General features: G+C 43.7%; 4 protein-coding genes across 6 annotated transcripts; 2 read left to right on the forward strand and 2 right to left on the reverse strand.

Moving 5' to 3' along the window:
- The first annotated feature begins 1,942 nt into the window (after window positions 1-1,942).
- MOB4 (MOB family member 4, phocein) lies at window positions 1,943-21,818 on the forward strand. The gene is made up of 8 exons (XM_081095350.1): window positions 1,943-2,064; window positions 6,395-6,457; window positions 10,410-10,510; window positions 13,207-13,249; window positions 13,429-13,515; window positions 18,600-18,679; window positions 19,674-19,785; window positions 19,915-21,818. The coding sequence occupies exons 1-8, from the start codon at window positions 2,005-2,007 to the stop codon at window positions 20,044-20,046; spliced, it is 678 nt and encodes a 225-aa protein (XP_080951476.1). The 5' UTR covers window positions 1,943-2,004; the 3' UTR covers window positions 20,047-21,818.
- A 7,330-nt stretch (window positions 21,819-29,148) lies between these two features.
- RFTN2 (raftlin family member 2) lies at window positions 29,149-70,512 on the reverse strand. 3 transcript variants are annotated; one of them, XM_081095415.1, is made up of 9 exons: window positions 70,410-70,512; window positions 61,226-61,409; window positions 59,434-59,548; window positions 54,460-54,733; window positions 51,258-51,461; window positions 45,199-45,320; window positions 43,468-43,571; window positions 33,921-33,999; window positions 29,149-30,542 (listed from the first exon to the last, which is right to left on the reverse strand). In XM_081095415.1, the coding sequence occupies exons 1-9, from the start codon at window positions 70,444-70,446 to the stop codon at window positions 30,303-30,305; spliced, it is 1,359 nt and encodes a 452-aa protein (XP_080951541.1). In that variant the 5' UTR covers window positions 70,447-70,512; the 3' UTR covers window positions 29,149-30,302. The 3 variants fall into 3 exon arrangements, with proteins under 3 accessions (XP_080951541.1, XP_080951540.1, XP_080951542.1); XM_081095414.1 differs by lacking the exon at window positions 70,410-70,512 and adding an exon at window positions 69,245-69,749; XM_081095416.1 differs by lacking the exons at window positions 29,149-30,542; window positions 33,921-33,999; window positions 70,410-70,512 and adding exons at window positions 41,722-42,313; window positions 69,245-69,670.
- A 6,222-nt stretch (window positions 70,513-76,734) lies between these two features.
- Window positions 76,735-84,042, forward strand: MARS2 (methionyl-tRNA synthetase 2, mitochondrial; the record flags this gene model as incomplete). The annotated part of the gene is made up of 1 exon (XM_081095119.1): window positions 76,735-84,042. The coding sequence occupies one exon, from the start codon at window positions 76,735-76,737 to the stop codon at window positions 78,520-78,522; it is 1,788 nt and encodes a 595-aa protein (XP_080951245.1). The 3' UTR covers window positions 78,523-84,042.
- Window positions 84,043-104,369: 20,327 nt separating this feature from the next.
- Window positions 104,370-119,986, reverse strand: BOLL (boule homolog, RNA binding protein; the record flags this gene model as incomplete). The annotated part of the gene is made up of 5 exons (XM_081095681.1): window positions 104,370-104,486; window positions 108,561-108,689; window positions 109,476-109,523; window positions 115,760-115,831; window positions 119,870-119,986. 5 exons carry the CDS (start codon window positions 119,984-119,986, stop codon window positions 104,370-104,372), a joined length of 483 nt encoding a protein of 160 aa, XP_080951807.1.
- Window positions 119,987-144,179: the final 24,193 nt, after the last annotated feature.

Raw genomic sequence — 144,179 nt, forward strand, 5'->3', positions numbered from 1 at the left:
AGTCCAGGAAGCACAGAGAACCCCAAACAAAAGGAATCCAAAGAGGACCACACCAAGACACATCATAATTAAAATGCCAAGAGCAGCCAAAGCTGGTTTGGCTCAGTGGATAGAGCGTCGGCCTGCGGACTGAAAGGTCCCAGGTTCGATTCCGGTCAAGGGCATGTACCTGGGTTGTGGGCATATCCCCAGCAGGAGATGTGCAGGAGGCAGCTGATCGATGTTTCTCTCTCATTGATGTTTCTAGCTCTCTATCTCTCTCCCTTCCTCTCTGTAAAAAATCAATAAAATATATTTACAAAAAATAAAATAAAATAAAATGCCAAGAGCAAAAGACAAAGAGAGACTCTTAAAAGCAGCAAGAGAAAGAAACTCAGTTACCTACAAGGGAATACCCATACGACTGTCAGGGGATTTCTCAACAGAAACTTTGCAGGCCCTAAGGGAGTGACAAGAAATATTCAAAGTGATGAATGCCAAGAACCTACAACCAAGATTACTTTATCCAGCAAAGCTATCATTCAGAATTGAAGGTCAGATAAAGAGCTTCACAGATAAGGAAAAGCTAAAGGAGTTCATCACCACCAAACCAGGATTATATGAAATGCTGAAAGGTATCCTTTAAGAAGAGGAAGAAGAAGAAAAAGGTAAAGATACAAATTATGAACAACAAATACGCATTTATCAACAAGTGAGTCTAAAAATCAAGTGAATAAATAATCTGATGAACAGAATGAACTGGTGATTATAATAGAATCAGGGACATAGAAAGGGAATGGACTGACTATTCTTGGGGGGGAAAGGGGCATGGGAGATGCGGGAAGAGACTGGACAAAAATAGTGCACCTATGGATGAGGACAGTGGGTGGGGAGTGAGGGCGGAGGGTGGGGTGGGAACTGGGAGGAGGGGAGTTTTGGGGGGGAAAAAAGAGGAACAAATGTAATAATCTGAACAATAAAGATTTAATTTAAAAAAAAAGTTTGCCAAAACAGCCATGATTTCATGACTAAAGAGAACACTTAAAACTTGCAACAAAGAAAATCTGAAATCCTGTGTGATGTACACCTCCCACCAGGAGGCATTCAGGTGCTCCTCTGGCTTTCTGACTTGCAACACGAGTTCATTTTGTAGGCGTAACGCCCCCTACCAGGTGTCCACTGGGTCTCGGATCACTGGCATCTGGGGCCTTGACGCAAACCAACTTGTTATTGAAAAAGTCCTTGGGCCCTTGAGTCCTTTGGCTCAGTGGATAGAGCGTCAGCCTCAGACTGGGGGGTCCCAGGTTCGATTCCGGTCAAGGGCATGTACCTGGGTTGCGGGCACATCCCCAGTGGGGGGTGTGCAGGAGGCAGCTGACCGATGTTTCTAACTCTATCCCTCCCCCTTCCTCTCTGTAAAAAAATCAATAAAAAACATCTTTTTTTTTAAAGAAAAAGTCCTTGGCTCGGAAGTCGGCGGATGGTGGAGCCATCCTTTACACTCTCGGCCCCGGTCTAGTCTGATCTGAGATTGGGCCGATGTCATGCGGGGTCTTTGGAGTTCCTGTAACAGAGTGTCCGTTTTCCCCTTTGCATGCCTGGGACGGTGGCTTTCGGGACGGAGTTATGCTTGCGCAAGGTCTACCGAGACGGTCGCCATGGTGCAAGTTCGGTCCGACTAATGTCACGAACGTAAGGCCGAGGAGATCCTCCCCACCGCTGTGGGCCCCGCCGCCGGGCCTCTCCCTCCCTCCCTCGCCGCCGGGCAGCCGCCGGCTGTTCCTTCTTCCCACCCCCTCCCGCCGCCGGGCAGCCGTCGGCTGTTCCTTCTTTCACCCCCTCCCGCCGCCGGCCGGCCCTTCCGGGCCTCCTCCCCGCCCTCCCGCCCTGCCCCGCGCGGACGCGCTGTTCCGCCAGGCGCCGCCCCTCCCCGGCTCCCGTCCTCCGGGCGCCGCTCGGCCCCGCCCCGCGCAGGCAGCGTCCCCACATCCGGGTACCGACTCCAGCCGCCCAGACTCTGGCACTATGGTCATGGCGGAGGGGACGGCAGTGCTAAGGCGGAACCGGCCGGGCACCAAGGCGCAGGTACCGTCTCGGCACCTTCCCTGCGGGGGCTCTCGGCGCCGAGCAGCGCCGCCGCGGGAGGTCGGCGGGCCCGGGAGGAGGCTGGGCTGGGCGCGGGCGGGGGCACGGTGCCGGCCTGCTCTTCCGGAGCCGCAGCCCCTGGTCTGGCTGAGCCGCGGCGGTCCGCGAGGCCGCGGAGCCCCTTAGGGGTGGGCGGAGCGGCGGGTGGGGGTCGCCGAGGCCGGGGGCTGGGACCTGTCAGGAGCTTCCGCTGGTGCTTGCCTCGCCCCTGAACCCCAGTTGACCTGCGTCGGAGGGCGCCGCCGGCCAGGAGACACCGCTGGGCTTTCGGGGAGGGGTTGTGGGGGGGGGGGGTCGAGATGCCAGGGAGAGAGGGCGTGGGAACGCAGCCTATCTGTCCTGGCGACTGGGTCCCACCTGGCATCTAGGACCCACCTGGCGACTAGGTCCTACCTGGCATCTAGGTCCTACCTGGCATCTAGGACCCACCTGGCATCTAGGTCCCACCTGGCATCTAGGTCCCACCCGGTGACTAGGTCCCACCTGGCATCTAGGTCCCACCTGGCGACTGGGTCCCACCTGGCGACTGGGTCCCACCTGGCGACTGGGTCCTACCTGACATCTAGGTCCCACCTGGCATCTAGGTCCCACCTGGCGACTGGGTCCCACCTGGCGACTGGGTCCTACCTGGCATCTAGAACCCACCTGGCATCTAGGTCCCACCTGGCGTCTGGGTCCCACCTGGCATCAGGGTCCCATCTGGCATCTGGGTCCCACCTGGCGACTAGGTCCTACATGGTGACTAGGACCCACCTGGCGTGTGACACACCTGCCCGGCTTGCCCCATCAGCTGGTGTAGCCGGATCTGGGTGGCGGTCCTTGACTGCGCCTCCTCCTGCTGTGTGCCTTTGGCTACTTCTCTGCAGCTGTTCTCTGTCCGGCAAGTGCTCATCCTCGGCTGCGACTGGTTGGAGGTCATTCCCTGTGAATTTCCTTGTTGTTCTGTGGGCGGCACAGGGAATGAACTGGTGTTCGCTTTCAGGGGGGCAGTAGTTGGGTGCGTTGGCGCTTATTTAGGTATTGGTTCTTGGGATTTGCAGAAGAGGGATGCCTCACGTTCTTTAAAAAATCAAATAGGCCTTTAGACTCAGCCTGACGAACCTGCCAGCTGAAAGGCTTGCTCTTGAGTAGATGCTCTAAACTTAGAATGTAATTTTAAAGAAGAGTGGTGCCAGTGGGCAAAAGACACACAACAAAACAAAACAGAAAACCACAGAGCTGTGACCGTGTGCCGGAGAGTAGCTTTTCATATCTTGCACAGAATTTTGGAAAGGGGGTCCTTTGGAAGGAATCTTTGAGATCCAGACACCTTCCCAGATGCATGTTACAGATAAGAAAACGGAAGCCCTGAGAATCAGCCCCGAGAATCCTCTGCGTTTGCTCAAGGGCCCATAGTTTTGCATTCTTAGTTCACTGGTGACTTTTTCTCCGTAAACAAGTTGCTTCTAGGATTGACTTTTAGAGAATTTGGTTTGGAAGTCCTTACTAGAGTCACATTTAGCTGTCAGTTGCTCTGGCAGTTTTGTTGTCATGCTACTGGACATTTTTATTGAGGCTTTTTACCCTTTCCAGACTTTCTTTACCTGCAAATACTCTCTTAGATATCTTTACTTCTTATTCTGTGCAAACATTGTTGTTGTTTTTTTCTTTTATTAAGTGATCACCTTTTATATTTTATATTAAAAAAAAGTGAACTCACATTCTGGTAATTGTCATCCATTTTTATTTACTCAAAAGTTATGAAGTTTGAAAGGAAAGAAAATAATATATTGTAAATTAATATTGTAATACATCTGTCTGCTATGAATAAGTCACATATAAGAAAGCTCCTTTGCTTTTTCCACGTTGTCATAGATCAAGGTTGTTAAATAAAATGTGGCAGAAAAGATTAGGGTTAAAAAAAAAAAAAAAGACTGCTTACACAGCATGCTGCCCTGTCACACTAATTTCCTTCAGTGAAATGAGTCTATTCCAAGATGACTTATTTAGAGCTATCCTAGAGTAGTGGAGTGTCTTCCTACTTTTTTTAAGATTGGTTAGATTGGGAATTGGCACATAGTTGGTTTTCAATAAGTGTTTATTGACGGAATTAGATGAGAACATTCATTAACCCGGATTTTTGGTTCCTCCTTTCAGTGTTTAAAGTATATCACAGGTGTGATGAGGCAGAATATTTAATTACCAATTAACTTTTTTTTACATCTTTTCTGTATATTACTATGTGTTTTCTAACATTTTAACACATTGCGTACCGCATAGAAATCTCTAAGACATACGCCAGGGACTGCACGTTTTGGGCAAACTGCACGTTATTTAAATCCTCATAATGCACTTTAGGTGTTGTTTTTCAATAATTATAACATTTTTATTTACAAAAACAAACAAAGTTCCTAGTACTTTTTTAATGTATGGTACTGCGTAAAACATTTTCCTCTATGAAGAGGGATCAAACAAAATTTACATAAGTATCTAGATTCGCTCCTTTTTTCATGGCGGTGAAAAACGAGAACACTCGTGAGCGGTCCTTAACAGATGGCACGCGAAACACGAGAAAACTCCTGAGCGGTACGAAATGTGTTAATAACAAATATTGTATTGGCTGTTCTATTTTTGATGGAGCTCATATTTTGTTTAGATATTTAGAACATCATTAGAATTGGAATAATAGTTTATAATGTCTTTCTAAAATAAAATAACACTTGTGCTACTACTAACACTAGCTATTCTCTAGGTAAAAACTGATCAGTTTTATGGTTCCCTGAGATTTTTTTATTTTTATTTTTTTATTAATCCTCATCTAAGGATGTTTTTCCATTGATTCTTAGAGAGAGTGGTAGGAAGGGGGAGAGACAGAGAGAGAGAATCATCAGTGTGGAGAGAGGCATCTGTTGGTTGGGGCCAAGAATGGAGCCTGCAACTGAGCTACAAGCCAAGCTGGCAAATCTTCAGGTGCCTGGAGACTTTTAAGTGTAACTTTTTGAGAAGATACTTAACCACAATAAACAAAAAAGTAGTACTTATCTCCTCAAGTGATACATGAAAGGTTTATGGGAGCCATATTGAAGGATTTGTGGTTGAAAAAAAGTAACTTGTAGTTCAGTTAAATAAAATCTTGGTGTTCACTTAAAAACATTGAGTAAAATTACTTTAACTTTTTTATGGAGTAGAGGCCTGGTGCATGAAATTTGTGCACTTGGCGGGGGGGCGCATCCCTCAGCTCGGCCTGTGCCCTCTCACAGTCTGGTAGCCCAGCGATCGATGGCCCCAAAGAGGTAGTCCCCGTCCACCCAGCCAGGGCTCCGCGATGGTGGCCCTGCCCACCTGCCGCAGCCCACTGGTTGGTGGCCTGGGCCTCCCTCTGCAGGGTGATCATGGGGAGATGGCTGGGCCCCTGACCAATTGCATTGCACCCACCTTGGCTGACCTGGTGCCAGTGGGTGTCATAGTGTGGTCGTCCAGATGGTCGTTCTGCTGTTTGGTAGTTTGGTCGATTTGCATATTACGCTTTTATTATTATAGACTAGAGGCCCGGTGCACGAAAGTCGTGCGGTGGTATGGTTCCTAGGCCTACCCTGTGATTAGGGCCATCTTCCCCTGCTGCCAGCAGCCGGCCCTGCCCCCCGCCGCCACCCACCCGGGTTCCCAGTTTGCCATTGGGCAATCGGAACCTGACGGCCAGGGGGCGAGGGACTGAGAGGTTGGCCGGTCCCCCCCCCCCGCTTGTGACCCTGTTCCCACTGTGGGTCGCCCTCTGTGTGTGGGGCGACTGGCGGGGCGCGGGCCTTGACCTGGCGCTGCCTGCATCCCCCACCACCCACCCCCGGTTTCCCATTCACCATCTGGTGATTGGAGCCTGCCAGCCAGGGGGAAGGACCAAGAGGTCGGCCATTCCCACCTGCTCGCCTGCCCCACCCCTGCCACGGGTCACCCTCTGTGTGTAGAGCGACCGGTGGGGTGGGGGTCTTGGCCTGGCGTCGCCCACATCCCCCGCCACCCACCCCCGGGTCCCCATTTGCCATTGTGCGATTGGAGCCTGCGGGCGAGGGGTAGGGGTCAAGAGGTAGTCAGTGCACCTCATAGTGACTGCTCGAGCGGTCATTCTGGTCGTTCTGCCGTTATGGTCGCTGGGCTTTTATTATATAGGATAACCACAATGCTTACAATATGAGCGCTTTTCCGCTCCTCTAGTATAACTTTGGATTTTTATTAAGAATTGAAGTTAATCATAATGGTATTGCATCTTGTATTTTAACCATGAATTTTTTTATAGGATTTCTATAATTGGCCTGATGAATCCTTTGATGAAATGGACAGTACACTAGCTGTGCAGCAGGTAATAACAATAGTTTCTTTTGCAACACCAATAAACTAAGCAGTTGACCTTCCTTGAGATAGTTAAGTATTCCTATGTCTTTTAGCACAAACCAGAATCCGTGGAATTAATGGATGGCCATTTAAAACTTTTGTCAACCTTCATTTTGTTTTAAGATGGCATATTAAACTATAATCAAACTTAAATATATTTTAATATCTTAAAATATGTTAATCTGTACTATATTAGTGTACCAAATTTGATTTTACAGTGAACTTAATTCAAAATTAATTGAATACTAAATTAGAATAACATTAAATAGAAGTAGCATATTGATTTGGTGACTGAACTCTTGCGAACATGTACCTAAGCTTTACTTTTTTTTAACCATTTTTTAAAATCCTCACCCAAGGACATGTTTATTGATTTTAGAGAGAGAAGTGGAGGGCGGGGGAGAAACATTGATTGTCATTGGGCAATTGGAACCTGACGGCCAGGGGGCGAGGGACCGAGAGGCTTGGCCAGTCCCGCCCGCTTGTGACCCTGTTCCCACTGTGGGTCGCCCTCTGTGTGTGGTTGCCTCCTATATGTGCCCCTACTGGGAATCGAACCCTCAACCTTTTGGTGTACGGGATAACACTCCAACCAACTGAGCCACACCAGTCAGGGCAGGACATTCTTTTTTATTTTTTTTATTTGTTTTGGGGCGGCAGGATGTTATTAAATATTCTTATTAAGAATCACATTTTGTACTAGTTGGGTTTAAAAAAAACCACACACCAGCTGGTCATTTTTTCAAAATGAATAAAATCTGAAATCTGGGGAAAAAATAATTTCCATAGCTAATTATTAAAAAACTAGAGGCTGGGTGCATGAATTTGTGCACGGGTGAGGTCCGACTGGCTCACCCCCGATTGGGGTGGGGGGGCCAATCGGGCGGGGCCAGCCGGGGGAAGTTCCGCGGGAGGTTGGCCGGCAGGCCCCACCCCCTGGTTGAACTACCTGTCGAGGGGACAATTTGCATATTAGCTTTTTATTATATAGGATCACACTTAAGGATTAATAAAAGGATGCCTAAAATTGTGTGTACTAGTAAATTGGACGAGGCATTGGTTAACTAACATTTTTAAAGAGAAAATGTGCAATAACAATAGGCTGTTTGGCTTTGTCTGATGGCCAGATAATAAAAGTAGATAGCTATTTGGATTTATTGTTATTTGAAGATCTTAAGGAATAAAATAGAAATACGGTTGAGTTCTTTGAGCTTTAAAAACAATTCATAATCATTATAAAAATCTTTAAAATGGATTTAGTATATTAGGTATTTAGCATAGGAAATGGAAGAGCATTCATGAATGGTTTTGTGCATTGCCTTTTTGTATGTGAGTATGACGTTATCTTTTAAAAAATATTTTAAAAGTTGTTTTCAAAGAGGGAGAGAGAGCGATAGAAACATCAGTGATGAGAGTGAATCATTGATTGGTTGCCTCCTGCACACCCCCTGCAAGGGATCGAACCTGCAACCTGGGCATGTGTCTTGACCGGGAATTGAACCTGATTTCTTGGATCATGGGTTGACGCTCAGCCACTGAGCCACACCAGCCAGGCTCTGGTAGTTTAATTATGTGCCTGGGCATGAATTTCTTTGGGTTTTCTTTCTCTTTTTTAAATATGTTTTTAATTAATTTCAGAGAGAGGAAGGGAGAGGGAGTTAGAAACATCAATGAAGAGAGATAATTATTGATGGGCTGCCTTCTGCACGCCCCCTACTGGAGATCGAACCTGCAACCCAGGCATGTGCCCTGACTGGGAATCGAACCGAGATGTGGTTCATAGGTCAACGCTCAACCACTGAGCCATGCTGTTTGGACTCTTTGGGTTTTCCTGTTTGGCATTCACTCTGCTTTTTTTATTGTGATAAAAAAATATATAAAATTTACCACTTTTTCCCATTTTAAGCGTACAGTTTTGTGGTGTTAAGTACATTTACGTTTTTATGCAGCCATTACCACCTCCATCTATCTTGAGAATTCTTCATCTTCTCCAGCTGAAACTCTGTACCCATTAAACAATCACTTCCCATAAGCCTATTCACCTTGAATTTGTAGGTTTATGTCTTTTCCCAACTTGGAAACTTTTTAGCCATTATTTATTCAGATGTTTTTTTTAGCACCACATTCTTTTTCTTTTTGTGGGATGATGGTGACATGACTCTTAAATCTTTTGTTATTGTCGGACAAGTTCCTGAGGCTCTGTTTATTATTGTTTTTATTCCTTTTAATTTCTGTTGTTCAGATTGGATAATATCTATCTATCTACAAGTTTATTAATTCTTTACTGTGTTATCTCCATTCTGCTATTGAGTCCAGTGAGTGTTTTACTTTGGTGGTTGTGTTTTCCAGTTGTAAAATTTCCATTTGGCACCCAGTTGGTGTTGCTCAGTGGTTGAGCGTCGAACTGTGAACCAGTTTGATTCCCGGTCGGGGCATATGCCTGGTTGCAAGCTCCGTCCCCAGTATGGGGCATGCAGGAGGCGGCCAATCAATGATTCTCTCTCATCATTGATATTTCTCTCTCTCTTTCCCTCTCCCTTCTTCTCTGAAATAAATAAAAATATATTTTAAAAAAAGAATAAAAATCACTATAGCAATAGAAAATTAAAAAAAAATTCCATTTGGCTCTTTTTATCTTTCTTTATTGATACTTTTGTTTCGAGTGTTTGTAATTTTACATTCAAGCAATTTTTAAGTAGTTGCTCTAAAATCTTTGTCAGGTAATTTCCAATATCTGTGCCATCTTGTCATTGGTGTCTAGTGCTTGTTTTTCCCCATGATAAATGAGATTTTCATGTATTTTTGTATGCCAAGTAATTCTGGATTATATCCTGGACATTTTGAATATTATGTTTATACTCTGGTCTTATTTAACCCAATGGAGAATGTGATATTTTTGTTATAGCAGGCATTTGACTTTGTTAGATACAGGTTGCAAGTTCCAGCTGAACTGAGGTTCCAATGTTAGTTTAGTTTTCAAAACCTTTTGCATCTGTTGTGTGTGCGTGCGCACCAATCTGTTGTCAGCCTAGTCCAGTGATGGCGAACCTATGACATGCGTGTCAGAGGTGACACGCGAACTCATTTTTTTGGTTGCTTTTTCTTTGTTAAATGGCATTTAAATATATAAAATAAATATCAAAAATGTAAGTCTTTGTTTTACTATGGTTGCAAATGTCAAAAAATTTCTATATGTGACACGGCACCAGAGTTAAGTTAGGGTTTTTCAAAATGCTGACAAGCCGAGCTCAAAAGGTTCGCCATCACTGGCGTGGTCGGCAAACTTCGGCTCGAGAGCCACATGCGGCTTTTTGGCCCCTTGAGTGTGGCTCTTCCTAAGCCTTGAGTACCCTAATTAAGTTAATAACAATGTGCCTACCTATATAGTTTAAGTTTAAAAAATTTGGCTCTCAAAAGAAATTTCAATTGTTGTACTGTTGATATTTGGCTCTGTTGACTAATGAGTTTGCCGACCACTGGTAGGTAGAGGTATATCCATTAGCTGAGTTCTCAAAGTCTGTCAGATATTAATTAGCATAAGATCCATGCATGCACTTGTGTACAGATTAGGATTGCACCCAGGAGTTCATAACCAGCTTTATGGGATTATTTACTTTAAAAAAATGTTTTCATTGATTTGAGAGAGAGAGAGAGAGAGAGAGAGAGAGAAAGAGAAAAAGAGAGAAAGAAAACCATGCCTCCTGCATACCCGCTACTGGGGATCGAGCCCCAAACCTGGGTATGTGCCCTTACTGGGAATTGAACCATGACCTCCTGGTTCATAGGTCAATGCTCAACCACTGAGCCATGCTGGCCAGGCAAGAGCAGTTTTTATATATTAAAAAATTACATATGTTTAATATAAGATTTACCATGTAGTATAATATTTTAGTTAACTATAAGAACCTCTTTGTTTATAGTATATTCAACAGAACATAAGAGCAGATTGTTCCAATATTGACAAAATTCTTGAACCACCTGAAGGCCAAGATGAAGGTGTATGGAAGTATGAACATTTAAGGTAAGTCCTTGTGATATATCAAAATAGTAATAGTACTTATTAGTAAAAAATAATCTTTAGTATTAATTATGAATTATAAATAAAATCATTATTAACTGCAGATCAAAAAGCAAATTCTAAAGTTTTTATATTTTCAGTGTTATAAAGTTTTCAACTTTGATATTTACTGATTATTTTTTACATTTATGGATTTGGGCCTTATGTTTTTACAGTTTTCCTTAATCACATCTGTTAACCACAAATGCATTATTTCCATTTACCTACTCAAGAATAGCTATCTCTCTCTAGAGCAGTGGTTCTCAACCTTCCTAATGCCGCGACCCTTTAATACAGTCCCTCATGTTGTGGTGACCCCCAACCATAAAATTATTTTCGTTGCTACTTCCTAACTGTAATTTTGCTACTGTTATAAATCGTAATGTAAATATCTGATGTATTTTCATTGTTACACATTGAACATAATTAAAGCATAGTGATTAATCACAAAAACTATGTAATTATATATGTGTTTTCCGATGGTCTTAGGCAACCTCTGTGAAAGCGACCCACAGGTTGAGAACCGCTGCTGTAGAGGATCATGTCAAGTTCCTGGTATAGGCTTGGTATCTGATGAGTTACCTATTAACTACTGTGAACTTTCAGTCTTCCCTTTGGAAAATATAGATTAATTGTAATCCTGCAATAAGGAATTTTGGAGCTTTTCATAATATCCTTTGAATGAGAAAATTGATGATGAGTGAAGGACTAGTTAACTAGAGTTAACTTTAGCAGCAGCTATATCCTGAAGTTACTAGATGGTTTCTTGAATTTATCAACTTTCTAATATAAATGGGAGTTGGGATGAGTTGATAGTTTAAATATGGAGAATGCAGAATGGATAATATGTTCATCGGGGTTTGTTACTTTTGAGTTTATTTTAAAATAATAAATGTAGTATGGCGTTTCCCCAATTAATTAGACCACATTTTCTGTGATGAGTGCCTCAATTTGTAGATAAGGAACTTTTTAAAATTGATGTTGCAGGCATGTTGTCTAGATTTTGCAAAGACATAATGTCTTTTTTTTTTAAAATATGTTTTTATTGCCCAGCTGGCATGGCTCAGTGGTTGAGGTCACAGTTCGGTTCCCAGTCAGGGCACATGCCCGGATTGAGAGCTTGATCCCCAGGAGGGGGTGTGCAGGAGGCAGCGGATCAATGATTCTCTCTTATCACTGATGTTTCTATCTCTCTCTCCCTCTCTCTTCTTTCTTATGCACACCCCCCACTGGGGATCGAGCCCGAAATGCAGGCATGTGGCTTGATCGGGAATCAACCGTGACCTCCTTGTTTATAGGTAGACAATCAACCACTGAGCCACACCAGCTGGACTATATATTTTTTTTATTGTTGACAGTATTACAGATGTTTCCTACTTCCTCTTCTCTTTGTCCCCCTCCACCCAGCCCCTTGCATTTATTTTTTAAAAATATTTTTATTGACTTTTAGAGAGAGAAGGAGGGAGAGGGAGAGAGTAAGAAACAACCATGTGAGAGTGTAACATCGATTGGCTGCCTCCTGCATGCCCCCTATTGGGTGTGTGCTTTGACCAGGCATGGAGCTGGCAGCTCCTCCTCCATGGGACTGGGACACCTCCAGCCAACTGAGTTACACTGCCAGGGCTTAGATCTGTGTTTTCAGGACTATAGTGTTCTTATTGGTTTGATGGGGAAACACAGGAGTAAGTAATTTGATAGAATTTTTAGAGGGAACATTTAGTATTTCATTTAGTTATGAAGTAAGTTATCTTTGTGTCATGGCAATATTTTTTGAGCACTTAACAATGTTCCAAGAATTGTTCTAGGCTTGTAATTCTCAATTTGGGAATTTTAGAAGGAAAAGATGTCATGAAAAAAATCCCTATGATCTGTTAAGTGACAAAATAGCAAGTTACAAAATTGTGTATATGATCCCAGTGTATTTAAAATCATTATATATAAAATCAAATTTGCTATAAACAGTAATTATCTTTTCAGAAGAGGTGGTGGGATTATGGAAGACGTTCTTCTATGTTATAATTGAAGGTTTTACAAAGACATGTTTGTAGTCATAACAAAACTTGTAAAATATGTAGGAGTATAAAAAGTGTAGTCTTTTTTGTATATCTGTTTGTATATGGATATAGAAACACATATAATTTTACACATAACTGGAATCTTACTGTGAGTATAAACATATCCTTTGTATATCCTTTGCCAACATTTTATTACTCTTCAGTTGCTAATTATTTAGAATGTTAAAGTTTTTTATGTATATGGTTTCTGTGAACATCTTTGTACATATATCTGCATATAATTCTGATTATTTAATTAGAATTGGTTCTTAGGAGAATGACTTAATAGAAAAAAAAAATACACTTTCTAAGTGTTCTGGTAAATTTTTCTAAAATACTTCTCAGTAAAATCGTATCAATTTCCAGTGTTAAAAGTGATCAAGTTCTTGAACTCTGATATTGAACTTTTTTATGATCATTTGTTTTGAATTTTGTTTATTAACCTGTATGTCTTTGTAGGAAATGTGCCATTTAAATTCATGTGGTGTTGATAATGTTGATGAGGGAGGATGGATGGTATTGGTAGGGTTCTGTATTTTAAATTAATATTCTAAATATAATGTGGAAAATACATAAGACTTTTCATTTATATATTTGAATTTTTAGGCAATTCTGTCTTGAGCTCAATGGACTTGCTGTCAAACTTCAGGTAATATTTTCAAGTTAAAGTTATAATAGAAGTTCTCATTTTCCCCCCTAGTTTTATAACTTAATGTGCTTATAAGACTTATGTAAAATTTCTAATTAGAATTGTACATGGAAATGTAGTAACCCAAATGATAAACTTTTTAATTGCTTTACATATTAAGAAATGTAACATTTTAACAGAGCGAATGCCATCCAGACACATGTACTCAGATGACAGCAACTGAGCAGTGGATTTTTCTTTGTGCAGCTCATAAAACTCCAAAAGAGGTGAGAATTTATAAAGTAGAATGACTAATAAAATGGCCATAACCTAAATTTCTACAAGACTGTGGTAGACAAGTTTTTAGGGGTTTTAGTTCACTCTTTATTTTGCCAGTTGGTCTCGTGTTCTTTGTGGCAAGGTTATTGCCACAGTGCTGTTTTAGAATTTCTTTTTAAAAAAATATATTTTTATTGATTTCAGAGAGGAAGGGAGAAGGAGAGAGATAGAAACATCAGTGATGAGAGAGAATCATTGATTGGCTGCCTCCTTCATGCCCCCTCTTAGGGATCGAGCCCGCATCCTGGGCATGTGCCCTTGACTGGAATTAAACCCGGGACCCTTCAGTCCGCAGGCTGATGCTCTGTCCTCTGAGCCAAACCAGCTAGGGCAGGATTTCTTATAATTAGTATCATTTTTCATATTGGGCAGTTACATGGAGAATGGATAAACAGAATGTGGTATATACATACAAGGGAATATTTTTCAGCCATGGAAAGGAATGAAGTTTGGATATATGCTACAGCATGGATGAACCTTGAGGACATTATATTGAGCCAAATAAGCCAGACACAAAGGGACAGCTATTTTATGATTCTACTTATATGAAATATCTTGAAAGGGTACCAGGGACTGGGGGGTGAGGACTGTGGGAAGGTATTGATTGATGTTACAGAGTTTCTGTTTGGGATGATGAAAAACCTTTGGTTAGAAATAGTGGTGTTGGTTGCATGACACTGAATGTAATTAATGCCACTGACTATACATTTAAAAATAGTTAAAATGGCAAATGTTGTGTTCTATATATTTTACCACAATTTTTAAATCGTCACCGGGGGATATTTTTTCCATTGTTTTTTAGAGAGAGTAGAAGTTAGGGAGGGACGGGGGGGAAAGAAAGAGAGAAACATCTCACCTGAACCTGGGCAGGGATTGAAACCTGGAAGCCAGTATCTGCCCTTGACCGGAAACCGAACCCAAGACCCTTTGGTACACCCTCTGCCCCAGGCCTTCACCACACTATTGTCTGTGTCCATGGGTTATGCATATATGCATATAAGTTCTTTGGTTGATCTCTTCTCACCTACTCACCCACACCTTCCCTCTGAGATTCCACAATCTGTTCAATGCTTCTATGTCTGGATTTATTTTGTTCATTAGAGTCCACATATGAATGAGATCATGTGATACTTGTTTTATTTTGTTTGTTCAGATTATCTTTATGTATTTACCATCACACTGTAATAAGCTATATTTAGTAGTGACTGATTTACATTTCTTCTTTTTTCTTTTTTTTAAATTAAATCTTTATTGTTCAGATTATTATAGTTGTTCCTCTTTTTTCCCCCCATAGCTCCCTATCACCCGGTTCCCACCCTACCCTCTGCCCTTACCACCCCCCCCCCCCAGTGTCCTCATCCATAGGTGTATGATTTTTGTCCAGTCTCTTCCCGCACCCCATAACCTTTTCTCCCTGAAAATTGTCAGTCCACTCCCTTTCTATGCCCCTGATTCTATTATATTCACCACCAGTTCATTCTGTTCATCAGATTTTTTATTCACTTGATTTTTATTTTATTTTTTATTTTTTTTTTTAAATATATTTTATTGATTTTTTAAAGAGAGGAAGGGAGAGAGATAGAGAGTTAGAAACATCGATGAGAGAGAAACATCGATCAGCTGCCTCCTGCACATCCCCTACTGGGGATATGCCCGCAACCCAGGTACATGCCCTTGACCGGAATCGAACCTGGGACCTTTCAGTCCACAGGCTGAGGCTCTATCCACTGAGCCAAACCGGTTTCGGCTCACTTGATTTTTAGATTCACTTGTTGATAGATGCATATTTGTTGTTCATAATTTGTATCTTTACCTTTTTCTTCTTCTTCCTCTTCTTAAAGGATATCTTTCAGCATTTCATATAATACTGGTTTGGTGGTGATGAACTCCTTTAGCTTTTTCTTATCTGTGAAGCTCTTTATCTGACCTTCAATTCTGAATGATAGCTTTGCTGGATAAAGTAATCTTGGTTGTAGGTTCTTGGTATTCATCACTTTGAATATTTCTTGCCACTTCCTTCTGGCCTGCAAAGTTTCTGTTGAGAAATCAGCTGACAATCGTATGGGTACTTCCTTGTAGGTAACTGACTTTTTTTCTCTTGCTGCTTTTAATATTCTCTCTTTGTCTTTTGCTCTTGGCATTTTAATGATGATGTGTCTTGTGGTCCTCTTTGGATTCCTTTTGTTTGGGGTTCTCTGTGCTTCCTGGACTTGTAAGTCTATTTCTTTCACCAGGTAGGGGAAGTTTTCTGTCATTATTTCTTCAAATAGGTTTTCAATATCTTGCCCTCTCTCTTCTTCTGGCACCCCTATAATTCGGATGTTGGTATGCTTGAAGTTGTCCCAGAGGCTCCTTACACTATCTTCATAGTTTTGGACTCTTTTTTCTTTTTGTTTTTCTGGTTGGGTTTTTTTTGCTTCTTCGCATTTCAAATCTCTGACTTGATTCTTGCGATCCTCTAGTCTGCTGTTGGAACTCTGTATAATATTCTTTATTTCAGTCAGTGTATGCTTAATTTCTAGTTGGTCCTTTTTCATATCCTCGAGGGTCTCACTAGATTTATTGAAGGTCTCACTAAATTTATTGGCGGTTTCTAGAAAATTCTTGAAAAACCTTAAAAGTGTGGTTTTGAACTCTATATCCAGTAGTTTGCTTTCCTCCATTTCTGTCATTTGTGACCTGTTTCTTTGTCTCCGCATTCTTTATGCTTCCCTGTGTTGATAGAGTGGCTTTCTGTGCTAGGTGTCCCCAGTGGCTCAGCCTCCCCAATTACCTGAGGTGGACACTCTTGGTGCACCCCTTTGTGGACTGTGTGCACAGTCTTGTTGTAGTTAAGCCTTGATTGTAATGGGTATCACTGGGAGGAATTGACCTCCAGGCCAATTGGCTGTGAGAATCAGCTGTGTCTTCTGTGCTGGAGACACCCTTCTGGGGCAAGACTTGCTTCAGTGGGGCTTTGGTGCCCACTGAGTTGCCCCCTGAGTGTGTCCCTTGTGGATTTGAGGAGTTGTTATCTGGATGGTCCCACTCTGACCACTGGGTACACTGGCTCTTGGATCTCTAAGGAGGTGCTAATTTAGCCTCTGCCTGAGGCTGCCCAGCAGGAGCCCAGCCGTGAAACATTGCAAGCTGCTGTGGGGCCTTGGGCCTTCTTTTGGATGTTCTGGGTCTCTCTGACCCAACTGCAGTTTGTTAGGTAATTTTCAGATTGCAAAGGGCCAGGCCATTAATATGCAAAAGCCTCCGTGCACAGCGTGGGTGGGACAGGGCCTCAGGGAATCAACAGGGCGGAGCAAGCAGCTATGGCTGATCCTCAGCCCTGCCCTAAGGGGCACCCGAGTCTCAGTGTCCCGGTAATCGCTGCAAGCTCCTCTGAGAGAAAGCCGCCCTTGAGTTCCGCCTAATGCCAGTCAGTCCAGTTTCTCCCTGTATGAGTCTGGGTCCCCAGAGACTCGCCCAGAACTGGAGTTCAGAGCAGTCGGGAGCTTGAGACTCCCTCCCGATTGAAAAAGACAACCCCGTCCTCAGTTGCCAGCCCTTTCCGCATGCGCCTCCGTACCTCTGCACTTTACTTCCGCATCTCCTCTGAGTCTCAGTGTGCTTTTCTCTTTCCTTCTAGTTGTAGAATTTTCATTCAGCCAGCCTTCCTGTGGTTCTAGATGATGTCCGTTTTGTCTTTTAGTTGTATTTTTGAAGTGGTTGTGCGAGGCAGCAATTTCCGGTGTTTACCTATGCCATCATCTTGGTTTCTCCAGCTGATTTACATTTCTAAATACCAGTTCCTTTTTCCCTTCAAGTGGATCCCTGGTTCATTCTCACTCTCCTGTCCTTTGTCCTTCTCCCTGTCTGCCTCCAAAAGAACTGAGTGAGGAGGCTACTTTGCAGTTTTATTTTTCCTTCAGTAGGTTTATTTTTCCTTTAGTAGGTTTGCTGATTTGCCCTGAGACAGGAGGTTTCATTGTTTCTGATAAATGGAATAGGATAAAGCAAGTTTATTAAAATGTAAAGATATAAATTTCATGTTAAATTTCAAAGGAGGTCAAGGAGAAAATTCTTTAGAAAGCTGCTAGGACAATAGGGTGGCAGACACAATAAAGGATGCTTTCTAGGATGTGAGGAGGCAGTGATCCCTCGAGGTATTTGTGAAGTGTGAGTCAGTGGACAGAGCGGTCAGTATATTCCTACTATATACATGTGTTTTTTTTTAATGTTTTTTTTATTGTTTTTTTTTTTTTTAAATATATTTTATTGATCCTTCTCAGAGAAGAAGGGAGAGGGATAGAGAGCCAGAAACATTGATGAGAGAGATCGATCAGCTGCCTCCTGCACGCCTCCCAGCAGGGACACGCCCGCAACTGAGGCACATGCCCCTGACCGGAACCGAACCTGGGACCCCTGAATCCGCAGGCCGACGCTCCATCCACCGAGCCAAACTGGTTTGGCAATATATACATGTTTTTGGGTCCTTCCTAACTGTATGATCCTGCCTAAGGCATTCATGGGCCATCAGCCACTGACAGTCCCTGTTGCTGCGCACCATTCTCCAGGCTCTCCGTCCTAGGCTGTAGAGCTGGGATCGTTTCATGCTTGTTTACCTAAATCTCTGTGATCCCTTCTGAGCTGGCTGCTTGTTTTGAAAGATTCCTTATCTTTGCCCACAGATAATTTTAAGACCTGGAAGAAGCCTGTGCAGACTACTGACCAGCTTCAGTTTCCTCATTTGTAAAGTCAGAGGGTTAATGAGCTAATCAGGTTTTCTTTCCAGCTCTAAATGCTGTTTTCTCCTGGGCAGTGTTGGGAGTGAGAAATTAGGAGATTGATTCATGTATCTTTTAGAATCTGATATAGTTCATAGGGATGTTAAAGTCTTATTTATTGATGTGACATTGAATTCTAGTCATTCTGATATTATAAGGCAATTCTTTTTTAGGATATATTCAGGTTTTTGGAATAAGACACACCTATAATAAATACACCTAAATTAAGAGGCAGAGCTCTCTGTTGATGCATTTTTATATCCTTTCTTTTATAGTGTCCTGCTATAGACTATACTAGACACACACTTGATGGTGCTGCTTGTCTTCTGAATAGCAATAAATATTTTCCCAGCAGGTAAACAAAACTTTTAAACATGGCATTAAACTTTTTGGATTTAATTTAAAAGATTGTTGTTTTTAAAATTAAAACTAGGTTCCTGGTTTTAATGCATTGTATTTTTTAAGCTTTATCTTTTATTCAAGTTTTGAAATTAGGGTTATAGTTAAACTAAAGGTAGCAGGACTTAGTTCCCAACGCTCACAGGCCAGTTCAGTCAAGGGTAGTCCCGGCTGCTGTGTCCTTGTCCAGGGCTCTCTTTCTGACGCTTTAGAGTGGGGATATTTGCACACTTATTTACTGGAATCTCTGTGACCGCCAGCCTCCTTTTAGACAGCATGCCTCCGGAGCAGGCTTTTCTTAGCTGGACTGCCCTTGCCTATTACCGTCCTCATCAAATGAGATCTGGGAAGAAGCCCTGTGTATACTCTGTTATATTGGTGAGGTTTGTGACTGGTCTTTTATTCTATTGAGATATTTGTTATCAGGTGGATCAATTTGGAAATTTTATTTCCCCCCAAATATCTTTAACTCTAAAGAGCTCAGATAAAACATGTAAAAAATACTGGGTTTTGCCACAGTATCCAAATACATTAAAAAAAAAAAAAAGAATATCTGAAATATGCAGGCAGTTTTTATTTCTCAAAAAAAAAAAAAGAAGTTCTGTGGAATAAAACAGTAATTCCTTTTAGCAGTTTTAATCATCTCTAGAGAACAAACAATGTTATATGTGTATGTTTTAGTAAGTTTTGATTTGTCAGGGATTTGTTTTAATTGCATTAAACTACAACGTTTCAAAACATGATACTAAATTTCTTAGGCACTGTGGTTACATAGAAGGAGCCCTGGCTCCGGAGTGAGCAGGGGTTCTAGTCCTGCTCTTGCCACTTACTAGCACTTTGACCTTTTCCCGAGGTGTCTATTTTCACACTTGTGAATTTAGGAGATTGGAATACCGTATATTTTTCATAAGCTCTGTCAAGCTCTGTGAATCTATGATTTCTGTTTCTAGGGTTAGCATAAAGGAATCATCTGTAGCAAAACTAGGATCAGTATGCCGTAGGATTTACAGAATATTTTCACACGCTTATTTTCATCATCGGCAGATATTTGATGAATATGAAGTAAGTATGTTTTACTAATTATCCTGATGCATTCTAATCAGAATGACAATAATATAGGCTGATATTATGTCTCATTTTTGTTTTGTTTTGGTGGTATATTAAAATAACCTTTTTTCTTCTTCTCTACAGAATGAAACATTTTTGTGTCATCGGTTTACTAAATTTGTGATGAAATATAATTTGATGTCCAAGGATAACCTGATTGTACCAATTTTAGAAGAGGAAGTTCAGAATTCAGTTTCTGGGGAAAGTGAAGCATGAAGGGAATCATATAGAAAAAAATGTACTGATCACATAATTAACATTAATTATGTACTGTATATATATCATTTTAGACACATCAATCATGTATCCATATTATAGCCTCTTTGTTTAGTATAGGTTTTTGTATGCTGAGTGTTGCCTTTTAAAATGGGAGATACTTTTTAAGTTATTCATGAGCTGTATATTCACCGGTGTGGCACTCATGGTTTTTAAATAAGATTAGTATTATCTGTTTATAATGCCTGTTAATAAAAGAATTTACAGTTTGGTAAAATTGCTGCTAAACAATCATTGGATCACAATCCTCATCAAATAAACCCATCTAAAAAGATGAGTAAGCTTGAGGTTTCGCACAAGCCATTTACTAAAGAAATAGTCATGTTTTCCTTTGGTTTTACCCCTGAGTTTAGGTAGTCTAGAAAATTCTGTAGCACATAGTTTAGTCTTAACTATTAACTTTTCAAAAATGAGCTAAAAATGTTTTAAAATTCTGTTTATAGTTTTTGATATACATATATGATTATGTGTATGTCCAAATATAAATCAAATGAAGCATTAGTAATACTGAATGTATTAGTAATACTGAAATAATCTTAATACTACATAAAGTAAATTCTAGACCCATATACTTGGAGAGGATTTACTTTTTGCGACAGTGGACTGTTACATACAAGATGGTGATGATAATAAGTGCGTAAATGATGTTCCCACTGCAAACCTACCCTGTCCTTCCCTCTCATTTCCCTTCACTCCCTCCCCAACTACATTGGCTGAGTAGCTTTTCACCAGACTGATCTAGTGGTAGCGTATACCTGTTTATATTGTATTAACTGCTTACAGACTATACCTCATCGTAGCAATGACACTACAGGAGAAATGTGTCTCATAGGCTCTTGCTTATCTTTGTTTTGCTAAATTGCTCTAACTACTTGGAAAAGTTTTAAAAATAGTCTGACTCTCTCTGTTAGTAATATTATTCTTTTTATCTAACCATCAAGGCAGCATTTAAATTGAGTTGAAAAATATTGTAGTATTTATTTTATGACCCCTCCCTACAAAGTTTATGTTTGAATTATATGCACATGTGGTATTTTTTTGCAAGAATTTACAGGTTCCAGGGGTGCTGATGAACAGTCATACATATTTTGGACTTTGTAATAATTCAGTGTCTTAATAAGGATTCGACTGCAAATTTTACAATCTTACAATATACTGAATGCAGTTTTTAACAAGGCACTGGAGTTCTGATTGCTAAAATGGTTGTAATGAGGCACTGTGATAGGCTAAAAAATTGTATATGTAGTGAAGAAAATGTGTAATTCCATCTCTTGAACAGAGTTAAGCACGGGGAACTTTTTATTTAAAATGGTTATTTTGAAATGAAGATGAAAATGTATTCATCTTGGTTTATTTTTTTCAAGCTTGAGGACATATTTTATATCAGATAATGAGGCGAGTACGTGCAGCAGGAACGGGAATGGTAGCATTTTGCGGGTGTGTATGTGTCGATGCCTTTCCGAGCTGCCAGTGTGTTTGGTTTTGGAGTAGCTCTGTCCTCGTAGCCAGTCGTTCTTTTACCCCCATCCACAACTCTCCTTTAAGAACTTTTACGGTCACAGTGAAAGGAATGTTGACTTTGAAATTATACATTTATATTAATGTCACTATAAACCTATGGGGATATTAATTTTTACACAAACTTGCTAAATATTGAGAGACTAAATTACTAAGTTAATAAATTATATACAGCAATGTAGCTGTTCTCTCTAGATGGTGTCTCAGTGGATTTCTGTTGCAGTGGCTGGGGTTGGCAATCTGGCTAAGTATTTTGAAATACATTTTGAATAAAATGGCTTAGTGTTAATGGGGAAATAAAATGTTTTTTTTTAAATCACTCATTCCATCTTCCCTGTGCTGTGTTTGGAATCAGTCATAAAAAAGGGGCTGGGTGGTTAGCATCAGTTTGTCGTCTTGCTTTTGTACTCATTGACGTCTTCATACTCATACTTACTGCATGTGAGGTTGACTCATTGTACTGGGCAGATCTAAATGGAACAGTCACAGTTTTTCCTTAATACTGTTTACGGACTTTGGAAAATATACATGTATGTACCTAAGTGGTATTGAAAAAATTAATGGCCCTGGCAAATGATTGATTTATAAAGTAAGTGTTCTAAAGAGAGGGGAATAGAAAACTCAGTTTTGTGTAATGAGGAAGTTAAGCTCCACTTTTTGTTTGGATTATCCAATATAGAGCCCAAAGTTAAATTTTTCTTTGTATAAAGTAATTTTGACTATATAGTCAATTCAGTCTTCTCCTATCATATTTGGGAAAGTAGCTGACTTAATTGTGTTCCTGTAAGTATCATAGTTCTTTTGTGAGTACATATTTCCTTTTCTCTGATTTGAGGTCAATTTTGCATTTCTAGAACAGTTCCTCAATTAAATTCTTAATGAGTTAACACTTTTTTTTTAAAAATATATTTTATTGATTTTTTACAGAGAGGAAGGGAGAGAGATAGAGAGTCAGAAACATTGATGAGAGAGAAACATCAATCAGCTGCCTCCTGCACATCCCCCACTGGGGATGTGCCCGCAACCCAGGTACATGCCCCCGACCGGAATCGAACCTGGGACCTTGCAGTCCGCAGGCCGACGCTCTATCCACTGAGCCAAACCGGTTTCGGCGAGTTAACACTTTTAAAAAATCACAATAAGCCCTAGCTGGTTTGGCTCAGTGGATAGAGCATCAGTCTGCGGACTGAAGGGTCCTGGGTTCGCTTCCGGTCAAGGGCACATGCCCAGGTTGCAGGGCTCGATCCCCAGTAGGGAGTGTGCAGGAGACAGCTGATCGATGAGTCTCTCTCATCATTGATGTTTCTGTCTCTCTCTCCCTCTCCCTTCCTCTCTGAAATCAATAAAAATATATTTTAAAAAAATCAGAATAACATTAAAAATCCATGATTACATTGTTAGGACTGTGTTCTGGTTTAAACACATTTAGTAATGCCAGATTTATTGTAATAGAACTAATTATCTGTTCCCTGTGTACTTTGCTCTAATCACTAAACAATGGCACTCTTTTGCCTGAAGGCTTCCTATAATTTTATTTTCACTGTTAAATTCTACATTTTATATGCTTTGTTTTTGCATACTCTTTGGATGTGCTAATGGTTTCTTTGTGTTGTTCTACCATGCTATGCAAATGTTTTAGTAAAAGTAGTTGATTTTCATTTCTTGAATGCAGCATATTGTTAACTACAGAGGTATTGGTACAACACATTTAGTAGCTTTAGATGGTCAAAATATCAAATTTGTTTTCTGAAAAAATATGTATTATTTGTAGAGTACACTATTCAACCAGATACTACCAAGCGAATCAGTCAGGGCAGCGATTTTCAACTGGTGTGCCATAAGAGGTACACTGGTGTGCTGCAGAATTGTTAAAACACGCAATACCTGACTACTTAGTCAGGAGCACTGATTTCTTTTCCCTTAGATTGTCAAAAAAAATGACAACAGCCAATACTACAATAGCTGTCTGGTGTGAATAAATCAAAATTATACCAATATTTTTGTCAGTGGCAAAAAATAATTTTTTGGTGAGCCACAGAATTTTAGTGATTAATTTCTTTGTGCCATGAGATGAACAAGGCTGACAATTGCTGTACCAGAGTGTTATAATACTTATCTGAAAGATTCAACGAGGAGTCCCTCTGAACACTTCGATGCATTTTTATAGGACACTTTGTGTGGCCTGGGAACCTAGTGTTTGGTGCTGTATTTATGTACAGTTACTTTGAAAATCTGAACATAACGTGATGATTTGAGGGAATTAGAAAAGAGGGACTTTTCAAGCATTGCTTGGAGCAGAGGAAATGTATGTTGAATGCAAATGAGCTTGTTAGCTATTAGTGAGAGGATCATGGGAAACGAATGAGCTTCACTAATTCTGAATAAGATGCCAACTTTTAGAGCAAGGGTGGAGACTAAGCCCTTGTTATTTTAATTAAATACCAGTGCCCAGATTCAGTGCAGTCACTGTGGGAAGAACCCATCAGTAGAGAGTGAGAAGCTCAGGTTTAACAGGATAATAAAAACAGAATATGACCCTACTGGAATGTATTTTGGAATGAGGAATGAATTGCATTCATTTTAACTTGGGTCGGGGTAATTCTCCTTACATGACGAGGTAGGAAGGGAGAAACATAAGATGTCAGCCTGCAACTGTCCGAGAAGCTGGAAGTTTTGAAAAGTGGAATTCTGAGGTACTTTGGAAGGGGTTGCAAAAGGAGAAAAAACTTGAGACACATGGTTTCCCAGAAGAACAAATTTAAAAGAATGACATGTGGTTAAGGATCAAATGTTCACAGAAAAACAACTGAAATGTTAAAACCCACTTTTTGTATGTGTGGCATAAACATTAAACTACATGCCTCTAGTCTGGGAAAGAAGAAGGAAATGTAAGTAGAATATCCAAATCTGGTCTTTCAGTTTTATAGAAGTCACTGCAATTAAAGACACGCTATTCTCTTGCTGTAAGAAATTAAGTCATTTTACTTAGCACATCTGTGACAGTGGCCATTCATGTGCTGAGAACAACGCTGTCTCTGAGGATTTGTGTGCCCATGAAGGCACAAAGAAGATTAAATGTATTTAGTTTTGTTTTTTTTCATAACCAACAAAAGAAATTCTCACATTAGACTCCAGGTTTCCCAGCTGTCCATTTGGGTGGCTCTTGGCCAGCCCACGCCTGGGGCCAGGACTCCTCCTGGCTCGGCAGCACCAAGTCCGGCACCTGGTAGAAACGTGTGGTCGGTTCAAGCTTCCTTCCACCCAGCCACGTTTTCTGATTCCCCTCGCTGTTTGTTTACTGATTTCGATTTTGATGAGAAAATCAGAATAACTTGATTTTCATGTCTTACTGGTTCGCTTCATGGACCTTTCATGCCGTAGTGCAGTGGTTCTCAACCTTCCGGCCCTTTAAATACAGTTCCTCATGTTGTGACCCAACCATAAAATTATTTTCGTTGCTACTTCATAACTGTAATGTTGCTACTGTTATGAATCGTGATGTAAATATCTGATATCAGGATGGCCCTAGGCGACCCCTGTGAAAGGGTTCGCGACCCACAGGCTGAGAACTGCTGCCTTTGAAACGTTTTTTTCGTAGCAGTTGAGTTCATGGTTTTCTGGCAAGTGACTGGGTGAAGGGACGTAAAGTTGCTCTCATGTTACTGGACTCGAGTTCCCCGTGAAGCTTCTCTGTAGGACAAGAAGGCGTGGCAGGCGCTGTGCGCCCCTCAGTGGGGCCCGTGCAGTCAGCACCGTCCCATCCCCGTTTGACAGGTGAAGCGAATCTCAGGTTAAGCAACTTGCTCAAGGTCACACAGCTGGCAGAGATGGGTGCACCTCCGACCGTTCCCAGCTGGGGTCTCCTGGGGCTCTTTCTTTTAATGTCCTACATGTGGCCTACCCTTCGTTCCTCTCCTGTCCCTGCTAGGGAGTGACCAGTCACCTCGTCCTTGGTTTCTTCCTCATCAGTCACACTATTGAGTAGCCGTTGCGGTGAGTCTTGCGCTCCCGCAGTCCCGCTGTGGCCTGACGCCTGAGGGAGCTGGGAGGGTCCCTGCGGTCAGGCTGCTGTGAACGTTGATTTGCAGACGGTGGTAGCAGCGAGGAGACCCGGCAGGTGAGTCAGGGCTCTGCTGCCCACCGGATCCCGCTGTAGCGTGAGCGCTGGGAGCAGGGAGGGCAGAGGAGCCGTTAGAGGAGAGACACTGTTCTGACGGGGAGGACCCAATCTCTTCTCGGTGAGCAGTGAGCTGGAACCAAGCGGAGCTCTGGCCTGGTTTCCCCACGTGGAGGCTGTGCACCATCGGAAGGAAACATTCCGGCTGTTTCCCGCCTGTGCGCCGGGTCAGCCCAGGCCTCGGTGAGTTTTGTGAGGACGAAGCCGCGTGTGTGAAAGCCCCTGGCCCGAGGCCTGCATTTGCCCCTCAGTGGCTTCAGCCTCCTGCCATCTGAAAACTGTAGGGTTTCCTACGACGCCTGATAGCATTTGTCATGCCCTTTCGTGCCTTTTCGCCGCTCTAAGAACGCCGGGTGGAAGGAGCAGGATCCTCAGCTGAGCTGGTGGGAGGGGAAGCTGCACCAGGCATGCCCTCCCAGCAGCCACCGATGCGGGCCTTCTCCGTGACTGGCGGTGTTAGCTCTGCTCATTGGTAAGGCCCAATCCAGGTCTGCCGTGCGGCACAAAGGGACACGTGTGCTCTGCTGGGGGCAGCTCCAGCCCAGCCAGTCTGCCTGCGGGACCCTCATGCTCTCCCGCTGCGGCAGCGCCCGGGGCCCACCTGCCCCAGCCGGAGCGCGAGCTCGCATCGCCCACGGGAGGCCGAGTCACACGTGAGTCGTGAGCGGGAGGAGGCTGAGTGAAGGCGCCCGTTTTGCTGAAAAGGTGGCAGCAGAAACATTTGGGTCGTGGAGGGTGCAAGGTCCGGCAAAAAGTCGCTGCTGTGCCCTGGAAAGGGGGCTCCCGGCAGCGGGCTGGGACTGGCCACAGCGGGCTTGTTCTCTTGCGTAGGTTTGCGCCTTGTTCCTGCCAGCTTAGCATTGAGCTTGGTTCTCTCACCAATTCTCTGAATTCTCCAATAAATATTTCTTCTATTAGAATACAGTTTAGCCCTGGCTGGTGTGGCTCGGCTGATTGGATGTTGGCCCATGCACCAAAAGGTTGCTGGTTTGATTCTGGCCAGGGCATAGGGGGCTTGCAGGAGGCAGCTGATTGAGGTTTTGCTCTCACATGGATGTTCCTCTCCCTCTCCCTCTCCCTCTCCCTCTCCCTCTCCCTCTCCCTCTCCCTCTCCCTCTCCCTCTCCCTCTCCCTCTCCCTCTCCTTCTCCCTCTCCCTCCCTCTCTCTCTAAAATCTATATCTATATCTATATCTATATCATCAAAATAACAATGATATTTTATATAATGAAAGGCTAATATGCAAATTGATCAAACAGCAGAACAAGCAGTCGCTATGGCGAGCACTGACCACCAGGGGGCGGATGCTCAATGCAGGAGCTGTCCTCTGGTGGTCAGTGCATTCCCACAGCGGAGTGTTGCTCAGCCATAAGCTGGGCTGACGACTGGCGAGCACAGTGGTGGTGGCGGGAGCCTCTCCCGCCTCTGCAGCAGCGCTTAGGATAATGTCTGACTGATGGCTTAGGTCTGCTGTTAGTCGGACATTCCCTGAGGGCTCCCGGACTGCAAGAGGGCGCAGGCCGGGCTGAGGGACCCCTTAAGTGCACAAATTTTGTGCACTGGGCCTCTAGAATATATATAAAATACAGTGTACACATAGTAACATGTCCCTATCGTAAGTGTACAGTTCAGTGAGTTTTGACAATTGTATACACTTGTGTTATTTTCAACCAAATAAAGATATAGGAGATTTCTATCACCCCAGAAAGTTCCCCAGGCACCTGACAGTTGCTGTATATGAAATGTGTCCCTCAGAAATGCCTGTGTTGACATGCTGATCCTCCGTGCGATGGTGTCCAGGAGGTGGGGCCTTTGGCAGGTTTTTAGGTCACGAGGGTGGAGGCCCCATGAATGGGAGTCATGTCCATATAAAGAGCCCCTGAGGGCTCCCTTGCCGCCCACCAGGTGAAGTTATAGTGAGAAGACATGGGAGAAAACCAACCATTTGGAGACTGTTGTGATTCTGATTGACGACAGCTCGCCTCCTGCTTGTGTGGGTGTCGAGGACCCCTGTAGCCCTGGGGCCTCACAGAGAGCGACCTTTTTGTTTCTCTGTCATGCAGAGAACCGCAGTGACATGACGGAGCCTGTCCTTAGCTCAGGGGTGAGTCCCCGTGATTAGGGAGAACAGGGTGACATTAGACCCAAATGGGATAGAACGAGGAAGGAGTTTCTGAACCCTAAGACAGCAGTGCCACAGCTGCTGTACCAGGGAAACGGCTGAACTTCACCGCCCCCTGCCCCCACCCCCCTCCCCCCACATCTAGGATCTGAGTCTTGCTCACCCTAACTTACAGGTATTAAACATTCAGATAATGATAAGGTGAGTCACATTCAACTCCTCAGGCATACAGAGTCCAAGTTTTGTTACCTTTTCTCAAAAGAATAGACTAACGATATATGTACTCTAGAACCACTTGGTCATTACTCGCTATAATACAAATGTGCCATGTTACTAAAGGGTAATTGTTGGAATAAATGCTTATGAAATAGAGTTTGAGGATATGACTGCTAAGTTGATTCTAATAAAACCTTATTTACTTATTTATTTTAATATATTTTTATTGATTTCAGAGAGGAAGGGAGAGGGAGAGATAGAAACATCAATGATGAGAATCATCCATCAGCTGCCTCCTGCATGCCCCCTACTGGGGATGGAACCGCAACCCGGGCATATGTCCTTGACCGGAATCAAATCCGGGACCCTTTAGTCCTCAGGCCAGTGGCTCTATCCACTGAGCCAAACCAGCTAGGGCAAAATGTTTTTTAATAAGAAGAAATAACAGATTAAAAGCAAACTGTACAAAGAAAGTAAACTTACACAAATCTAATAAAATGAAAAATGATTGATGTATCAGTTTTCCTTTAGTCAAGGATAAATGTCTAGCCCTGCTCTTGATGCTGCGAATCCCCTCTGTGCGGGCAGCGTGACACAGGAGCCTGCCTCAGGGCACCTGGCCCTGGGAAGAGCTGTCTAATGGTTCTGAGTCCCTTTTCTGGGTCTCATAACCAGCTCACGGCATGTCGTGGGCTGCAGAAGGCATGCTTGTCTTTACCAAAAATTCAACTCTTGAATATGGAGCTTAGGTTCATCAAAAACCCGAACAAAAATATTTCTGCAAAGATTGTTGATAGCTATTTCCACAGAATAATTCTGAGCGGAATCTTCTTAAGTGCCTTTATACCTACAAAGGTGAGGCTTCAGCATATGGTACGATTGGACTAACACCGTGCCAATCCTATCTGCAGTTCATGGAGAAGGGCCTGGCTAGTCACACTAGGTGCGTGATAACACGTAATACAGAAATATAAACACACGGTAAACACTTGCAGTCAAGAAAATGATAGCCCAATAACAAATGACATTTTATTATTCAAGTGATCTTCTAATGTCAGCACCACTGCTAATAAAAATATAGAATATGCTGAGTTCATCCATGGCAAAGCCAGCTGTCCTTCCCTTGAAGGTGCCCACATTTCAAAGCCAGCCTTTCATGGAGAAATGCAGAGCATCTGTTCTGTAGACTTTCCATCTTTACCTGCTGAAGTCGGGGCGAGGCACAGGCCCCCACCTCCCGCACCCCCCCCCTTGCAGAGCACGGAGGGCAGAGAGGGACCCGCGGGGCCACCAGACCCATCCCCGTGCTCTGGGCGCCAGGCTCTGGGGTGCCAGGCGCTTCCTGATGCAGCCGTCGAAGTAAAAGTGTAATTCACAGCTCGGCAGGCGTGAAGGCTTCAGTTTCCACTCAAATTAATGTCTCCCCTTTCCATACTATTTACAATGTAAAGGAAATAAATCAATTCTTCCTGTCAACTAAGGTTTTTAAAGGCTGAGATTGGGCTCTTTCCACGCTGAGCGGTGAGGGATGCGCCTCTCTCTCTCTCTCTCTCTCTCTCTCTCTCTCTCTCACTGTAGACTATAGTGAAGCTCAGTGGGTTAGCACAGGGCAGGAAGATGGTGACCCTTTGAAAGCAACGACAACAAAAATGACTTTTTACAAAAGACATTCTAACGGGTGCGGGTTTGCCCTGTATATACACAGCGTGGCTGGATCCACTGTCAGGTCCAGGAAGGAGGCGTCCGTTCCTTAGCCCTGTGTGTGCCTGCGTGTGGGAGGGGCACTGCTCAGGGTCATTAGGACCCTCACTTCCTGAGACCGTCCAGGGGGCACCGTGCCGGCTGGGACTTTCAGGCTTCTTGCCGGGAGGACAGAGAAGTCGCCCTGGTACCAGGTGCATCCGTGAGAAGATGACGCAGGGTCTCGGTTAGCAACCTAAGGCGGCATCTGTTCAGACAGAGGCGTTTATCCGAGAGGCGCGTGAAAGTGTCTAGATGGACGAACATGCTGATTCTTCTCTCCGGTCCGGAGGCTGAGCCCAAGTGTACGCGGGTGAGGAGGATCCTGAGCCTGGAAGAATCCAAGGCGCCGACAGAGTCACACGGGGAAGCCACGGCCGCGGTGGGAATGGCCGTGGGCAGGGCCCTGGGCTGGGCGCCCTGTCACATGCAGGTGACCTGCGGGACCCCGTCCTCCTGGTCCAGCTGCCCGTCGTCCAGGTCCCGCAGGACGCCCAGCCCCGAGCGCGCGGGCCCCTGCGCCCAGGGCTCCCTGGCAGGAGGCGGGGTGCCCTCGGGCGGGGCGCGGTGCCCGCGGGGCGGGGACGGGGCCGTGTCCAGGCCGATGCTCCGGCTGCCGACTCTGTGCCTGTCTTCACCTTTTCCGTGCCGGCCGGCCTTCCTCTGGAACACAGAGACGGGCGGCCAGGAGTTAGGAAGATGGTGCTCCCTGGCCCTCCGCCCAAATGTCCTTTCCCTGCTTCTCGTCACGGCCCTGCTCGTCTCAGGACCAGCTCGGCCCTCCGCCTTCCCTCCAGCCCTGCCCCCGCTCTCTGTTTCACACCCTGGGAGCTTCCTGGCACCTTATTCTCATCACTGGCGGGTGGGTTGTCGACAGGTCTGGGCCCCTAACGACACTTCAGAAGAGAGAAGCCTGTTGAGATCACCCCTGGGGGAGCGAAGAAGGGCAGGGATACATGAAGGGTTCCATTTTTCTTCTTGGTGTTGGTTGGGATCTAACAATAGGAAGTGTTCGAGATGCCCAGCCAGGGTGGCTCAGTGGTTAAGCGCTGACCCATGAACCAGGAGGTCATGGTTCGATTCCCGGTCAGGGCACATGCCTGGGTTGTGGACTCGATCCCCAGTAGGGGGCGTTCAGGAGGCAGCTGATCAATGTTCTCTCTCATTATTGATGTTTCTATCTCTCCCTCTCCCTTCCTCTCTGAAATCAATAAAAATATTTAAAATAAAAAGGAATCTAAAAGGGATACATTTTAAAAATATTTATTTAGCCCTAACCAGTGTGGCTCAGTGGATAGAGCGTCGGCCTGTGGACTGAAGGGTCCCGGGTTCGGTTCTGGTCAAGGGCATGTACCTTGGTTGCGGGCACATCCCCAGTAGGAGATGTGCAGGAGGCAGCTGATCGGATGTTTCTCTCTCATCGATGTTTCTAACTCTCTATCCCTCTCCTTCCTCTCTGTAAAAAAAATCAATAAAATCATTAAAAATATTTTAAATATATTTAAAAAAATAATAAAAATATTTATTTATTTACTTTTGTAGAGAGAGAGGAAGGGAGAGGGCGCGAGAGAGAAACATTGATGTGAGAGAGAAACACCGATCAGTTGCCTCCCGTATGTGCCCTGACCAGGAATCAATCCAGGACCGGAAAGACGCTCCAACCACCTGAGCCCACACTCGCCAGAGAAAAGGGACACATTTAAAAAGCACAGTAATCTCCCAGTTCACAAAGAAGTTATTTGCTGAAAGTTCATTTATATGTTATTTGAGAGCTAGGATTACATTTTCTTAAATGTAAGAGCTAAAATTATAAAATTCTTAGGGGAAAAAAAACCCCGGAAGTCAGATGCCTAGGCTAGTCTTGCAAAAGTTGGCTAACCCATAGGTGTGTTGAACCATAGTGTATGAACTACACAAATATTTTCTACTGATTTTCAAGGCAAATACATAACGCAAACAGCTTTATTAAAGCGGACTTTGTGGGCTCCTGGGGAATGTAACCGCTGTCTAGGGGGTGGTTTGTGCAGGAAGACGGGCCCTCGGACAAGTTCACGGGAAAAGCCCACAGTGGGCCCGCTTCCCCAAAGAAAGGCCCAGCTTCGCATCCGAATCAGACGCAGTTGGGAGGTGCGGACATGCCCCAGCGCCCCCTCGAATTCATCCAACGCAAACACTAGATTGCAAACCCTCTTCCTTTTTCTTCTCATTCACCAAATGCATTGAGTTTAATGCACGGAGTGGAGCTGGCAGATTTCCTCTTACGGGGCACAGGGTTTGAGAATGGCCTGTTCTGGCGCTGGGCCTCCTGCTGGCCGGCGAGGAGCCAGCCTTTAGGCTGCAGGCAGCGCGACGACGGGCCCTGCCAGACGGGCCTCCTTTCTCAGGCCTGGCTGCCGGCGCCCTTTCCCACGTGCACAAAGCCCCATTCACTCTGGAACGCCCTCCCAACGCTGAATGAATGCAAACGGGAGGGCGAGGGCCGGGGCACTTGGCAGCGATCCTTTCCTGCCTCCTCAGCACCGAGCCAGCGGCAGCTTCTGCAATAAGCTCCCGATTGTGTCCCCGCCACAGAGGCCAGCTCTCACACACCAATGCGAACTTCCTTAGTAAAACCGGGTACTATTCAGGGCCATGCGACATTCATAGCATTCACTTTTAGGTGAGTGTTAAGTAAACGGCCACCACATGTGAATGCCAAGTGTTAGAAGGCGACAAGTGCCTCCCATGGGACTCGACAAATGATTTAGAACACTTCCCCTTTTTACCCCGGGACTCTTAGCAAGTACATCTTCAGCAGTGACAGTGCCCCCCCCACCCCCCCGCCCACACACACACACTCCATGTGAAATAATAGCTTTTCCTAGCAATCCAACCGCAGGGTCTGAGGACTGAGCGTGCAGGAGTCTGCAGCCCGGCCGGCCTGGGAGAGCACCTCCTCGAACCCCTCACTCGACAGAGGATGGACCTGGCCCAGAAAGCAGGCAGGGCTTGTCCACGGGCAGGGAAAGGCTGGCCTGGAGCTGGAGTCCCAGCGTTTCACCGTATTCTCTCCACACTCATCTCACCCACACCTACCCACAATACAAGGCGAGGTAACCTGTGTGTTCCCAAAGGAACATTTCCAGGTATTTTACCGAATACACGTGCAGCGTGGAAAGCCTGGCAAAACCCACCCACAACCCCATCTTGCAGAGAAACCACTGTTAAAATGTGGTGGGTTTCACTGTTTTCTTCTCTAAATAGCTATGTATTTGCATTTGCACACGGGTGTGTGCAGCTCACCTTTCCACTGAGCACAATATTTCTTGTTTTATCTGCTTTTAATATATATATATATGTATATATATATGTATATATATATATGTGTGTATATATATATATATATTTATTATTGATTTCAGAGCGGAAGGGAGAGGGAGAGAGAAACATCAATGATGAGAGAGAATCATTGATCGGCTGCCTCCTGCATGCCTCCTACTGGGGATGGAGCCCACAGTCTGGGCATGTGCCCTTGACGGGAATTGAACCCGGGACCCTTCAGTCCGCAGCTCTATCCACTGAGCACCCAGCCAGGGTGCGAGTGTAGGTCTATTACTGTCTTGGAAACATCTCTAAGACACGGCGTGGAGGAGAGGGCTACGGAGGGAGCTTGTTATGCAGACTCATCCGTGGGTCCCCAGGGATGGGTCACCTCTGGCCATGGTCTTCTCCTGGTCCTGGTGCAGGAGAGGGAGCCGCCCTCACACAGGGACACCTGCTCCTTGTCAGAAAGGAGGGGGGTAGCGGTTCCTCCTCCGTCTGCTGCCGCCTGATCGCCTTCAGCTCAAAGTGACCCTGTGCCACAGTGGCCCGTTCTGAGTGGCCATCCCAGACCCTGGGAACCCGCTCGGGCGGGCAGCCTGCACTCGCATGCCTCGGGTGAGCAGACTATTCCATATCCACACCACACCTCCCACCTGCGCTCCCCGTCTGGCATTCAATGGGTGTCAGGGTTAAATGCTCCAGCGTCACATCCAGCCCACAGGGCACCATATTACTCACTTCCGGGGTCTGAGCCGCTGAATTCCACAGAGCGGGTCTCTGAAGAAACACCACCTGCTTTGTAGCCAAATTCCCTTCGCTGCAAATTAGAACAACAGCGTCAGTCCTTGTGGATTAGTAATTCTTTTTTTTTTTTAACTGTAAGAGAACATTTATTTGGTTAATCACAGAGGTATAAAAAGCAATTCCTGGAAGATGAGTTTAGGAAACAAGTTGCTCAAGAGGTCGCCGGTTCGATTCCTGGTCAGGGCACATGCCTGGGCTGTGGGCTTGATCCCCAGGAGGGGATGTGCAGGAGGCAGCCGATGGATGATGTTTCTCTCTCATCCATGTTTCTCTCTCTATCCTCTCCCTTCCTCTCTCTCTAAAAATCAATGGGAAAATATCCTGGGGTGAGGATTAAAAAAACAAAACTGAATGTGGTCATTACAAAAGGAAATGTGAATGTTGAAAACTTGTAACCTCACATGCTAACATCACTATTTTCATCTCCATGTCCCCTTCTAGGCCTTATCACATATGTGCTTCCGTGTGTCTGTAACCGGCAATACGGCACATATTTACATTTCCTATGCGCTTCCCGTAACACCCTTTCCTTGTTTGCGCACTGTGATCAGATTCTTAGTCGCTGCACAGTGTCTCAAAGACTTACGATACCGAAATGTACTATCTTTTTTTTTTTTTTAAAAAAATATATATATTTATTTATCTTTTACAGAGAGGAAGGGAGAGGGATAGTTAGAAACATCGATGAGCGAGAAACATCGATCAGCTGCCTCCTGCACACTCCCCACTGGGTATGTGCCTGCAACCCAGGTACATGCCCTTGACCGGAACCGAACCTGGGACCCGTCAGTCTGCAGGCCAACGCTCTATCCACTGAGCCAAACTGGTCAGGGCCGAAATGTACTATCTTTCTTTATTATTGAAAAATTAGGTTGCTTCCAGTTTTCTGCTAATTATAAACAATGCTGCGTAGAAATATGTCTCATCCTTGTCTTATGACTCAAGGAATCTTGAAGTACATTCTCAGAAGCGGGGTTGTCAGGTCACGAATGTTTCATTAAAATGTTTGTTTGCATCGTCAAAGCTGCCTTTAAGACGAGGCGGCGAACGCGGGCCGCGCGCGAGGAGCTGTACGTGGATTTTCAGTCGAGGGGCTGGGGCCAGATGCTCCTTTGTGGGCAGCCACTCAGTACTCTCCTCAGTCCCCTGCCCTCCTGTGACGTGCCCTTTGCCAAAGCCTGCGTGCGTTTGGGTTTCTCTGAAGGGTTGTCAGAGTCTCCATGGATTTAGGGCAAGGAGTCTGCAGCTAATGTTGCTCAGTTACGACTTTTATGATGCAAAAAAACAAAACCAAAACCAAAACCAAAACCAAAACCAAAACCTCACTACGAGCTCTTGTTTTTGGAAAACAAATGCAACATTGAAACTCTGGCCCCACCCCATTGAGTGCCCCACACTTAGCGGTACTGTTGAATTTTGAGAAACAAGCAAATCTTCCGCCAAAGTGGTCTTGGGAGTCCTCCTCCTCCTCCTCCTCCTCCTCCTCCTCCTCCTCCTCCTTCTCCTCCTCCTCCTCCTCCTTCCTCTTCCCTTTGTCCTTCTCCTTCTCCTTCCTCCGCCTCCTTCTCCTCCTCCTTCTTCTTTAAAAGCCTCACCCAAGGAGTGAGGTTATTTTTCACACACACACACACACACACACACACACACACACACACACACACACATCCAGTCTTGAATTTTGGGGTTTTAAGTTAGGAGAGGTCTTTAAGAATTCATTTACTTGTACTTCCTTTTAAATTCCTTCTTATTGCTTCGAGAGAGAGAGGAAGGTGGGGTGGGGGGAGGCGGACCTGTTGTCCCGCTCATTTATGCACTCATGGGTCTACGCTTGTATGTGCCCTGACGGGGATCAGAACCACAGCCTTGGCGTTGGCGTTCGGGACGATGCTCGGCCCACGGAGGACCCGGCCAGGGCTGTGCTCACTGCCCCTGCCCGCACTCTCCTGGCTGCGTGTTGCTTAAGGTGGCCCGAGGGAGGAAGGGTCCGTGGTGTTCATACTTCCACTTGCCACCTCCGTGTGCCTAGGGCATCACCAACTGACAGCACGTTCTGGCCTCTGAGCCTGCTGCGGGCTCAGAGCCTTCCTTTCGGAGGCCAAGGGCCACTGTGGGACCAGCCCAGCCGCGAGCAGGAGGCCAGGGGCCACTGTGGGACCAGCCCAGCCGCGAGCAGGAGGCCAGGGGCCACTGTGGGACCAGCCCAGCCGGGAGAGGGAGGCCAGGGGCCACTGTGGGACCAGCCCAGCCGCGAGCGGGAGGCCAGGGGCCACTGTGGGACCTGCCCAGCCGGGAGAGGGGGGCCAGGGGCCACTGTGGGACCAGCCCAGCCGCGGGAGGGAGGCCAGGGGCCACTGTGGGACCAGCGCAGCCGGGAGATGGAGGCCAGGGGCCACTGTGGGACCAGCCCAGCCGGGAGAGGGAGGCCAGGGGCCACTGTGGGACCAGCCCAGCCGCGAGCAGGAGGCCAGGGGCCACTGTGGGACCAGCCCAGCCGCGAGCAGGAGGCCAGGGGCCACTGTGGGACCAGCCCAGCCGGGAGAGGGAGGCCAGGGGCCACTGTGGGACCAGCCCAGCCGCGAGCGGGAGGCCAGGGGCCACTGTGGGACCAGCCCAGCCACGAGCAGGAGGCCAGGGGCCACTGTGGGACCAGCCCAGCCGCGAGCAGGAGGCCAGGGGCCACTGTGGGACCAGCCCAGCCGGGAGAGGGAGGCCAGGGGCCACTGTGGGACCAGCCCAGCCGCGAGCGGGAGGCCAGGGGCCACTGTGGGACCTGCCCAGCCGGGAGAGGGGGGCCAGGGGCCACTGTGGGACCAGCCCAGCCGCGGGAGGGAGGCCAGGGGCCACTGTGGGACCAGCGCAGCCGGGAGATGGAGGCCAGGGGCCACTGTGGGACCAGCCCAGCCGGGAGAGGGAGGCCAGGGGCCACTGTGGGACCAGCCCAGCCGCGAGCAGGAGGCCAGGGGCCACTGTGGGACCAGCCCAGCCGCGAGCAGGAGGCCAGGGGCCACTGTGGGACCAGCCCAGCCGGGAGAGGGAGGCCAGGGGCCACTGTGGGACCAGCCCAGCCGCGAGCGGGAGGCCAGGGGCCACTGTGGGACCAGCCCAGCCGCGAGCGGGAGGCCAGGGGCCACTGTGGGACCAGCCCAGCCGCGAGCGGGAGGCCAGGGGCCACTGTGGGACCAGCCCAGCCGCGAGCGGGAGGCCAGGGGCCACTGTGGGACCTGCCCAGCCGGGAGAGGGGGGCCAGGGGCCACTGTGGGACCAGCCCAGCCGCGGGAGGGAGGCCAGGGGCCACTGTGGGACCAGCGCAGCCGGGAGATGGAGGCCAGGGGCCACTGTGGGACCAGCCCAGCCGGGAGAGGGAGGCCAGGGGCCACTGTGGGACCAGCCCAGCCCCGAGCGGGAGGCCACGCTGCCCGCCAGCCCCGCCCGCCGCCAGGAACATGCTCTCTAAACCTTCTCTAGAAGCTCTGTTCTCTTATGATAAGGCACCACGGCCTTCACACACCTGCTCCCCTCCTCACCCACGTCCTTTACCATGTTCCCTGCCTCACACTCAGCTCTGCTTCCGCTGGGAGCCTTTTCAGGCCCCCTCCCCCCCTCTCCCTCCCCCATTAGATGTTCACACCTGAGATGTGCTGCGTATCTGTTGTGCACTGTGACCTTTTGAAGGACCACAAGCCACTATAATGTCTAAGGCAGGGGTCCTCAAACTTTTTAAACAGGGGGCCAATTCACTGTCCCTCAGACTGTTGGAGGGCCTGACTATAGCTTAAAAAAAACCACCTATGAACAAATTCCTATGCACACTGCACATATCTTATTTTGAAGTAAAAAAACAAAACGGGAACAAATACAATATTTGTATTTGCATGTGGCCCTTAGACCTCTGGTCTAAGGTGTTCTTGCCCCACCGTAGCTGATTCTCACCCTCGGGGCCCAGTCCCCTGTTGTGTGGGCCCCATGGCAGGACCCATGGTCTGTTCTGCATGAGTTATTTGTGACTGTGTTTTCTCTCCAAGCAGATGAGTCTCCGGGAGCCGGAGTCTGTCCCTAGAGCGGGTAATATATTGCCTGTGCACACCAGGCACTCGGTAAACATTTGAGTTGAAGCGAAAAGCCATGCTGTTTCAATAAGATGCAAGAGTGAGAATCAGGCTGAATGTAAGAGAGCTGGTTTCTGACAGTGGCTCGTCGGCAGCTGCTCAGCCACGTGGGACAGAAAACCGCTCTCACAGGAAGCTGTCCGCACGGCTTCAGCATCCGTCAGACCAGAGGGAGTGGCGGGTCGCAGTTTCTGATTAGTTCTGCGTCACCGTGTACACTCATGAATTGCCGTGGTTTAATGATTGCCGCTTGGAAATGAGATATGAAATCAAAATTGACTTGTTAAAAGCAGAAGCATGAAGTTAAATTTTAGCTTGCCCCTTTGTAGTTGGCGGGTGTGTGGCCAGGAAGTCCTGTGCCCTGTGACCCTACCGTTTCTTGGGTATCGGTGTGTGTGTGGGAAAGCCACAAGGGCACCACCACCGTTCAGCTCCTCCCAGCCCTTCCCCCGGGACAACGTGCAAATTTAAGTTCAGATGCGGAAGAGTGATTCCTGCAAGTACATGGAGTAGACAAAGGGGCTATTTTAGAAAACTCGGCCTTATCAGAATGCTGCTCCCGGCAAGGTAGAGCTGATTACACAACACTGCAGAGAGCTTCAATCGGAGCGGGAGGAGGGGTGGGTGAGAGGGCTGGTGCTCAGGGCTAGGAGAGGGTCTCAGACACGCCAGGGCCTTCGCTGCTTCTGGCTGGGGGTCATGAGGCCGTGAGCCTTTCTTCTAGGGGAGCGGGGTCTGCGTCACAGTGCAAGGACAATTTCTCTTTTGTTGTTTATCCCTTGTCCTTAAGGAGCAGAATTTTATATTCTCAGTATCACTTGATTCTAACATTCTTTTTAGGAAAAAAAATTTTAATTGATTTCAGAGAGGAAGAGAGAGATAGAAACGTCAATGATGAGAGAGAATCATTGATCGGCTGCCTCCTGCGCGCCCCACACTGGGGACCGAGCCCACAACCCAGGCACGTGCCCTGACCGTGACCTCCTGGTTCATAGGTCGACGCTCAACCACTGAGCCCCGCTGGCCGGGCTTTCTTTCTCTCTTACTGTAAGGTTATAATTCAGTGCTTATGAAAGTGCATTCTAATCACCTTGGATTCTTGTTTAATGGCACCACCCTGCCCCTCCCCCACTGGTACTTGGGGTGAGGGAAGCGACTGTCGGTTGAGGTAGCCACACAGACGGAAGTCTGGCTCAACTTCCACTGTACTCCTGGGATTATGTGAAGATCAGCAATATTAGCTCCTCGTTTGGCTAATTTGATCCTCTACCAGATTTGCCCTAAAGAGGTTGTCAATTTTCACCTCGTTTTTTTTTTTTTTTTTTGAAAAGAAAAGAATCGGGCCCATTTGTATAACTGCATAGCTATAACGATTAAGAAGGGATTCTGGTAAGTTCTCCAGGCAGACAACAATCATCTTGGAACGATGTAGTGATATCAGATGACCACACTGAGGTTTCCATGGTAACCAGCTTTGACCGTTGGTGGTGTGATAATTGCTGAGGATAAAGAAGTAACAACCTTCACCTGGAAACCCACTGAGACAGTGCCTTCGTGCAATCTGATAACGGGGTATGTTTGAGTAATTAAAGAAAGAAGGAGAAAACACCTTATGAATAGACCATTCAGGTAGGGCTTAGATTTTGCGACCCCTTTGGCGGTCGAACGACCCTTTCACAGGGGTCGCCTAAGGCCATCCTGCATGTCAGATATTTACATGACGATTCATCACAGTAGCAACATTGCAGTTATGAAGTAGCAACAAAAGTAATTTTATGGTTGGGTCACAACATGAGGCACTGTATTTAAAGGGCCAGAAGGCTGAGAACCACTGGCTTAGGTAATAGAAGAGAAGGGAAAAGCTGACGTGGTTTAAGACAACGAATGTATCTGAGACGAAGATCTTTGAGGAAGAGCGTTTCACTGGTGTCTGCACAGACAGGTGGGCTCCCAGGAAAGATGGCGACAGGTATGGTCTCTGTGGGTGTGAGCATGCGTGTAAGTGTACGTCTTCACAGCGTCCTTAATTCCCGCTGCTTCTTCTACTGGCTTGTAAGCCTCAGTGCTATTGATGTCGGCTGAAATATTATGATTTCAGACAAGCTGGGTTATCATCCTTGCCCAGGGTTTCAACTTCGTAGGGACTTTGGTTCTGCTAAAGAATTAGGTCCTGCCCTAGCCTGGTTGGCTCAGTGGGTAGAACGTCAGCCTGTGGACTGAAGGTCCCGGGTTCGATTCTGGTCAAGGGCACATGCCCAGGTTGTGGGCTCAATCCCCAGTAGGGGGTGTGCAGAAGGCAGCCGATCAACGATTCTTCCTCATTATTAATGTTTCTATCTCTCTCCCTCTCCCTTCCTCTCTGAAATCAATAATATATATATATATATATATATATATATATATATATATATTTAAAAAAGATAAAGAACAAGTGTCCTAGAGCTCATTCCTGGTGATGCTGGTGATGCTGTAATTACAATGAGTTTTGTTTAGTTTTGGCCCGAGGGATCAGTTGGATAGAGTCGTCCCCTTACGCCAAGGTTGTGGGTTTGATCCCCAATCAAGGCACCAAAAAAGAAGCGATTCCTTAAGCTCAAAGCCTGGACCATTCTTCTAGTTTCAGAGACTAAACTCTTCCAGGCTCTATCGCCCGCCTGGACCGAGTTGAACTGCACGTAGTATTTTTCTTTCTGTGACGATGACACGGCCAACAGTCAGTGCTGTCTGTGTGGGCCCCGCGGCAGCGAAGGCCAGCAGTGACAGGCACCGGGACAGCACATTGGACGGGACCCAAAAGGCAGAGGATAAGCAGGTTTTCCCCACAGTCTTGGTGATCAGATCCCAGCGAACCTTTACCTTCATCCTAGATTGTCCGCCTTGCAGCCACTTACTAAACACAAAGGAACAAAGGAGATGACATTGCAAAATGTTCCTGGCACCTGGAAGCACAGTTGGCCCTGGGGGTTGTAGTGTGCCTTGTTGCGTAAGGGCGACTGCTGTTAAAATACATTTTTCTGCCGCCTTCTATCCGGGTCAACAGCAGATTCCTGACTGGGGCTCTGCCAACGGGAGACTCTGCCATTTAACCTCATTACTACTCAAGGGTTCCATCTAACTGTGACAGTCTGAGTACGCTCTCTTATTTATTTATCTTTTATAAACTAATTTTGTTTTCTTATTGAATTGATTGGGGTGACTTTGGTGAATAAAACCGTACAGATTCAAGTGTACAGTTCAATAAAACATCATCTGCCCACTGCCTGGAGCACTCGGCACCCAAAATCAAGTCTCCCTCCTTCCCATTCATCCCCCCTTCACTACTTCCGCCTCGCCCACCCCACGCACCTCTGCCGCCACACTGTTACCCGTCTCCGTACTTTTTGTTGTTGAATCCCTTACCTTTTTCACCCTGCTCTGCAACCCCCTCCCCTCTACGCTCTCTTATTTTTAATACGACCATGGAACTTATAGACCAAAGTACTCCATAGCCCTTGACTCGGGACTGTATCACACCACACAATACACAACCCTGAGCTGGCCCAAGCCGAATGCAAGCCCCTGGTTATGTACGGAATGTGGGCTGCAGCAGCTACAAGCTCCTTCATATAGAAATCTTTTCACTCACTGATCGAGTCTTTGCTTTTTATTTTCTTGTTGAACTTATTGGGGTGACACTGGTTAATGAGATGTGCACTGTACTGTGTGTTCATCATCCTAAGTCGAGTCCCCTTCCGCCACCATTATCCCCCCTTTACAACCTCTCTACCTGCCCCCACCCCTTCCCTCTGGCATTCACCATACTGTTGTCTGTGTCGGTGAGTATTTTCCTTTTCTTTGCTTAATCCCTTCACACTTCTCCCCCAGCCCCGACCCCTCCCCTCGGACAGCTGGCAGTGTGCTCTCTGTTCCCCGAGTCTGTCTCCACTTGGCCAGTTTGCTTTGTTCACTAGTTGCCACAGAGAAGTGCATCCTATGGCCCTGGCCCTTCCCTGACTAGCGTAAGTCACCTAGTGCCTGGTCATGTGGGGGATGTAAGCGTAACCAGCTCCTGAGGGTCCACTGGGCGTGCTCCCCAGTGACTCAGGTTGCTGGGCTTGAAGACAGAATCCTGAGAATTACTGCCGTCCTGCGATCTGACAGGCATGTCACAGTGTTTGAAAAGATGGGAAATAATGCTCCGGGGAGCTGCCACTCACAAGTTGAGACGTTACCAACGGATCTCTGAGAAGAAAAGCAGGTGAATTGCTCTGATTACTCCTAATCCCCCTCTCAAAGCTTGAGCTGGCTCATCTGTATCCGCCTCTATCCCTCTCCTCACCCGAGGAAGGGCTGGCTGTGTTATAGAGCCACGTCAGTCAAATGCCTTTCAAGGGTGGGGGACCTGGGACTCGGGTGCACTGCTAAGCTGGGAACACCAGAGACGCAGGAGGCTGGGGGAGGCGGGAGGGGGTTGCCTCCCTCAGCCACACAAGCCGATTACAGCTCAGGACAGCCCGGCCCAGGTGCAGTGCGGCCCCTGCAGGTAGCCACTGGCCAAGCAGGACAGCCCTGCCGTCAGTCACTTTCTCCATGCCAAATAGGGCAGAGGGCACGTCTCCGAGTTCAGGGACAGGAAAGCACGTTACACAGAGGACTTAACAGGTCTCTCTCTCTCTCTCTTGCTCTAAAAAAAAAAAAGAGTACAATTCATTTTTTCCTTCCCGGGAAATAGGGCAAATTTGTAAAAGGAGAAAAGGACAAGCTGGTATCACTGAAGTGATGGCATTTTGGCTCTAACATTCTAAGGTGGGCACTTGTTTCAGTGCGAACAGCTAACAAGCCCATGCTCCAGGGGAAAACTATCCCATTGCACTGCGGGATGAATGGAGGCAGAAACACCTCCTCCTCCATGCTGGCCTCCAGGGTTCTGCAGTCCTAGCCCCAGCTGTGTGCTGGGTGAGGGCAGCTTTGCACGGGCAGAGCAGAAAGGCAGGACCAGGGGCCCTACAGCGTGGGCTGTGCTTCTCCGTCTGCAGATTTATGTCGACTCTGTTCACTCTGGGGAAGAACCAACCAGCACCCTGAGCGGGAAAAGGGAGTGCGGCCTTCCAAGGGGTGCCAAGGCCGTGCGGGGCTGGGAGGCAGGCTCCGGTCCCTGCCCTGGCCGCCCTGGCGAGCCGGCCTGAACTCGTGTGCCCTCGGGAGGAGGCAGAGCCGCTGGTACACACCCGACACCGGGGGATTAGATCTGCTCCTCTCCAAGGCCCGTGAAATGAGACGAGAAGTTCAGGGAATGCTTTCTGGAGGCATTGCATAGGGATTTCTCAAACGGAGTTAGCGGACACAGAACTCTGATTTAGAATGAGGAGAGAGAGTGCGAGGAGACGGGGCGTTACCTGTCATGTCTCAGGACAGGTGTCGGCAGCACACTGGTCAGGAGCCACCCGAACTCCGCCAGCGTGTGCAGCAGGGGCGCGTAGTCCGTCTTGATCTCGCAGCCCTGCGTGACAACAAGAGCTCAGGTCCACGGCTGGCCCCCTGAGAGATTCGGTCAAGGGCGTGGGCGTTCTGATGGGTGTTCCCCCTCCGGCAAGTTCACTTTCGCTGGTGCCGGCTTCCCGGCCTTATGCTCTGCTTCCTGCTGCCTCGAACCCTGGCCCAGTGGAGACACTGGCGCGGGGGTGGAGGGGCGTCAGGGCCTCTGGCTGCTCCCTAGAATTTGGGCTTTCCTGGGTCCCATTCCCTGGGCCTGGCCTGGCCTCCAACACTAATGGGGGTGGGGAGTGGGAACCTGCGTTTTAAATGAGCTCCCAGGTGAGCTGGATCCTGGTAATCTGCAGACCTCACGTGCGTCTGGGGCCCGGACTGAGGACCGGAGCGGAGAGTGTGGCCCGGAGTGAACGGTGAGAGGGGCTTGCCATGGGTTTTGATGGATTTTGAGCTTAACGCTGGAATGGATTTTTATGCGGCGCTTTACCTCTTCCCCCCAGTCCTGTCCCCTCCTCTCACTGGGGTTCTGGCTTCCTGGCAACATGGGCTACGTCTCCGCCCTTGGTGAGGCCAGGGAGGCAAACGCGTCCACAAAAGAGCCTGCCAGCCAGGGCCTAGGCCAGTGGTCGGCAAACCCGTTAGTCAACACAGCCAAATATCAACAGGACGACGATTGAAATTTCTTTTGAGAGCCAAATTTTTTAAACTTAAACTATATAGGTAGGTACATTGTTATTAACTTAATGAGGGTGCTCCTAAGGCTTAGGAAGAGCCACACTCAAGGGGCCAAAGAGCCGCATGTGGCTCGCGAGCGGCAGTTTGCCGACCAGGGGCCTAGGGCTGCGGGCCCACACGATGTGCCTGAATTCGGCCTGTCCCCCTCGGGTGGGCGGCCTGTCCCCCTCAAGTGGCCTGTCCCCCTCGGGTGGGCGGGCTGTGAATCCAGGGCACACGGCAGCCAGGCCTCCCTGGTTAGGAGGCAGCACGTGGAGGTTTGGCTGCTGGGAGAGAACACCTTTCGTTCGGATGCCTTTGACTTTGAAAGGTCACAGGTCAGAAACCAGGTCCTTTGGTTGCTGGAGACAAACGCCAGCTACCCTCGGAATTTGTTCACGTTCACCCAGGTGCCGGGCGTTGCATGGAGAGGCTCGGGCCAGGGGACTCTGGGCTCGAGGGCCGGTCTTGGGGAATTCGCTGCCATTCATGCACAGGTCATTGCGTTGCTGTCTTATCACAAGTTGGGGGTCACAGGCACTGCTCCCCGAGCGGAGAGAGGTTTGAGGTTTGCTCCTGCGTCTGAAGGCTGCTCAGAAGGCGGGAGGGGCTCACTGTGCGAGGCGCTGAAGGCCGTTAACATCATATAAAACGAGCCCGGCCGGCGTGGCTCCGTGGTAGAGCGTTGACCTATGAGCCAGGAGGTCACAGTTCGATTCCCAGTCAGGGCACATGCCCCGGCTGTGGGCTCGATCCCCAGTGTGGGGCGTGCAGGAGGCAGCTGATCGATGCTTCTCTCTCATCGATGTTTCTAACTCTCTATCTCTCTCCCTTCCTCTCTGTAAAAAATCAATAAAATATTTAAAAAGTATATAAAACTAAATATGAAAGTAAAGCCGAATTGTCAGCCAACGGCAGCTTACCTCAATAACAGTCCATTGCTCCACCACGATGGCATCATTTCCTGTTCGGCTGGACCCTGGCACCCCGGAGCCTTCCTCTTCGTAGATGAAGAACCCGTCCAGCGCTTTAGGCACGTGGTCCCCTGCGAGGAAGAGGATACAGCTGAGAAGAGTTGCAAATACGAAGTGTTTCTTAAGAGCGTCCCCGTCCTTAAATAACCCTCGTAGGAAGCAGAAAGGCAAGCAGGTCCCTTTGTAAACATTTGTTGTGGCTCCATCAGCAACACCCTCCTCCTCTCTGAAGGTTACATTTTTGTTGTCAAAGTCAAGACCAGGGGTCCTCAAACTTTTTAAACAGGGGGCCAGTTCACTGTCCCTCAGACTGTTGGGAGGGCCAGACTATAGTTTAAAAGAAAACTATGAACAAATTCCTATGCACACTGCACATATCTTATTTTGAAGTAAAAAAAGCAAAACGGGAACAAATACAATATTTGTATTTGCATGGGGCCCGCGGGCCGTAGTTTGAGGACCCCTGGTTCAAGACAGTTTTATGCGTCAGCCCGTTAAAATCAAACTGTGAACATGAAAACGATGATAACCAAAACAAGATAAAGTAATATCCTACTACACGGAGAGGCCAGCCGATTTCCTAAGCCCAAGGAGCACCCGGAAAAAATCTGCACCTCGAATCGTGGTTTCTGGCCTGTAGGTTGTCTGCATGTTAGTTCTACTCCTGAGAGAAACGACATCAGCACCATTAACCCTTGACATGTACAGGTGGGACAGTAACACGAATGTGAGGCAAGATGACGTCAGAAATGCAAACATGGAACAATGCTTTACTTCAGTGACGCTTGAAAAAAAATGAACGGTGACAGGAAGGTCCTAAACAGAAGTCATTGTCGAAAGGACGCCTGCTGGGCAGGAAGTTTCCAGGGAGACCTTTTCTTGAACGGCTGACAATGACCATCTGGCCAAAGCTAAACTGATTTTATGGATGTTCTTTTGTCTCCAATTTTGCAATCGCAGGCATTTTCCCACGGTCACATGTGGGTTGAACAATGTGGTTTTCATGTGGCGCAGGGTCACCTCCACGCTGGCCTGGCTGACAGTTGTCCGAGTAACAAAGGCCACCGAAGCTTTCAGTGCTCTGCTAAACTTAAATACAAACGAGGCAAGAATGCTTTCCGTGTGATTTGTAGTTTTAGTTTTTATGAACAGGCTTCTCCACCGTAAGAGGAAATCATGGTGCCGTCATTTGCACATCGCTGACAGTGAAGACAGACCGCCATGAAGAACTTACGCTGTTCCGAGTGGCGTCCAGGAAAGTTTAACTCGTTGGAAAAGGTTTTCTAAGGACAGCAGATGCCCTATTTCCTTTTAAATGTACCTGACCTTTGTCACACCAAAGGGACCAGAAGAATCAAGTCTCTTTCTTTTTTTAAATATATTTTTATTGATTTCAGAGAGGAAGGGAGGAAAGAGAGATAGAAGCATTAATGATGAGAGAGAATCATTGATCGGCTGCCTCCTGCATGCCCCCTACTGGGGAGCCCACAACCCAGGCATGTGCCCTTGACTGGAATAGAACCCGGGACCCTTTAGTCCTCAGGCCAACCCTCTATCCACTTAGCCAAAGCTAAGTCTCTTTCTGATTGTAAGTTCAGGGCATCACTAACCACCATAAAGAATGGCTATGTCCTAAGTCCTTTAGTTAGGACGGGGGCATGCATTTTAAGAATAATGATATGCTTCGATAACACTGTCGTTATTTACGATCTGCGTCCTCGGGGATGCTGTGGCGTGAGAACCACGGGTTTTGTGGCTCTGCCTGTTTTCTTGTTCCTGGTACCAGGGTTCCCCGTACTTGTACGTTTCTTTTAGTTTGAGAGAGAGAGCGGGGCCCAGGTGCGCCCAGACCCGGGGCGCTGCCTGCTGCCGAGCAGCTGTCTCCGCTTGGGCCGTGTGCCCGGCAGTATTACCATCTTCTCCGTGTGCCTGACATGAAAAGGCACCAAGCCCTGACCCGCCGCTTCTCAAAAAACCCTTTCAGAAGCCAGTGCCACCCGTAGCAACGGAACGTACACTGTGTGGATGAAGGGTGGGCTCCAGGCGCAGTCCGAAGTGGATGCAAACCTGGCGTCCTTTCCCGCATGTCCCTATGGTGTAAGGAAACAGGGCCCCCTCGGCCCCCCTGAGGTGAGGACACACGGGAGGAGGTTCACCTGTGAACTCTGAACCCCCTGGCACAGGCCACACCCCGGGGCCCCGGGCCCTGGACGAAGAAGCACACGCTTCAAGGGTCCCAGGGAAGAGGGTACGCGTCGGGACAGGATCGGACACATTCAGTTCAGCTACAGGTCGATGCCACGTCTAGCGGGACGGGAACACTCCACGGCCGTCTTTCGGTGCACGCGTCACTGTGGGCCTTAAGCTGAGGGCGGTGGGCCCAGGGCAGGGGCGGTGGCGGGCAAGCCCATGGGGACTGTGTCTCCTTCGGGAGCCCTGTCTCCAGAAGGAATGCCAGCCTGTCTCTGCCCTCACCCCACCGCCCCGCCCTGCCTGCTCCCGCCCACCCCCTCTGTGACCCACTTCGCAGGATGAGCCAGAGCGGTTCTTCCAGAAACGCACCTCAGGCCAGACTCCTCCTTTCCATGTTCAATGGATGACTTGGAATAAAAGTCCTGGCCGATGGCAAATGCCTAAGAGCACCCACTCCACGCTGGTACCCCCGTCTAGCTGTGTGAGGGGCACACGCAGAGCTCTGTGCCTCAGTTTCCCCATCTGTAAGCGGGGAGCAAGCAGACCTTGCTCATAGCGCTGCTGTGGGAGTGACCTGAGTTAGTGATTGGGAACTGCTGAGAGCAGTGCGGGCACGCAGGAGGCACGCAGGAGGCACACAGTAGGCACACAGGAGGCACGCAGTAGGTACGCAGGAGGCACACAGGAGGCACACAGGAGGCACGCAGGAGGCACACAGGAGGCACAAAGGAGGCACACAGGAGGCACGCAGTAGGTACGCAGGAGGCACACAGGAGGCACACAGGAGGCACACAGGAGGCACAAAGGAGGCACACAGGAGGCACACAGGAGGCACAAAGGAGGCACACAGGAGGCACGCAGTAGGTACGCACGCGTAGACTCTGCGAGGAGGGGCTGTGCTCACCTCTCCCACGCCGTGTGCGCCATTCTCCCCAGCGACAGGCCTCCCCAGCTCCTCTCTCCCGCCCTGGAGCTCGCTCCCTGCCAGCCTTCCGTCTAGTGGGCGGTTACAGACTCCTGACACCTCCACGTGGCAGAGCTGCCGTCTCACCCCATGGCGCTGCCCGCAAGCCTCTGCTTCGGAGGACCAAGCGCCTGTGTCTGTTGGCCCAGTGGGTGGCGCTCCTGGGTCCATCTGGGGGTGTTACCCACCGGTGTGTCCCCCCAGAGTGTGCAGGGGCCCAGCCGAGGACGCTGGCGGAGACGGCAGCGCTGGGCCTGGGTGCAGGGCCGGGCAGTGGGAACCCTCGGCCGCAGGGATGGCAAGAGGCCCCCATGCACCTCCGGGAGGGGGCGGGGGGGGTGGCTTTCCCGAGAGGAGGCGTGGAGGTTGGGGAGGGCTGGGGACATGCACCTCCGGAGGGGGTGGGAGGGGGGGCTTTCCTGAGAGGAGGCGTGGAGGTTGGGGAGGGCCCGGGAGAGGCCTGGCACACCCCGCCAGCCTCCCACCGCCCGCCCGCGGGGGTCCTTGTGAAGTTCCTGGTCCCTCTCTGACTGGAGGAAGGGGTTCATGAAACGCCAGCTGTTGGGGGGCATTTCCATTCCTGAGCCGTGTCTGCTTTGCATCTCGTTCCTGTGGTGGGCTGACTCCTGACGGTATCTTGGAAGAGGGTGGAAGCGGACGAAGGAAAGGTGCCCTGTCCCGGGGCTCCCCTGTCGCCCCAACAAAGCCACCAGCCCAGCCCTGCTCCCTCCTGCCCTGCTGCTCAGAGCCACACAGGCCCTGGTCCTTGGTCACCACCCCCTGCAGCTCCCGGCTGCTCCCAGCAAGTCAGGGTGATGCACCCAGGGGCTGCGGGGGTGGGGGTGGGGTGGAAAATGTCCTCCCACCCCCAGCCCCAGGATCTCTAAATAGCCTGGGAGCTCTAAGAACAAAAGCCCCCCCTCCCCCCAGCCTCTCACTGGCAACTGCTGTGGCTAATTTTATCTTCATGGGCAAGTGCCTGAAAGAGACGTGAAAGGAGTCTTTTTTGTTTTTCCTGCAGCAGTTAGTCACAACCCCAAATTTGAAATGGCTCCAACTGAGACTCTTTGGAGGGAAAGAGAAGGAAAGTGAAGGGGAGAGGGAGGGGGGAGGCGGAGGGAGGGAGAGGGGGTGAGGGGGTGAGGGGGTAGAGAAATATGAAGCATGACCGACCCCCAAGTAGGAGACCCGCGCTCAGAGCACTGTGACTGCACAGGACCAGCGTCGGGAAAGAAACTCAGCCTCAGACCGTGGCCACCCAGGGCGCGCGGGCGCTGGGGGGTCCCTGTGCACAGGCTGTAGCTTATGGAATTCTCACAACGATCAAGCGGCAGTATTTTTTAAGTTTTCATTAGTTGATTTAAGTACAGTTGGCATACAGTCTCATACGGGTTATGTTAGTTTCAGGTATGCAATACAGCGATTGCACATGTTTATGTCCTACAGTGTGATCACCCCCAATCCTAGTGACCATCTGACCCCGCGCAAACTCATCACAGTGCTATTTCCCCTTCACTTCCCCCTCCGCCTCCCTTCTGGTAGCCTTCCCTTCCGTCTCTGTTTCTGTGGGTTAAAGTAAGACAGTTTTTATCCCCCTTCGAAGAAACGGGGCTCAACTACCTTCTTCAGATCCCACAGCTAATCAGGAGAGGAGATCGGATTTAACCTGGCCTGTCTGATCGTAAGGCCCATGCTCTTCCCCTTGGACCAACTCGGAAGAAGTTTCCAAGAACCAAAAAATCTTCCTTGAGCAGCTGCTCTGCCCAGCGCTCTGCAGGCAGCCGCACTTCTGGGGCTGCCGTGGGCTCGGGCCTGAATCCTGGTTTCTGGTTAGAAGGGTCCCCTGGAACATGTGACTCTCGATAATTCAAAATATTCATCCAAAGTCTTCAGTTGTATCAGTGAAGTTATCACTGCACCGATTTAATGATAATAAGGTATACTGAGATCTCATCTTATTTACTTCTTCATTCTTTTCTCTAACCTCATTGAGTTAGGGTCCCCAGTTATTCTGTTTTTCATTTAAAAAAAATGTTTTTATTGATTTTAGAGAGAGAGGAAGGAAGAGGAAGAGAGAGAAACATGGATGAGAGAGAAACATCAACATTGATTGGCTGCCTCCTGCACACCTCCCTGCTGGGGATCGAGTCCACTACCCGGGCATGTGCCCTGACCGGAATCGAACTGTGACCTCCTCCTGGAGCTAGGTCGACACTCAACCACTGAGCCACATGGGCCGGCCCTCTTCTGGTTTTCATGGCCTCCATCCTTCCATGTTTCCAGCTTCCTTAATGTCTATTTTTCTTTTAGCGCTAATCTCTTTCTAAAAACACTTTCCCTAGAAAATCATTTTTCGAGTTTTGTTTGTTTCTTTGTTGTTTTTGTGATGTAGATGGATGACTACAGATTCCTTTGTAACTAAAAGAGGAAGGCTAGAGACAGATGAACGATGGGGGAAGGCAGACAGGAACATCAGATCAATATCATTTTCTGAAGCAAAAGTTATTTTTCAGGACAAAGTAGAGAAAGAATCCGGTAGGTAGTGCCCACATTGGGATAGTGTCCTCCGTTTGGATAGTAACTCTCAAATGCCGTCATCAGCCCCCGGTGGGGTTGCTGGAGGTCTGTCTAGTCCTGACAGTGACAACCCAACAGCAAACATCACGTTAACGTCTCCCACCGGGATGGTGAAGCTTTCACATTAAAGCGACAGAGTCGTGCAAGGACTGGAATCTATTTCCTCAGGAATAACATCTGTCCTTTTAGCCACAGATCTTGAGAGGCAAACACATTTCCACCCACTCCAACATAAGGTCAGTTTTTAAAGACATTATCACAACTGGAAACTTACCTCTAGGGGTTTCCCAGCACACAAAAGAGTCAATTAAAGACAAGCCTTGCTTATAGTAGAAAGTCGTTAACTCCAGCCAATCAGCATCAAGTGTGCTAATGACGGGTCCTTTCCTCGTGACTTTCATGGACAGGACGCCCTCCTGGTAGGTCCAGCTGGTGGACTCATCATCAAACACGTTGAAGACTATATACAACTTGTTATCTGAGGACAGGCATTCAGAAAGAAAGAGGGAAGAGCTATAATTTCACTGAAAAGATTCTTAAAATATTTTTTATTAATCACGAGCTATTTCAAGCACATAACAAGCACCCTATATAATAAAAGGCTAATATGCAAATAGACCGAATGTCAGAACGACTGGTCGCCATGACGTGCACTGACCACCAGGGGGCAGACGCTCAACGCAGGAGCTGCCCCCTGGTGGTCAGTGCGCTCCCACAGGGGGAGCGCCACTCAGCCAGAAGCCAGGCTCACGGCTGGCGCATGCCGTGGTGGTGGCGGGACCCTTTCCCGCCTTCAAGGCAGGTGGACATCCCCTGAGGGCTCCTGGACTGCGAGAGGGCACAGGCTGGGACCCTTTCCCGCCTTCAAGGCAGGTGGACATCCCCTGAGGGCTCCTGGACTGCGAGAGGGCACAGGCCGGGACCCTTTCCTGCCTTCAAGGCAGGTGGACATCCCCTGAGGGCTCCTGGACTGCGAGAGGGCACAGGCCAGGCTGAGGGACCCCTCCCAGTGCATGAAATTTCATGCACCGGGCCTCTAGTAGAGAATAAAAAATTATCTACCACTCAACTTTATCGAATCTTAACATTGTGCTGTATTTGCTTCAGACTTTTTTTAAGGGGTTGAGAGACGGATATAGTTGAGGCTCACTATGTAATCTTCTCTTATCCCATGCTCCAGAAATAGCTACTATAATGAACTTGGTGTTTACCACTCTCATGCAAGCTTTTATTCTTTCACTATAGATTTATATGCCCACAGATGATATACAATGTTTTACAGTTAAAAAACTTCTAAAAAATGGCATCATGCTATACATGCCAATCTTTAAATTGATTTTCTTGTTCAATATTACGCTTCTGCAGTATGGTTAACACTTAACAGATCTTAGTCATTTCGCTCACACAGTATTCCAGTCTACTGTTCTCTATTGGTGGACACAGACACTGCTTCCAAATTTTGTTACAATTATTACTCATGTCTCCTTGGACACGTGTGGGAGCCACCCTAGAACCCGTACTCAGACATGGAATTGCTGGGTCGTGTCTTAGCCTTTACTGTGAGTTGGCAAATTCTTCCTTTGGGCAGCCGACGGCCCCACACCCGTGACTGTGTTAGAAAGTCTACCACCGCGTGCGGTACAGACACCAGGACTTGGGTGTGTGTGTTGTGTGCGTTTTTCTGGGTTGAGTCTCATGAATTTCATCCGGTTCTCTAAGAGGTCTTTTGTAGGTACCTGCTTCCCCTGCTGCAGAAAGTTATTAGGAACGGTATGACTTAAAAACAAGCCGTTTAGAAGGTGGAATCTAAAGGTGGACTGGACACACATTAAGTAGGTAGCCTCCTGGTTTAGAACTTAAAGACCTGGACACAGACACCTAACCAAGGGGAGGCTGGGCACCAGCAGCTGAAGGGCAGCAGTGGGTGGACGTGAGCAGCGCCCTGACCACAGCCCCACCGCTCGCTCCCTCTTCCACTCCCGAGTGTTTCATGCGGCAGGAAGCCGGCGTGGTGGTGAGCTGGGGACCGGTGGAAAGGGCAGGTGGTGGTGGGGGATGGGTGAGAGGGGGAGTGGGAAATGCTCCCGGTTTTGTAAAGGAGATGGCGCTGACCGGGGTCCAATGGGTGTTTGTCAGGTACGGGATTTCAGCACATCTCAGACACCGCTCAGGACGCCCTGTCACACTGTGAGCAGCTGCAGCACCAACACTGATGACAGGGTCATGTCCCAGCGGCTAACCTGGTGCGGGGTTTACACAGCCAGGCCCTGGGCTCGGCACTTGGCAGACTTCCCTTCCTTCCTTCTCACAACCCCGTCCCATGAGGAGGGCAGTCCTGTTCTCATCCCAGAAGTTAAGCATATCCCTAACCCTAAGGTCTTACACAGTCTTTGATTTTTTTAAATAGTGCTTTTTTTTTTTGTTGTTAAATATTTTTCCATTGATTTTAGAGAGAGGGAAAGACAGAGAGAAAAACTGATGTGAGAGAAACATCGATTGGTTGCTTCCTGCACACACCATGACCAGGGCCCAGGCCGGGGAGGGGCTGCAACCAAGGTACGTGCCCTTGACCGGAATCAAACCTGGGACCCTTTGGTCTGCAGGCTGATGCCCTATCCACTGAGCCACACTGGCTAGGGCTCTAATCTGCTTTTTCAAACATGCCTGGGAAGGTGCCAGAAAACGTTGAACAGTCCAAAAACAGAGTCTCCGTTTCTCCAAAAGACTTGCCAGTTGGCTGAGAACAATAAAACGATGGTTTAAAGATATTTTAGGATGCGGGCACTATTGTTACAGGACTTGTTTCACCATGACGGGCCATTTTCATATTCTAAGTGATGATCAAAGAAAGGGATGAGCTTCAAGGGTGAACGCCATCCACACAATGGGAAAGGCGCCAACGAAAATCCTCACACGCTGCTGACAAGGAAACACGCAAGTCAGAGCAGCTTTCTTCAGAGAATCGCTCTCTCGACTCACAGGCATAGCCTGGCTTCCCAGGGAGCTGGTGAGGGCCTAAGAGGAAAGCAGTGTTCACACAGTGTCCTCACGTGGGCGGCACTGTCGGACCCGCCAGAGACGCTGTTTGGAAAACTGTCCTGCCTTACTTCTCACTGTAATAATGTTAAAGAATAAGACGAGTTTATATTCGTTTATGTCGTCCCCGTAACCTTTAGAAACTTACTTTGCCTAAAAAACTTACTCTGTTAGCCCTGGACAGCGTGGCTCAGTGGTTGGAGCACTGGCCCTCGCACTGCAGGGTTGTGGGTTCTATCTCTGGCCCTGGTTGGGGCCCATGCAAGAGGCAACCAATCGATGTGCCTCTCTCACATCAATGTTTCTCTCTCTCTCTCTAAAAAAAAAAAAAAATCAATGGGAAAAATATCCTTAGGTGAGAATTAACAACAAAAACCAACAACCTATTTTGCTAAGTTTAACCCAACAGATGTCCTGACTCTACTCCTCTGGTCTATTACCTTCTCCCCGTGTTGCCTCGGAGGACCTGGGGCTGCCGTGTGGCTCCCTTTGGCATGGCCCGCTCTCTGGGGGGAGCTCTCCCTCCGCCCCACTCTCCGGGGGCTGCCCGCCCAGGGGGCCTTCACCCCAGCCTCTCCCGTTGTCCTCGCAGGAGTGGCGCCCCGGCAAGGCGGGCTCTCCGGCTCCGTCCAGGTCGGTCCCGTTGCAGAACGGCGCAGAATGCTGGGCCAGGAGTCCCACAAACCTCCGTCCTCGCTTAGAAGCTTCATTGATCTGAGGTTTCAAAAGAGACGGTGGGACAACATAGGAGTTTCATGTCAACTGATTGCCAAGTAATCAATTTCCTGTAGGCTCATTAAGGAAATTAGCACAGGGAATGCATTTGCTGGTGACTAAAGACTTATTCACGAACAAACCAGCGACCTGTGATAGGGCGCTACTCCCGAGACAGCCACACTGTGAAGGTGACTTCTGCAGCCAGTTCAGGCAGCTAGGAAGGGTGCAGGCAGGAGCCCTGTTTTTCTTTAAAAGGTTACCTTTTGGGAAGGGCTAGTCATTCCATAGCATGATTTCTGCAGACCTGGTAACCATGGCCTCTCTAGTTGAGGCAAAATGAAAAACTATCCTGAGAAATCCTCAAAAATAACATTACCAAACACATCTTAATGAATACAGAAGACATTCATTAAAAAACAAAAAAATATACAGTTGTTCAAAAATAACATTTGACAACTCGTTGTTTGATGTGGGGAAGAAAAATGTTAACGGGCAGATTCTTGGCCACGTGTGTGATGCACAAACCCAGTTCGCACTGCCTGCCTGAGGCAGCTTTCTGACTGCGTGCACCTGGTGCCACTGCCGCCCGCCCGGGCCAAGGAACACGCTTAGATTGCTCTGTCAGGGCAAGAACGGGGCCAGAGCCCGTGGCATGACCTGTGACACATTCAGACACGAGTGGCCGTTTCAAAGCACTTCTCCTTCCTCTGCCTGCGCTTCATTTCTCTGTTCTGTTTATTTTTTTTAAATATATTTTATTGATTTTTTACAGAGAGGAAGGGAGAGGGATAGAGAGAAACATCAATCAGCTGCCTCCTGCACACCCCCTACTGGGGATGTGCCTGCAACCAAGGTACATGCCCTTGACCGGAATTGAACCCGGGATCCTTCAGTCCGCAGGCCGATGCTCTATCCACTGAGCAAACTGGTCAGGGCATTTCTCTGTTCCTTTTGTGCCCGTGTCTCTTCCCGGCCCCCAGGGTGTGACTGGCAATTATGTTGAGAGCAGGATGAGTCTTATTCATCTTTGTATTGTAATGTTTTGTACCTATAGGTGCCCTGTAAGTACTTGTTAAATAAGTTAAAGAAAGAGCAACCTCTTTTATGTGGTCACTGGTCTAAATATGTACATTACGGTTTTATTTTTTAAGTATATATTTATTGATTTCAGAGAGGAAGGGAGAGGGAGCGAGAGATAGAAACATCAATGATGAGAGAGAACCACTGATTGGCTGCCTCCTGCACGCCTCCTACTGAGGCTTGAGCCCACAACCCAGGCATGTGCCCTTGACTGGAATCCAACTGGAACCCTTCAGTCCGCAGGCCGACGCTCTGTCCACTGAGCCATACCAGCCAGGGCTACATGAAAGGTTTTAAACGTTACCTGGGAGAGGAAGGGTAAGTCATGATGGAGGTTGCAACTGTGGACATCTAGAGTCAGAAACGAAATGGCAGAGGGCAGTGTCCATTAGAGAGGGTGCCTAGCCCTGGCCGGTTTGGCTCAGTGGATGGAGCGTCGGCCTGCGGACTGAAGGGTCCCAGGTTCGATTCCGGTCAAGGGCATGTGCCTTGGTTGCGGGCACATCCCCAGTAGGGGGTGTGCAGGAGGCAGCTGATCGATGTTTCTCTCTCATCGATGTTTCTAGCTCTCTATCTCTCTCCCTTCCTCTCTGTAAAAAATCAATAAAATATATTTTGAAAAAATTAAAAAAGAGAGGGCGCCTGTCCTGTCGCTCCCGCTGACGGAGAAGACGGCGGAGCAGGACGTGTGGGTGTGCGAGCTGGACAAAGGACTCTGCGGACACAGTGCCATTGATTGACTCCTGTAAGTTAGCACTGACGCTGTGACTGCTCGAAGCCTGGCCATCATCACAAGCTGTGCTTCACACCAGGGCCCGGTGGGGGGGGGGGGCACCCTGCAGGGGGAAACGGTACAGTGACCGCCAGTGCCTTCTCGAGTCTTATACGTTGATTTGGGTGAAAAAGTGAAGAAACCTTTTCCTATTACTAGAAAGTTTCATCTGGAAAAGTCCGGTAACAGACTCTGTTAATTAGTATTTTCCATTTTTAAGTTGGAAGATGGATGTTTTCCAATGTTATTTTTATTTAAAAATCCTGGGGAAAAAACACTTGCGAACCTACTTTTAAAAACAGAGCAAACATTGCTATAATGTTAAAATGACTTAAGATCTAGCTGTTCAACCACCAACTCTTTATCCAAGGCGGCCGTTCCAAGCTGACGCCTGGCGTCCATCCACTGCTCCTGTGCGCACACGGGCGACGCTCCATGTCCCCTGCGCGTTTCCTGAAGCGGCTCTCTTTCTGAAATAACCGTTCCTCTAATTGCTGGAATAACAGTACTTTCCTGTTTAAGTGGGCCTGTAACTGTCTCCAGGAAGTCAGATGCAAAACAAGAGCTCTGACGGCGATCCATTAAGACTGAACTAGCCGTTATATTCTTGTTTTCAACAGAAATTTTCTGGAGTGGATTTATCCCCAGAAAAAAAAAAAAGTTCCCAGAATAGTAGTAGTAAACAGCATGTGTATGTCGTTTATAAAAGTCTAGTCTCCCAGCCTGTTCCTGAAAAGCCTTCTGAGTGCCGGTGACCTTCACAGAAGTGGGGACATCAGGGGCAGCTGTCCCTGGCTGTGCACAGGCCACAGCTGCTCGGACACAGCCACTCACAGCCTAGGCACAGGCACAGGAACAGTGAGCAAGTCCCACCCTTTCTTCCTGGAAAGGAAATGTCTTAGTTTTTTGGTTCTATTCATGTAAATAAAAGCTACAACCTTACAAGTATGCCAATGCAACACAAAAGAAAACTTCAGTGTAAAACCCCATCAGTTTAGAATACTTATAAGTGTAAGTTTTTTTCTTGATTTTAATCAACATGCATAGTGTTTACTTTTTAAGTTTCAATTAGGTTATACTGTATAGACTGCCGGTCAATATAGTTGCCACGCTCAGGAACCATAAATATTCTATGCAGTGGTCAGCAAACTGCGGCTCGGCAAACCAGGGCTCGCGAGCCACATGCGGCTCTTTGGCCCCTTGAGTGTGGCTCTTCCACAAAATACCGACTTCTGAGCATGGGCCACGAAGTTTCAATCGCACTGTACATGCGCGCCCGCATGTGGTATTTTGTGGAAGAGCCACACTCAAGGGGCCAAAGAGCCGCCATGTGGCTCGTGAGCCGCGGTTTGCTGACCATGGTTCTATTGTACTGATGGGCCCACTGCCTCCTCAGTTTGCCAATTATTGAGAATTTGGCCTCTTATTCGCTATTTGTTAAAATATTTTTGTATAGAAATGACTTTTCCCCTTCTCCATGAATCTCTTGGAATAGATTCCTACAGAGGAACTTATTGAGTCACCAAATAAAACAGGATTTATAATTTTTATTACCAAACTAATATTCAGGAACACTGTACTAAGTTATTACAATGCCAGTTGCAATATATGGATTTTTCTTAAAGCTCACCCAACACTGGATTTCACACTTTCAATGTAACTTCTCAGTGAATCCTGGTGTGGCGGTTGTTCTCAGCTTCTACATTTACACTAAAAATGATTGGTTAGGTTGAACTGTTGGCCAAATGCCTCTTTGGACTGTTTCCTTCTGTATCCACTGTTCATGGATTCTGTGTGTCCATTCAAGACTGGACTCCGCTTTAATGCATTTTATTCACTTCATGTAGATTCTGAAACCAGGTTCCCAGAGGACACCTGTTGCAGAGTTCATCTGGATTCTCTAAGCTTAGTTTTCCTAGTATTTGCTATATCTATATATGAAATTCAGAGTCCTCAATCTATACTAATAATAGCCTAGGTGGTCGTCACGTCCTCACGCATCATGCCCTAATGTTGTCACAAGATGGCCATGTGCACAGGGAGGCAGGGCCCAACAGAGGAGGCGGGTCGTGGCAGGGGAGGGCAGTTGGAGGCGATCAGGCCAGCAGGGGAGGGCAGTTGTGGGTGACCAGGCCGGCAGGTGAGCAGTTAGGCATCAATCAGGCCAGCAGGGGAGCCGTTAGAGGGTGATCAAGCTGGCAGGCAGAAGCGGTTAGGGGATAATCAGGCAGGCAGGCAGGCAGGCGAGTGGTTAGGAGCCAGCAGTCCTGGATTGTGGGAGGGATGTCCAACAGTGATCCCCCTTTGTGGGATCAGGCCTAAACCGGCAGTCGGACATCCCCCAAGGGGTCCCAGATTGGAGAGGGTGCAGGCTGGGCTGAGGGACACCCCCTGCCCCCGTGCACGAATTTCATGCACTGGGCCTCTAGTCTATTTATAATTGACTACATCTACTTTTTCATTTTCTTTCAGAATTTTTATACTTAAAAATGACCTCTTTATCTCATTGGAAACATGTGGCATGTGCTGCCTACAGAACAGCTACCCACGTTCCCCATGGCACTTGCTAAGTAATGTTGCTCCCCCTTTTATTTCCTCAGGTTTGTTATGAAACTTCTATGTGTATAAGTTTATTTCTGGCATTTCCATCTGTTTCATTGGCCTCCATGTCTGTTTTTATACATAAAAAAGTAAAATACGTTTCTTAACGCTGAACAATTTGGTATATGGTAGAGTAAGTCACCTATTATTTCTCTGTTCTTTTTCAAACAAGAAAGGAAATTGATGGAGAAGAAATACCAATGACGTCTCAATACCCCATGGAAAAAATGTATACATTTAGTACCTTTTCTATCAGTTCTTTTGCTACGTCATTTGCTTGCGTCTCATGCATTAGAGGACACTCCTCAATCACCAGCCGTGGGCGTCTCTGTCCGCTGGGTGCTGCTGAGAGCTTCGGGCTGCAACAGAGAATAGTTCAGGGTCAGAAGCCCGAAGCCGGTTGCTGAGTTTAAGCGGATTTGCTCACGTGAAAATGCATGAGCAACAAGGAAGGCCCAAGCAATCATTTCTTTGCTTTGTCATTTCAAGCCTCACGCTTGTCTTCTGGGGCAAAAATACCAGAAAAAGTCACTTTTATTCATTTAAATTTATTCATATATTAATTTCCAACTTAATATAGAAGAAAAGTTTCATGACTGTTGTTTTAACAAATGTTCTGAGAAGTGAGTTGGGATGACTAGCAGACCTCGCTATGGTACAAAAGCACAAGTGAAAATCTGATTCAAGTGCAGATCAATATTGACCCGTGTTTTTCCTTTTTCTTCTTCTCTGAGTTTTCCCCCTTATTTAGTCTTCGCCTTGTCAGGGCACCACTGAGTCTATTTTAAGCAATGCTAAACGAGAAAAATACTGTATACATGGTTAGTAAGGTTTGTAAGTAGGAAAGGTGCTCCCACTGTGTGGTAAGTGGCGTGTTTATTTGGGCATGCCCGACGAGGCTGCCGCCTGCGTGCACCCCCTCGGACACGGACCAGGGGACAGTGACTCAGTGAGGACAGTGTCCCTTAGACGCACACCTAGAACAGTTTTTAAATGTTTACTTTCTTCAGTTTTCCTGTTTTCCCTCTTTTCTTTTTATTTCATTTTTTCTTCTCTGCTTAGCCCTTTCATAGTTAAGGTGGTTGATTACTAGTCTATTCCTAGAAAGAGAAAACACAGGTTTTACCTCGGTCTTTGAGATGGTTTTGGTATACTTGAAGAGTGGTTTTAAAAAATGGAATGCTAATCAAAGAAAATGGGTCCGGTTATTTTCATCACTGGAAGGAACAACAGTCTTTGAAAACGTTCAAACTTACAAGCTAGTCTGGCAAAAAATGGTTGCAGTATTGTTTGGGAAAGTAACTATTTCAAAAAGTTTAAAAAATAAAATAAATGGCTTTTACCTATTTCTTTTTTTAAAAGCTGACAAGCCCAGCTGGTGTGGCTCAGTGGTTGAGTGTTAATCCATGAACCAGAATTCCTGGTCAGGGCACATGCCTGGGCCCTGGGCTTGGTCCCCAGTGTGGGGCGTGTAGGAGGCAGCTGATCAATGATTCTCTCTCATCGTTGATGTTCTTGCTCTCTCCCCCTCCCTTCCTCTCTGAAATCAACGTATATATCTTATCAGATATATATATAAGAGCTCTACCCACTTTGTAAGAACATGGTATGTAGGCCTTTGGGAAGTAACCATTTCAGAAGGGAGACGGTGTCTGTGCCCTGTAACAGAACAACGCAGGGCAGTTAAAAATGCTCAGAGAGAGTCCCTGGCCCAGCCCCGGAGGACTTGGAGCTGCGGCTACCCTGTCGGCTTCCACGTGCGTCTCCAGGCTGCTTCCCTTCCCTTTGGCACGGACTTCCTCACCTGGGGCCTGTTGGTCTGCAGGCTCTAGACTCAGTGAGGCCTCGTAAGGGAGGAAATGTAAGCTTCCTTCCCCAACCCGCGTTAACCACTGGGAAACATGCCTTAAACCCAAACCCCTACTGATCCTTCATTTCTATCACGTTGTTCGAACTTTCTGTTCTTTCAGCCAAAGAAAACTGCCCGTTAGCAGCTCCTCACTCAGTGGGACCGCCTCCTTGGGCAGCAGGCTCACCTTAACTTCAGGCGCCACAGCACCACCCGGTACAGGTGGCTGGCGGGCAGGGGCCTCCGCTGGCGCACAGGCTGAAGGACAGGGTGAACCGCCCCGACAACGTAGCCTTTGCGATAGTACTCGTCCACTTTTGTTACTATGTCTGGGATGGAGCTGATCTTGATGACTTCCGGGTTTGGTGACGCTGAAATAGCAAGTGCAAAGAGAAATTTGCACATCCATAAAATTGAATTATTTATTACTTCTATCTATGTGAGATAATACTAATGAGTAGGAAACCTATATTTTCCAAATTTATTTAAGAAAAAAGCAACAGTAACTTTATGAGCTGGTAGATATAGAATTATTACCAATATGTCTTTTTTGTTGTTGTTAATCCTCACCGGAGGATATTTTTTCCATTGATTTTTAGAGAGTGGAGGGGGAGAGAGAGAAACACCAACGTGAGAGAGACACCTTGATTGGTGGCCTCCCACGTGCACCCCAACCTGGGGGCCAGGGAAGGAGCCTGCAACCAAGGTACATGTCCTTGACTCGGAATCAAACCTGAGACCCTTCGGTCCAAAGGCTGATGCTCTAACCACCGGAGAAAATGGGTCGGGGCATCAGTATGTCTTCAAGTAAAAATATAACGCCTTAGCTTTTTTTTTTTTTCAATTAAGCAACTTTATTTCTTAGGATTTCATTTGACTATATTTCCATTCATAGATACCAAAGACACAGACACAAGAGAAACAGTGTTAAGTTGAAGAGCCAGCTGTCTTTATGATTCTGAACAAGATGAGATGCATAATTCTTAAGAATAAAATTCATACACACCTAAAATTCAGAATGGGAGAAATAGTATTTGTTAAGCAAGAATTGTCATTTCCAATTACACTTCTAAAGCACCGTGTTCGCTTTGTTTTTTAATCTTCACCCGAGGGTATGCTTTTATTGATTATACAGAGAGGAGAGGAGAGGGAGAGAGAGAGAGGGAAAGATCAGTTGCCTCCCATATGTGCCCTGACTGGGGAAGGAACCCAAAACCTAGGCATGTGCCCTGACCAGGAATCGAACCCGCAACCTTTCAGTGTATGACGCTCCAACCAACCGGGCCCCCTCACCAGGGTTAAACCACCGTGTTTTGTTTCTCTGGGAAACTAAAAATATGGTTTCTTAAGGCACTTATGTAAATGGTTGAGTAAAGGAACTGAAAAAGTAACGGAACCCAGAAGTTCCTTTTAAAAAGTAAGAATTCCAAATGCACAGGAAATTTACATGTAAAACTACATGCCCCTCAGGCCTCCCTCTGAGGCTGGGCAAGTCTGTCGGACCTACACGGCGGCACAGTCTGTGCAGCAGTTAGTCCGGGGGAAAGGGTGTGTTACTTGGGACAAGGTTCTTGTGTGCCAGCGGTCTTAATCTACAAAACAGCGCTCCGTAGCGACATTTCCCATTTCCTGGAGAACAATCAGGAACCAATACCTAGAAGTAGACCTGCAGTTTGAGTGCCTCTCGAGTAAGAAAACATCTGGAATTAACTCAGCGTGGTCGGTGGCGTCCAGCAGAAACCGCTGCGAATGGCCTGAGGACAGGGAGGAGGCTGAGGAGCGGACGAGGAGGAAGGCCGAGCGGACATCCCCTCCTCGCACATTAACATCCAGGCCCTGGGACAGAAGTGCACCCTCGGCCGGTGTTCGTGCCAACTTCTCACACGAGAGGACGGCTCTCAATAGAGCAGCCGTGTGAACCAGGATGGACCCATTTCCTCCAGTGCCCATCCTCGCTTGGATGGGAACGGATCTATTCAGAATCCGCTTCTTCCTCGCTGTGAATAGGAAGAAAGCCGCACGGCCCTGGACTCTGAAGCAACAGCTGGGCTTCATTGTGAAGTGACCCAGTTCTGCCTGCTGTGTGGCCGTCGCTCTGTGAGTCACTGGGTTTTACCATGTTCCAGTATTTTCATTCCCAACCCTGAGTTCCAAACAAAGGAACTGAAAAACCATGAAACAGAACAAACTGTTAAGACTAGGAAACAAACATTAACCCCAACGTCTCTTCAGAACTGTATACACAGTTTTAAAGCAAAGTTCAGGTTTTAGGGAGTCTCATGGCTCATTGTAGAAAGTGGAGTTGCGTTCGCAGGGCACGGAAGACTCCCCATCGTCTGGCCTCCGCCTGTGCTCAATATATTTTTATTGATTTCAGAGAGGAAGGGAGAGGGAGAGAGAGAGAAACATCAATGATGCGAGAGAATCATTGATGGGCTGCCTCCTGCACACCCCACACTGGGGATCGAGCCCACAACCCGGGCACCTGCCCCGACTGGGAATCTAAGGTAACTTCCTGTTTCACAGGTCGATGCTCAACCACTGAGCCATGCCCGCCAGGCCCTTTATGCTTTCAATGCAAGCTGCCATTTCTGTAGTCGCTCATTAACATATTTAATTGAAGCAATATAACTGCAGTTCTAAAATACCCTAAAACTCCACTGAGCTCCGTGGCTCATGATTACAGGCAGATACAAGACCAGATTCCGACCGTTTGAACCTCCGGCTGCCTCACTGTGTGCTGCTCCCATCCATCTGCCTCACCAGGACTTCCCAGACTGAACCTGACGCTTTCCCTGACTGCTGAGTCTGTGCATGGTGTCTTTCAGCCTTGCTTAACTGCGCTTCCTACTCAGTCTTTTTAAAAAATATGTTTTTATTGATTGATTTTTTTTTTTTTTTGGAGAATGGCAGAGGGAAAGAAAGAAACTTCAATATAACAGCAAAGCGTCCATCAGCTGCCTCCTGCACACCCCCTACCGGGGATCAAGCCTACAGCTCAGGCCTGTGCCCTGACTAGGAATCGAACCAGCAACCTTTCGGTGCGCAGAATAACATCCAACCAACCTAGCCACACCAGCCAAAGCTACTCAGTCTTTTTTATAACCTTTTAAAAAATTTTGAGTGGGGGTAGATATGTACCATACCCCACCCCCCAAAAATGCACAAAACATACTTAAAACTGCCACCACCTGGGCCACCACCCCATTCAAAGACCAGAAAACGGGGCACTCCAGCTGCCCCCCATTTCACCCTTCCCAACAACAACCCCCTCTCCCTCCCTGCGCTCCTTGAGCATGATGGTCATCCCTTCCTTGCTATTCTTTCTAGTTGACTGTTGAGTATGCAGCCGGGAACACTATAGTTCAGTCCTGCTAGTTTTCTGAGCTTTATAGACGTGGAATCATACGGTGTGTGCTAGGACTTTTGTGTCTGTCTTCTTCCACTCAGCGTGATGTTTCTGAGATTCGCCTGGTGTAGCTTGTGTCACTGTAGGTCGCCCCTCGCCATTGCAGCATAGCGGAGGTCGGCAGAGCACTGCCCCTGGCCTGCTTGGTTACATGAGCAGTATTTGCACAACTAGGCCAGAGATGAGTGGCTGTGACCAAGACCACATGGCTTGCAAAGCCCACAAGACTTCCTGTCTGGCCCTTTGCAGAAAATGTTTGCCGGCTTCTGCAGGGTGGTGTTCCGTTGCGTGAGTCTCCTACGGTTTATGTGTCCTGCCTCTTGTTCCTGGATTTCTGAGTTGTTCACACTTGGGTTGTTACAAATGATGCTTCTATGCACGTTCTTGGATGTGCCTCGGGGTGCACACGTGCCCACGATTCTGTTGGGTGTATGCTCAGCTAACTAGGTGACGCCAAAGCCTTTGTCCAACAGGGTCGCACTGATTTACCGACACCTGCAGTCAGCAGTCTTTACAGTTCAGTCATTTTGCATGATGTGTAGTGGTGTCTCACTGTGCTTTTAACACGCATTTTTCTCACTACTAACAAGGTTGAGCACAGTTTCGTGTATCTGTTGGCCACTTGGATTTTCTGTTTTATGAACCAGCTGCCCACAGTCCTTGGCCATTTTCTATTGGGTTATCTCTTCCTTCCTGGTAATGTTTGTAGTTATATTTATACATTCTGGACACAAACCCTTGCCTAAACCCCACTCATCCTTTAATCTCTGATGAGGTGGCACTTCTTTAAAGGGTCCTCCACTCAGGGGGTGCTCTCCTTTCTGCTTCTGTGGCCCTCACGCCTCTAGCTCGTTCCTCGGCCACCCCCGTGCAACATGCCTGCAATGAAACTGCCCATTCACCGCCCGCGACTCCTTGGGACGCCCCTGCTGCTGTAAGAGGCACCGCCATTCCCACAGTTACTCAGGCTCAGAACCGGGAAGTCACCCTGGATTCCTCATTCTTTCTGTCCCTTCATGTCCGCCAGCCACAGGCTCCGTTCCTCCTCCCCAATGTCAGTGATATCTGCCCCTTGCATCCCACCCTGTGGCCGCCCCTCACGTGCAGGTCTGCGTTGGTTAGCCTTGACCCCGGCAAGCAGTCTCCTAACTGCGCTCCCTCCTTCCCACCTCTCCCTCTCGCTACCCCATATGGATCTTCTGAAAACACGCCTCTGTGTCTATCGATTACTTGTTCAAAGCTTCACAGCTATTGATTCCTCGTAGAATCAAGGAATCGCACCTTAGGCAAGTCAGGGCGTCTTCACAGAAGACATACATCATATGTGTTTACTGCTGTCGCCAGGTTTGATAAGACAAGGCTGGGTTCTTGTTCTAATAAAAAGGAAGCAAGCTAGTGGCCAGCAACGTTTTATTTAATATGTTCTACATAAACCTACTGAATTACATCTTACGTAGTTCACCGAGGAACCTGCCACCTGTCCTGTGGGCTTTTAGCATTGCAGACACTCCTTTTAGCCATAGAGCTATCCATGCTCTAAAAATCCTTCAGGCTTTATCACTTAGACTAGAGGCCTGGTGCATGACATTCGTGCACTTGGGGGGGGGGGCGTCCCTCAGCCCGACCTGCACCCTCTCACAGTCTGGGAGCCCTTGGGAAATGTCTAAGCCGGCAGCTGGACATCTTTAGTGCTGCCATGGAGGCGGGACAGGCTCCCACCACCGTCACTGCACTCGCCAGCCGTGAGCCCAGCTTCTGGCTGAGCGGCACTCCCCCTTGTGGGAGCACACTGACCACCAGGGGGCAGCTCCTGCATTGAGTGTCTGCCCCTTGATGGTCAGTGCACATCATAGCAACTGGTCATTCCACCATTTGGTCAATTTGCATATTAGCCTTTTATTATTTAGGATTTTTTTCTAGGATTGGACAGAGAGGTAAGCTAACCTGTTGGATAATTTGCAGAGTTAATTTAAGTTTTCATTAATAAAGCATATCTAACACACTCCTATAAACATACACACTCTGATACACATACACACATAGGTTAGACTAGTGGTCGGCAAACTGCGGCTCGCAAGCCATATGCGGCTCTTTGGCCCCTTGAGTGTGGCCACGAAGTTTCAATCGCACTGTATCTGCGTGCCCGCACGTGGTATTTTGTGGAAGAGCCACAGGGGCCGCAGTTTGCCGACCACTGGGTTAGACAGTAAACCAGAAAATTTATCACAAAAGTGCACTGAAACCTCACCAGTGCCGTTGGTGGACCTGGCATAACAGGAGGTATAAGACTAGTTACCTTTGTATAAAGTGCTCACTCAAGTGCCAGGAGCCTGTTCAAGTAGATGATCTCCTTTCACCCTTAGCATGTCTCTATCGCGTCAGCACCATGAGAGCCCCCGTTTTACAGATGAGGGGACTGAGGCAGAGCGACGTGTACAGACTTGCCACGGCGAGTGAGTGATAGCGCTTGCGTTCAGAACCTAGGGGCGGGGACTTCAGAGCCTTATATGCTTAATGCCGATGACATTATTTCTCCCATAGAGATGGAAATAATGGTTCCAAAAAAAAAAAAAAAACAAAGAAAGACCAAGTATGGAGAGAGAGAGAGAGAGATGTGCTTGAATGGGAAAGAAATAAGTTGTTCAAGAAATCACAGCCCCATAACAGGGCCCTGGGCATTTCTCCTCCTCTCGCCCCACTGGGACTTCACGCTGTCTGTGGCCTGTGTTTGGAAAAACAGAGGAAGGCAAGGCAGGAGACAGGCTGATGGCGAGCGCACAGCGGCCGGCCGCCCGCCCGTGGTGCCTCCTGGAAGCCGTTCACGGTCGTGGCCGTGGCCTCGGAGGTCCTCCTGATGGGAACCCCGGGGCAGTCGCCGGTGCCAAATGCAGGGGGAAGGCTCCCCCGCCCTGACTCACATCTCTGAGCGCTGCAGTGGCAGGTGGAGGTCGGAGGAGAGAGAGGAAGGTGGTTTGTGGAGCTGGGCTGATGTCGTTTTGGCTTCTGAGTCAAAGCCAAGAACAAAACATGTCGGACAACATGGAGAGAACGGGGACACGAGGAGACGGGGCGCCGGGACCAAACAGGAACCAGGTGCAGCTCGAAGACATGTGCCGCTTGGTGTGACATCGGCAAACCATGCCCACACTTACCCTCTGTCTACAGGGTGACAACTGCTACCGCCTCCAAACCCCCAGCGGGGAAGCAGGAGTTACATTCCTGCCACAGACAGCACTTCCTGCTCTAACTAAACCGGAGTGACTTCTGAAAGCGCTGTCGATGCTTCTGATTTGAGGGCGGCTGCGTTTACACAGGTTTGCCCGAGATGGTTCCCGCTGTGGGGAGGAAATCAGGAGAGAGCTCCAAGTGCCTCTCAGGCCTGCGATCCCACGGGGGACCCTGCAGCAAACCTTCAAGCGCGGCCCCAAATGGCTCTGGCCTGCGGCTTATGAACAGACAAGGGCTTACGGGTAAGGGGAGAACACGTCTGTGTCCTGTGGGTTTACAGAAGCGAGTCCTAAGAAGCCATCCACAGGGCGGTCTGGGGAGAAAACAGCGCCGCATCATGGAAATTTCCTCCAGTCATGGTCTTTGGAAAAGCATGGACACAATTCATCTGATGGTTACTTCCTTGCTCACCATGATCTTAATCGACTGTTAACTTTCCTGGTGAAAAAGGAAGCGAGGAATGCTGACATCCCTTCCCCCGGCGGCCTTGGCCTCGGGTGGGAGTGGACGTGCGGTCGCGGAGAAGCAGACGTGGGTGCTGTGTGCGCCCCTGGAAGGCGCTTGCTGGCCGCCGGCTCAGCTTTTTGACAAAGAAAAATGGGCTGCCCTGCCTCTGGCACAAAGATGCTCTGTTCAGGGCAGCCGAGAGGCGCGGAGTCCGCGGGGCGTTGGAAAGACACGAAGGAAATGCCCAACGGGACCCTATGCCCAGCACAAACTTCCCACCCACCCGCACAGTGTGTGGCTTTTTCAAATTAAAAGTATAACTTTGTGAGAGGAGCTTAACGCAGGGGCATCTGGCAATGCCAGCGGCAGGCAGGACACGCTCGCCCCCACGGTTAGCCTCCCCTCGTTAGAGACACGGTGCAGTTTGAAGCCTGGGGTTGGCAGAGGCCGAGGTACAGACCCCTGCCTTCCAGAAAGGAGCGAGGCCGCGTGTCTGTGAGGTCCGGCCCCCCCTCCCTCCTGGGGCTGCCATCGGGGCTTGTTTATTTGTGTCCCAACTTTCTGGAACAGGGAGGTGCCCTGTTAGGGATGGGCACCGCGCCTCACAGAAAAGGCCGTCTGTTCTCCCTTCTCGCTGCGCGCTCAAGCTCCAAGTTCACTTCGGCCAAAAGACCGGTCACTGGCCCATCGCAACCTGCAGCTCAGCGGGGGACCTCAGAGCTGGCTGGGCAGCACCTCCCGCAGGAGGCCAGGAGCCTTCCCGCAGCTACCTTCCTGCGCCTCTCCGCTCTCTTCCAAAACTCGCTGTCAGGCAGGCCCTCGCTGGCTGGCCTGGAAAGCAAACCTGTTTCCCGGATCCTTCTACACATGAGCATCGGATTTAAGAATGAAACAAATAGTCCTAAACAGTGCTCCTAACTTCATAAAGCACATATGTCACCAAAAAACAACAGAGCAAAATAAAAAAATAATCTTTCCGTATGTAATTCAGAGACAAAGCACTCTTGTCATTGTGATTATACAATCGGTGGGGAAGCACACTCCAAGCATCGCGAACGGACACTCACATAAACACCCCAGGGGCCCCTCGCCTCCGACACATACAGTAGGAGGGAAAGGTACCTTGTAGAGTAAAGTCCAGCAACACATACTCGTAGGCAACTTCTGTCTTTGTTTCCACTTGCGGTCTCTTCAGGGTGGAGAAGATCTTCCCAGGGCTGCTGTCCTCGGGGTCGCCCAGCTTCCGGAGCCCGCACCCCATGGCCACCCCCAGGAGCTACTCCGCGGGGCCGCGCGGACCTCGCCGCCGTGGCTTCTCCGGCCAAAGCAGAGATGCTCAGGGGAACGCATCCGCGTCCGGGGAGCGGAGCCGCCGGCCTGTCCTGCCCATGTCTCTGGGCCGCCGCCGGGCCGTCAGGACTGGGCGGCGGGCGGAGGCTGGGCCGGGTCCCGGGGCGCGCGGCTGCCCAGCCCCGCGGAGGTTTCCATGCCACGTCGGTCCCAGCCCCGCGCCCTGCGCCCTGCGCCCTGCGCCCGCCGGCTTTGTCTGCCGGGGCTGGAGGGGGAAGAGGCGTCCCGGACGGAAACAAGAGGCCAGGGCGCAGGGCGGGTGGAAACAGTTACAGGCGAGGATCCCTGCAGCCACAGGGCATGCGATTCTGTTTTTTTTTTTCTCTTTTCCCCTCTTTCCTGTGCCCACCCCCTCCTTCCTCCCCGCTACTACCAAGGAGAGAGAGAGAGAGAGAGAGAGAGAGAGAGAGAGAGAGAGAGAGAGAAGGGATGAAAGAAAGGGATTCTCAACATGTTTGGAAACAAAAATCATTTCCAGAACGGAAGTCAGCTTTATGAGGAAACTTTTCTGGAGTCTAAAAGCAGAAAAGTAAAGTTTAAAAAAAAAATTTTTTTTAAACACACACAGACACTTTAGCACTTTTGAGAATTTCTTCCGATATGAAGGTTCTTTTTATGCTGGAAAAATTATATACTAATTAAAACTGCCAAATAGAAAATAGAACAACATTGAAATATTTTCATAACAAGACTATTTAATTGCAAAGGGGAGACAGATATGTGGATAATTAGTTTTCCCAACATCCTTAAAATTTAAAATCCTCTACTATTAGACGGCCTATGGTGGTAACTAACCACACTTGCAGGTCCCCCAGTATCTGTAATAAGAAACCCCCCACACAACAAGACTGACAACTTGATTCATTCAGTCTTACAAACTACCATTTACCTCAAGTCAAGCACAGTTTATGGCGGACCTATTGTAATGAGTGTTTACCGCGTTTCCCCATCGACAGGTCAGGGGTATGAAGCATTCAAGACCGAGAGCCCTGGAATCGGACGGCTTGGGTTCAGTCCTGCTTCTAAGGCCTCCTCGAGAGGCGATCTTGGGCAAGTTACTTGACCTCTTCAAGTTTCGACTTCCGTCCTCACGAAATGCAGTTAATAATAGTACTTACTTCATAGGCTTGTTATGAACGTTGAATGAGATAATCTTATCTCACATCCTAGCACTATGCCTGCCTAATAGCACAAAATAAATTTGTTAATGTGCTTACGTTATGCAGTAGGGTTGAGAGTAGTAATAGGAAGGAAGTGATTCTGCCACCACTCCCATTATGTACAAAATACACCCCCATCACAGTTCAGATCCTAGAAAACACAAGCCCGAAAAGATCCTTTCAGTCACGTTGGAGAGTGCAGTGAAAACTCTCATGGGGGAGGTGGGAGGGGGGATGGCTGATATAGTTTGTAGATCACTATGACCTCTTGTCTTTAAATAGTTTACTTCTCAGAAGTGGTGTTAACAGAGGAAAATTCCACAGTCCTTCATTCTCAAAGATGAGCATAGTTCGTGGTGAGCCATTTCTGGGTAAATCTGGCTGGAAAGACAGCAGGCTCTGACCCAGTATGACCTGCTTGACTATTCACAGTGCTTTCATGCCTGTCATTTTTCATGTCTTCTTTTGTATGATGGGCTGTGAGCCCCTGGATGGTGAAAAATGAAACATTTGAAACTCACTAGTGTTTATTGCAGTGCCTAAAGATTATTATGTACTCACTGTATTAAGTGCCTGCTATCTTCCAGGCACTGAACTGGATGTGGGCTGGGTATACAAGATGACTAAACATGCCCTAGAGCAGCGGTTCTCAACCTGTGGGTCGCGACTCCTTTGGGGGTTGAACGATCCTTTCACAGGGGTCGCCTAAGACCATCAGAAAACACTTATATAATTACATATTGTTTTTGTGATTAATCACTATGCTTTAATTATGTTCAATTTGTAACAATGAAAATACATCCCGCATATCAGATATTTACATGACGATTCATAACAGTAGCAAAATTACAGTTATGAAGTAGCAATGAAAATAATTTTATGGTTGGGGGTCACCACAACATGAGGAACTGTATTAAGGGTCGCGGCATCAGGAAGGTTGAGAACCACTGCCCTAGAGACTTATGGTTTAATGGGGATGGTAGACTTATAAACAGATCATTCCATTTTGACTTGGTAGCTGCTGAGATAAAGCATGCATGGGACACTGTAGAACCCACGAAGAGGCCTCCAGCTCAGCTCGGAGGAGGATGTATGAACTGTCCTGAAGGATGAATGGGCACAAGATAGATGAGGAAAGGTGGGGAGCTCCCTGGCCAGATGGCTCAAGGGGTTAGCGCGTCATCCCGACTTGTGAAGATTGCAGGTTCCATCTCCAGTCAGGGCACATACAAGAAGCTAACGCTGGATGCATAAATGCGTGGAACAACAGATCAATGCTTCCTTCTTTCTCTTTTTCTCAAATAAAAAAGAAGGTGGGAAGCATGCGTCAGGAGAGCAAAGCATGAGCAATATCGCAGAATCATGAAAGAGTATGGCATACGCTTGAAAACCATGAAGCAGTCAAAAATTATGAAAATATAAAATTTGAAAGAAGACTAAGCTGTAAGGGAGGCCGAGCTAAGCTCTAATGGGTCATAAGCCACACAAAGGGAACTTGGACTTTGTTTTGTAGGCAGCAAAGGAGAATCAAATAATCAAATGGAAAAAAATTGAAGGAGGAGTTTGAGGTAGGCAAGCCACATCGGTCTGCATTTTCTAGGAGTCACGTGGGCTACTAGAAGAAGGTGGTCACCCTGGGAGCAGGAATGGAGGTAGGCCAGCCAGTCAGGAGAGCATGCAGAAGTCTGCTTGAGAGCTGATGAGTCATGAAGGCTCTTCAATGTGCAGAGACTAGATATTAATCAGTAGATGACATTTGTGAAATATCAACTTGGTATTGTAAAGGAACAGTACCAAGAATACATAAAGGCCTCCTGCAAATAAAGAGAGAGACAAGCCAATAGGAAAGTATATATGTATGGGCACGTCACAGGCAAAGAAATATGTATAGTTAATAAATATATGACGAGATGGCTCAATTTCACTTCTACTTAAGGAAATGCAAATCAAGACCACAGTGAGATAACATTTTATTGTTATAAAATATACATAAAAGTTACCATTTTAACCACTTCAAAGTGTACAATTCAGGCATTAAGTACATTCACGATATTGTACAATGATCATCACTATCTAGCCCCAGAACTTTTTCATCACCTTCAGAGGAAAGCCCGTATCTTTAAGCATCCGCTCTCCACCCCAGCGTTCTCCCAGGTCATGGCAACAACTAGTCTCCTTTCTGTCTCTATGCACTTGTCCATTCTGGATATTTCATACAAATGGAATCTACGATATGTGGTCTCCTGTGTCTGCTTTCCTTCGTTTAGCGTAATGTTTTAAAGGGTTGGCGATGTGGTGGTATGCATCCGCATCCATTCCTTTTTATGGCTGAGTGATACTCCATGGTATGGCTATCCTACACTTGATGATCTTTCCATCAGATAGAAGACGTTTGGGTTGTTTCCACCTTTTGGCTATTGTGAATAATGCTTCTATGAACATTAGCAAGAGAGCATTTTATACTTTTTGGGCAAAAAATTAAGAAGTAGATAATATCTAAGCATTAGATATTTAAGGGTATGCTGCTGATGGGGATGTAGATTTGTTCAACCATGTTGGAAAACCACTTGGCATTATCTTTCAGAATTGAACACCCACATCTCTGTGATCCAGCGATATCACCCCTAAGTATATATCCAAGATAAACGTTAGCATATAAGTACCGGGAAACAGATATGAGAAAGTTGCACTCGTGTTCCTAAGAGGAAAAACTTGAACCATGTGTGTCACGGAGTTCTGCTATAAAGCGAAGGAAAGAAATGGAGCAGCAGTGGGGGTTGAGAATTCTTTTCAAGATAGGGAAAAACAGCATGTTTGTATGCTGAAGACAGATTCCACGGAAAAGGAAGGGGGTGGGGGTAGAACTGTTGGAGAACCTGATTTGTTTCCTAGTTCTGGAGGGTGTACGTACCCTCCAGGTCGAACTTTTACCTATCCTTCACTGGCCCTTTCTAAATGGCTGGATCAAATAGGGCACTTCAGCTAAATACCCAAAGGATGCTTGCTGTGCTTATCGTAGCTCCTTTGGAGAATTTGATTGGCCCACTATGCATATCACCACAGAAAGCAGATCCAATGTACCATATGCCCCCGTTCACACATTATTATAAGGCAGTCAAAATGAATTGAGTTACAAGCAAAAGCACGGGTGAATCTTAGTAACAAAAGGTTGAGTGAAAAAGGCAAGTTGAAGACTACATGCAGTATGATATCCTTTTAAAAATGTTTAAATACAAGCAAAATGAAACAGTCTGTTGCTTAGACATACCATATATGTGATAACATGAATGCAAAAGTACAAAATTCGACAGTGATTATTACCTCTGGGAGAACCGGAAAACAAGGAGGAAAGGAACACATCTAAACCACTGGTAATCTAGTTGAGTGGCTCTCAAACGTTGGTGTGAATCAGGATCGTGGAGAGCTCATTAAATCTAGATTGCAGCCTGGCTGGTGTGGCTCAGTGGTTGAGTGTCAATCTTCGATTCCCGGTGGGGGCATGCAGGAGGCAGCTGATCAATGATTATCTCTCATCATTGATGTTTCTCTCTCTCTCCCTTCCTTTCTGAAATCAATAAAAATGTATTAAAAACAGCAACAATACCCTGACTGGTTTGGCTCAGTGGATGGAGCGTTGGCCTGCGGACTGAGGGGTCCCGAGTTCGATTCCAGTCAGGGGCACGTGCCTTGGTTGCGGGCACGTCCCCAGTGGGGGGTGTGCAGGAGGCAGCTGGTTGATGTTTTTCTCATCGATGTTTCTAGCTCTCTATCCCACTCCCTTCCTCTCTGTAAAAAATCAATAAAAAAAAATAAAACAAATAGAAACAACAACACCTATATTGCTAGGCCCCACCCCAGAGTTTGATTCAGTAGCTGGGGTGGGGGAGCCCAAGAATATGCATGTCTAACAAGGTCCCAGGTGTTGCTAATGCTGCTCTTCTGGGACATTTAAGAGACCCACTTCTTTATTTTAAAAATTTTTATTATTGAAACTATTATATCTGTCCCCCTTTCCCCCCCCATTGACCTCTTCTAGCCTGCCCTGCCCCCACCCCAGACCCTCACCACCCTATTGTCCGTGTCCATGGGTTATGCATATATGCATACAAGTTCTTTGGTTGATCTCTTCCTACCCACCCACCCAGCCTCCCTGGCCTTCCCTCATAGGTTGGACAGTCTATTCGATGCTTCTATGTCTCTGGTTCTATTTCTGTTCATCAGTTTATGTTGTTCATTATATTCCACAAATGAGTGAGATCATGTGGTATTTATCTGTCTCTGACTGGCTTATTTCGCTTAGCCTAATGCTCTCCATGTCCATCCATGCTGTTGCAAATGGTAAGAATTCCTTCCTTTTTACAGAGGCATAGTATTCCATCGTGTAGATGTACCACCGTTTTTTAATCCATTCATCTGCTGATGGGCACTTAGGCTGTTTCCAAATCTTAGCTGTTGTAAATTGTGCTGATATGAACATAGATAGGGGTGCATATACCCTTTCTGATTGGTGTTTCTGGTTTCTTGGGCTATATTTCTAGAAGTGGGTTTACTGGGTCAAATGGGAGTTCCATTTTTAGCTTTTTGAGGAAACTCCATACTGTTCTCCACAGTGGCTGCACCAGTCTGCATTCCCACCAGCAGTGCACGAGGGTTCCTTTTTTCTCCGCATCCTCGCCAGCATTTGTCGTTTGTTGATTTGTTGATGATAGCCATCCTGACAGGTATGAGATGGTACCGCACTGCTATTTTTGTTTTGATTTGCATCTCTCCGATAATTAGTGACTCTGAGTAAGAGAGCCACTTCCAGTTCTTAGTTCTTAGGTTAGTGCAGGTTCACAGATGTCCTATTCCATTTTATTGCTAAATGACTATAGTATTTAAATGAGAGAGAGAAAAAAGATGGCTAGTCACAGACCAAAGATGAGAGCATGCCTGAAGCAAGGGTTTAATTAATCCAATTCTGGCTCCTGAAGCCTCCCCTCCAACAGAGCTGGAGTTCCGTTAATGAAAGCAAACGGGGAAAACTGCTCTAGGAGCCCCAGGACCATTTAAGAAAATTACTATAACCACTTTGTGAAATAAACCGGAAGACTGATTCTTCCTTATGTGCACAGTGACCACGTATGACCTTCCCTCTCCTGGACCTAAATAATTGTTGGCAAAGACTTGCACATTTCAAATCTACCTTTTCTGTTGATTCAGCCGCGCAGTGGTTCTCAACCTTCCGAATGCCGCGACCCTTTAATACAGTTCCTCATGTTGTGGTGACCCCCCAACCATAAGATTATTTTCGTGGCCACTTCATAACTGTAATTTTGCTACTGTTATGAATCGTGATGTAAATATCTGATATGCAGGATGTATTTTGATTGTTACAAATTGAACATAATGAAAGCATAGTGATTAATCACAAAAACAATATGTAATTATATATGTGTTTTCTGATGGTCTTAGGCGACCCCTGTGAAAGGGTTGTTCTACCCCAAAGGGGTCGCAACCCACAGGTTGGCGACCCACAGGTTGAGAACCGCCGATTCAGCGACTACTGAGCGAGCTTACAGATTTCCTTTCCCTTCCAGTTCTTGCCCCGCCCTCAGGCGCTCCGGGTGACTATTTTCCTTCCCTCCTTCCTCACCCCCCTTCCAGACGTGTCCCCCAGGATCTGAGGGGAAATTTATGTGCTTCGGGCCCTGCGGTGACCAGGCCGCGTGTAGGGCAGGCTCTGTCCCGCGATGTGCCAGCCGCTGGCCGGCTTGAGAAATGCCCGAATACCAAGTTCCTACCCACGTGAGCTCGGCCCAGAGAGGAAGCCAGACCGTGAATATGAGCTTAAGCCCAGCCGGGCAGACAGGCGGTTATGGAAAGGCAGGTTTACCGCTCTCAGAGCCTCCGCTCAGCCCTCCGAGCCAGGCCCCGTTCCCGCTGCGGCGACTCACAGCGGCGGGTCCGAGGCTGAGCGCCCGCGGGACGGTCCCGTGCGGGGCGCGGGGTGGGCGTGGCCTGGGCGACGGGGGGCGGGCTCGGAAGCGGCGGCGGCCCGGCTGCGCATGCGCGCCTCCCACGTGCAGCCGCGCGCCTCCGCCGGCCGGGCCGTTCGGCACCATGATCCCGCTGCCGGTTTGGGCCGCTCGGCCGCTCGGCCGCGCCGTGGCCCGCGGGCTCCCGCTCCCGGCGCCCTCCCGACCCCGCCTCTGCAGCTCCTGCCCCCGCGGCGCCCGCGACGAGGCCCCCGAGGCGCGCGCCTGCTTCACGACCCCCATCTTCTACGTGAACGCGGCGCCGCACATCGGGCACCTGTACTCGGCGCTGCTGGCGGACGCGCTGTGCCGCCACCGCCGCCTGCGGGGTCCCGGCGCCGCCGCCACGCGCTTCTCCACCGGGACGGACGAGCACGGCCTGAAGATCCAGCAGGCGGCCGCCGCGGCGGGCCTGGCCCCGACCGAGCTGTGCGACCGCGTCTCGGCCCAGTTCCAGCGGCTCTTCCGCGAGGCGGGCGTCTCGTCCACCGACTTCATCCGCACCACCGAGGCGCGGCACCGGCGGGCCGTGCAGCACTTCTGGGCGGCGCTGCAGGCGCGGGGGCTGCTCTACAAGGGGCTCTACGAAGGGTGGTACTGCGCCTCGGACGAGTGCTTCCTGCCCGAGGCCAAGGTCAGCCGGCAGCCCGGCCCGTCGGGGGACCCGGGTCCGGTGTCCGTCGAGAGCGGGCAGCCCGTCTCCTGGACCCAGGAAGAGAACTACATCTTCAGGCTCTCGCAGTTCCGGGAGCCGCTGCAGCGCTGGCTGCGGGACCACCCTCAGGCCATCACGCCCGAGCCCTTCCAGCGCACGGTCCTCCAGTGGCTGGAGGAGGACCTGCCGGACCTGTCGGTCTCTCGCAAGAGTAGCCACTTGCACTGGGGCATTCCGGTGCCCGGGGACGACTCGCAGACCATCTACGTGTGGCTGGACGCCTTGGTCAACTACCTGACCGTCCTCGGCTACCCCAGTGCTGAGTTCGAGGCCTGGTGGCCCACGACCTCTCATGTCATAGGCAAGGACATCCTCAAGTTCCATGCCATCTATTGGCCCGCCTTCCTCTTGGGGGCCGGCCTGAGCCCGCCACACCGCATCTATGTCCACTCCCACTGGACAGTCTGTGGCCAAAAGATGTCCAAGAGCTTGGGCAACGTCGTGGATCCCAGAGCTTGCCTGGACCGCTATACTGTGGATGGCTTCCGCTACTTCCTCCTCCGCCAGGGCGTCCCCACCTGGGACTGCGATTACTATGAGGAAAAGGTGGTGAAGCTGCTCGACTCCGAGCTGGCAGACGCGTTGGGCGGCCTCCTGAACCGATGCACTGCCCAGAGAATAAACCCTTCGGGGACCTACCCGGCCTTCTGCGCCCCCTGCTTTCCCAGTGAGCCCGGCTTGGCGGGGCCGGCGGCTCGCGCGGGGCCGGAGGACTACGCTCTGGTGAGCGCAGTGGCCACGTTGCCCAGGCAGGTGGCAGACCACTACGCGAACTTCCAGATCTACAAGGCCCTGGAGGCAGTGTCCAGCTGTGTCCGGCAGACCAATGGCTTTGTCCAAAGGCACGCGCCGTGGAAGCTGAGTTGGGAGAGCCCCGTGGACGCCCCCTGGCTGGGCACGGTGCTTCACGTGGCCTTGGAATGCTTGCGGGTCTTCGGGACTCTGCTCCAGCCTGTCACCCCAAGCCTGGCTGACAAGCTGCTGTCCAGGTTGGGGGTCTCTGCCACAGAGAGGGGCCTTGGAGAGCTCTCTTTCTTGCCTCGATTCTACGGACATCCTTGCCCTTTTGAAGGGAGGCGGCTGGGACCTGAAACTGGGCTCCTGTTTCCACGCCTGGACCAGTCCAGGGCCTGGCTGGTGAAAGCCCATAGGACCTAGAAACTCAGTCTTACGGTTTCTGGCTTGTGGTAAAAAGAGCAAGTGTGTTGTTTTGCATTTCAGGAAAGTTATATTAATGTTTTCTTAAGTGTTGCACCAAATGAGCACATACGCGGTGTCCCTGTGAAAAGAGGTTTAAAACGTTTCAGGTGCCCAGCCCTGACTCTTGTTTTCTCTGCCCACTCATTAACCACTGCCCTTTGTATGCCAGTGTCTCTACGGTGTCTCTAGGGAAAGATGGGTAAGAGGCAACTCTGCTGAGACCATTCTTTCTTCTGGTGCCTCCTTCCAAACCCAGTTAGGTTATTTACCCAGACTACCTCTCATGGCTTGTTTTCCAGTGGCTGCCAGCCTCTGCCCCGGGAATCGGAGTTGGGATTGGAGGTCTCTACCTCAGCTTTAAGCCCTATTTTGTTACGTATGTTGGGTCTCCTGTTAAAAAGAGATTCTTTTATTAACCTTTAAAAATTCAGTGTCCTAGACTAGATGTTTATATTTTCGGTTCTTAAAATCATGACTAATGATTAATATTAGCAGCCCAATAGTTGTGCTTTGTAACACTGCACTCCAACCAGTAGATGGCTCTAGTCTCACATGTGGAATTAAGATGGAGGTTCAGAGTCTTTAGAAGAAATTTGTTTTCTGCTTTCTAATTTTGCAGAATTTAAGAAAATTTTTATTGCTTTTCTTAAAATGAGGGATAACTACAACCACTGCTGTTTTACAGAAAGCCATAAAAAAGATCAGAATCCTCAGCTTTCTTCAGACTACTGAAAAAGGACATTTAGTCTAATTAAATATTTACTATGCTAATAAGTAAATATATCAAGTTTGTTTGGACTATCTATGATAAATTGTAAAGCTCTCTTGAGGTACTTGGTATGTTAAAATTTTAAACTTTAATAACAGTAAATTTAGAGGTATGATTTAAAAAATCTTAAGTTGTTCAAAAGGGCAGTATTTTCTTTATATTTTTTAGCCATCGTTTTGTTATTCACATACATAATTTACCTTATATTTCTTTTGGTCAATCAGCATTGATAACACAATACATAAGTTGTACAATAGTTACTATAAATGTTAATACATTTACTTTTAAGTAGTGTTTACTGATTATTTATGCTCTTTTAACTTGTTATTAAAGTTTAAAAGTTTGTAAGTACCTTATTCAGATTCATACTGTTGCATTTGTTGAAGGTGGTGGTGAAGGGAGGAATGATCAATGCTCCAAGAAACTCAAACTGGATTTAAGGAGCTCTCCACGGCCCCATAACAACACAGAAAAGGTGTTAAGGTATCAGTTATATAAGGACTACAACACAGTGAGCCAGCATTGTATCTGATAGGTGACTGATTGGACAGCCAGGCCAAAGTTGAGAACTTGCCTTGAAATATCCATTCTAAGCATGGTAGCAAGCAGAGAGGGCTCATTATGAAGTAACTTATTAGGTTGCTAGTTCCCCAGATTTATTCTGTGTGCTTCTGTTTAGCTCCAGTTTCCATTGAGAGGTTGTTTGCTTGAGAACATTACTTAAAAAAGAATGCTTGAAGGTATTCTAAAGTGGAAGGATGGTTTTGACAAATGTTCCTTCAGACCTGGACTTCCCATATGACGTATTCCAGTTACCTGCTGGGATTCGTAGGGCAGATTACGGGGGCCTAGGATTGAGTATATCTCCTAGGTCTGCACGGAGCAGAGTAAGGAAAGGCATGGGGTGTGTTTACATGGTGAAGGAAAACACCTACAGCCAGTGGGATGATAACCTCTGCCTCTGCAGTGTCCTGTGAACGGTCTTCCAGTTGCCATCACGAATGGAGAGACAGTGTCTTCCACTTGACTGAGCTTTCCTGTGGCCTAGTGCTGGTCCATACACTGGATCTTTGCTTGCTGGGTGTTAATGGAGTTCCTTTTGTGCAGTCTGTCACTTGTGCAGGCATTTTAACTGGCTACCAGAATATGTGCGCTACTAGAGGGCACAAAAATAGGGGATTCAGAGAAGAGGGTATTACAAAAGACAAGATGCTGTGAATAAAAGGTGTGATATGGAAGATGAACCAGTTTGATTTTCTGTAGGCGGTAAAGCAGATAGCCTTTGGGTACTGGATGTATTCAGTGGGATCCAGCACTTTAAGAATGGCAGGTGGTGGATAGGTAAAACTTAAAACCAGAGGACATAGCACTTCCAGGAGAGGGCATCCTACCCACTTGGGAGAAGATGATAAACCTGTAGACCTCTAAGAACCCCCTACTCCAGAACTGTTAACAGCTTATCTGGCATCTTTGGCTCCCCTGACCAGAAGTTTCTCCCAAATAATACTCCTGAGGCTCAGATTTTCATTGTAGGTTATTCTTGGAGACAGTGTTGCAGGAGGGTATGACAGAGCACTGATCAGGTGTTTAGGGGATGTCCGTTACAGTGATAACAGGCTATCAATTTGGTAGACTACATTCCTGTCTATGAAGTCATGCAGGAAGTTGTGGGCAATGGACAGTATATGTTAAGTGGCACCATTCAATATTAGAGGGCAATTCCACAAGTGAATTCATAGATTAGGCACCTCTGAAGCCAGGAGACCTGTGGCTATACAGAGGTTATGAACAGACAGGAATAGACATGCTCAGCTGGCGTGGCTCAGTGGTTGAGCATCGATCTATGAACCAGAAGATCATGGGTTGATTCCCAGTCAGAGCACATGTGCAGGGCTCGACTCAGTGTGGGGTGTGCAGGAGGCAGCCAATCAATGATTCTGTCTTTTCTCTCTCCTCCCTCTCTGAAATCAATAAAAATACATTTATAAAAAAGAACAGGCAGGAACAAGAATAGATACAATCTCTGATTTCACTGAGATCTGTTATTCTGGAAGTAGGCCTTGTTTTTCTTAAGGACCTGTGTAACTATAGGGAAGAGCTATAGAGAAGAGCCTGAAAACCTTCCTGTTTAGTTGATAAAGTACTCAGGAAGGCCTAGGCTGAAATATGGGCCCTGAGGCAAAGGCCAGTTTATTGTTTTTGCAGCTGTACCTGTGAGTGGAACATAGCTCTTGAGATTTGGGAAGTTCTAAAACCAAAGTAAAGCCAGTAGTTGGTCAGGTTGTGGGGCTCCAAATTGGATGAATTATGATCATAAAGCAACAGGCAGTACCAAGCATTCAACAGATTCCTCCTTGGGCACTATGGAGGGACGGTCTCCTGGATCTCTGATTGCCCAGCCCCTATTGAGCAGAGTTGCAGTGTTGGCCTGCATTAGTGCAACCTTGCGTGATTGGGGAGGCCATGCCTCTCGACTAAGGTTTGGTCCATAAAGCTGCTGTATAATCTATAATTGCCTCCTGGAGGCAATGCCCCAGAGTTATAGAACAACTGTCCTTTTCCTTTTTTATATGTTTTTATTGACTTTTTAGAGAGGAAGGGAGAAAAACATGGATGAGAGAGGAACATTGATCAGCTGCCTTTGCACACCAGTGACATGTGCCCTGACTGGGAATACAGCCAGTGACCTCCTGGTGCATAACTATTCTTGCTGGAATAACTATTCTTGTTGGTGAGGTCTAGGGTGCTGTGCCAGAGTAAATAATATCAGTGGACCTGAAAGGGTGTGGCCATACTGACAGCCATGTGTCTGTTTTTGCAGCAAGGTTTACTAGTTCAGAGAGCTTGGGGGGAGCTAGGGCACAGATTAGGGTAACCAAGAGCACAGGTTAGGGGAATCAGTTCTAGAAAAAAGCCTCTTGCAAAACTAAGTATCAAATATGTAATTTCAGCCCAACACTGTTAGTCCTGCCCCTTCCTCTAACAGAAAGTTCGGGTAGGATTGGTTAACTTTTCTCAATAGTAACACACCAAATTTAAGGTTAATATTGCTGGAAGGGCCAGAACTAAGTTAATTCAGGTTAATTAGTGGGGATTTTAACTTTTTAGGAAGAGTGTCATTCTTTTCTGAGACAAAGGAGCCCAGCCTACGCTGCTTTCCTCTACGGCACTCAGCCACCTGGAGATGAATAGGCTCTTCCTTCGAGCTGAGGTAGTCCCGGTTAACCCAGTAGAGATCCTCTGAATTAAAGAAGCCATCTCATAGGAATCATTGACCACATTTAAAATACCTGCTTAAAATCCTATGAAGGCAGTGGTTTTACTTATATTTTCATGATAAGGAAGGGGAATTGGGAAGAGCTATCTGCGAAGAAGATCTTTCAGTGCTTTGACAACTAGGAATGATATACTCTGTACTGTGCTTCTTCCCAGGAATAGTTATTGGGAGGTTCAGGCACCTTTGAATCTTTACCGAAGTAAGGTGAATTTAACTTCCATTTGGTGTACAACACAGTTTAACTCACCATGGATTTTAAAGTCCACACTTCCCCACTTAAGAACAAGATGATATACGATGTCAGGATGTTTCAGGAAACCAAGTGTGCCATCTGCAAGAAAATTCTAGCTCCAAGGGGAGGGGAGCCCTGCCTTCAAGTCATTAAGGATTTTGGGATGAAATGTCTGCAGGAGGCCTGGAAGACTCACTGGGTAAACTGGAAGAACAGCTTTGGGAATACCTGTGGAAATGGACGATGCCACTTTTCTTAGCGTACGGTATGGTGAAATGGTGCTGACCTCCTTATGCTAGTCCACTCCTAAGGATACTCTTGTGCATGTACCCCGTTAACTGACAATCACTGGTCTGTGAATTTAACATGAAGATAAGCCCTCAAAAGCTAATTTATGATTGTTATAAATGGGATTATAGTTCTATTCAATACATTCAATAAAAATATGACCAATTACACATTTTTTTTCCTGATTAAAATATTTTTTAAAGGGTAATATCTTTTACATTGGAACACATTAAGATCATTTCAGTACTTCGGCTTCCTTTGAACTAGTCTAGAAGTGTCTATTGATTAAAAAGCTATACGTTAAAAAATATAAAGTTCACAAGTGTGTTATATGTTTTAGTTAATCATTAAAATACAAGTAGAATGTATTTCTTTCAAGCCATATGTAATGTTAGAACTCAATCCAATAAACACAGGAGAAAAAAAGAGCAAAGAAAAATGAAAAAATTTGGTAAGAGAAAGCCTGTAAGATGGTAGAAATAAATATGAATATATTTGTCATTGTAATAAAATAAAACATCATAGGATGAACCTCTGTCAAAAGACAGCAGCAATGTTCAAGCTTAAATGTAAAAAGTTAGTTACATGTAGTTAAAAAGTATATACTTAAACATAACAGAAGATATGACATGAAGAAACATGAGGCATATGTTAACCAAAGGAAAGCTGGTATAATATTAGTAGTAGACAATCTATATTGAAGGGAAAATTGTTACTAAAGATAAAATGAGAATATAAAAGGAGTAACACCAACAAGTTATAAGAATTATGAACTTGTATGACCTAATAATATAGCCTCAAAATATAAAAACCCAAAGCTAAAATTGAAAATGATAAATGTTCGTCTGCAAAAAAACCACAAAACAAAAAACCAACAAAAAACTGCCTTTCATGAATTCAGAGAAACCATGCAGCGAGAAAGTAAAGGTAACGCACTGGATGTTAACACTGCAGCCTAATGCTCACTACCAAGCGGATCACTGCTGTGAACAATAAGTTTTATAGCAGAAAAGGTTTTGTGATCAAGACTGACTTTTTCCATGCATGTCTCTGTGAAAATAACTTACTTTTTGAATAGAAATGTCAGCAAATATACTACCTCTTCAGTAAATCCTCCCTAAGGATTAAAAAGGGAGACACTCCTGGCCATAACTTTGCTATTTTTAAAAATTGTTGTTTCAGGAATAAGCAAAGGTGAAGGGAGAGAACCGCAAGTTCTGTGTTCCTTATTTGTGCTCTCTCACTCACTCTCCCCATTAATTTTGTGAAGTAGTCTTTCTGTTTAACTGAAAAACTGAGGCACAGAGAGATTAAGTAACAGACGTGGCTAAGGTTATGCAGCTTGTCTCCATGCCAGAGCTTCAGCACCGTCCGCAGCATCAAAACCACACCAATCAGTGAGGACATACTGAAGGCATAGTATTGTGGGGAGGAAGTAGCATAATCAGGTCCAAGACCTAAGGATGAAAAGTCTACTTAAGAATCCTTAATTGAAATATATCAATGATTGTTTCAAAATGAAGACTTAGTTCTTGATAGCTAGATTCTGAAACAGATGACTGCCAAAATAGAAACTTAGAAAAAATTCTTACTTTTACCATAAAATATATTTCTCTTTTGCTTTCAATAGTTTCCTTTATTATTCTAAGCCTGCTTATATGTGCTGGTGTAAATTTTAAAAATATTAATAACTATAGTTTCTATTTTTATTTTTCCTTAAGATTATTTTGTTTCTTATTTTCAAAACAGTGTCCCAAATTCTTGACTCCAACAGTTCTCCTCTAAGTGAAAGTATATTATCATATCCATGAAGCTAAGTATTTTGAAATAACATTTTAATATTTGATACTTAAAATACACATTTATCTCTATACATGGAAACATCAATATTCAAAAGTTTTATTTGAATTAACTATTATAGTAACAAGGCCAGAGAATTTTATTAGAGGTTACAAACACTGAAACTTTTTTATTTCATACATACAGTTTTAATACAAATGAACTTACTAAAAGACTCATCTACTTACTAACAATTTAAGTTCTATGAATTTACTGAACATTTATTACTATATTCTTGTGACATCTTTCCTAATAAGCCTGCAGAAACCAGATTAAACACCTGACTCCGGTTATCACCAAAGCATAAACCACCCCATTAGCTAAAATGACACATACTGGATTAATTCCTGGCAAAATATCATCTTATATATATGACAATCAAAACATATTCTAACTTCCCCAAATTAGAGACTTTATTGTGAATTGCATAGAAAATACTCTGTCATATTTTACATGTTTTATGAAAGGTAGCTATTATGTTGGCCATGGGCTACACCTTAATGAAGTATAAAATCTATGTTTATATAAAACTTAGCTATCATCTATATTGTATTTTAGAAAATGTATCAAAAGTTCTTCTTAACTTGGAAGGCCAAGAACACCTATATCTTTATTCTATGTTTTAAATGATTTCATCAGAACTCTACATTCAAGCTACACAGTCCCATAGTTAGCAAGTCACAATGGGCACTTTTTCAGTATTTTTTTGCACGGCTGTCAATTTCTTGTTAATAAAATCACACTGATATATGTATTATAAATAATATATGACTTTTTTTATTATCTTAAAAAATCACTAAGAAAATGAATTTATGAAGGCTTTCATAAAGCAAAGAATCTTCAATTCTGGCAAACTGAAATTACTGCACTAACTTTATATTTAACTTTCTATAAAACTTATTTTATGGGAATTCCCTACATTGTTAGAAAGCAAAACTTTTTAGTCCTGAGTTTAGTTTCATTTATAACTCATTACTGGAATGCATTTAAGTAAATCAATTTACAATGTGTAAGAAGCCCATTTTGATATTACAGAAGAAAATTGTAAGTACTAAAATAAAATGAAGTATTGGAGATATGTACGGTTAATTGTATGAAAGCTGATGGTTGGATTTTTACTCCATTTTAGGGTTTGGAAGGAGTATTTTTTGTCAAACATAACAAAATATTTTTAACATTCATTATAATATTGTCTGACCTACTATAAAAAATTGTTAGTTAATAATTGATCTTCAAAGTAGAAAGTTTTTTCTTATTAAAATGTCCACATTAAGTCAACCTCTAGAAAGTAGTTAATTCATAACAAATTTTAAATAAAACGTTTTTGATGTAACTGATGCCATTAAATTAGTTTTCTAGCCTAAGGAGAGTCTGTAGATAGCACTTCTTCCTTTTCCCATAATTTATGGAGACCATCTAACAGTGGAGCTATCCGTTCTGGGGCACAAATACCAGTATAAATGTGTAACTGTCTGTACCTAAGCATAGAAATTTGACACTCAACCTGATCTCAGACAGAAAAACAAAGGAAATGGTGAAAACTTAATGTTTAACATCAAGGGTAGTGAGAAGGGCACTAGCCAAGTTCAACCAAGTTGTCAAATCTCATCATTGATACATTTGTAGAGGTAGATGTTTTTTTAAATATTCAACATGTGAAGGTAGGTAAGTCTGAACTCAACAGTTTTAAACAAGTCATTCTCTAAAGGCAAAACACAGCTAGAGCACAGGCATAAAATCTATTGGTAAACATAGGGTTGTTGCTGACTTTATTTTCATTTTTCCTTTGGCATAGACATTAGGAGAGTAAGTGTATTATTTTAATTGAGAACTTCTTACAAATAGTTGGAATTAGCCTGAATAAAATAATCTCACAAACTAAGACCTGAATAGAAGCTAAAAAGGATTACTGACAGTGTCACTGTGTTTAAGGGAGAAATATGTGTTGAATTTGACATGATATATGCAGCGAATGCTCCTACTTGCTAAGATGCTATAAGAACCCTTATACTTCTTGTGTGAATGACAAAAGAGGGCCAAAATAGACATGGAGATATCTTTAAGTATAGTTAAGAATAGTGTCAACTTTGTCCATAGTAACTGGTATAAAATAAATGGTCATAATATGACAGATTTCCATATGTTATATATACAAATTATTTTTAAATGTATTAATGTCTAACAAAGTTTCTAATGTAAACCTAGAGTTTATAAAAAACATTTAATATAGGTAAAACATACATTAACCTAAAGACAGTGAAGCCAAAATAATGTAGAAGCTAGAATCTTTCACATATTATTTGAATTTTCCATATTACAACAAATGGCCTGTTAAATTCTCCATATTACAAGAAATGGCCTGTTGCAATGTATATTCTGTATATGCCATGACTGTGTTTACATATATGAAACATCTGGAATAAAAGTAAAAAACCCAAACACCAAAGATGTTTTTAAGTAGTTGTTTTTGACATTTTCATGTTGATAAAGTAGCCAGATAATGACTGAATTTTTTAAACTTTATCAATATCTTTGTTTTATACATATCGTTTGTTCTTGTTACAGATTGCAAATCTATGTTACTTAAGTGTGTGTGAAATAATAAAGGAAACCACAATTTTATCCCGCACTTCCAATGTTCTCCTACTAAGATTTCCTTAATTAACTTCAAAAAAAAAAAGACAAAAATATTTAACCGTAAGCATATCCAAAACCCTCATAGTGTTACCAGACCAAATATGGGGCTGGTTGTTTTCTATTATTGGATAAAATAGTTATCCAAGACTCTACTTAACAGAGTCAATAGAGGAAGGTGGAGTAAGAATTGAATCCTTTGCTCTGAAATCTTTTCTAGGAAGAAAGTGTGGGCTTCAAGAATATTGAGATTGCAAATCTACAGATGAAGGTTGAGAAAAGCTGCTTCTTACAGAATGTAACCTTGGTTCCTACTAGAGATTTAAAGGGAATTAGGGTTTAATGCATTTTAAATGGGTCTTATTTTATAATTACTTCAGGGAAAGATTTTAATAGTAATATGAAGTGGGCCTGGATTTTGAGAGGCTAGATGTGCGTTAGGAAATGACCTGCTGTTGGATAGGGAGGCATTCTAAGGCAATAAAAAGACTCACTAAAAGGGACCTGAGAAGAGTCATATCTAATAGTATTCCTCAATTATTAGGCTATTCCTCTTTTGTGCTATCTCTGAACTTTAATAAAGATTTGTTAAAAAGAAGATTTATGTAGTTAGTGATATACAAAATTAGAGTCATATCCTAGGGTTGAGAAAGCAACTATGCAGAGAAAATCAGGGATTTATTAATGAACTTTCCTATTAACAGAGCAATATTTTATCCTATTGTTAAGTAAAACATCCAATGAATACCCTGGTTCAAGAAGTGGTTTTTATTTAATCCATGGCTGAGTGTAAGGATTGCTGGAGATACGGCTTTGCTCAAGACACTTGAGTAGGAAAATTATACATTTTAACTAATGCCTACTTCAGAGCATCAGTGTTTAGCCAAATTATTTTGCCTGAAAATCTCATCATTTGCTCTGCCTGCTTTAAATGATTTGAGTTTGAATGTTGTTGTTCAAGAAAAATGCAAGCATCATGGAGTCTGAGTTTATTTCATAAAGTTGAACAGAACTTTGGAAGAAGCATGTAGGCCAAATCAATTGCCCAGCCTGAATCTGACAACAGAAATTTAATACCAAATGTTCTGGTAGTTCTAAAAACTAGCAACCTCTATATAATTAATGGCAATGAACTAAACTGTCCAAAATAAAAAGCGAAGTTATTTCTGTAAAAAGGGATGTCTAATAATACACCATTGTACTTTCCATGATTTGGGCACATTTGACATCTATTGCTCTACCAAGACTCTGAGCATGCCTGCTAACAGTCAATGAAACAACTTGCCAATGCTAGGGTAGGTAACTGTCAGGAGTAATTCACAAAAACAACGGGTGAATTTTAATGAACTATCAGACTTTGATGCCTCTGAGGTTAAAAATGTTTTAAATAGTGCAATTACACAGAGTTTATTCACATCACTTCAGGATACTTTGTGAAGTTCCCAAACAATCTTCTAACCAGAAAAGAAACATTTATGAATTACTGTAAAATAAAGATAATTATCAAATGAGTGTTATGAGAAAATTCACTCCAATGACACGAGGCTATCTTTAACCTTGGGCACTGTTGCAATTTTTGAGCTAAGGAGACTTCAGTAGGCAATTCTGTTAGTAAGCCACTCATCTTAAAACCACACACATTTTGTCAGTATAAAAGGTGGCATGAATTTGGTACTTGTCATTAGGATGTTAAAAAACTCCTAAATTATAATAATCTTTCCCCCAAATAGCAAACCCTACATGGAAGGTTTATACAAAAACTGATAAATACCTACATTGCAGTTATTAGCAAGAAAAATGGAAAGAAAGAAGAAAAGCAACCAAATGTTAATTTGTTTTTCTTGGTGGACTTTATGCTTTAAAAAATGTGGAAATGTGCCATGTTCCCAAAATATAAAGGGTAGATGGCACCACCTGTAGCTATCTTTTGCTATCAGAGGGATTAATGTTTTTCTGGATAATTTAGAAGGTCTTCCTTAACTTGTCTTCCTTCTTATATTTCCCAGAATACTGAGTTGTATAACTAAATTCTAGGATAATTCTATTTCTACTATTTTGGTTAGGAAACTGTTCATACTTAGGTTATTTGATAAAAGCATGATTAAACAGATTCATGTTTATCACAATTTGCTTATTTTAGAATTATCATACTTTATTTTACAATTGAAATAATTTCTGATTCAATCTTCCAGATGCTTAAGGGATTAGAATACACATTTTATTTGTGTCTAAGATTTAATTTGTATTAGATTTAATTTTAGTGTCCAACAAAAGATAACTCTTGGATGAGACAAGAATTATTTCTGAAAAGTGCTGTGTTCTTTAAGATCTTTCCCTCTCAGCCTCCCCATTCCCTTGGCTCCTTACAGGTGACAATCAGTAATTAGAGGTTTTTGGTTTTACCACTTAATAGCTATGTCATCGTGGGCAACTCTCTTAACTTTTCTAAGTCTTACTTCTCTCATAAAGATCTGCCTGATTATCTCACAAAAATATTAAGTGGATAAAATGAGATAATGCATATGAAGTGCTCATAAATTATAAAGTTGCTAATAAACATAAGGTATTTTTAACTTGGAATAATATAGTAAGGAAAAATGTGATATTCCAAGTATGCGTTTATAACAGATTATTATCATCAACAAAGTTAATACAATTTTTATTGGGAATATTATCATGGACTCTAAACAATCTTCAATAACTTAACCAAAACTTTTCTTTAGAACTACCTAGTAATTATATAGCAAATTTAGTTACAGGGTTGTTATCAATATATTGACTAATATCTTAATACTATTTCCCAGTTGTAGACTCTGTAGTTCTTAAGTATATGATTCTATGATTTTATGTTTATAACATAGGGAAACAGGCTTATACCTAAATATAATTCTATTTATATAGCTGTATCAGTGGCTAAAACAGAAACCATAATGTTTCAAGGGTTGAAGTAATAGAGGAGTCCGGGCCTATCTCTTATGGCTTAATCCCTTCTAGACTATATATATATTTTTTAATCTCAGTATAATGTTACATTCATTTTGTAATATATTAATAGGGTAACCTATTAATTTTCCTGGGACAGTATAGGTTTCTGCCTATAGTATTATTAGAGTTTCATTTTTGAAAAATAGTCTTTGAATAGAATGATTTTATAGGTTTATTAATAAGATAAACTTCTTTGTTGGTCAATAGTATATATTTCAAGAATTAGTTTAATTATTTTTGGTGCCCCCTTTCAGTCTCAAGTATCCTGATTTGAATGGTAAATATATAATTTCTGCAAGAACTTGGAGCAGAGATCAGCAAAGTAAAGAACTTTCTGACTACTATAAGGAGCAGCAGTCAAAGCAGAACTTGCTATGATTGATAAACACCAAAGGAATCTGTCTATAGGTAAGTAGCCTTGATTTCTATAAAGAAAATCATATCTAGTCTGTCTGCTGTTTATCAGTGAAGATGGGAGTGAGATTCAAGAAAAATGTGCTGGAGAACAAGGACTCCTAACTCTGAATCCAAATACTCATATTTCAGGTACTAATATTCATATTGGAACTTGGCAAGTCTCCTCTGAGAAAAGATGTAGTTACATTCTTACACACGACCCTATTCAGACATACCCTGATACTAGCTTGCCTTACTATAACAAACTGTACTTTACTAACAATAGATACAAGATTCTCTTGGAACTGCATGATCTGAGATTAAATCATGTCAGTGAAAACTATACCCTTAACCTAGTGTATGAAGATGTTTAGTTTGAAGGATGTTTAATAAAAAAAAAGTAGATGAACTAGATGATTTTTATGAAGAAATGATCGTTAGAATAAATTTTGGATATTTTCCCCAAACAATTCAACATTTAGAAAAAATAAGGAAAGCTAAATTCTCTGTAATGGGTATGCAAAATGTAAGCAAAGGTGACGAGTTAGAAAGTTACTTTCAAGAAGCAAGTAAGTGGATTAAGTGCTCTCAGGATAGTGCTATTAAAAGAAGATCTAACATCAGTGGTTAATAATTTTTACTTACAAAACAAAAATTTTTGAAATTTCATTGTGAAATTTAGTCTATTTACATTTCTAAAAACTGAAAATAATGAATGTATATAGAATCTTTATATGCTAGTATATGTTCATATGGCCTATTGGTCTCATGAAACAATTTGACAAACGTGTTCATTATGGTTTCAAAAGAAACATCCTATTTGGCTCACCAGGAACAACCTGGGGGTCTACGTCCTGTTATTTCTGTTGCTGCTGCTGAGCACAGAAATGGGGATGGAAGAGAGAGGTTTACTAGGGTAATACCAATACTTATGGACTTACTCCTTCTGTTCTAAATTAGGAAGTCAGTGAAAGAACTGCAAATGTATGTAAGAAGGTGTTTTTTTTATATTAGTACAGAAATTTTAGTGATAACACTGTGATTTGCTCTGTAATTTTTGAACAATGGCTTTTCCTCCCTACCTATTTCCCAATTTTATAAGACTTGGTTTTAGAATCAGAATTTAAAGTTTTCCTTTGATGTAAAAATAGTTTTGCTCTTTACAAAAACAACTGTCCTTAAGAATAACATTAAAAAAAGAATAACATATATAATTGAATATATTGGTAACATATAAGAAGAAAAGGTAAAAGTATTAAAGCATCCCAAGAACAATAAAATACAGTGGAATATTAGCCAATGTTATGTCAGAGGTGAGTCCTCCTTTTATCAGAACAATTCTATTAGGTGATCCATATTATATAAAATTTGAGACCAAATGGCTTCTGTTATAGGAAGGCTGCAGCATTATCTCAAATGTTAGAGAACAATTTTAATATAGTCATAATAATCACATGAAAAGGCAAGAATACTGATCATGTTGATGGTATTTCTAATATTTGGAAAATATTATCAAAAAGTATAAATACTATGCAAATTTTGAAGACCATGGCAGAAAAAAATTAAAGAGTAGCAGTAACAAAAAATAAAAAATATTAGACAAAAGCTTATTAAATGACCAAATAGCAAAGCAGAACTGAATCATTAAGATTAAATATGTGCTAAAAAGCATTAAAGTATTAAAATTCTATTACAATTAGATATGACTCTTATCCTAAATATTAAAATAGATAGCAACAAATATGCAACATAACTTGTAAAAGGTTGAGAATAACGCAAAGCAGAGAAAAATGAAAGACATCTCACTATTCTCATTGTGGTTATTATTTATGGAATGGATAAAATATGTAGAAAATGTCACAACATTAGATTAACACATTAAAAAAACCAACATGCCACATCTACCTAAATAATTTTGTAAAACAGCTGAAAAAGCAAATTTCATCAAATTTAGACAGTTTATAGTGGAATAAATATGGCGAGGATTAACTAACCCTAAGTTTCACAATGGGCAGCTTCTAGCCGGTTGGTTGAAGCTGGGTCTTGGCCACACAAGGATCATTGGACAAGAAATCAGTTGAGCTGGACTAGAGCTGCCCATTTGTCTTAATAATGAATGCTCCACACTGTCTGTTAAGTAAAGAGAAAGAAAATATGGATCAGAAAGAATGCATGGGAGGCGATAAGTATAAGTTAGAGCAGGCGAATGCAGGACATCAATGAACATTTAGTGAATACTTGAAGAACGCATGACATTAATTCTATTATTGTATCATCAAGTGAGAGGCTAGATATTTGGAGGGGCCAGAACTCAGGGGAGGCTTGCTCACTGCTCTCTGAGAGCTTGAAATCTATTATCTATCTATCTATCTATCTATCTATCTATCTATCTATCTATCTATCTATCTATCATCATCTATCTATTAAAGCTGGGGACTGACACAAGAGCTTAAGATAGAAGCACCAGGAGAGAGCCCAGGTGGGACTGCTCGGGCTAAGTCAGAGCAAAGGGGGCCTTGGAGACAGGTTCAGGGACTTAGCCTGGAACAAGCTGCCATTGTCCATTGCTCCCTTGGTTGTGAGCCTTGTGGGGTCCCTTAGAATTTAGGAGATACATGCCTGTTGGGGAAAAAGGGGAAGGGAAAGGCGCAGGTGTGCTCCCTGCAGGGAGAGCACACCCTGGGACCTTCGTTTGAGAGTTTTTTAAAAATACATGTTTTGATTTCAGAGAGGAAGGGAGAGAAACATCAATGATGAGAATTATCGATTGGCTGCCTCCTGCACGCCCCCTACTGGGGACTGAGTCCAAAACCCAGGCATATGCCCTTGACCAATATCGAACCTGGGACCCTTCAGTACACAGACCGATGCTCTATCCACTGAGCTAAACTCTCCAGGGCTGTTTTTTCTTTTTGTTTTTTTTTTTATTTTTTATGTGAGCACCTTCCTTCTTTTTTATTTTGTTTGAAACGCATATAGTAACCAGTAGGATAGCCACTCATGTACCAAGAGATTAACATAATTTCCAAAGCATCAGGATCATTAAGAGAATCTGGACCTATAGGAGGTGGAGTGTTTGAAAGTTTTTAAAGGCTGAGAGTTTAGGGGAGAATCTCAATAGGATATTCATCCGTTTTATGCAGATGTGCCAAAATGAGATTTATTCCCTTAATTTTGCATCTATCCTTGGGTGTGGTTGGCACATGGCACTAATTTGACTTCTGCTATCTGTCTCCCTAAGTGGGGTGACTTAAGCTATTTATCCTCTGGTTGGGGAGGAGTCTAAACCATTTACTCCTAAGTGTCCTTGGTTAGGGAAGATAGGATTTTGTGTTCACTAGCTGGCTGTAAACTGCTTGGCCATTTAACTGTTTCCCTATTCTACTTGTCACATCTTACTAGCCTGTCTCATTTCCCACTCAGGGACTTCCATCTCTAAAATCTTTTAGGCGTGATGATAAATTATGATGTCTTCAGTGACTGCTTCCTGCTGACAAGAGCTGTGGTCCTGGCCTACATAGGGTATGGAGGTCTCTCTGATCTACGGAAAACAAGGGAATGGGATTTGAGACTGGAACAGAGAGGCTGTTAGCTGATTCTCCCAAAACAGGGGGTAGGCCAGAATCCCTGAAGCATCATTCATCATCTTATGGAATTGTATCATTCCAGAAGTGAAGTTAGCAGACTGCTTCATATTTCATTGACTCAATTAATGCAGTCCTAAAAATAAGTCAGTTCAGTTAAATTGTTAAGTCTCATTTCAAGAGGCCAAGATGCAGATGGGCTCCCAAAGTGAGACCTATATTGTGTAAACAAGCAGTCAGCTATTGAATAAGAGGTATGCCTATGAAAACAGAAGGAAAACAAAGGTTAATGATCACAGCAAATTATAAAAGGTTTTGATTCTGTAAGACTTGTCAGTCCAGAAGATTTTTAGATGTAAGGATAGTTTCTTTCGCTGGAATGAAAGCAAGCAGTGACAATCTGATCTTCCTTATCTGCAGTTTGGATATTTCTGGTGATTAAATTCTGCATGGTTTACATAACATCGGTCATTAAGATTGTTTAACTTTGAGCTGTCTCAGGTCCTTTGGCTGTAATTTGCAAGTGCAAAGCTCAGAAAGAAAATTTTAGTTCTCAATAATTCCAAGTCAAAGGATGGGGGAAAATGAAACATCAGTTTGGAAGAATACTAGAAAAAAAATCAGGATCCAATTCAGTTTGTAGGTGAAAAATAAAACTTTAACTAGAGGCTAATCTCCACAACTGTGTGTTATAGATACTATTTTTATTTATTCACAGTCAGGGCTAGATTCTATTGAAACATAATTTTCCCCCCTAAAATCACCCTAATTTTTTTTAAAATCAAAGATAGCCAAATCAAGACTATTTACTTCATTAAGTCCAGTTTCCATTTAGACTTATTTGCATAAAACAAGAATAGTAATTGGTCATAAAGGCTCTCTTAAATCTGCTTTGCTGGAATCTCATAAGGAAGCTCCAGATTGAACTTTAATTAGCCTCTCAGGGCAGAGAAGCCAAACCACATAGCTATCAACATTTGCCTGAAATACCTATAGATTTGGGTGAATTCCTCAAGTTCTGGGGGGTTCCCAAAATGTCTTGAGGTTCTTTCTTTGCTGTCTCCTATGAAAAGACTGCCATGAACCATGTGAATATGCAAGGTACCAGGCCATCTTGAAGGGGTTTTTATTGGCTTCCAAAGTCAATTTTAATATATAACTTAAATCTTTCTTGTGACATCCAGAGTCTAGGCATGTCTCTCTACTTACAATCTATTTTAGACTATCTCTTTTCTAGTGTTACAGTATAAATGTTTAGTATCCTATATAATAAAAGCCTAATATTCAAATCGACCAAATGGCAGAACTGGTTACTATGATGCGCACTGACCACCAGAGGGCAGACACACAACACAGGAACTGCCCCCAGCCTGCAGGCCCCAGGCCAGCAAAGGTGGGTGCCAGTGGCTGCCTCCCCCCCATAGCCCCGCCAGTTGCCCCACAGATTGGCCCTGATTGCTGGCCAGGCCTAGGGACCCTACCCATGCACAAATTTCGTGCGTCAGGCATCTAGTATAAAATAAGGAACAGGTCAACAAAGAAACAAGTTGAGTTATAACATTCCTTCTATTTTTGAAGACATCAAGTGGTTTTAAAAAACATGATTTTAAGGGAAGAGAGTTTGGCAGAAGGCCATTTATAAAGTTGCCCCAAACCCAAAATGTACCCTTTAAAAGTTGGCACTGGTAGGACAGGCATATAGATATCTATGCTCTATTATAAAGAGTAATCCCATCTATCTGTATCATCCTGATGTTTTTGTGTGTTAAGATTAGTTTGAGTTAAAGAAACAACCTCGTTGGTACTAGCTTTTGGGTATTTTGGGCACAGGCCAGTTACTAATTTAGGGAATCAAGCTGTTGCATACATGTTTTAGATTTTGAATAGGTTCAAAAATTCCCACATTTATTCCAGGATCTCTACAGCAGTACTGTCTGACAGAACTTCCCATCTTGATGGAAAGGTTCTAGATCTATACTATCAAATATGGTAGCCACTAGCCTCATGGAACTATTTAGCAATTGAAATGTGGCTAGTTGTATTTGGGGAACTGAATTTTAAATTTCACTTGATTTTAATTACTCTAAAATTAAAATGAAGTAGCCTTATGTGGTTCGTGGTTACCATATTGGGGAAAGCATGGTACTATCATCTAGGCCAGCAGTTCCCAACTGGTGGTCTGCGGACCACTGGTGGTCCGGTCCGTGAGGTACGAAAGGTGGCGACTGCTGATCTAGGCTATATCAACCCACTTACTGCCACTTCACTAGGCAACCTTGACTGCCAGGGAGTTAGTCTTTCAATACTTCTGCCTTGCACAATGCTCTTTTTGTAACATTCATTATAGTCAGAGAACACAGTCAGTATAATTTACTGAATTTAGAGAGATTTGTGACTAAAATATGATAAACTTTTGGAAATGTTCTATGGATGCTAGAAAAGAAATAGTTTTCCCTTTGCAAGGTACAAAATTCAATATGTATTATATAATATTTTTTTGGTCTTATTTATTCAAATCATAAAGTCATGATATTAGAGTCTCCCAGTTGTTTTTTTCTCCTGGTATTTCTAACAGTTTTTAATTTTATATTTTTTGATGTTACATTAGACTTGTTTATTCATTATAGATTTACTCCTTTATCACAATAAGCAGGCCTTTTGTATCTTGTTTAATGTTTTTTACTTTGAAATTGACTTTCTTATATAAATGTCATTCTTCCCCTTCCCCCAATGTTGTTTCCATTTTTTTTGATACATATTGACTGGCAATGACTCAACCTAGTGTTCTTTGCACTTATGAAGCTAATTTTTATTTTTATTACAGTACTAGTTTTAAAAGTCAAATAGTGGTTAAAGAGTAAATAAAAAAGGGCTCCAACATTACCTTCTCCCTCTCCCCCACTCCTATCCCACTTCATTTCTTCACAAGTGGCCACATTCACTGAGTTGTTTCTTCTACTATTTATTTCCACATTTCTACCTACATTAATTGAATAATTCCATGACCTGAATGGGCCCTGATTTTTATTCTGGGCTGCCTATCCAATTACAACCCTAAAGATGACAGGGAAACTCAGAGCATCTGAGAGTGGCAATTCCCCGACCATGTCATGCCAACACAGCAGTGCTTTCAGCAGTGAAAGTCCTAATGAGATGTGTAGAGTCGTGACCCAAGGACTCTCACTAGTACAATATGCTGCTGAAGAAGTTGGCCCCTCCAACTTGCCACTTTGCTGTCTGGGGGGCCAGAGGTGTAGTACTCGCCCTGAGGACCATCAACCTAATTGCCCAGAAAGGACCTGGAATCTTGAAGCAGGGAATCGGTCTTCATGAAATATAATGGTCCCATCTATTTTAAACTAGAGAAACTGGACATCATGGTTCGTTTGGCATCTCAAGCCAATACTGCTCAGCTTCTGGCAGAACTGAAGGAATATATCACAGAGGTGGATGCTGACTTTGTTCTTTGTGCAAAGTTGTGCAGGCCATTGGATGGTGTGCCATCAAGGTGGAGCAATCTGCAGAACTTTGTGTCATCACATTGCTTGACCTCATCCAGACCAAAGCAGATTATGTGGTCCAAGAGTCGATTATTGTTATCAGGGACATCTTCCACAAATACCCTAACAAGTATGAAACCATCATGGCCACTGTGTGGGCATTTACACTCGTTGGATGAGCCAGACGCTCAAGCCGCTGAGATTTGGATTGTGAGAGAATATGCTGAAAGCACTGACAATATGAATGAAACCATAAGAAACACAGGAGCTGGTACTGCAGGTCTTGAGTTTGGCAACACAGGATTCTGATAATCATGATCTCTGCGATAGGACTATATTTTTTGGAGGCTTCTCTCTATGGACTCTGTCACAGCCACAGAAGCAGTCTTATCTGAGAAGGCACCGACCTCTGAGAAGTCAGATCTCATTGAGCCAACTTTGCTGAGTGAGCTAATCTGCCACATTGGTTCTTTGGCCTCTGTGTACTACAAGCCTCCCAAGGCTCTTGTGGAAGGAAGTCATGGACTCCACTGCAAACACCTGTCAGTGCATCACAGAAGCACTGATGCAGGTAGCAGTCCTGTTGGCACCACCACCGCCACCACCCTGAACAGCCTCGGGTTATTCTCTTCTCAAGGTGACCTGAGGGGCCTTTTAAACCTTGACCTTGGTCCCCCAGTCAGTGTGCCATAGGTGTCCTCTATGCAAATGGAAGCAGTGGATCTCTTGGCAGTGACCTTGGTGGGAGGCAAGGGAGGAAGTCCAGCAGTGGGACAGTCCTTCATCCCATCATCCGTGTGTGCAACCTCTGCTCCTTCACCTACTCCTGTTGTGGTCAGTAGTGGTCTGCATGATCGATTTGAACTCTTTACAGGGATAGGTATGGCACATGATGGGTATGTGACTCCTAAGGCTGTCTGGCTGCCTGCAGTCAAGGTTAAAGGCTTGGAGATTTCCGGAACATTTACTCATGAGCAAGGATACATCTATATGGAAATGAACTTCACCAATAATACTTTGCCAACATGATAGACTTTGCAATCCAGTTTAACAGGCATAACTTCTCCCTCTCAACACCTTGAGCGCAGTCATGAAAATAGAACCACTAAATAATCTGCAGGTGGCTGTGAAAAACTTCGATGTCTCCTACTTCAGCTGCCTTATCCCACTCAATGTGCTTTTTTGTAGAAGACAGCAAAATGGAGTAATTACTGCCAATAAAAATGATCTTTAGTTTCAGATGAAGGAATGGCACTTTAATGCTGTTTCCAGCAAGTTGCAAAACAGCATTTATACTATGCCAAGCAGAATGTGGAAGGGTAGGACCATGGTGTACCAATCTCTGAAGCTCATTAATGGCATGTGGATCTTGGCCAGGAAACCGCAATTATACACTCGCTGAAGTGTAGGGCTCCAGACGCCTCCCTCTCAGTACCTCTATCAGGTCTACGACAGCATTTTGAAAAACTAATAGACTGGTCACCAAGATTGGTGCAGGCCAAGAACTCTTAACTGGAATAAATTGTATTGCCATGTAGAATCTGAACCCAACTACACTGAGGCCACCGACCAAGGTAGTAACTAGTCTAACCTGTGCTAACTTTAGGGCACATCCTGCTGGATAGTTTTAGCTTCCTGCAGCTATTTGTAACCACTGCTTCAGTTATTTCCCACCTCTTGCCCCTGCTGCTGCTTACTTGTGGGCTTCTCCATATTGTGCCAATGCTGGAGTTAATAAGAGCAGTTTGGTATTTTGTAATTGAGAGCTCATTTCAAGAGCAGAAAAAGACAAACAATATTAAAGCAAAAAGAGTGTCACTTTAAAAACATGCTTAACATTCTTTGGAAGTTGCTCTTATCCTAAAGGTTACCAGTTCATCCTCTCTTGTCAAGCAGTAAAACTTCAATCATTTATATATATGTATATTTAAAATATGTAACTGAAAATAAATAGCACGTATCTAATATGAAATGGCTAATTCAAGAGAAGTATATTTATAGAAAATATTAACATCAAAGAAAGTCTGTTTTACATTTTGATGCAACTTTAGTAACACTGTAGACTTTCAGACTACATCAAAATTAGGGTTTTATTTCATGTTTGCAGTAGTGGTAACAGCAGTGAAGGAATGCAGTGAGTGATGACGGTGAGGGGATAACAGAGGGTGAGGAGTCTCCTTAAAGCTGACTGTTTTAGTATGGAGCTCCAATACCTGGGATGGGTCAGAAGCATAAATATGAATGTGAAATAGCTAATCTCTTTCATTTTACTGTAAAGAGTGTGCTCACTTTCCTTACCAAAGTATCCTGCAAACAGGATTCAAATGACCATACTAACTGTTAATCAGTAATGATGCAAGAATTTTTACCAAGAAACTAGGTCATTTGGGAATAAACAGAATTCCCTGCTATATAGTAGAGTTGAAATCTACTGAATATATACACACATCTAACTAGATGATCACTCTTTGGCCCAGATCTGATTTAGAATACACGAGCACAATTCCCAAACTGGAAGAGATGAAATATTTTCATCTCCTGGTAAACTTTATTATTTATTTATTTTTAAATTCTCACCCAAGGATGTTTTATTTTTTTTAAGAGAGAGGGAGGTGGGAAGGAAGAGGGGACATCAATGTGAGAGACACCAATCAGTTGCCTCCTACATGTGCCCAATCAGGGATGGAATCTGAAACCTACGTATGTGCCTTGATCGGGAATCAAACCTGCAACCTTTTTGTTGTACAGGATACTCCAACCAACTGAGCCACCTGGCCAGGACTTATTTTTTATTTTCAATTTTTATTGAATTTATTGGGATGACACTAATAACATTATACAGATTTCATGTGCACAATTCTTTAATACATCATCTGTATATTATATTGTGTGTTTACCACTCAAAGTCAAGTTTCCTGTCACCATTTATCTCCCCTTTACCCTCTTTTACCTTTCTCTCTGGTAATCACCATACTGTTGTCTGTGTCAATGAGCTTTTTAAAAAATTCCTTCACCTTTTTCACCCAGTCCCCTCCTCCTTTAATAGCTGTCAGTCTATTATCTGAGTCTGTTTCTGTTTTGCTTGTTAGTTTATTTTGCTCATTAGATTCCACATATGAGCAAAATTATATGGTATTTGTCTTTCTCTGTCAGGTTTATTTCACTTAGCAGAATACTCTCCAGGTTCATCTATGCTGTCACAAAAAATAAGATTTCCTTCTTTTTTACAGCTGAGTAGTATTCCATTGTGTAACTGTACCACAGCTTTTTATCCACTCATCTACCGATGGACAGTTGGGATGTTTTCAAATCTTGGTGATTGTAAATAATGCTGTAATGAACACATGGGTGCATATATTCTTTCAAATCAGTGTTTCAGGTTTCTTGGGCTATAGTCCCAGAAGTGGAATCGCTGGGTCTTAAGGCAGTTTCATTTTTAATTTTTTAAGAAAGCTCCATACTGTTTTCCAGTGGCTGTGCCAAATCTGCATTCCTACCAACAGTGCACGAGGGTTCCCACAGGTTCACCAACACTTTTTTGTTGATTTATTGATAGCCATATTGACAGATGTAAGATGGTAGCGCACTGTGGTTTTAATTTGCATTTCTCTGATGATTAATGACACTGAGCCATCTGTATGTCATCTTTGGAGAAGTAACTATTCAGATCCTTTGCCCATTTTTTCATGGAACTGCTTGGTTTTTTTTTGAGCTGTTGAGTTATAGAAGTTCTTTATAAATTTTGGATATTAACCCCTTATTAGATATGTCATTGGTGAGTATGTTCTCCCATTCATTGGGTTGTCTTTCCACTTTGTTCATTTTAAATTTCCTTTGCAAAAACATTTCAGTTTGATGTAGTCCCATTTGCTTTTCTTTTCCCTTGCTCAGAGATATATAAAAAATATTACTATCAGAAATACTGATTTTTATTGCCTGTGTTTTCTTCTAGGATTTTTATGGTTTCAAGTCCTACATTTAAGCCTTTAATCCATCTTGAGTTTATTCTTGTGTATGGTGTGAGAAGGTGGTCTAATTTCATTGCTTTGCATGTATCCGTCCAAGTCTCTAACACCATTTATCGGATGGGCTACCTTTATTCCATCCTATGTATGTTCTTGCCTGGCAGGTATTGACTGTAATGGCATGGGCTTCTTCCTGTGGATGCTCTGCTTGTGGAGTTTATGGATCCTGTTCTGTTGTTTTCTGAAGCTGGCCACTGGTTGTGCTCATTTTGGGGCCTCTTGGGAGGAACTCTGTTGCAGGCCTATATTAGATGCTGCCCTGTGACTGGCCCAGGGAAGGTAACCTGCTTGGAGCTAGAAAACTATACACAGCTTATAGCTACCTCTGCAGGGCCTAGGTGCGAACAGGAAGGACCAAACTATGCACCAAGGCCGATTTTATTAGCACCAGGCCCGGGGGCAGGCCAGCAAACGTCTCAAGGCACCCAAGATCTGTCTCCATCTGCCGGCTGCCTGTTAGACTCAGTCACTGAACGAGCCTCTGGTGGTACTTGAGTTGCATGAGCAAGGTTCTCAGCGAGTCATCAGGTAGAGGTGAGTGGTTCTCACCAGATTGACACAGGTTCAAACTGAGTGCCAGTGCTGGGTCTGAGGCCACTCAGCAAATGTCCCATGCAGGGCCCACAGACCTTTGTGGTAAGTTGGGGTCTTAGAGTCATCAGGGTGAGGCCAGTAGAGTTTATAAGGCCCAAGCCAATCAAGATTTGGCTGCATGAGGGAAGGCTGTGCATTGGTTGGGTGTACAAAGAAAAAATAGTCCCGGTGCACAACCCACAAAACTAAGTCTGTTCAAGATTCTGCCAGGAGCTGAAGCTCCGCAGGGAGGGGCTCCAGGAGTTGGGAGATTAGAGCTAGTAGATCTTCTGTGAGGGGGAGGTTCCAGTCAGGCTTCAGAGAAGGTGGGAGGAGTGGCCCCTTTCACAGAGCCACACAACTCAGTCTGTCCTGGATTCTGCCCAGACATTGGCAGTGTGGGTCCACCAGGAATTCAGAAGGAGAGGCTATCATATCTCCTGTTAGGGGATGGCGCCAGTTAGGTTCATGGGAAAGAGGGGGCAATGGCCCTCACTACAAAGCCACACCAGTCACTGATACCCCCGAGTCTATCCAGACCTCTGTACCCCAGCCCAGGCAGCTGACTCCTCAGTAGTACATGAGCTCCACAAAGTGGGGCTACAGGGAATCCAGAGGGTAAGGCTATTGTATTCCCTCAGGGTGATGCCATAAGGGAGTGCTCCACCCAAGAAAGATGGTGTCTTTGGTGTGGGAAGAGGGGTCCTGGCGGCTGTCCCTTCAGCTGTCTTCCCAGAGCCACAAACCCCAGTCTCTCCTCACACGACTCTAGTCTGCTCCGCCCTTCCTCTGCCAAAACCCTGGGTAAGTGGCTGCAAATGAGATTTTGTGCATTGGTCCTTTTGAAGGCACTGTGTCTCTAGCAGACTCCTGTCTCTCCCTGGCAGAATCCCCAGTGATTTTCACAGCCAGATGTGATGTGGGTGCTTCTTCCTGGTGTTCTGGGCTGGGGAGCTGAGCTTGGGGTTGAGACCCACTCTTCTTAGGGGTAACCTTTGCAGCTGAGCAGTTGGAATCTCAGTTGCCTCCCATGGGAGCAGAATCAGCCCTTTTCAGGTCTCTGCCCTTCCTACCGGTCTCGATGTGGCTTCTTCTGTAAATCCTTGGTTATAAGACTTCTGTTCAGCTTATCTCCAATTGGTTATTCAGGTTGCTTGTTCCATATTTTAGTTGTAATTCCAGTTTGGTCCTGGAAGAAGGTGAGTGTAACATACTCTGCCGCCATTTTGGATCTTCTGCCATAAATTTTACTTTCCATTAACATAGATAATAAAAATCTGAGCATATGAAATATCTAGGCAAATTCATAAAAACAGAAAGTAGGTTAGAGGTTACGAGGGGCTGGGAGTGGGGATGAGAAACTATTGCTTAATGTGTACAGTTTCCATTTGGGATTATTAATAAGTTTGTAAACAGATAACTGTGGTGGTTACTACTTAGTTTTCCACTTAAAAATAGAAAATGTTAAGTTATATAGATTTTACCATAGTAAATAAAGCATTTTTGACCATGTGTGGTTTATTACTTACTCAAAACTAATAGAAATTAGTTAATTTGGGGTTCTATTTCCTTCACATGAAAGAATTCACTAATTCTGTATTTCTGATTACAAATGTGATATAATTCTCCAAAGTTGTTCCTTTCAGAAGAGAAAGTTGGAAAACTTGAAATATGATCAAGAAAAAGAAAACAGAAAAAAATAGTCAAAACAAACGTCTTACTTTAATTGGTTCAGGCTGCATCACAGGTGCAGGCATAGCAATGGCACTTGAAGCATAAACCTGGTGATATGTTCCTTGAACTCCATGATCAGAATAGGGCTATTACAAAAAAAAGAAATGTATTATTGCCTTTCATTTATTATTTAAAAATACTTATTCAGCACTACAATGTACTAGGCATTTTGCTACACAATGGAGAAACACAGATGCAAAACACATCTCCTATCTTTAACTTATAGACTGATCTCGGACAAATAGTCAAAATTACCATAAGACCTATAAGACATGTATAGGGATGCATGGGAGGAAAGGTAAGAACTACTTGATTTAGCTTAAGAAAGTTGGGGAGGTAGCCAGTCAAGTTTTCTAGTGGAGCTGAAGCCTGAATTTGAAGAATTAGGGAAAGAAGATGGGACTAGTATGCACAAAGACATCGAGGCAACCAAGAACACATCTCCTTTGGAAGACCTGCGTAGGCTGTCTGGTATGGCTGGAGGAAAGAATATACACTAAAAAAGAGCTGAAAGAGAGACATTAGAGCAAAAAGGAGGGAAAAGATCATGTAAAAGCAGATTTTTGGCCTGTCCAACAGATGGTGGAACCATTTATTGAGATATGGAATACAAGAAAAGCAAGTTTGATGCTTATGTAATTGTATGTAAGGGGGTTGGAGAGAAGTTAGGTTTATAATACAGGGTGTCACCCCAAAATGTATAAACACTTTAATAGTTGATAGCTCAATTTTGAAAATAAAATGTATTTTAATAAATACCGACTTTATAATTATTCAGTGTGTTCATACTTTTTTGGGGACAACCTATAAAATCTGAGGTATTTGTAGGACTCCTAGTAGCAATATACTGTTGATAGAAAGCTAAATGGCTCCATCTAAAGTGTTTTCTAGTTAGCAACCTACTTTATTAACTTATATCTTTGCCTACACCTTCTACCAGAAACATTAAAATAAAAGCATGCATATAACGTTTTTATGAAAATATCATAGAAATAGTACCAGTTATAAGGTAATATAAGTAGTAGCTCCAGAAAAATCTTATTAGAGTCCACTGGTTTAATACCAAAAGTAGATTGTGGCTAAAAATCTAGTGTTGAAGAATTCTTACCTTACTTCCCCCTCCCCTTGAAAACCAGAAAAAAACAAAAAGAACCAAAGATAGATTAAAAAAAAAATACCATCATCAATTAAACAAGAAAATACCCATTATCCCCAAACCATGAACAATTTAAAACATCTGACAAATGCTATGCAATTTGGACCCATATAAGTGAGGACTATGAAGCCTCCTCAGACTTCAGGAAAAATAAAGATCTGCTTAAAAATCAATGTTCTAGCCGAAACCGGTTTGGCTCAGTGGATAGAGCGTCGGCCTGCGGACTGAAAGGTCCCAGGTTCGATTCCGGTCAAGGGCATGTACCTGGGTTGCGGGCACATCCCCAGTAGGAGATGTGCAGGAGGCAGCTGATCGATGTTTCTCTCTCATCGATGTTTCTAACTCTCTATCTCTCTCCCATCCTCTCTGTAAAAAATCAATAAAATATATTAAAAAAAAAAAAATCAATGTTCTAAAAGACCTATTGAAAAAGTCTTAAGTGTAGGGGTATGTCAGGCCAATGCAGCAGCAGGGAATATTTTCAGAGATCCAATTTCATATTTTTTAATAGCAGGGGATATGGAATTGAAGGAGAAATCATGTTTCCATATTTTTATGTACTGCCTTGTCTTATAGCTGAGGAACACTGCTGGAGGTCAAACAGGTTGAAGGTAGAAAGGGAAGTAGCAATTACTACAACCCAATACAGAAAATGATTCCCAGAATGCTAAAAACCGAGGGAAGAGCATCTCAACCAGGAGACTTACAACACCGTGCAAAGCAGCTTCAGACAACAGTCTGATCTTCCCACCCTCATTTGGACAAGTAGTTGGTCTCATGTAAAAATTAGCATTAAGGTAAAAAGGGAAAGCAAGCAACTTAAGCATGCATACTGCCTCTTCAACTACATTAAGGAAAGACAAAAGTTGAAGGGTGAGAAATTACCCTAGTATAACTGGAAAAGTTCAACTAAATATAATTTTTTGAATCTTAAAGAAATTATAATAACATGATCTCTAAAAAGGAGCTCAAAAGAGAGATTTTAAGCCAACATAAATTTATAGACAATGATGTAACCAAAGTGGCAGAGATTGAGATAAAAAAGGTTAAAAATAAGAGAGATGAGATGATGCCCTGGCTGGTTCGCTCAATGGTGCAGTGGTTCTCAACCTTCCTAATGCCACGACCCTTTAATACAGTTCCTCATGTTGTGGTGACCCCCAACCATAAAATTATTTTCGTTGCTACTTCATAACTATACTTTTGCTACTGTTATGAATCGTAATGTAAACTTCTGATATGCAGGATGTATTTTCATTGTTCGTGACCCACAGGTTGAGAACTGCTGGAGAGTGTTGGTCTGTGCTACGAAGGGTCGCGGTTTGATTCCCAGTCAAGGGCAAGTAGCTGGGTTGCAGGTTTGATTTACCACATGGTTGGGACGCATGTGGAAGGCAATCAATCAATGTGTCTTGATGTTTCTCTCTCTTTCTCTTCCCCTCTCCCTCCCTCCATTCTGCTCTCTCTAAAAATCAACGGGAAAAATATCCTCTGGTGAGGACTAACAAAATAAAATAAAATACATAAAATAGATGAAAGCCTTAATAGTCATAATAAAAATAGAATAAACACAATGAGAAATATAGTCATATACTTTGAAAAGTATAAAACAAGTACCATAAAATAATTACCTGAGAAATGATAGATATGAAAGACAAAAAGTGATCTAACGCCCTGACCAGTTTGGCTCAGTGGATGGAGTGTTGGCCTGCGGACTGAGGGGTCCTGGGTTCAATTCTGGCCAAGGGCATGTACCTTGGTTGCGGGCACATCCCCAGTGGGAGATGTGCAAAAGGGAGCTGATCGATGTTTCTCTCTCATCGATGTTTCTAACTCTCTATCCCTCTCTCTTCCTCTCTGTGAAAAATCAATATATTAAAAAAAAGTGATCTAACATAAACATAATTTGCATTCTATTGTTTAAGTCACCCAGTCTGTGGTACTTTGTTCCATCAGCCTTTGTGTAAACTATACAAGTATCAAGCAGTTATTTTGTTTTCGTTAATCCTCATCTGAGGACATTTTTCCATTGATTTTTAGAGAGAAACATCGATCTGAGAGAGACACATTTGAGGACTGGTTGCCTCCCGCATGTGCCCTGACCAGGCCAGGGATCAAGTCTGAAACGGAGTTATGTGCCATTGACGGGAATCAAACCAGGGACCCTTCAGTCCGTAAGCCGAGGCTCTATCCACTGAGTAACCAGCCAGGGCTCAGCAGTTCTTTGATAGCTAGTCTTATTTTCTTTCCGACTTTATAGACAAAAACATGTTGAACAAGGATGTAAGAACTCAAAGAACATAGCATCCATGTGCCTTCTTTAACAAAGATACTTGCAGATGTAACCAAGTGATAAATGGAGGAAGAGACGATGAATGAAGAAATCCCGGTAAAGGTATTTTTTTAGTAATCATTAAGATTCAACTGTGGACTTTATTGTTCAAGAACAAAATTATAATGTTATAAGTGTTAGCAATATAAAAATAGTACAAAACATTTAAATTGGGAGGTGGGTGCTAATTTCCTAATCTTTCACAACACCGATTTCAAACATGCATGTGCAGTTCCTGGAAAATATCTGGTAAGGTTATTAGTAATGGTTCAGGAATATAATTTAAAGACATGCTAGTCACCATCTATAGTTATAAATTTGACTTGTTTTTGAAGGAATAATTTTTAAAAATTTTTTCTTGGCTTAATTTTTATGTGCTTTTAATTGACAGAATGTTAGCAACTATATAGATGGATAGACAAATCAGAAGCAGTATTTGGTATCTTACTCTTTAAAGGAGATCGAGTCAGGAATGAGCCCAGTAAAGCAAACAGTTGATTTATTTGAGAAATGATTCTGAACTAGTTAGTGAAGAAGTCAAAGATGAAGCATTCTTAGATACAAAAAAGGAAAAAGATAAGATATGCAACTTCAATGAAGGTCTTGAACAAACACTTTTAGAAAAGAAAAAGAAATAAATGTAAGATAAATTACTTGGAGACTATTACGTACTTCTGGAATGGAAGCTTCCATCAGAGACAGCGGAGGAGGAACACATCCTCCATCTTGTGCAATTTCCACTGGTTGATAAAACACCTCAGACGGCTGTAGGTATAAGAACGGAGCAGAAGAGGCAGGAGACTGAAACACAAAATCATAGTTTCAAATATGATTAGTGATGACATTTAAACCAAATGATTTACCCAACAGGTGAGAGAAATATTTGTTTCATATTTTTCTGAAGTTCTTTTTCAAGGATAGCTTAGAAGTATCTCAGCAACAAATTAGGAGCTCTGGGGTTGTTATAAATTCCAGTTGTGTAGGTGTCATTAAAAAACTGTATCACTAGTAAGGACTACAAGTTCTTAGTGCTTCAGAACCTCATCTATAAACTGAGATAATTTTATTAAGATCATTACTAAAGGCTGTAATAATATAAGCAATGGTATTTAAACTATCATAACCATCTATTCTCAGCTTTGTGACTCGCATGGAGGTGGAAAATGTCAAAAAAGATGAAACAATCTTTTGGTGGGATACTATTTGTTATCAAAGTTGGGAGATGGAATACCTATTTGAGAGCATAGGTCAAACAAGCAAAATATGAAGGCTAGAAAAACGTTAAAATTTCCAATAATACTAATAAAAAGAAGTAATTTTTCATGTTTTCGCAACACTCATTTATAAAATGCTTTCACTTACATAGTCTCATTTGATCTTCACAAAAATCATGAGAAAACTTACAAACGGATAGTAGTCTCATTACTTCTATTTCACAAATGAGGAAGCTGAGAAATATAGTGATTAAATAAACTGCCAAAGGTATCACAGTTAATAAATAAAAGAGAAAGATCTCTAACCTAGTTCTCCTGATTTTAATATTCATGCAGTATTCACAAAAGCACAGTGAAAAAAGTTAATATTTACCTGAGGAACACTCCACTGCCACTGACCTGGTAGACACTGTGCAGGGGCCTAAAATGAAAGAAAAAAGACCCCACAGATAATAAACAAGGGTTAAAACTGGATTATTTACATGCAAAGAATGGAGTTGGACCCCTATACCTCAAACTATGTACAAAAATGAACTCAGAATGGATCCAAGACCAAAATTAAGACCTAGAACTATAAAACTATTACAAAAAGAGGTCATAAATCTCTATGACTTTGAATCAAGCAAATTTTAAAATTATGACATCAAAAGCACAAGCAACAAAAGAAAAGAAAAAAGATAAACTGAACTTCATCAAAATTAAAATCAATAATGTGTTGGCAAGGATGTGAAAACATTAGAACTTTTATAAATTGCTGGTAGGAATGTAAAATGGTACAGTCTTTTTGGTAAACAGCATGACACCAAAAGATTAAACACAGAGATACCATATAAACTCAGTAATTCAACTCTGAGGTGTAAGACCTAAGAGAAATGAAAACATGTCTGCACAGCAACTTGTACACAAATGTTCATAGCAGCATTATTTACAACAGCCCCAAAATAAAAATAAAATAAAAACAACCCAAATGTCCATCATCTGATGGATAAACAAAATGTAGTATATCTATATAATGGAATATTATTCAGCCATAAAAAGGAATGAAATACTGATACATGCTACCACATGGACAAATCATGAAAACATTATGTTAGGTGAAAGAATAATAAAAAAAGATCATATTTTATTTATTTTTTGGGGGGGATCAAATGATATTTTTATTTTGAATGTTGATATTTGAAGAAAGGAGTAAAATATTATTTTTAAAGAAGATCCTTTTTAAAAATATATTTTTATTGATTTCAGAGAGAAAGGGCTTAAGAAAATATTTTAATAAAAATATCTGAAGTAAAATGATTTATATATAGATTTGTTAGATAAATGAAATCACTACTTATGAAGTGAAAAACACAAAGGAGATAAAACCTGACTAAACCATGAATTACCTGATCTGATTAGCAAAAATTGATAACGCTATCAATCTTGAATTTGTAAAAAGAAAGGGTAAGGGACTATTTTTATCAAAATGGGAATTTTAAGGATAGACTGATGAAGAATATATAACTCAAAAGAAGTATGTGAAGTAAAATTATTTCTTATACTGTAAAATATATTACAAATTGGTACCAAAATCTTTCCTAAGCACATGAAGGCAACATACTTTCAATTTTATAACTGCAAGTAGAAAATCAGTTAAAGTATAAAACTAAATTGCATTAGAAAATTTTCAGAATACATCCGCTATGTCAAGTGAGCTATAGCTGTATGTTAATCAATCAATAAAAAAGGAGCTGGTTCAATAGGGTGCAAGCAGAAAGGGACTTTCCTTTTCCACCCTCCACTTCAAAAGCATTGTGCTGTGTAGTCTTCCTTGCCCTTGGAGAAAAATGAGGACAGGTCACTTTTGGGTGTGGTAGATTCCAAATGCCGACTCTCTAGTTAGAACTTTTGATTCCAGCAAGACTATGCTAGCCCTTGATTCTAGAAGTTTACTTTACACAGATTATTTCTCTACTAAGGTAATTTCTCTAGAGTTTTATTGGAAAGAGTCTCTTCTGTGAGGTTCACACCTTGCTCTTGGGAAACAACCTTTGCTTGTTGTGAGAAGTTAAACACATTCCCACTGTAGACCTTCCCTCCTGGCTCTGCCTCCCGTAGACCACTCCAGCTTTTTCTTTGAACTTTTTTTTAGGAGAGGTCGGGTCCAAGTGATACCATCTCACAAATTTCAAGGGAATATTAAGCTTAGTTATTTTCAGAAGTCATCTTCACTTGGTTGACGAGGACTCTTAACTCCCTTGTTAAGCTTCCTTCTTACCAATCTTCCCTACCAATCTCATCTTCCCCTTATCTGTGCACAAGGTGGGCACTGAGTTAAAGATCCCAAAACTGGTTTCACAATTGGTTTCTCATGTTAAATGGTCTGGTACTTAACGTTTTGTGTTTGGGGCCTCTGCTGAAAATCTGAGCCAGTTTAGGAAGTCATGCTACATATATATTTTAAATAAATATCATTAAGTTCTATTTTTAGTAAGTGAAAGAAACACTTTAGTTTTATATTTATTTATTTACTTATTTATTTTTTAATTAAATCTTTATTGTTCAGATTATTACATTTGTTCCTCTTTTTTCCCCCCATAACTCCCCTTCTCCCAGTTCCCACCCCACCCTCCGCCCTCACTCCCCACCCACTGTCCTCATCCAAGGTGCACGATTTTTGTCCAGTCTCTTCCCGCATCTCCCACACCCCTTTCCCCCCCAAGAATAGTCAGTCCATTCCCTTTCTATGTCCCTGATTCTATTATGATCACCAGATTAATTATTCACTTGATTCTTAGATTCACTTGTTGATAGATGCATGTTTGTTGTTCATAATTTGTATCTTTACCTTTTTCTTCTTCCTCTACTTAAAGGATACCTTTCAGCATTTCATATAATACTGGTTTGGTGGTGATGAACTCCTTTAGCTTTTCCTTATCTGTGAAGCTCTTTATCTGACCTTCAGTTCTGAATGATAGCTTTGCTGGATAAAGTAATCTTGGTTGTAGGTTCTTGGTATTCATCACTTTGAATATTTCTTGCCACTCCCTCCTGGCCTGCAAAGTTTCTGTTGAGAAATCAGCTGACAGTCGTATGGGTATTCCCTTGTAGGTAACTGAGTTTCTTTCTCTTGCTGCTCTTAAGAGTCTCTCTTTGTCTTTTGCTCTTGGCATTTTAATTATGATGTGTCTTGGTGTGGTCCTCTTTGGATTCCTTTTGTTTGGGGTTCTCTGTGCTTCCTGGACTTGTAAGTCTATTTCTTTCACCAGGTAGGGGAAGTTTTCTGTCATTATTTCTTCAAATAGGTTTTCAATATCTTGCTCTCTCTCATCTTCTGGCACCCCTATAATTATGATGTTGGTACGTTTGAAGCTGTCCCAGAGGCTCCTTACACTATCTTCGTATTTTCGGATTCTTTTTTCATTTTGCTTTTCCGGTTGGGTGTTTTTAGCTTCTTCGCATTTCAAATCTTTGCCTTGATTCTTGCGGTCCTCTGGTCTGCTGTTGGGAGTCTGTATAATATTCGTTATTTCAGTCCGTGTATGTTTAATTTCTAGTTGGTTCTTTATCATAACATCGAGGGTCTCATTAGATTTGTTGAGGATCTCATTAAGTTTATCAGCGGCTTCTAGACAGTTCTTGAGAGACCTTAAAAGTGTGGTTCTGAACTGAATATCCTCCATTGACAGTTCTGTCCTGTTTTTTTGTCTCCGCATTTTTTAATGCTTTCTTGGTGCACCCCCTAGTGGTCTTTGTGTGCAGTCCTCCTATAGTTAAGCCTTGATTGTTGTAGTTAATACTAGGGGGATTTGACCTCCAGGCCGGCTGGCTGTGAGAATCAGCTGTGTCTGCAGTGGGAAAACTTCTGTCCTCGAGGGAGGTGCTAATCTAGCCTTTGCCTGAGGCTATCTGGCAAATGGCTCTGCGCAGGGCTTGGGTGGGGCGGGTGGGTCGCACGGGCTCGGGATCAAGAGGGTGGGCCGGAGAGAGCAGTTATGGTGGCTCTCAGTTCCATCCCTAGAGGCTCTGCCTCACAGAGTCCCAGCAACCGCTGCAAACCTCGGAGAGAAAGCTGCCTTCGAGTTCCGACTGAAGCCAGACAGTCACGCTTCTCCCGTTTGAGTCTGGGTCCCTAGAGACTCGCCCGGATCTGGAGCTCAGAATCTGAGACTCCCTCCCGATTGAAAGCACCAACGGCGCCCTCCGCCGCCAGCCCGCTCCGCGTACACTCCGTACCTGAGTATTTCACTTCAGCACTGCGCCTCCTCTGAGTCTGGGTATGATATTCTCTTTCCTCCTAGTTGTAGAATTTCCACTCAGCCAGCCTTCCTGTGGTTCTGGATGATGTCCATTCCGTCTTTTAGGTGTGTTTTGATTTGGTTGTTCAAGGCAGCAATCTCCGGTGTTAACCTATGCCGCCATCTTGGTTCTTGCTGCACGCTCTTCTAGTTTTATATTTAGCATAGTAATATAATAATAAGTGACCTCCCCCAAAGCCAGTCTAATACCAGAAAGAATTCCAATGGCCTTAACATTTTATGTGGGTCTGTTTTAAAAGTTCAAAAAGAAAAAAAATAAACAAATGCATTCTCTTTCACTATTTCAGAGTATCAAAGAATGTGGTTTTATTTTTGAATGGTATAGACCAGAGGCTGGCAAACTTTTTTTGTAAAGGGCCAGAGGATGAATATTTTAAGCTTTGCAGATCATAATATCTCTGTTGTAAGTACTCAACTGTGCCACTGTAGCACAAAAGCGTCTACAGACAATATGTAAACATGTATGGCTGTAGTTCAACTATGCCTTATTTACAAAACAACAAAACAGTCTGGCATTATAGTTCACTTATCCGTCTCCAATAAGAATGAAAAAAAGAATGCTGGCTAACCAAAAGATGCTATCATAATATAATCACAATATAATCGTGATTTTAACATACATTACAGTTGACCCTTGAACAACATTGGTTTGAAATGCGTGTGTCCATTTATACATGGATGTTTTCAATAAATGTTGGCCCTCAATATTTATTTTCAATAAAATTGGCTCTCCACATCCCCAGTTTTGCATAGATGAATTAAAACAACTGAGGATGTGAAAGACAGACAGTACGCATTGTTCTATGCCATCCTATCTAATAATAGACAAACATGGTAATTAACCATACCTCTGCTATGCTTCCCATTGGCTAATCAGGGTGATATGCAAATTAACTGCCAACAAAGATGGTGGCCGGCGGCCAGGCAGCTGAAGTGAGCAGGAGGCTTGCTTGCTCCAGTGATGGAGGAAGCCAAGGTTCCCTGCCTGCTGCGGCTGGGCTCTGAGCTGCACTCTAAGCAACAATGTTACAATTATAAAAGTTAAACAATCCCCAGAAACCTGCTTTCAGCCAGCCGGCCTGGGAGCTGGAGCTGCAACAAAGTTTCAATTACAGAAGGTAAATAAATCCCAGAATTAAAAAAAAAAAGGAGAGACTGGAAGCTTCAATTGCAGGCTTGGCTCGTCTGAAAACAGCCCTCAGCCCCTCATCCAGGCTGGCCAGGCACCCCAGTGGGGACCCCCACCCTAAAGGGGGTGCGGGCAGCCTGAAAACAGCCATCAGCACTTCATCCAGGCTGGCCACGCACCCTAGTGGGACCCCCACCCTGATCCGGGACACCATTCAGGGCAAACCAGCCGGCCCCCACCATGCACCATTCCTCTATCCTATATAGTAAAAGAGTAATATGCAAACTGACCCTAACAGCAGAAAGACTGGGAATGACTGGTCACTATGACACACACTGACCACCAGGGGGTAGACACTCAATGCAGGAGCTGCCCTCTGGTGGTCAGGGCGCTCTCACATGGGGAGCTCTGCTCAGCCACAAGCCAGGCTGACGGCTGCCAGTACAGTGGTGGTGGTGGGAGCCTCTCCTGCCTCCTCAGCAGCGCTAAGGATGTCCGACTGCAGCTTAGGTCTGCTCCCCGCTGGCAAATGGACATCCCCCGATGGCTGCCGGGCTGCCAGAGGGATATCTGATTGCCAACTTAGGCCCAATCCCCTGGGGAGCAGGCCTCAGCCAGCAGATGGTCATCCTCCAAGGGGTCCCAGACTGTGAGAGGGCACAGGTCGGGCTGAGGGACCCCCCCACCCCCTGGTGCACAAATTTTTGTGCACCAGGCCTCTAGTTTTATATAAGGGAATTAAGCACCCAAGGATTTTGGTGTCTGTGGGTGTGGGGTGGTGGGTCCTGGAACCAATAACAGAACTCATGTGTGTTGTAGGGGTCAGTGCCCCTAATCTCCTCAGTGTTTAAGGGTCAACTATATATTAAATACAGTAACAAGAAATTAATGCAATGTTAACAGTAACATTAAAAATTCAGTCTGTGGTCCAATATCTGTATCTTACTTTAGGAATTATTTCTAAAGACTTTTTAGATTGTTAGTCAGGGGAACAAAACTTACCTAATTATTTTTTGTAAAAGGAAGCAAATAGTCCATCTTCCTGTATGACATTGTTTACTCCTCCTATAACCCCCTGTCAGAAAACCCCCCAACAAAAACATTGCTATCAAGGCTTAACTATCTCTTTAATTACTACAGTATTTGCATGACAAAAAATAAAATGAGAGACACCCAAAAAAAGACTAAAGTGATCAAGGAGAATTTTCACTGTACTAATTTAATGTTTACCTGGTAGTGATATGCAGACTGCTGATAAACAGGCTGAGTTACCATCACAGGGGAACTAGATATAGAACGTGACTATGAGAGGAAAGAAAATGGAAAATTATTTTAGGCAAAATTCTTTAAAATAGTTTATAATGAAATTTATCTCAAATTGTTACCTAAACCCAGGCAAATTATAGTTTATTATTGGAAATGTCATTTTCCCACCTCTTATTGATATTACCAACTCCACTTAAGTTTATTAAAATCATCACAGTATTCCTATGTGGTTTTATTTCTATGGTAATGTTAAAACCACCATCAGAAACGTTGCTTTTAGTCCAAAGATTATGAAAATACTAGAGGCTCGGTGAATGAAATTCATGCACTCGGAGGGGGTGGTGTCCTTCAGCCTGGGAACCCTCAGGGGATGTCCAACTGATAGCTCTTAGCGCTACTTCGGAGGCGGGAGAGGCTCCTGCTACCGCCGCTGCGCTTGCCAGCCTGTGAGCCTGGCTTCTGGCTGAGCGGCACTCCCCCAGTGGGAGCGCACTGACCACCAGGGGGCAGCTTCTGCATTGAGCATCTGCCCCCTGGTGGTCAATGTGTGTCAGAGGGGCTGGTCATTCCGCTGTTTGGTTGATTTGCATATTAGCCTTTTATTATATAGGATAGGTCTAAGAATATTCAGAGGGCAATGGCAGCTAGACTTAAGGTGTCACTGCCTATTTCCCTTGTGGAGACCAGCAGTAGATAATGTGTACATAGCATTTAGACTTGAATGAACAATCATAGCTGATTTTGCCACTGATTTCCGACTACTTATAAATAATCAACATCCTATTTCCTTGTTATGCATTTAATTAAAGCAAATATATAAATTATTGAAGCACTTGTTAAATTCTATTTTATTCATTTGACATTTAAATGAATTAATCATCCAATAAATAAACTTACAAGTGATTTATCTGTTTGGAAAAAGTATACACCTAACACTCAATTATTCAAAGTAATAGAGTAAATCCCCAAATTTAAAACCAGCTTATTAATAAAACAGGCAAGTTGTTTTAAGGTAGGTAAAATAAGCTTTAATGATAGCAATTAAAATTCATTTTCTAATAACAGGGATGTAATTTACATTGTTTTAATGTTTTACCCCAGTAACTAAAGTAAAGTATTATAGCTCTCTTTGCACAATCTGTAGACTATCTATCATATGCTACTAAAATTGCACCATAGATTAACATTGGAAAATACTAATTTATTAATAGATTATAGGAGGAGCAAAACATGACAATCTTAGCAGATATAAAAAAGCATTTGTTAAATTCAATAGCCTTTCATTATAAAAACCCTTATCAAATAGCATAAAAAGGAACTTCTTTATTGATTTAGGGCATTAATTCTTCACCAGGTTTGACTTTGTCCCTGTAGGGAACATTTGGCAATATTTTTGGTTTTCTAAATGTAGGGAGGCTAAGACACTGCTAAACATCCTAAATATACAGCCTCCCACAACAAAAAGTCATCTGGCCCAAAATGTCAGTAGTGCTGAAGTTGAGAAACCCTGGTTAAAATTAAGAGTATCTTTGAAAACCTACAGTGCATATATATGTATGTATGTATGTATGTATATACAGGGTGCTCCCCAAAATATATATATACACTATTTTCTGATAGCTCAACTTATGTTATTTTCTTTTCAGATTTAACCCATTAGAATTAATAATTATTCAAAGTGTGTATACATTTTTTGGGGACACCTTATATATGTATATGTGTGTGTATAAATAAAATATTTTTACTTTTTTTATTTTTATATATTTTATTGATTTTTTACAGAGAGGAAGGGAGAGGGGATAGAGAGTTAGAAACATCGATGAGAGAGAAACATCAATCAGCTGCCTCTTGCACACCTCTTACTGGGGATGTGCCCACAACCAAGGTACATGCCCTTGGCCGGAATCGAACCTGGGACCTTTCAGTCCTCAGGCTGACGCTCTATCCACTGAGCCAAACTGGTCAGGGCTATAAATAAAATATTAATGGCAACTCACTGGACTTATTTTCTCTTTCAAAACAAGGTCATTGTGTTATTGCATAAACACTATAGCTGAGGTACTGCCAGTGCAATAACTCAATGCGGAAAAACATGAGACACAAAAGAGCAGAAAGCAATAGAGGTACATTGCATCATAAATGACTGTCTCTGTGAGAGTTTGGCAGTTTAAATATCAACGTTTAAAAATCAAAAGCATTACTACATACCAGCCACAATGTATTGAAAAAATAGGATTTAAAAACCTATACCATTCATAAACTATAGCGTACCTCAGAATAAATTCAACAAAAAATGTGTCAAACTTTTTAAAAAAAATATTTTTATTGATTTCAGAGAGGAAGGGAGAGGGAGAGAGAGATAGAAACATCAATGACAAGAGAGAATCACTGATCGGCTGCCTCCTGCACACCCCCTACTGGGGATCGAGTCCGAAACCCGGGAATGTGCCCTTGACCGGAATCCAACCTGGGACCCTTTAGTCCGTAGGCCAACGCTCTCTCCACTGAGCCAAACCAGTTAGTGTGTGTCAAACTTTTTTATGGAGAAAAGGAAATCTGATTGATGGATGGAAATAAAAGAGGACCTAAATAAGTGTTCACTAGTAAGAAAATTTAATATACCCAAATGTTCCAAATTGATCTATATATTGAATCCAATTCTAACCAAAACCCAAAAAGGCTTTTCAGAGAATGGAATAAGCAGAATTATAAAATTTGTATTTGTAAAAGCAAAAACATAAAGATAGATGAGAGACTCCTGAAGAGCACAGTGCCAGAACTGCCCTGTCAGATCTTATGATTCATTATAAAGCAATAGGAATTAAAACAGAATTGGGAAGGGCAGACTTGGAACAGAGAGCTCAGAAAGAGACCCACACATGGAAAACTTGGCATTTGATAAAGGATTTGTTTCAAAACTGGAAGAGGATAGATCAGTCAACACAAACTCCTGATTTGATATCTACATATGAAAAACAGCAACATGACAGTATTTTTAAAATAAAATATAGAATACCTGTATTTTTTTAAAATGTTTTTTAATTGATTTTAGAGAGAGAGGGAGAGGGTTAGGGTCTAGTTAACATCCATCACCACACATAGAACCTTTTCTATTCTTAAAATATACAGCTGCAAAGTTTGACAAAAACATACCTAAACCAAATCTACAGTATATAGCAGAGATGGCGAACCTTTTGAGCTCGGCGTGTCAGCATTTTGAAAAAACCCTAACTTAACTCTGGTGCAGTGTCACATATAGAAATTTTTTGATATTTGCAACCATAGTAAAACAAAGATTTATATTTTTGATATTTATTTTATATATTTAAATGCCATTTAACAAAGAAAAATCAACCAAAAAAATGAGTTCACGTGTCACCTCTGACACATGTGTCATAGGTTCGCTATCACTGGTATATAGTATGCCTAAACTATTTAAAATTATGATAAATTTCAGTTATCAACTTAAAAATGAGAGTATTCTATAATTTTCAAAAACATTTAGAAGATATAGAACCAAAAAACTTTTAAGACTACTTGTCTTAGACAAACGTATGACACATGCACCATTTGGATGTTCATTTTCGTACTGATTGTAGAAAAAACTTAAAATGTCCCTCAATTAGGGAATGTACACTCATACAATGGAATATTATAAAATTTAAAAGTAAGTGAACTAGAAATACTAGAATCAACATGGTTTAATCTAAAAGACTTACTTATATAGTGTCTAAAAACACCCAAAGCAATACTATATATTGTTTAAGCATACCTATATTTGTAGTAAAAACATGCAAAACAGGGAAGATATTCTGGTTACCTCTGAGGAGGAAAGGAGGGTAAGAGAATGCGAGCAAGGAGACTTTATGTGACTTTACCGTATTTTATTCTTCCCATTAAAAATCTTAAGTTAAATATGGCTAAATGGTAACATATACTAAACTTGAGTGGTAGCTACATGGCTATTATATTATTATTTGTACTTGTCTGTGGTTGACATTTTTTGGAAATAAAATAAATATTTTAAAAATTAATAGTAATAGATGGAAACCCTTCTAAAATGAAATTACTTACAGGCCAAGGTGGTGGGACAGAAGTTACTTCTGGAGTATGAAAATAAGCAACACCATTATGGTAAGTGTAAGGATATCCAGTTGAAGTTGTTAGGTACATTGTTCCAGCTGCTGGCATTATACTGGAACCTAAAGTAAAGATTAAATAATAATAATTGAAACGCTAAATTTAACTTTAAAGACTGTAATTTCTGAACACTGGGAAATGTTTATCCTAATACACCTATATAGTTACAGTAAAAATTGAATGTTATGTTATTTTTTAATTCTATATGTTAAAATATCTTTGAAGTATATATTTTCAAACTTATTACCTTAAAAATTTTATTAACTTAAGGTGCATAAAAAAAGAAACAAGTTTAATAAGAAATACTAAAATTTCACCAATTCAGACTTTAATATCAGTAAAATGAAACACAAAGCTAACAATTAGATGATTATTTTTACAATGTAAATTATATGTAATTCATTTATTCTACAGTCACTGAAGTTCCTAAGACTTAATAAGACATTTATTTGTGAAAGCCAATGGTGAGGGAGGCAGTGAAGTAGGAGGAGATTCTACTTTGTGGAAGACATTTTGGTTCCCCCCTACAAATTCTAAATTGGTAAATACCAAATCAAAACTAAACTCGCTATCTGTTAACTTCTAAGTCAAAAACAGAACAGTCCAAATGAACACAATCTATTAATTTGTCAATGGATGTATAATAAGTACCTAATGTTCTTTTTATTTATTTATTTTTAAAAAAAATATTTTATTGATTTTTTACAGAGAGGAAGGGAGAGGGAGAGTTAGAAACATCGATGAGAGAGAAACATCGATGAGCTGCCTCCTGCACACCCCCCACTGGGGATGTGCCTGCAACCAGGGTACATGCCCTTGACTGGAATCAAACCTGGGACCCTTCAGTACGCAGGCCGATGCTCTATCCACTGAGCCAAACCGGTTAGGGCTGGAATATATTTAAGCATCATTATACAGGTAAAATTTCCCCAACCCACCCCTTCCCAATCTAGTATATACTAATTTGTGATGAGAAATATTCATTTGGCCACCAACTTTGCCAAAGTAACTTTATTAAATGAAAGGAACCTGATATTTTAATGAAGTTCTACCGAAAGTTTAATATTTAAAAAAAGAACCATGTAAAAATATTGAAAAATACATTAGTTTTTAATACATACGAGGGATCCCTACTTGTTGTTTTCTTATTGCTGGACCAATGTTTAGTTTCTTATCCTTATAATTCAGTTTTTCAGCCTAAAATAAGAAAAAAATTTTTTTTTATTATTTTGGTACTATTGTTTAGAAAACCAATACGGAAAATTAATAAGAAACACTTTTTAAAATTCAGACTATAACATTCTTTGATAGCAGCAAGTCACAGTGGAAAGGGCAAAGTTTTTGGATTTAAACAGATCTAGGTCCGAATCTACTGCTCTGACCCTAATTCCTCATCTGAAATAGTCAATTCTCTACTCATGGATTTGGGAATTAATCTACTCATTAAAATTTATTTGTAATCCCAAAATCAATACTCATGGCAATTTAGCGGTTATTAGCTGGCAAGAGCAGAGGTGAAAAATGTGAATTGCCTGACACACATGGTTCCAGCTGAGATCAAAGAAGGTGACACTGTCTTATTTCAGCTTTTATACTGTAAACAAGTGTTCTTTCTGTGGTCTATATAGTGCCACTTGTTTTGCATTTTTGTCTTTATGTTGGTGATTTTGCTACTTAAAATGGCCTTTGAGTGTGGTGCTCAAGCGCTGGTCAGCGTTGTTAGGCGTAAGAAGGCTGTCATGTGCCTTATGGAGAAGAGGTGGACTTCATTCAGGCATGAGCTGAAGTGCTGTTGGCCATGAAATCAATTATTAATGAATTAATAACACTAAGTATGTCTTTAAACAGAAACACACATAAAATAATGTATTGATTGGTTGATGAAAATATTGGGGGCAGAAGCTTGTGGAAACCTAGGCGTATCCTTGTAGAAACAGCAGTTCAATATTTGCTAATTCAGTATTTGTGGTGACTTTATAGAACATTGCTACTATAAACAAGGAGAACAGAGTACTTAATATACAATTAATATTTAACTGAGAATTTAATATACAATTCAAAATCTATTTTTTCTAAAAAATTTAATGTCACCTTTGCCAAATTTAAGTTATTACCTCAAATTACAGGCTACAGATTTTTTTTAATATGAATGTTCTTAGATCATATAAAGATTTTCATAGGAGGGGAAATAATCAAAGATAACCTCATTCTAGAAATCCATATGTGTAGTGTTTTTTAGGAATTTAAAGTACTATTAACACTCAGAAAATATATATCCTCACATTCTTAGCTTAAGCAAATAAAGTAAAAAATTAGATTACAACTCCACAACCATACTCATGTAATGATCTGAAATTTCTCTTTAATGCTTTTTTTTATTAATTCAATTTTTTTGTAGGCTAATGTCAATCTTAAGATGCAAATAAATTAAAAAATTTTTTAGCAACTGATCATTGTACTAGAACTGTACTATTAAAATAAACACCACAAAGAATTATTTTGAAAGAAATTCCAAAAAGAAAGTTAAATACATTAAAACATCTTACCTCTTGTAAAATTTTTTGTGCATCTTCTTGTGTTTCAAAAGTGACGAAACCATACCTAAATAAATGAATTATTTTCTTAGAACATTACTTTAGAATTATATTACAATTTTTAAAAAAATTTGTGTTTTAAGAATGGGCCACTGTAGGAGTGAGCATAAAAAACTTAGGAGAATTTTTAGAGAATAGTGAAACTTAACACTATCACTTCCTCTTAGAGTCAGGGGACTAAAAGAAAAAAGTTCAGGTTCCTGAAATAGTTTCAGATCTGAACTGTATAAGATAGAAGAGCATAAGAGATACATGTTTTGGCTTATAAATTAGGATGCAATAAATTTCAGTTCAGAGCAATAATCTCTTTAAAATAACAGAGGTTTGGCTTAAATAGAAAAAAAAAATTTTAATTAAAAAATGTCAACACAAAAAAACTTTTACATTGGTAAATGTGTATATTTCAAATACATTAATTACTATTATGAGCACATATAAACTGATAATACAATTATGTACTTACTAAACAAATTAAACTAGAAATATGTACAATGCAGACTTTACACCTACTTTTCATATCTAATTGTTACCTTCAGAGTATAATTCATATAACATTCAAGATACAAATACATGTTCAAAAAAAACCAAAACAGGCAGACAAAAAGAAATAAAAGAAATAAAAAGCATATCCCTCCAAAATGTAATTTCTATTTAAATAACTTAAGGAAACTCTTTTGAGTAGTGCTATGTTTCTTATTTTCTTAATTATTGTATAAAGTTTCTTTTTTTTAAACAAAGGAATTTCTCTTTTTTATTTGGCTAAACATTAAACAAGGGTTAAGGAAGTATTTTTACACTGAGTTTTTTTGTAGAACACATACACCACCCAGTGGAAAAGGCATAAAATAGTTTATACGTATTTCTATGTGATTATCAATGATAAAAATGGATATTACCCAAATACCGCCAATTCTAAAGCTAAACAAAAGAAATACAATCTCACTTTATCATAACATTGTTCATCAGTAGGAAGAAGTCGCTCATCTGTGTAGAAAAAACCTCTCTGCAGAATCCCATTACCTCTTCCAAAGTACCCACTTGTCATGTTGTTTGCCTCTTCTATAGTTTTCTATCACTTCATTGGTCCCTTCTCTTATACCTATAAATACGGACGTCTTGCCTCTCTTTCAAGGAAACAAATACGTACAATCTTTCTCTGATCTCCACTCCCTTAACTGTTTTAACTTTGCAGTCAAACTTCTTAGGTAAGTACACTATATAAACTACTTTTTTTTCCCTCTGAAATTTGGCTTTTGCATATACCAACTTACTAAAACAGCTCTAAGGTCATTAGACATTTCTAGACAAATCCTACTGCTTTCTTCTCAATTTTCATTCTCCTTGATTAAGAAATTAAAAATTATTCTTGAGTTATATTTCTCAGATTAGTCCCTTAATGAGGTCTCTGATGCACAACCTACAGAGATTCCTTTGTGTCAGCTTTTATTCAAATAAAGCTCGATTTAGTCTAAAGCAGGTATGTAGTTGCAACAATATCTGATTCCTTTAGCTTCTCGTTCCTCAGCTATTGGACATTATCTACTCAACATTAAGTGTTTGCTATGTAACACTGAATGGTCCCTTAGCCCATGCAAGAATAATTCCCAACAAGTTACAGTGTCGCCCCTCCTCCCACCCACCCACCCACACACACACACACACACACACACACACACACACGAGATCAAAAGGTAGGGCAAAAGGGAGGAGGAAAGAAGACTGCACAAAAATCTCTTTTGAAAAAATGGAAGCAAAGTAAGTTAGCATGCAAAACCTAGTAACCCAATAAAAACACAATTGCTAATTCTATGTACTATCTATAGTGATACTAACCCTTTAGACACTCCAGCTCTGTCATTTACAATCTTCACTTCTTTTACAGACCCATATTGAGAAAAAAATTTTCTTAAATCATTTTCATTTGTCTAATGGCATGAAAAAAAAACATTTTTTAATTGATAAAAGATGTAAAAACTCATGCTTGTTTTAGAGACAGAAAAGTTTATAAATAAATAATATGAATGAGTATAAGAATACATCTCATTAAAACAGTGGATGAAACCACTAGGTTATTAAAATCAATACATGTCAATACTTTGCTTTATTCAGAACTACATTGTTAAGCATAGTTTAATAGTAAAAAGTTTTAAGCTGAATTGTTTTAAAACTGCAAAGAAAGCTCAGTATTTAAAGGAGTTCTTATTCTCTAGTTGGCCAGTTGAAAAATATAATTTGCATTAAGCATGTCTGTAATTATAGTAAAGAAATACAGGTGGTCCATGCTGTTCGAAGGTTTGTCTAACACCACTTTTACAGAAGACCTACATTAGTACCTGTTTTGGCTAACCAAAAGAAATCCAGAGGACTTCTGCTTTTATGAGAAAAGGCAAAAAGTGGAAATACGTTCAGCTGTTGTTCTGCAGCAAGCGTGTACCACAGAGGCAGCGCAGCCCAGCTCCTCCCCTGGAACTGCACTCACAGCTCAGCATCAAGCTGCTATAGCTGTGAACTGTGCCTGTGAGCATCTCTGCTTTATCTTGATTTATTTTGTGTATCCTGAGCAAGATGTGTCCTGAGGTATCAGAAAAGCCTGAGAGAGTGCATGAAGATGCTATGCTTAGCTTAAAACTGGACGTAAACGTATTTGGTATGATTTGGTTGGGTATTTTGGGAGGCCTGGGAAACACTACAAATTTTTCCATATGCATTTATGTTCTCGCTTTAGAACATTTCAGTTTATGAAAGGTTTCATAGGAATGCTCTACTTTCAGGAAGTGGAGGAAACATGTGTTCCTAGAGGGCTCACATGAAGGCAGTGGAACTAGGTTATGTTGGCCTACACCAGTCACTTTTAATCAGCAGAGTATCCTGGAAGAGTAGGTCTTAGGAAAGGAATATATTTCCAGACGTTCGTGAACTCATTTTGTGATAACAATGAAGTAGTTACATAATTTAAAGTTTTTGGATGCTTTATCATACTCAAAATATACATTTTAGCTAAATAGACATTATTATATTCAAAATAAAATTTGAATTATAATTAGACTATAATATATAAGATAGTTTTGGCATATCTAGTTTATTTTTAAAATATTTTTTTGACTTCAGAGTGGAAGGGAGAGGGAGAGATAGAAAGAAACATCAATGATGAGAGAGAATCATTGATCGGTTGCTTCCTGCACACACCCCACTGGTGATCGAGCCCGCAACCTAGGCATGTGCCCTTGACCAGAATCGAACCCGGGACCCTTCAGTCGGCAGGCTGATGCTCTATCCACGGAGCCAAACTAGCTAGGGCTGGCTTATCTAGTTTTAATTACTCTCATAATAGACTTATATCACCTTTCTTGCAGTATTTATACTAAATTCATTGCAATTTCATTTTCTGGTTCATCTATAACTGTTTGCCCTAAGAGGATCTTTAAATATCCCTAGAAAAAATTTTCTTTATAGACATAGGTAAGCACATGCCTAGCAGCAGAGCTAATACCTTCTGAGTTCCACTGCTACCTTACTACTTAAATACACTATTGTTTAGTTAGTAACCTGAAGCCTGCTAACGTGGATGGTGACACATACTGAGCTAACTGGAGAATAAATGAATGACTCATTTCAGGACAAAATGAAATTAACACCAGAATAAGACTTTCTATTGGAGAACTGAAAACAAATTAATTCAAAGTATTTTCTGATAAAGAATCAATAGCTCAATTTTGCAATTCAAACTTAAAGGAGACAGAAAGTCAAGATGACTAAATATTACAGAGAGATGGGCTTCTAAAAAAAAGTTTTAAAAAGTTTGAGACTTCTTGGGACTACAGTAAACAGTTTCATTGTGGGAATTTATCTATGATTTTGGAAAAGGTTTAAGTATAAGGGAGGGAATTCTAGCAGTTATCCTAAAGCTATGACTGCATTGTAACAATAGAGCCTCCCGAATTCATTTTGTAGTTTTCAGTAAGTTAGAATAACATAGCCAAATGTTTAAATTTATTGATGATTTATTTTAAAAAATATATTAAGCTGTTTTAATATAAATCCTGAACAAGAATAATCAACTTGAATATTTATGGTCTGCCATTAATATTTTCCATAGAAATAAAATATTTAAAATAGGCATTTCATAAGAAATCATTTTTCTTTATTTTTAGTGAACCATTCTTATAGTTGCTTAAGATTCCACTTAATATATCCTTGCATGCCTTTTCTGTAGGTGTTTACTATATGGGGATGCTGTAACACATCTCACAAAGTATGCCTTTCTGAAACAGCTTATTATATCATTTAAATATATTACTGTTAAGATGCTTTATTCTGACAAGAACACAGGCCTGTTTGGGTGATCAAATTTTAAGTTAGGTGATAGGAAGCAATTTGCAAAAGATGAAAGTCTAGGAGGGTACTCAGGAATCAGAAATAAAAGTTGGGGTAAAGAAACAGGATTTCATAGGAAAAATTTTGTGTGTGTGTTTTTTTGAGTCTACTTTTGTAAATTATAATCACGTATTTGGGCTTCTGGAGTACTATGCAAGAAAGTATAACTAATATGATATGGTGAAATGAAGAATATGGAGCTAAGAGTCAGGAAAGTAGGATTCTAGTCTTTATGCTGTCACTAAGTAGCTAGCTAGGAGACTTATAGACAGGTCAGTGAGTCTCAATTTCCATGTATGTGAAACTGCACAATTATATATGCTCTATTTAATCTCCACTGTTTTTGAAAATATTCTCTATATTAAGACAAGTTGAAAACTATTAATCATTGTACAAACAGCAAATATGTTATTATTTTTATAGTTGCACAAGGAAACAATTTCCAAGAAATAAAACTACTTCTAATGCAAAAATTACACTATGTTATACACTGAAAAAGGTACCTTAAAGTCAATTCCTCCTACGAAGATGCGATTAGGGATCACTGTTCCATATCTTGGGGCACTTGTTGGGTTATTCAAAGGCACAGGTGATGCAGGATTAGGGGATGAAGACAATGAATCTGTTTGTGTCTGATTTGATGTTTGCTGTAAAATAAAATTCTTTTTAAACTTTTAGCACTGGATATCACTTTTAAAAAAAATGTTTTTATAAAAATATATTTTTATTGATAGCAGAGAGGAAGGGAGAGGAAGGGAGAGGGAGAGAGAGAGATAGAAACATCAATGATGAGAGAGAATCATTGATTGGCTGCCTTCTGCACGCCCCCTATTGTGGTTGAGCCCAAAACCCAGGCATGTGCTCTGGACCAATCGTACCCAGAACCCTTTAGTCTGCAGGTGGACGCTCTATCCACCGAGCCAAACCAGTTAGGGCACGCTGGATATAACTTTTTTAAAAAATATATTTTTATTAATTTTAGAGAGGAAGGGAGAGGGAGAGAGAGAGATAGAAACATCAATGATGAGAGAGAATCATTGATCAGCTGCCTCCTGCATGCCCCCCACTGGGGATCGAGCCCGCAATCTGGGGCATATGCCCTTGACCAGAATCGAACCCAGGACCCTTGAGTTCGCAGGTGGACACTCTATTCACTGAGCCAAACCACTAGGGCTGGATATAACTTTTGATGCAGGCTGAAAACACGTATGTTTCAAAAAGATGTCATTTAAATAAAATATACTTTAGACTTTAATTTTATTCTAATTTATGAAGATTATAATGAAAGCTAGTAACTTTTTTGGGCAACATAAAGATAGGAAATGTAGAATCTACTCCATTATAGTAGATAAAATCTTAACTATATTAACGTACTTGTTAATTATTATTAAGTATACCACTATAATATTATAGCCACTTAAATATTGTAAGTATTAAGGAGGAATTTTAAACTAAAAAAAAAAGTTTGAGAAAGAGAAAAGTAGCCCTGGAAAGCTAGGAGCTGGCCTGGCACAACCAACTTGGTCCTGGTGGTTTTAGGAGTTGGCCCAGAACTCATAGCTAGGCTGTGGTATTCTCGTTAACAGAACACCAACAAGGCTACTCTGTGATTGTGATGGATCGAGATTAAAATAAGACCACTCCATAATCACGTCTGATCATTGACAAAAACAAAAGCATTGTCCAAACCACGAGAAGGACTAAACATCCTTCTATTCTGGCTGAAATGAGTGACTGCTCCTCCTTCTTTATCAGCTTTAGCCTTGATCTATATCTCTTGCCTACAAGAATTAACATACTAATAAATTACTCCCACTGTCCTGACAACATGCATTTCAGAATAAAGCCCTCTTCCTTGAACTCTAAAAAATGCTTAACATAAGCCTAAACCCTGTGAGTTCGTTTTAACATCATCTTACTCAGAGGTCCCGTGGTGTGTACCATATGAAAGACAATTCAATAGACTCAACTTTATTAAACTACAGATGTGCTCCTGGCGGTCTCTGGCCAAAGAATATTGACAAGTTAATAAACACTGACATTCAGATTTGTTTTTCAGTTCTAACATTATTTTTTTTAATGTACTTGTTAGTTTGAAGATTTGACTGATTGCATTAAAAATTATACTATACCTAACCCTGAATGGGTGGCTCAGATGGTTGGAGCATTATCCTGTATATCAAAAGGTTGGGTTGATTCCCCATAAGGGCACATACTTAGGTTGAGGGTTCAATCCATGGTTGGGACATGAACTGGAGGCAACCGATCGATGCCTCTCTCTCCCTCTCTCTCTCTCTCTAAACATATCCTTGTGTGAAGATTTAAAAAAATTATATAAGTATGCATTTTTATACCAAAGAATTGAGCTCAGTGTATAGTCATATGTTCACAGTTCTAAGTCAGGGGGCCTAATTTAGATTTTAATAAATATAAGCCTTTGCACAATGGAAAGATAATAGACTCTTAAGGCACATCTAAAAAAAGAAGACTTGGGAATAGAATTTTGAAGAGAAATCAATTCAAGAACTTGCTAATTATTTTCCTTCTAGGAACACTAAACAGACTTCCGGGACAATCTAACATACTAAGTGAGTTCCTAAAAAAGCTTGAAGTTCATAATTTCAATTCTCCGAGAAACAAATACATAAAAATAAAATTTTCAATTTAGATAATGGAATTGTCCTTTTTCACATTTTGTCTTCTCTTTCATTTCATTAGCCAATAAAACCATCATCTCTAAATTAATTTCTGCAAGATGGACAAACCACTAGGCCAGTGGTGACTAGGAGGCTATAGACTGAACCTTATGGGCTCTATTCTCCATATTGTCTTAAGGGGGAAAAGCACATACTTTCTAATATGGCAGTTCATAAAAACATCTACTAAACCACAGAAAAGTCATCATATTTAAAATTACTATATTGTTGTTTCCAACTGAAGAAATCTGGACTCCAATCTTAACATAAGCATCCACTCTGGGCATTTGGAGGTTATTTGTAACTTCACTTGTGGGACGCGTGCCTAGAATAGATGATTTTGGGATGCTTAATTTTATTTTTCAACTGTAGATTGGTATTGCTAGAAAAAATAGTAGATATAATCTTGTCTCTGCCTGTTTAGAAAGTGTAGAAATTATCTATTTGCAAATTTAAAATCAGTCTTCATGAAATTCTCTTACAAAATGAGTTCGATGGATGAGCGCATTTGTTCTCAAAGTTGTTTACATAAAAGTCACCCCCATTTCTCCTATCCCGGAGAGAGGGATGGCATGAGCAGAAGTGAACAGCGTGCTTTATTTCCAATCCCGAGAAACTAGTTAACCGGGTGTGGGCCGGGGGACGGGGAGGTCAACTTTTTCATCCAACGCACTTCCTTCTCCAGCGGCTAAGGCCCCTGCTCTACCGCGGGCTCCATCTGCTTCTCCTCTCTACCACTTATCCCTTTCCAACGCGCCATCTGCTATGTTTCCTGCCTGTCTCTTCCCACTAAAGGTAATGCTCACAAGGGAAGGGGTTTTGCCCGTGCTGTTGTTCCCTGCAGCACCTAGGGCATAGCACGATGGTGCAGAGCAGGGATTCGGGAAATATTTGAACGGACGAAGCACTTCTTGCTCACAACATTGCCAACCAGCAGCCTGCAGGCTTCAGAACACAGTGTGAGGAACAGCCTAGAAAATACTCGAATGTCTGCGGGTGGAGTCCCTAGGGAAGGGCAGCGATGCAGAGTGCGCCGCTCCAGCCTCCCCTCCCGACGGCGATGCCTTTGCAAAGGCAGGGAAAGCCCATGTGCGCAGCGAGCCGCGGGGACTGGGGCACGAGGGGGGCCCTTCGCTCAGGGAGCGGGGAGCACCACCCAGTTCACGAAAAGCGTCCTCCGTCCTCCGAAGGGATGCGCCTTCACTACCGCCACCCGCTGGGGATTAACCGGGACCCCCATCCGCCACTTGGCCCCCGGAGACACGGAGACGACAGGAAGGGGGCGGCTAACCGTCGCAGTCACGGCCTCGACGCTCCGTCCCCTGCGAGGCCAGCAAGTGGAGGCACCGGAGGAAATGGCCGCGGAGACAACTTCCTCGGGTTCCCGCGGGTCATCGTGAATTTGGGCGCCGACACGCGGGTCCACCCCCTCCCCACCAAAGTGCGGGAGGGAAAAAAAGGCTAACCAGCGAGAAATTTTGCCCCACAAACCCGCCAGCAGCCGTGGCGGGAACCCTCAACGGCACCGACCCGCCGTCGGCCTCGTGCGTAGCTCACCCCGCGGCCCTCGCGTAGCGCGCGCTGATTGGCTGCCGGCGGGCGCGGGGCGGGGCTGCGTGTGGCGGCGGCCGCCCCCGCCCCGCCGGCTCCTCCCCCTGGCCGCCCCTCTCCCGCCCCCGCCCCCGCCCCCGGCTCGGGCGACCTGCTCGGACCCGTGCACTTGGTGTTGGGGTGTCCCGTCCAGCCTGGCCCCCCCCCCCGCGCCCTTCTCCCAGGCCCTCGGGCCCCGACGGGCCCGTCGAGGAGGGAGGAGGCGCCGCTCCGACAGCCCCTCGCGGCGGCGGCCGGGCTGAGTCCCGCGGAGCTAGCGTCCAAGCGCAGTTTGGGCGGGAAAGCTCTCTCTCTTGCCCGGACCCAGTCGGGTGCACAGGGCCCCGCCACCGCCGCCCCCCAAAACCTCCCGGCCGTTTCCGAGGCCCCCCGGCCTGCCCGGACCCGGCCAGGCCCAGCGGCCGCGCCTTCCCGAACCCTTGACACAATCCGACGAGGCTGGCGGACCGACGCCGCTCTACGCCGTGGTCGACGGGGCGATGGGCCCGCGTCTCCCCAACAAAAGAGCCGGCCCGGCTCCTGGGCTCCAGACCCACCCCTCCGAACCCGGCCCGCTCCCCTCGCCACCCCAGGGCCGGACCCGTCCTCACCGCCGCGGGCTCGCTCTCCATCTTCCTCCGCGCCCTTCAGGAGCCCTTCAGGAGCCGGGCGCCGGGAGCGGCTGGACGGCCGGGTCTGGAGCTCCGTCGCGTCTCTCCGAGAGCTGCCCCCTCTGCCCCTCGCACCAGGGCAGCTCTCGCTCGCCGGGGACGGACCTGCCCTGGGGAGGGGCGGGGGGCGACGTCGCGGGCGGCGGGGACGCCGCGGGGGGAGGGGCGCGAGGAGGGGCTGAGGCCGGGCGGCCCGGGGCAGGCCGGGCGGGCGGGCGTCGGGGCGGCTCGACGGCAGGTTCTGGGCCGCCGTCGCCTGCTCGGCCGGCGTTTGCGGAGGGCGGACGGTTACGCCCAGCCCCGGGCGCCGCACGCCTGTCCCGCTGGCCCCCTGGGCGCCCCCGGCGGCCTCTGGGACCTGGGGCTTTGCTGGGAGCGGGAGCGGGGTGCGGGCTGTTTCCAGAGGCGCGGGGAGGCCGGGGCCGCCGCATTGCACCTGCCGTCGCCCTCCCTCATGCCGCCGAGCGGGCGGGGCGGCGGGGCGGCGGGGCGGCGGGGCGGCGGGGCGGCGGGGCGGCGGGGCGGCGGGGCGGCGGGGCGGCGGGGCGGCGGGGCGGCGGGGCGGGACCCTCCCCTGTGCCCAGCCCAAGCTCAGGCGGGACCGCACAGCCTCGGGAGCCGACCCGCGATGCAGCCAGGGCGCCGGCGGGTGAGGACTGAGCGGCCCTTGGCCTTGGGTCCGGGTAGACGGGGCTTCGGTAGACATCCCTCTGCAGGAGAGCGGGGTCAGGTCCCGGGGCGGTGCGCGACTCAGCGCGGAGCCCGGTGGAAGGAACTGCCCCCGGACAACTGTACGTCTAGATCAGCGGTTCTCAACCTGTGGGTCGCGACCCCTTTGGGGGTAGAAGACCCTTTCACAGGGGTCGCCTAAGACCATCGGAGAACACATATAAATTACATATTGTTTTTGTGATGAATCACTATGCTTTAATTATGTTCAATGTGTAACAATGAAAATCCATCCTGCAAATCAGATATTTACATGCGATTCATAACAGTAGCAACATTACAGTTATGAAGTGGCCACGAAAATAATTTTATGGTTGGGGGTCACCACAACATGAGGAACTGTATTAAAGGGTCGCGGCATCAGGAAGGTTGAGAACCACTGGAAGGGACAGGAAATTTCACTGGGGGCCTCTGATATCAGTTCACGATTTTAACCATTTTTGTCATGTGTTTTTAAAGAAGCAGCAGCAATAATTGTTTTAAAAGTAGTAACTTTTGTTCTCTATTGTAAAAGGTTGACTTTGGGTTATTTTAAAGAGTTAAAAAATAAACTCTTTTAGCATAACGATGACTATCTTTTAATCTGTTTAAAGATTAGCTCATAATATTATTTGCTAAAAAATAAAATGGGAAACAATTTTTGTTAATTGAATACAGTTCAGCTAAAGTCCCCTAAAAGTCTGCATGCAATATAAGTTCATTTTCTCAAGTTATAAGTATCTGTGGAAATTACAAATTAGAACATATTCTAGAGCAGAACAGTGTTGCTATTTAATACCATTGATCTTTGGGCATTTTCCTAGCAGTAATGATGGATTTGCTAGATATTACTATCCTCTCTTTTTCTTCAGTCTTTTTTCTTTAAACTTTTACAAAGTATTACAGATGTCTACCTTCCCCGCCCCCCCCCCCCTTCACCTGGTTCCTGCCTGCCCCAGGCCTTTATTTTTAAATAAATTTCACTATTAAAAAATAACACAGCGAGTCTCATCACAGCCAATATTCTTATACAGTCTAGTCGTGAAATGAATGTTTATATTGTTTCAAACAGTTTAAACCTAAAGTTTGAGACCATACCTTCACGTTTGTACCTGTAGTCTGTGTCCATAGGTAATGCATATATGCATTTAATTCTCTGGTTAATCTCTTCCCAGGCCCTTTCCCCACTTCATCAGTCTGTTCTACGTTTCCATGCCTCTGGTTCTATTTTATTCATCAGTTTATTTTATTCATTAAATTCCTTATTTATTTTGATTTTTAGGTTCAATTGTTGATAGACATGCATTTATTGCCATTTTGTTCATTTTTTAAGGGCACATTTAATTAATATCAAGAGTGCAATATCAAAGGCCCAAAATATAATGAAGGAACACATTCCCCCATTAACACCAATGACAATGCTCTTTCAACAGGTGCCTGTTGAATGGAATGGGGATTTAATAAATTTCACTATTAACCCTTTGCGGTTGTATTAAATTTGGACATGGGTGTCATACTGGTCGGAATTAATTTCCATTGAAAGAGCAGGGATACATAACATGCAAGATTATGAAGGATCAACAAGATTTATTAATTCTTTTTTGGAACTACGTCACTGCTAGTAGAATCACTACAAACGTTATCACTTTCTACGTCAGAGTCAGTATTCAAGGTGCCAAAATAAAACTCTTCATCGTGACTTTCAGATTCGCAGTACACTTCTTTCGGTAACTTTCTTTTTGCCATTGTGGAGTACTATTTTGAAATATCTTAACAAGCGAGAATGCCTAATTACAGTTAAACGTAATTTGTAAAGCTTTATTTGAAATTCTGCGAAGTATCTCCGAAGCTTGTCGATTTCTTCACTCTCAAAAGGCGATGGACTCGCCACGGTGTTTTGCATGGCGAGTGTGGAACGACCGCGTTTGTTTATATTGAGTTTCGATATCGCCGATTTTTCAGGGCAATGTTTTGGTTCGTGACAAGGTCACTTAGACACTTAAGAGCTTTCAGAGAAATTATGAACTGACACATGAATGAACAGAGTTAAGATTCGTACGGTTCCTTGCTGTGGTGGCTGAGAGCAGACATACGACCGGAACGGTAAAAAAGCTTTGGTGGCTGAGAGTAGACAAACGACTGCAAAGGGTTAAAAAATAACACAGCAAGTCTAATCACAGCCAACATCCTTATACAATCTAGTCGCGAAATGAATGTTTATATTGCTTCAAACAGCTTAAACCTGAAGTTTGACACCACACCTTCATGTTTGTACAGTCCTCAGTAAGATTATCTACAGTATTAGCAACCATTCAAAGAACAGACCATTGATTCAAACCACATTGATATAAGGCTCAATCAAGTAATAGAGACCCCAAAATGAAATGGTTAAATATATGAACTACTTGGACTGATATCTATTAAGTAGTTTCTTAGCAAATAAAACCTAAAATGCAAAGCTCACCTCATTTGAGTTTTGACCAAGAAGTTCAACAACAATCATGAATTCCACAGTCTTATTGGCAAAACTGATGTACAGTGTCTCTAAGTCGCTATGCTCAAGGTCAAGAGCCATGCATATTCCATTTTTACATTTTACTGGAATTTTACATGTTCAGTTTATGATTTTAAATCTCTAGGTTTTCATTCCTCCAAACTGTCTGAAGCCAGTGTGCCACAGACTTAAGACTTGTTTCTCCCTCTATTTTTTTCAAACAGCAACATTTCTCAGGTGTCTACATGTCCGAGGAGGGGAATTTTTCGGAGGCGGCCACTTCTTCGGAACAGCCCAACGCCATCAGGCCTTTGAAGCAAGGGGAGGGGGAAGAGAAAAAAGCCGAAACGCAAGGTTCTTCCGGTAAGTTTTACATTAACCATTACAAGCTGGATAGGATAAGAATGTGGCTTTTTTGGCTCAAAAAGTCTGAGTCTTGGTGTGGAAACGAGTACTTGGCTATCCCACCACAGCTTTCTCCTGGTGCTACGGTCAGGGAAGTCTGGACTGAGGAGTATGATTTGTTTACCTATGAGGCATAAACTTCCTGGCACCCAGTGCATTTTGGGCTTGTTCCATCTACCTTTCACTTTTAGGAAAAACAAGTTGATGGCATGGTCTACCACTGTTGATCTCCGTTGGCTGACACTGGGCTGCTGGCCTCGCTTGAGGTACTGAATTTGAGCCGTTCTCCTTGCATCTCTTGCTCCTCGGTTGCTGGTCGCATTACAAGGATGTTTTCCATCCGTGCAGACTCGTGCTGCTGTTGCTTTAGTATTTCTTCCCACTCCCGTAAGCCAGTCACATCATTAGAGTACAGGTCTGTGTACTTCCCTCCAAAGCTTGCACATATGCTTCATACTGTTTCCATCTTAAAGTTAAAATGAACTCATCTCGTGCCATAACTTTGCAGTCTGTCTCACTCAGGCGAACCTTTATGGGAAGAGGTTCCTCCTTGGTCCTCTGGAATCCTCTCCAGCCGGAGGCTGCGCCAGTGCTGCCCAGCGCCCCCCCACCCCTCACCCCCTGCCGACCCCCGTGCTCCCTTGTTCATATTTTTGATCTTTTATTTCTTTTTCTTAAAGAAGACCCTTTAACATTTCATGTAATAATAGTTTGGTGGTGATGAACACCTTTAGCTTCTCCTTGTCTGGAAAGCTCTTTATCTGACCTTCAATTCTAAATGGTAGCTTTGCTGGGGAGAGTAATCTTGGTTGTAGGTCCTTGCTTTTCATCACTTTGAATATTTCTTGCCACTCCCTTCTGGCCTGCATAGTTTCTGTTGAGAAATCAGCTGACAGTCGTGTGGGCGCTCCCTTGTAGGTAACTAAATGATTTTCTTTTGCCGATTTTAAGATTCTCTGTCTTTAACCTTTGGCATTTTAATTATAATTTTAATATATTTTTAAAGAATTAGCAGCAATAATTGTTAAAAGTAGTAACTTTTGTTCTCTATTGTAAAGTTTGGCTTTGGGTTATTTTACTTGCAAGATAAAGGGTTAAAAAGTAAACAGCATGAGTATATTTTAATCTGTTTAAAGATTAACTTAATATTATTTACCAAAAATAAAATAGGAAAAAACTTTTATTAATTGAATACAGTTCAGCTAAAGCACCCTAAAAGTCTGCTTGCAATATAAGCTAATTTTCTTAAGTTTTAAGTGTCTGTGGAAATAAAAAATACAAACCAATTCAAATTAATACATATTCTAGAGCAGAATAATTTTGCTGTTTAATATAGTTGATTTTTGAACATTTTCCTAGTAGTAATGATGGGTTTGATAGATATTACTATCCTCTTTTTTTTTTTAACCTAAAAATACTTACTTTTGAAGACCATTCATTAATTCATCACAAATTCCTAAATCAACAAAATTTAGGAAACATTGACTTTATTTCAATGCCTATGTTGGTGCTAGGAAGATATGCTGTACACAAGTAACTCTTTTAATTCTTACACCAAAAATAGTTTTTTAATTTTAAAGCTTAAATAAATTATGTAAAACTATCCAATTCAACTTAGTAGACAAGTATAGAGTTCCTATTATGTGTAGTACATAATGCTGTATGCTATGGGAGATAAGAGGATGAATGAGATCACACTCTGTCTTTGAGGTGTTTTCTTTCTTTTTTTTCTTTTTGTTCCTTTCGCTCCTTTTTATTTCCCCGCCTCCTTCTCTCCCCTAACCTTTCCCTCCTCCGGCTTTTTCTTCTGGTGGCTGCCCCGATGGAGTCTGAGCCTTAGAGGTGTTTTCAATCTAGGAGAGAAAGAATTACAAAAAATAAATAATAATTACACCCTTTCCTCATAGCTTAATTCATCGTGAACAAATTCCTTTCATCCTCAATGTGTTTGATGAATTTCTCCTCATATTAGGACTTATGTTTATATTTATCTAAACTTAAGAAGGAAATGAAGCTTTGCCCATTTTTTCTTAAAGAACAGGACCTTGGTTCAAAAATTGAGGTAGACGTTGAGCAGTCAAATAGTTGAAGGCTGCCAGTGGACCAACCATAGGCCTCACAGCTGGAGGCATATTGAAGCAGGACCTGAGTGTGGCATCTTTGGGTTTACCACAGAACTCTTATTTATTTATTTATTTAAATTTTGTTTTATTGCTTAAAGTATTACAAAGAGTATTACATATGTCTCCTTCCCCCCCCCCCCCGCCTTGACATTCCCCCAGCTTCCCTTACCCCCCAGTGTCTGTGTCCATTGGTTATGCTTATATGCATGCATACAAGTTCTTGGGTTGATCTCTTACCCGGCACCCCCCCCCCCCCCGCCCCCAACCCTCCCCGGGCTTCCCGCTGTAGTTTGACATTCTGTTCAATGCTACTCTGCCTCTGTATCTATTTTTGTTCATCAGTTTATAATGGTCTTTATTATCCATAAATGAGTGAGATCATGTGGTATTTTTCTTTCATTGACTGACTTATTTCACTTAGCATAATGCTCTCCAGTTCCATCCATGCTGTTGCAAATGGTAAGGATTTCTTCTTTTTTACAGCAGCATAGTATTCCATTGTGTAGATGTACCACAGATTTCTAATCCATTCATCTGCTGATGGGCACTTAGGCTGTTTCCAAATCTTAGCTATGGTAAATTGTGCTATGAACATAGGGATGCATATATCCTTTCTGATTGGTGTTACCACAGAACTCTTACAAATTGAGAAGAGAAAGGCATTCGATCCAATGGAAACTTAGGCAAAACACATGTATAGACAATTTACTGAAGACTAAGTCCAAATAGCCAAGAAACATTTGAAAGAATGCTTAGTAATCTGCAAAGTGAAAATTAAAATACCAATGGAATATAGTTTATAGCTATAATATAAGCAGAAATGACTACAGTACCCATTAAAGTAGAATGTGAAGTGGTGTGATTATTTGGGAAATCTAACATTTATCTATTAAAATAAAAAATACATATACCTTTAGACCCAAAAATTCTACTCCTAGAAGTCTACTTGGTGGAAATTAAACAACTGGTTCATAAATACATGTGTACAAAAATGATTACTCCAACAATGTAGTGGTGAAAAACTACAGAAAGAAATTGAATTCCCTAAATAGAGCAATACCCCAATAAATTTTGTTATATCCATACCATGGAATATTATGCATTTATTTAAGAGAATGAATTTGTTGATATTGTAGATGAGATGGTGGGATTCTTATAAAGTATTATTGAATGAGAAAAGGAAGACTATCAAATATTTCCACCCGTCCCACTTTTTAAAAATAAATAACAAAAACATTCTATATGTTATGTGCATATATATGAATGTAGGCCAAAACTGAAAAGGTGCATGCTAGGTTGATAATTTGAGTTACTTTGCAAGGAGTGGGAAGGTTGATGTGGGTGGAGAAGGAGAGAAATGTGCAAGATATGTAAAAGGAGTTAAGAAAAAGGTGTACCAAGGTTGAGGTTTGATTCCAAGTCAGGGCACATGCCAGGGTTGCCGGCTCAATCCCCAGTGTGGGGTGTGTAGGAGGCAGCCAATCAATGATTCCCTCTCATCATTGATGTTTCTCTCTCTCTCTCCCTCTCCCTTCCTCTTTAAAAAAAATTTTTTTAAGCATGCATATAATTATATTTATGTTATCATTTCTAAACCTAATAAGAAAGGCAAAATCAGGGGCTAACACAGTTTGCAGGAAAGAAATATGACAAAAATGTCAAGAAATGGAAATAACTATACATAATTTTACTGGATATAAAAAAATTTAGTTTTTATTTGTTTAGTAAAAGTTTATTTGTTATATAAATCAAACAGTATTTGACTATTTGAGTCAATTGCATGGTTGTGAAAAACATAGGGCTTAGCCCTAGCTGGTTTGGCTCAGTGGATAGAGCGTTGGCCTGTGGACTGAAAGTCCCAGGTTTGATTCCGGGCAAGGGCACATGCCTGGATTGTGGGCTTGATCTCCAGTGTGGGGCATGCAGGAGGCAGTTGATCAGTGCTTCTCTCTCATCATTGATGTTTCTATCTCCCTCTCCCTCTGAAATCAATAAAAATATATTAAAAAGATCGGACCTTTAGTAAATGTATGTGCCTATCAGGAGCGGCTAGCTTATCTCAGTAATAAATGACCCCCAAATCCGAGGGGCTTACCAGAAAGGCTGCTTTATTGCTCATGTTACACATCCACTATAGATTGGTTTGATCTCTACTCCATGCTGTTTTCACTCAGGATCCAGCTTCTATTTGATACCCATTAATCTTGTGGCAGAGAAAGATGATGTCATGGTTAAACATATGCTGGCTCTTAAAGCATCTGTTTAGAAGGGGCTCTTCCACTCATCTTTCACTGGCCAACCAAGTCACGTGGCTGAGCCTGCTGTCAATGGGATGAGGATGTATAACGTTCCCACAGGGAGGTCAGTAAACATCTCCCCTGAGTATGAAGATCTGCGTCAGGACAGAGTGTTAATGAAGTATTTCCATGTAATCTTAGTGAATGTTATTAAAGCTTGGTGAATGAGAGAATTAGATGAGAGAAAAAATATATTTTTATAATTAAATAAAAGCTATTTTCTCACCTATTGGGTGCACAAGTAAGAAATACTTCTTTGACTTTAGTTTCAATCACAGATCACAAACTATCCTTTACATATTCAGAAAAGAAACAAATGAAAACCCTTTTAATCCATATTTTGAAGCTAGGAAAAGTTAAAGTAGATAAAGGGGTAAGATTCGATTTTACCCACATATTTTATTTTTCTGAAGTTAGAATTTACACCAGAATTTATGTTGATGAGAAGTATATCATTTATCAAAAATCAGAAAAAGATTCCTTCCTTTAGAAATGACAGTATAAAAATAATAGTATTTGGTACTTTTTTTCCCCCTAGAGTTTTAAGTATTTGCTCATAAAGAATATTCCAAGTCAATTATATATGCAGCTATCAGTTTGGTTATTAAAATACCACTTTGGCTACAAGAAAATTTAAAAAAGGCTCTCTAACGTCTCATTTATACCATATGTAGCATTCTACCATGTTTTTAAAATTATTTTTATGTAGTATTCTACCATGTTTTTTTTTATCCCACTTCACAGTTTAAGTTTGCTGCTGTGTAGTAATACAGATGATTCCTGCAATATGCTTTATTTTCCAAACCTTTCAAAAACAATTGTGACATTATCTGAAAAGCTTCACCAGTACATTTTATATAGAGCAGACTAGAGGCTCAGTGCATGAAACTTGTGCACTGGTAGGGTCCTTAGAAGCTGCCAGCTGGGGCCTCCCTATCTTCCCCCCACTGACCCCGCCCCCTGGTCGAACTCCTGGTCGAGGGGACAATATGCATACTATCCTTTTATTATATAGGATAATGGCGGAAGTCCCAAGTGCAGTTCAACAGCTGTGGGTTAAGGGCAGAAGCAGCTGCATCCTTGATCAGTTATATGAGTCAGTGAGGGCGAGAATTGTGAGGTTCTCACAGGGGTTAATGCTAGCAATCTAGCTTTCACCAGACCCTTGGCATCAGATGGGATTTTTTTAAAAGAAAGGACTCACTTTTTTAATTTTTATTTTAAATCTTTATTGTTCAGATTATTACAGTTGTTCCTCTTTTTTTCCTCCCAATAGCTCCCCTCCACCCGGTTCCCACTCCACCCTCTGCCCTTACCACCCCACCCCCCACTGTCCTCATCCATAGGTGTATGATTTTCGTCCAGTCTCTTCCTGCACCCCCACACACCCCTTTCCCCCCAAGAATTGTCAGTCCACTCCCTTTCTATGCCCCTGATTCTATTATATTCACCAGTTTATTCTGATCATCAGATTTTTTATTCACTTGATTTTTAGATTCACTTGTTGTTAGATATGTATTTGTTGTTCATAATTTTTATCTTTACCTTTTTCTTCTTCTTCCTCTACTTAAAGAATACCTTTCAGCATTTCATATAATACTGGTTTGGTGGTGATGAACTCCTTTAGCTTTTTCTTATCTGTGAAGTACTTTATCTGACCTTCAATTCTGAATGATAGCTTTGCTGGGTAAAGTAATCTTGAATGTAGTTTCTTGCTTTTCATCACTTGGAATATTTCTTGCCACTCCCTTCTGGCCTGCATAGTTTCTGTTGAGAAATCAGCTGACAGTCGTATGGGTATTCCCTTGTAGGTAACTGACTATCTTTCTCTTGCTGCTTTTAAGATTCTCTCTTTGTCTTTTGCTCTTGGCATTTGAATGATGATGTGTCTTGGTGTGGTCCTCTTTGGATTCCTTTTGTTTGGGGTTCTCTGCGCTTCCTGGACTTGTAAGTCTATTTCTTTCACCAGGTAGGGGAAGTTTTCTGTCATTATTTCTTCAAATAGGTTTTCAATATCTCGCTCTCTCTCATCTCCTGGCACCCCTATAATTCGGATGTTGGTACGCTTGAAGTTGTCCCAGAGGCTCCTTACACTATCTTCGTATTTTCGGATTCTTTTTTCTTTTTGTTTTTTCCGGTTGGGTGTTTTTTGCTTCTTCGTATTTCAAATCTTTGACTTGATTCTTGCGATCCTCTAGTCTGCTGTTGGATCTCTGTATAATATTCTTTATTTCAGTCAGTGTATGCTTAATTTCTAGTTGGTCCTTGTTTATATCCTCGAGGGTCTCACTAGACTTATTGAGGGTCTTACTAAATTTATCGGCGATTTCTAGAAAATTCTTGAAAAACCTTATAACTGTGGTTTTGAACTCTATATCCAGTAGTTTGCTTTCCTCCATTTCTGTCATTTGTGACCTGTTTCTTTGTCTCCGCATTTTGGCTGCTTCCCTGTTGATAGAGTGGCTTTGTGTGCTATGTGTCCAATAGGGCCCAGTGGCTCAGCCTCCCCAATTACCTGAGGCGGACACTCTTGGTGCACCCCTTTGTGGGCTGTGTGCACAGTCTTGTTGTAGTTAAGCCTTGATTGTAGTTGGTATCACTGGGAGGAATTGACCTCCATGCCAATTTGCTGTGAGAATCAGCTGTGTCTACGGTGGGAAAACTTCTGTGCTGGAGACACCCTTCTGGGGCAAGACTTGCTTCAGTGGGGGCTTTGGTGCTCACTGAGTCTGCCCCCTGAGTGTGTCCCTTATGGATCTGAGGAGTTGTAATCTGGATGGTCCCACTCTGACCACTGGGTACACTGGCTCTTGGATCTCTAAGGAGGTGCTAATTTAGCCTCTGCCTGAGGCTACCCAGCAGGAGCTATGGAGAGATCTGCAGATTTCTCTTCTTTGTTTGGGATGTGGAGGTGCCCAGATGAGGCCCAGCTGTGAAGCAATGCAAGCTGCTGTGGGACCTTGGGCCTTCTTTTGGATGTTCTGGGTCTCTCTGACCCAGCTGAAGTTTGTTAGGTAATTTTAGATTGCAAAGGGCCAGGCCATTCATATGAAAAAGCCTCTTCGAACAGCTTGGATGGGGCGGGGTCTCAGGGAATCAACAGGGCGGAGCATACAGCTATGGCTGCTCCTCAGTCCTGCCCTAAGAGGCCTTGGGTCTCAGTGTCCTGCGGTAACTGCTGCAAGCACCTCTGAGAGAAAGCCGCCCTAGAGTTTTGCCCGCTGCCAGACAGTCCAGTTTCTCCCCATATGAATCTGGGTCCCCAGAGACTCGCCTGGAACTGGAGTTCAGAGTGGGAGCGTGTGTCTCCCTCCCGATTGAAAAAGACACCCGCATCCTCAGTTGCCAGCCCTTGCTGTATGCACCTCCGTACCTCTGCGCTTTACTTCCACACCTCCTCTGAGTCTCAGTGTGCTTTTCTCTTTCCTTCTACTTGTAGAATTTCCACTCAGCCAGCCTTCCTGTGGTTCTGGATGATGTCTGTTTTGTCTTTTAGTTGTATTTTTGAAGTGGTTGTGTGAGGCAGCAATTTCAGGTGTTTACCTATGCCGCCATCTTGGTTTCTTCTCACAGGGGTTAATGCTAGCAATCTAGCTTTCACCAGACTCTTGGCATCAGATGGGATTTTTTTAAAAGAAAGGACTCAGTTTTTAAAAATAGCTCCTCATTTTATAAGGCAGATAAATATATTGTGCTTAACAAAAGAGCTGTACATCTGAAAACTTACTGGAAACTAAAAAGGGATTACGAGCCGAAACCGGTTTGGCTCAGTGGATAGAGTGTCGGCCTGCAGACTGAAGGGTCCCAGGTTCGATTCCGGTCAAGGGCATGTACCTGGCTTGCGGGCACATCCCCAGTGGGAGATGTGCAGGAGGCAGCTGATCGATGTTTCTCTCTCATCGATGTTTCTAACTCTCTATCTCTCTCCCTTCCTCTCTGTAAAAAATCAATAAAATATATTAAAAAAAAAGGGATTACGAAAGAGACCATACTTTACCCTTGTCTTATATTTTAATTTAGAAAATGCATTACAACTTTCTCTTTATTTGAAGTACTAGTGCACTCTGCTTCTTCCTCTCAAAGTATTTGAGGTAGAATGCAACAAAGGCATATTAATAAGGTTAACAAGATAGGGATGAGTCATATGTTATGAAGGAAAGGAGTGTATTAGAGAAAGAAATATGACTATATTTTCTTCCAGTGGGTCCTAAGAAGCTGGAAAGCATTAATAAACTTAATTTCTTGGCAAAAATTGGAGGAAAAACTCCCACATGCAGATGTATTAGATTTGG

This window comes from Myotis nattereri (genome assembly GCF_964212035.1).
Source record: "Myotis nattereri genome assembly, chromosome: 7".
Taxonomy (NCBI): domain Eukaryota; kingdom Metazoa; phylum Chordata; class Mammalia; order Chiroptera; family Vespertilionidae; genus Myotis; species Myotis nattereri.

Coding starts and splice junctions, on each gene's coding strand:
- MOB4 (XM_081095350.1), top strand. CDS start 2,005: ATGGTCATGGCGGAGGGGACGGCAGTGCTAAGGCGGAACCGGCCGGGC. Junction 6,458..10,409: donor GTACACTAGCTGTGCAGCAG/GTAATAACAATA, acceptor CTTTGTTTATAG/TATATTCAACAGAACATAAG. Junction 19,786..19,914: donor AGATATTTGATGAATATGAA/GTAAGTATGTTT, acceptor TCTTCTCTACAG/AATGAAACATTTTTGTGTCA.
- RFTN2 (XM_081095414.1), bottom strand. CDS start 69,383: ATGGGGTGCGGGCTCCGGAAGCTGGGCGACCCCGAGGACAGCAGCCCT. Junction 59,549..61,225: donor CTGTGGCGCCTGAAGTTAAG/GTGAGCCTGCTG, acceptor TCTCTGTTGCAG/CCCGAAGCTCTCAGCAGCAC. Junction 45,321..51,257: donor GTGCTGGGAAACCCCTAGAG/GTAAGTTTCCAG, acceptor TCTTCCTCGCAG/GGGACCACGTGCCTAAAGCG.